This window comes from Tiliqua scincoides, chromosome 3, assembly GCF_035046505.1.
Source record: "Tiliqua scincoides isolate rTilSci1 chromosome 3, rTilSci1.hap2, whole genome shotgun sequence".
Taxonomy (NCBI): domain Eukaryota; kingdom Metazoa; phylum Chordata; class Lepidosauria; order Squamata; family Scincidae; genus Tiliqua; species Tiliqua scincoides.
In genome coordinates, this window is record NC_089823.1 from 133,287,163 (window position 1) to 133,431,341 (window position 144,179).

Below are 144,179 nucleotides of genomic sequence, written 5' to 3' on the forward strand. Positions count from 1 at the left end.
TACTCTATTGTCTCTTACTCAAACCTGAGCCCTCGAGGGAGATGCTCCACTTTAAAAGAAAAATTAAAACTATATGGCTTGACACTGATATTATAGGTGGACTCCAACTGGAGCAAGCATTTCATCTGATTAAAGCCAGGGGTGCCCAAACAGCAGCCCTGGGGCCACTTGTGGCCCTCGAGGACTCCCAATCTGGCCTGCTGGGAGCCCCCAGTCTCCAATGAGCTCTGGCCCTCTGGAGACTTGCAGGAGCTTGCGCTGGCCCAATGCAACTGCTCTCAGCGTGATGGCCAACTGGTCAGCCTCTCCTGTGAGCTGTGGGACAAGGGCTCCTTCCACTGCTTGTTTCACATCTGTGATGCGGCAGTGGCAGCAAAGGAAAGGTCGGCCTTGCTTTGTGCAAGGCCTTTTATCGGCCATGAGCTAATGCAAGACCTTTATTCATTAATATATATTCAATTATGTAAATTTATTCAAATTTGAAATGGAAATTAACTCTTGTTTCCTGGCCCCTGACACAGTCTCAGAGAGATGATGTGACCCTCCTGTCAAAAAGTTTGGACACCCCTGGATTAAACAAAGACTCCAAGATATTGAGCAGTAGAACCTAAGCTATCTGACCAATAAGATCTGCTCGCCCCTACATTATCAGCTTTCTATTAGATACGGGCATTTGGTTGATTATATTTTTTTTAATGCCCTAATGAGCACAGAGCCTTTGCTCTTGTGAAAAGTAACATTTTACCTTCCAAACTACTTTATGGCAGGTTTAAAAGAACTCCACTGCAGGCAAGAACATGTGGCTGTTCAATGAGTGCAGTTGAATCGTTACACCGTATGATCCTGCATTGCCCCCTCTATAAAGATCTTCACCAAATATATTTAAAAGAACTCCTCAAAAAGAAAGAGGGCTGGGCTGATCAAGAAAAAACTCGGTTTCTCCTTGCAGGTGTAAATATTGAAATTACTGAGAAAGTGGCTATACTTCTGAAATCAGTCATTAAGAGAAGGACACTATGTTCTATGGTAACTGTTATCCAAGGTAGCTGAGGATTTTTAAACTGTTTTTTTTATGTCATATTACTGTATCTTTATCCAAATAAAGGTATTCTGAATGGATGAATGATAGGGATGTCAAGGGAAAACAAGTGGCTTTTTAAAGCTTTCTTGAACCCCAAGAAACTTGCAACTAGTGCAGTTTAACAGCATGAAGGTAGGAAATGTGATTTTGGTGACTTTTCTCCTTGTTACAAAGCATTTAAAGATGGACCCGGTATTAGTGGTAAGTCAAATCAGTGGATACCAAGGTCTCACTTGTATTTGAAAATGCAGACAAATACAAAATGAAGACACTTTCCCGTCCCAAGCAGTCCAGATAAGGGACACTCAACCTGTAATACACTTTATTTATATATCTAAGATTCTACAGACCTTGGCTGCGAATATGGGGCCCTGCAAAAAATGTTTCCAATGGGCCCTGCAGAGCTTAAGGCTGGTCCTTTTGGAATGGTTTTTATTTTGAGGAAAATATAGGGCAAGAAATTCTGAAGTTTGCAGTAGTGGCGCTGCAGGAAATATATGTTCCCTGTGGATGGAGGAAAGCAGCTTGGTTTGCAATTTTGATCACAGAATTGACAGGCAGTGTTTAATCACTCCTTAAGCACCACTATGGCCACTGGATTGCAATTCTCATAAAAATAATTTGAATTTGACCCCCAGTGCTGGTTAAACAAGGCTGTTATTAATTTTACCATCTCTTCTGGTTATTTTCAGGCTGTGAATGCTCAGTAGGGTTACTCCCACTAAAGTGTGCATAGGATCAGTGGTGTCACTAGGGTTTGCATCACCCAGGGCAGGAGGCCAGCGTGTCACTCCCATGATATACCTCCTCCCATGCAGGGGCGGGGTAACAACATGGGTGGTGAGCATGGTTATGTAACATTGCCCTGCTCCCGTTGGTTTTTTGGACTTACCTTTTGATAGAATAGAGATATTTCAAAGCAATGTGTTTTCATTGCATTCTGTTGTAAATTCCGCATTGAATGGTATATAACATGATGATATTATTCCTGCAAACCTTAATTTTCCATGCTGTGACATAATAACATCTCGTTGACTCTTTGAACAATCAGTCTCATCAGTCCTTTTGAATTAAGGAAATGTACTTTTTTGTTACATAAGATACTTGCATTTTTATTTTCTGGTTTTTTGGCTATAACTTTTGATAGAGTGGAGATATTTCATTCTGGTTTTTTTATTGCATTCTGCTTTATTGCATTTTATTGCATTCTGCTGTAAATTACACATGGAATGGTAAATAGCATGATAGCATGATAGTATTATTGATTTTAGCGATTTTGGTCACTCTTGGTGTCACCCCCCCAGTGTGTGTCACCTCCCTATGTGTGTCACCTGGTGTGGGCTGCAGACCCTGCACCCCATAGTGATGCAACTGCATAGGATTTCTTAAAACTGCCCCAAAACATATTTGAGGTTCAAGGCCCAATCATATCCAACGTTCCAGCGCCGATGCAGCTGCAACACAGCCCCAAGGAAAGGTAACAATGTTTTCTTACCTTGAGAGACAACTGTGATGGCCCCCTGACTAACACACACCTCAGGATGCAGTGCATGCCCCATGCATGGCTGCATTGGTGCTAGAAAGTTGGACAGAACTGGGCCCTTAGACTAACACTGCAGTCCTATCAGAGGTTCTCTAACTTTTAGCATTGGGACCCACTTTTTAGAAAGACAATCTGTCAGGACCCACCGGAAGTGGTGTCATGACCGGAAGTGACATCATCAAGCAGGATAATTTTTCACAAACCTAGGCTGCAATTCTACTCACCCAGGAGTAAGTCCCAATTACTATCATTGTTAAAAGCATATACATAGTAGCCTGTTCAAAGTACAGATCTGTAACTTTTCTCCAAATGCAGTCATATACCATGGTATCATCAAGTCTAATATATTAAAAATAAAATATTGAAATGAAGGGGGACTCACCTGAAATTCACCTGGACTCACCTAGTGGGTCCCAACCCACTTTGAGAAACACTGTTCTAGAGACATGGCTTTAAGTAGGAAGAAAAGTCCAGTGGGTCCTGACTCACAGTTTGAGAAACACTGGTATCTACATTTTTTTGGGAGTAAGCCCCATTGAAGACAGTGAGACTTCTAAGAAGTAACAGCCCAATCCTATGCAACTTTCCAGCACTGGAGCAGCCATGCCAGTGGGGTGTGTGCTGCACCCTGAAGTATTGGGGCAGCCATGGAAGTCTCCTCAAGGAAAGGGAACATTTGTTCCCTTACTTCGGAGCTGCATTGCGGCTGCACTGGTGTTGGAAAGTTGCATAGAATTGGGCCCTATGTCTCACTGTGCTCAGTGGGACTTACTCCCATGAAAGTGTGTACTGCAGTGTTTCTCAAACAGTGGGTTTCCAGCCAATTTCAGGTGGATCCCCATTCATTTCAATTTTTTATTTTTGCTGCATTTGGGGAATGGTTACAATCTTATACTTTGAACGGGCTATCCTATATATGCTTTTAACAATGATAGTAAATGCGACTTACTCCTGGGTAAGTGTGAGTAGGATTGCAGCCTAGGATTGTTAAAAACAGATTGTTGAAAGAGCCAATGAGATGTTGTTATGTCACAGCATGGAAAATTAAGGTTTGTAGGAATAATACCATCATAATACATCACTTCCGGTGGGTCCTGACAGATTCTCATTCTAAAAAATGGGTCCCATGCTAAATGTGTGAGAACCGCTGGTGTACTGTATAGGAATGCAGAGTTAGGGCCAAATCCTATCCAATTTTCAAGTGCCAGTGCAGCTGTGCCAATGGGGTGTGCAATGCTTCCTGTGGTGGTGAGGCAGGCACAGAGGCCTCCTCAAGGTATAGGGACATTTGTTCCCTGACCTGCATTGCAGCTGCACCACTGCTGGAAAGTTGGATAGGATTGGGCCCTTAGTTAGGGCATAAGCACTTTTCTTCTCACTCAGGTAAGTATTGGCTGCAAATGACAGAAGAGAAGATACGCAAATCTTGATGTTCCAAGATATGGGAGAGCCCAATTATGATGGGAGCCACCCTTTCAGCAGTAATATCTCAGCACAGCAGATGATGCTAGGAGAGCCTGATGGCTGGATAAAGTGCTTCTGGGGGCCACATCCGGCCTGGGTCTTAGTTTGACACCCCCTGTCTATAGGTTATCTCATTAGTGGTGTAGCTGGAGGGGGGCAGAGCACTCAGCCTGGCGTGGGGGTGGGTGAGCGGTCCCTCCCTTCGGAGCCATTCCCGGCGGGGGGGGGGCAAAACGGAGCCGTATGGCTCCATTTTGCTGCCCCTGCCAGGAATGGCTCCGAAGAGAGGGGTCGCTCGCCCACCCCCATGCCAAGCTGAGTGCTCTGCCCCCCCTCCAGCTACGCCACCGCATCTCATATAGACATGCATGTTTACATCTAATGCTGCATTCCTATACATTCCTAAAAGTCCTTATTGCTGGTCATGACCTGCCTATTGACATCACTTTCTGCTCTATGGCGTCACTTCCTGCTCAATGACATCACTTCATGCTTTGTGACGTCACTCCAGGCCCTCAGGCATCCTGAATGCACCTGCTGCTCTAGACACTCCCAAAAAAGACCCGCCCTTAGAAGCAGACGCGACTCAGCCACTGCACGCGGTACAGACAGGCGCGTAGCCAATCGGGTGACGCTCAGCACGGCTCTCCAATAAGAAGCTGGGAGGAGGCGGGCGTCGCTCTTGCTCCCTCGCGCGCCCAACGCATCACTGACTGGCGTCCGGTTCATCCTATCAGCATCGAGTAGGCGCGTCCCTCCTCCTTTTGCCGGCAAGATGGCGACCACCGCGGCCAGCGCTGCTCCGGCTGCTGCGGGGACGCCTCCGCCGCCCGCGCCCGCCACTCCCCCGGCCGCGCCCGCAGCGGCGCCCGCCGCCCCCGCGCCCCCTCAGGCCGCTCCGGCGCAAGCCCCGTCCCCGCCCGCCCCACCCGCCGCGCTGGCGGCGCCCTTCCCCGGCGGCCGCGCGGTCCGCCTGCACCCGGTGGTGCTCTCCTCCATCGTGGACAGCTTCGAGCGCCGCAACGAGGGCGCGGCCCGCGTCATCGGCACCCTGCTCGGTAAGACCCCCGTGGCCGCCGCCGCTGCCGCCTCTGCGTGTTCAGGCTGTAGGCTGCCCGCGCTTTCCTGAGAGGAAGCCCCGTTGCCTTGAATGGGGCTCGCCTCTGAGCAGCCGCGCATACGAGTGGGTTGCAGTTCTTACCTGGGCGTAATCCCCATTGACTATCATGGGGCTTGCTCCTGAGTAGACTTGCATAGGCTGGGGCTGCATTCCTGTCCGCACTTTCCTGGGAGTAGCCCCATTGACTGTCATGGGACTTACTTCTGAGTAGACACGCGTAGGATTGGGCTCTTCACCCCTGCCACACTTTCCTGGGAGTAAGCCCCATTGACTAGCATGGGACTGACTTCTGATCAGACATGCATAGGGTCAGGTTCTAAGAGGGAGTGGAATAATAATAATAATAATAATAGATATTTATATACCGCCTTTCTTGGTCTTTATTCGAGACTTTATTCAAGGTGGTTTACATAGGCAGGCTTATTTAAATCCCTTATTAAATAGGGATTTTTACAATTGAAAGAAGGTTCTTTCTTTCAAGAACCACTACATTCAGGTGTTTCATTCCGATCTGGCTTCACATTCTGGCCTCCATCCTCCCACGCTCAGAGCAGATGGAATGGCTCGGCTTCAGCTTGTCAGAATGGAGAGTTGCCCAAGACTAGCTGCGGCCCTTTGTTCTGGAAAGTCATTGTCCACCTGTGGCTGGCTGGCTGGGGTTGAAGAAAGAGAGCATGTTTTGGGGCTCTCAAATGCCCTCCTTGATGTTTCAGTCTTGCTGTGAACTCTTTAAAGCAGGGGTGTCCAACTTCATATAGAGAGTCTAAGTTAGCATTCATGGTGCCTGCTGAGGACAGGAAGTGATGTCATTAAGCAGATGATGGGCAGAAATAAGCACTTTGTTTTACATAAAAACTCTTTAACTGCAAATGACAGAAGAGAAACGTGCAAATCTTGTTCATATCTTCAAGATATTAGAGAGCCCAGATGAGATGATGACTCACTCAAGGCCACCTATATAAACTCTTATGACTGAGCAGGGAATTTGAATCCATGTTTTGTGTTATGTTCTCTTCACCCTGTCTCTCAAGGCTCCTCTCACAGATGTTCTTTAGCAATCTTGTCGTGTAGTTCAATATAACTATTCATGTATTACAAGTGAGGATGTTGGGGGAGAGCCAAGAATCAAAGCTGGGACTTCCTGATCTGTAACTTGGCATTTTTCATGTTCACACGTCTTGGCCAAATGGCATCCAGGTACTGAATACCACCAAATGGTCTGATAACTTCAATTATTTAAGTAGAAAAGGAAATTTCAGCAAAGATGCATTTATTGTATGTAGGAAAAGAAAAAATGCACCTACTTTGCTATTTTTTATATTTATTGAAATAAACTGTGGGACGATGGAAGAAAAGCTCAGTTGCACATGTGCTCTTAGGACTACTTAGCAGAGTCGAATCTGTTGCCAGGAGTTTGTGCTTCCAATACATTCTTTGCTTTAAATGGACGTCCCTTCTGATATGATCCTGGAGCCTTGGTTAGAATGGTTCACTCTTGGGTGCATGGGGGCAAATAGTCATACTTATATCTTTTTAATTCATAGGCACAGTTGACAAACATTCCGTGGAAGTCACCAACTGCTTCTCTGTCCCACACAATGAATCAGAAGATGAGGTGAGTGCTAGCTTAGGCTCCAGTCCTATGAACACTTACCTGGGAGTAAGTCCCATTGGCTATAACATTACTTACTTCTGAGTAGACACACATAGGATTGGGCTGTTAGTCTCTAAGCTGTATTACATTATTTATTTTGGCCATTCAGTGGAAGAATGTGGCTGGAGCTATAGGGCTCAATTCTATTCAACTTTCCAGCACCGGTACACCTCAATGCAGCCCCAAGGTAAGGGAACAAATGTTCCCATACCTTGAGGAGGCCTCTGTGACTGCCTGTCGAACACAGGAAGCCATGCATACCCCATTGGCACAGCAGCACCAGCCCTGGAACATTGGATAGGATTAGGCCCTTAGACACTGATTCTAATCTTTTGCATGTTACAGGGCAGAGAGAAAAATTAAATGAAGGAGCTGTTCCTTGGTTCTTGTAGCAAGCAAGATGGAGTCATGGGTGATCTTAGGCAGCTTTACTGCTGGTGATTGCTTGTGATCCTGTTCTGTCACACCTATAGCTAAAGCAGGTGGCTGGTATGAAAAGCTTTGCTGTGTAGCTAGGTTTTTGCAGGATTACTACTGCAGGATTAGGGGGACAAGCAATTCTCACTGCTGCCCTTGTAAACCAATGAGACGATAATGGATTAACCAAGGTAAGCCTTCATCTAAAAAATAGTGGCGTTCATGACTTCATAGAATATTTGACTGCTGTCATACAATAGGCAGGCAGTTGACCAGTGTGTCAGTCTTGGTTGAGCTGCTACAATATCAAAATGTGTACTAAGTGACTTGGGAGACTTCACCACTGCCAGAAATCTGCTTAGTATACAGGTAAATTACCCCTTATCTGGACATCTGAAATCCGGACTGTTCCAAAATCCAGACATTTCTGTCCAAGCCCTTTTTAAAAACTTGGTGTAGTGTGAGCACTAGAAGGTCTTGTGCTCATTCCCATGTAGACTGTAAGTTCTATTGTATTTTACATTTTCCGAGGCTCGGGGAGCCCTGCGGAGGCTTCTGCAGGGCTCCCCGCACCCCTGGGAGGCTGCTGCTGGTAAGTAGCATGAAGCTCCTGTTGCCCCTGGGAGCAGCACAATCCTGGGGATTGCTTTGCTGCATTCCCCCTCCCCTACAAACACTAACTGCGGCTTCTGAACTCCTGGAGAGTTTGGAAACTGCTGCCCTAATGAGTACCACTTCTACCCAAGCTGGCAAAGTACTTCAGGAGCTGAATACTGATGTAGACCGAGTTCACAACAAGTCTTGGTGGTAAGAAGCATGCCTTTATATTCTGTTCATGGACCTAAAGACTTAAATCTTCCCTTCTGTGGTTTGTAACAAACCAGAGCTTTGAAATCCTGACCAGTTAATTGTCTCTTGAGTTTCTACTAAATGGGAAAGTATTGTTTGTGACAACCTTAACAGACAACTTTAAATCTCCTCCTTCTCATGTATGATAGGGAGGTGAAACTGTACAAGCCCAAAGCTCATGCTCATAACAGAAAACTCTGGTTTGTTCTGTTTTTATCATGCACTCTGTGCATAGAACATGTCTAGAAAGATAATATTGATTCTTCTTAGTGTGATGGAGAAGCTGTAGCTGAGTGGTAGAGCTACACAGCAAGTTCTCAAGTTCAACTCCCAGCATTTCTATTTAAAATATCTTTGATAACAGAGCTGGGAGAAATGTAGCTTGAAGTTTTGGAGAGTTGATGCAGTCAGTTGGGATAGGGCTTAGATGCTCTGAGGCAGTGGTTTCCAACCAGAAGAGGGCCATTAAAGAGGGTGTCCAAGAAATGGGTACCCCAACAATAGCACAGTGATTGTGATGCTGATGGGAGCAAGGGGTTTTAAAACTTACGTGGGGGGGGGTCATGCTGGCCTCCAGGAGGGTCTGGGAGGCTTGCAGTCCTCTCTGCAGGCCTCCCCACTGTTCCAGATAGTTCCATTGAGCGATAAGGGCCCACTTCAAGTTTTGTGTGAAAACAAAAATCCACCCCCTCGTACCTGCCAATACTTACCATGGTCCCAATGGCCAAGTGAGATTTAGGGAACCGCTGCTCTAAGAGCTTAAGCTTAGGTGCTGCAGATTCTCATGATGTTTTGCTATTTTTTTTAGGTGGCAGTTGACATGGAATTTGCCAAGAATATGTATGAACTACACAAGAAGGTTTCCCCCAGTGAGATTATTCTGGGATGGTAAGTCCTCTCTGCTACAAGTCTCTTTTGCTGCAAAAACTAATGGTACGGCGTGGATGGATTTCTTAAACTTCTTGAAATGCTGTGCCAGTAATGCAGTTAGCTGCAGTAATAAATGGAAAAACTTCTGTGGTGGCTCAGCACAATTCCACAAATAGATCTAATTACAGAGTGAGTCATTGTGAGGTACCTAAAGTATGGTAGAGCTGCAGCAGCTTGCTTACTGACAGTGCTAGGCAAAGGTATCTGTGTTGTAGTTTTTTGAAGTGTGGGGTGGGGTAACCAGTGCTGCTGTTCTTATAGTGCTTTAAGAATGGGCTGACTGGCTTCAGTAAACCGCCTGTCTGCCTATAGCTGGATGAGTGAAACTTCTTGTTAGTACACAGTCTGATGTGCCAGCACCTATTGGAAAAACATGCAGTTGTGTTATCAGGCTATATCATTATGGATATTGGAGTTTCAGTCTATCTGATTTCATTCTATAAATGCCCATTGTACAGAAGGGAGTGGCTAAGAATATAAATCAAGGATGGCTGTGTTAACACAAAATTATTTAGTGAAGCCTACTTTTAGTTGTTGTATTGACAGTATGAAGGGAATAGCATTTGGGGGTCAGTATTGATATGGTTAGTGAGGAACAACAGGGCAGAGAACGTTGTGTACATTGGTGACCGCTTCATAGGCTTCATTTTAGGCCAAACTCCCTTCTGGCTCTTGCTTTTACTTTATGGCTTCTGGGAAACAACTAGGAAGACCACATGTCCATAATCATGGACATGGGCCTAATGAGTTGAGAGCCTGTATTCTTAAAGTCAGAAGGATACTGCTTTTCATATGATAAAAAGAAAGTCTGGCAATGTTGGGTCTAGTATTCTGTTTCTGAAGTGGTTATCAAAAGGTTGACTGTCGTTTTTGGAAACTGTTATGAATGTGTGTGAATCTTGATAAATTATCAACAAGCCTTATTTTTGAAGGTTCAAACAGATGTAACATGGCAAAGATTCTGTGGTTAATCTGTTCAGAAGAATTGAACCAAATTCAAAGAGTGTCTTTTTGTTGCTGTAATTGTGCACTCGGGCTTTTGAGTAAAAGATTCCTTTTTCACTAGACAATACTGTGTAACATGAAACCTCGACTGCTCATGTAACAGCAAGATAAAGATGCAAAAGCTCTCCTACTTGTGAATGTTTGCAGCTGATGCTTCAGAGTAGGGAGCATTTCCAGCAGCTCCAAGGTGAAATTTCATTCTGTGTGAAATGGACAACTGTACATATGAACAAAATGATTTATGAGCATGGAATCTAATGTGTTCATAAATAGAGGATCTTTTGTATTGTCATCAGATAAAGAACAAAATAAAATACTATAAGAAGCTGCCATGCATAACCCCTTCAGGTCAAAATGGTGCACTTTTACGTAGCAGGCTTCACTTGTATGGAAGTAAACAACTTCATAAGCCATCACAAAACTCCTGGAACTTATGGGCTCTTTCAGCATCAGTTTCATGCAGACTCACTTCTAATTAACTTAGGCTTATATTTCCTCAGTGAGAAAATGCTGTTGCTACTTAGCCTTTTAGTACTTTTATGAGGGGACTGGTTTGCCATCAAACAAATTAATATATGGATTTAACCACAGGACAGCACAAAAGATGCTTAGTGGATGCATCTAATCCTGAATGTGTGAGCCTTGTTGTAACATATGTCACTGGCAAAATATTCACCTGTGTTCAGAGTATAGCTGCCTTTAAAAGTTCATTGTTGAACACACTGTAGTATACAATTCTTAATTCTGTATTTGAAGGTATGCCACCGGACATGACATCACAGAACACTCTGTCCTGATCCATGAATATTACAGCCGGGAAGCACACAATCCAATTCATCTCACTGTGGACACCAGTCTGCAGAGTGGACGAATGAGCATTAAAGCTTATATCAGGTATTCACAATACAATCGTTTTTAGTCCCATAAATGAAGTTACCAGGATACCCATAGTGTGTTTTATCTGCAACTTTGTCCATATAGCTAGAAACATGAAATAAGCTTATAAGGGTTTTTCAGGGTTACAGAACAAAATGTGTGATTCAGTTGACTGTCATTTTTGTAAACATTCCAATCTTTCTATAAGGTTTACAAGAAAATTCAGGGCCAGATATTTTTCAACTTTCCAGCACTGATGTAGCCATGCCAGTGAGGTGTCCGTTGCATCCTGCAGTGGGGGGTGGGCAGTCACAGAAGCCTCCGCAAGGTAATGTTTGTGTGCTTACCTCGGGACTGCGTTGTGGCTGCATTGGCACTGGAAAGTTGGATAGGATTGGGCCCTCAGATAACTAACTTTAAAGGAAAGCATTAAAGCATTTTCTATGGAGATGCAGTACCTGCTTCCCTTCGTCTGCTGTTTATATAGAAGAGGTGGGAGTGAAAGTGGACTTCAAGACTTTTCTTGGTGCTTTCTTCTGTATTCTGCCCTGTTGTTGACTTGCTTATGCAGCAGGTATAGAAGTTGCTCTGAACTCTTGCTGTATTCTGTCTTCCTTGTAGTACTGCAATGGGGGTCCCTGGTAAGACAATGGGAGTAATGTTCACTCCTCTCACAGTGAAGTATGCCTACTATGACACAGAACGGATAGGAGGTAAGCACTGTATTTTTGTTTAATGCTTGATTTTATTGTCTTTGGGTGATGTCCGTCTTCCCAATTTCACTTGTGATGGGCTGATATTTCTGTCTGGTGTGATGAAGAAATGGAATATAGTGAAGTGCTGTGTAGGTAGGGGCTGGTTTGACCCACAATGTGCTTGGTGCTTAGTAAGTTGTAAAGTAAAAACTGTTCTGGTATCCAGTTGCGAGGGGATAAACCTTATACCAAATGTTGATGTTGCCAGAGAAAGAAAGCAGGGTGAACACTCATGCCAATGGTAACCCTGAATTCTCTTCTGTAAGTAGATTGGATCCCACTCACTCCTGGGACAGGGGAGTAAATCACTAGTGTTTATGAAATTATTGTAGTGGAAGCAAATCTTATTTCAGTTCTTGGCACTAGGTGAATGGGTCTTCACTGATGAAGATTCCATAGGGACTTGTGCAAGATTCTTGGGCTTTGGTAGCTAAGCCAAAAATTCTTGTCATTAGGACTTCGTCCCTGATATTGTACTACTCTGCTTAGAAGTGCAGTCTCCCCTCCCCACCTTTTCAGCTCTAAACTTTGACACTGGGGAGGGATCACCCTTAAAGTTTCATTGGACTTGGAGGTGAGGGGCATAGGCAGTTGTTTGGTACTGTGAAGTGCCAAGGCAACTTTTCTCTCCAGCTTGGAGCTGGACAGGGAGATGGGAATAGTCTTAGTAGTTGTGCTGCACTGTGCTTTATGAGCATATTGCAACTGCAGTAATGGTTCCTCCCACCATCCCCCACCAGTTTCCAGTATATAGGAAGGGTGGAGTTCTTCTTATTAGTTTCACCAGATGGTGATGCAACCATTGTGAATCAATGACAGAACTGGTGTGATTTGTGAAACAATTTGTATACAACTAAAAAAAGGTCAGAACAGATAGTCAATTGACCCATTTGACCTAATCTATCCAGTTGAATTATTTACTCTGTAGCCCACAATAGCCACTGATGCAACCCTGAGGTAAGGAAACATTCATTCGTTCATTCCACCTTTATTGGCATAAACAATCCATCAAGAAAACAAAATTAAAACATTCAAGGTAGCCACCAATCATTGATCAGGCAAAGCAATACAGAAGAATTTACGCCTCGACAGTGCCTTAAATAAACATTTTGCAACATTTGATGAGTGGCACTCATTTCTCCCGTCCAACAAGTACCGGACCAAGTCTGTATCTGAACCATGAAAGTTTTTCAGGAATGGATATAGAAAACGATGGCGTAAATCAATATAGTTGGTACATTACAAAAGTACATGGGTCAAGGTCTCTTTTGAGGTCAGGTCTCATGACTGGGGATTCTCCAATGGTCTATTAAATCTTGCTCTTAGTACATTTGTAGGTAAGGTATTAAACCTACCCAGCGTAAAGACTCTACGAATCTGAGGTGAACACATGAACAGTAGATAGCTTGAACCCATGAAAGACCAATATATAGACCAATATAAGGGCCATGAAAGACCAATATATAGAGGCGAACAAGACTTATGGGCTGCAGCTTGCAAATCCTGTTTCTCTATATTGAATAGTCGGGTCTGAATAAGATTGTAAGCCGCAGACATGGGTAATCCTCCTATCAGATCAGGTGATAAACCTAGGAGCTGGAGTCTTTTATGAAATAAAGTTAGACAGGGGAAAAAAAACATCAGCAAGAATATTGGAGAGCATGATGTTCTGATTTGCCTCAAAACCGACCCGTAGCCAAAATCTTAAGTATCTCAGCCAGGCCAGTGTTTCAATTTTTTGCAGACCAGCTTTGAGGCACAATGCTGTGTAAGAGACGCAGTGAGGTACTGCAAAGATCTTATAGAGGAATCTGGATAGAACACGTTCTACTAGAGTGGAAATGGCTGAAATCCAGAAAGGGGTACCAAACAGCAATCGTGCCAGAACCTTGGACTTAAAGATCTGCACCGCTGCTGGGATATAAGAATTGCCTCAGGTGTAAAAAAACTGCAAAGTAGCTTGAACTAATAAATTGCTTGAGTTAATAGCAGCCTGACGATGAGGTGACCAAGTATGCCTATGATGAAACAGAATTCCCAGGTATTTGAAAACTTTAACCTGTTCGATTACCTTCCCACCAAAGGACCAAGAGGTAGGTTTCCATTGGGAACCAAAAACCACTATTTTAGACTTCTCAAAGTTTAATTGCAATTTGTTGGAAGTGAGGTATTTAATACACGAGTTGATAAACGCTTCAAGCCAATTTTCTTATGGGACAATAGCAGCATATCGTCTGCATACAACAGAAGGGGGAACAATATGTTAAACAGCATAGGGGCTAAGACACATCCTTGTTTGACTCCTAAATTAGTAGGAATTGGGGCCGAAAGTTTAGGTAAGGGAACATTTGTACCCTTACACTCCGTTGACTTGGTTGCATAGGATTGGGCCCTCAGTTTATTTGGGACAGGTAGAGGGGTATCAGAAATATGTCCTACTTATGCCTCCTCCAACCTGTCTCGTTAGTTGGGAAACCAAAAAAAAAAAAAGCATGCCTTGAGTGCTGGTGGTGCAGTTTGGTTTAGGGTACTAAGGCAGTTATAGTGCTGTACTGCATTGCCCAGGTGACGGAAAAAGCAGTGTGTTATGACTTCTGCCTCTGTGCATAAGCTCTTTGCTTGCAAGCGGTAGAGGGATGGACGGACAATGTTTTCTCCAGTTTTTATAATACTGGACCAGGAAGAGGTAGAAAAACGATTAGGGTTATTATGCAGTTAAAGCCTTAACTGTGAAGTCTCTTTTTTATCAATTATTGGTCAGGTAATACAGAAATCTAAATTCTGTTAAATGAACACAACTTGCTCATATTTAGTATTTACGATGAAATAGATGTTTGGTGGTTGTTTCAAGTCTAGAAACCTGGATTGCTGGCTGGGGGTGAGGTGTGACTTGGAGGAATGTATGTGTGAAAGGATATCTTCCCTGTGAGATGTTTTTCACAGCAAGGCTTTTGTAGGTGTGTTTGTCTGCCACATTTTGGGAAAAGTAGTTGAGGGAAAATCTTGCAGGGGAAAGTGGCAGGTGGGGAGTTAAATACAAATGGCAATCCACCCATCCTCCATTGCCTTGTAGTTGTTTGCAGCTCTGTATCTGTTGTTGAACAACTTGTTTGACCCTTGGAAGATGCTTTCCACAAATTGGAAGACACTCGCTATTCAAGAACCCCCCTTCCGTAAAAATTTGATTTTAGAATTTCTGATGATTGAAACTTTTTGTCATTAACGCTTTCAACTCTAGAGAGAACATGTTGTACAGTATCCAGGGTGAACAGGGTAAGATACCAGTAGAAGATCAGTCAGTAATGTTAAGTACTAGTTGTTGAATTCTTGCTTCAGTGATGGTGGTAGATTGTGCCAGAAGGCTTATGATGGGCAGTGAAGCACTTCATTCTGACTCATTCTGCACTTCATTCTGGTAGAGTTTTTGTTTAATTTTCTGGTATGGTTGGTAGAAAAACTTCATTTTTATTTTAATGTGCTTTCCTCATTCATTTGTATGTTCCACTTTAATAGAAAGTGTAAATATTGCTGCAACTTTCTTCAGGAGCTCCATTGTGCGTCTGCCTCTGCTGTTTTTTACCCATGTTGCCCTGTGGAACTGCATCTGATCCATATGGATAATAAAAAATAACTGCCACTAAAAGTGTGTGTGGTGGAGTGCATTTTGGGAGCTATAGTAACAAATCAGATTTTACATGTTCTATAATTAAAACAAAAAACTGCAGCACATTTGGGATTGAATGGAACAGAATACAAATGGGCTCCATTTGTATCCAGTTCAATTTATTCCACAAATGATGTACATCACATGTCTAATGATTAGTAGCCTCAGCTGCTGTCTTAACTGTGTTTTCTCCCCCTCCCCATGCTCAGTTGATCTCATCATGAAGACTTGCTTCAGTCCAAATAGAGTGATTAGTTTATCAAGTGATCTCCAGCAAGTGGGAACAGCTTCTGCTCAGATTCAGGATACCCTGAGCACAGTACTGCAATATGCAGAAGATGTGCTGGTAAGGCTAATATTGTAGCTTGTTAAGGGAGTTTTGCTTTAAATGTTTCCTTTCTGCTTGTATGTATTAACTAAGGTCTTTGTCTTTGTGTCTAGTCTGGTAAAGTGGCTGCTGACAACAGTGTTGGTCGTTTTCTGATGGACCTCATTAACCAAGTTCCAAAGATTTCAGCAGAGGACTTTGAGACAATGCTGAACAGCAATATCAATGTAAGTCATTTGAGCAAGTAGTTCTTTGCCTCATAGCTCGCACTGAAAAAAGTATCTTCAAATAGTTTTTTAAGACATGTTACAAGCTGTGTAAACAGGGGAAAAAATTAAATAAGGTAAATGTAAAGCCTAGTCTTTTGCATGCCTATTCATTAGTAAGTCTCTCTGAATTTGGTGAGACTTTTAGATAAGTACATAGGATTGCAGTCTTTGTATGGCTTAAATGTTCAGTAAAATTCAAAACGTTGACTAGAAACTTTTCTTGGAATATTATCTTCTGAGTATTTTAAGATACAGCAACACAATGGCATATACTTCCTTACACTGTTTAAGGAAAAAAAATGAAGGTATTCAGGACTGTCAGCATACTAATTTTACCATATCAAAGTGCTGTCTGTTTGTGCCTGTTTCCTAGAGATAAGGCCTGAAAAATTTAATTACAGCATTGAAACTCCCAATTTCATTTGGATTATTTAGACTGTATCAGTTCATGTTTTATGAAAAAACGCATTTTTATAAATGGAAAACTTTTTGCAAAAAAAAAGTGGAAAACATTCTGCCCCAAATCACTGCTTGAACAGCTCTGTGATCTTGACACAAGTCAGTGAACCCAGATAGGATTTATATGTAGAATATGCTTCTTTAACAATTGTTTCTATTTTACAACTGTCTTCTTTCTAATCTTGGAATATGTCCCTTTCTTATCAGGACCTGCTGATGGTGACTTACTTGGCAAATCTCACACAGTCACAGATTGCACTCAATGAAAAAATCCTGAATCTGTAACGAACTCCTGGCCATCTTGTAATAGAAGAGCATGAAGAAAACTTCAGTTGTGCCCTTGTAATTCAAAATATTTTTAGTTGGACTCTTCTGAAATGACTGCTAATTTAACCTTTGTCTTCATCTCTCCTATTCCTTCCTTCCCTTCAAAAAATAAATTTGAAACTGAAATTGGCTTACACAGATGAGGACCATAAATTAAAAAACAAGCTGGCAACTTCTCTGCAAATCCAAAGGAGTTCAGTGTCACCCTTTTACGGCTAACACAATCCTGTTTTTCTTATATGGATGCAGATCATTGCATTTTTTGTTTCACTTAGAATCTGTGGTGTCTCAGGAGCAAGATGAATAAGCTTATGATAAAATATCTTAAATTTCAAAAAGAGATTTTCTAAAACAGACCAGTACTCTTAAATCACTATCACTCAAATTCTTGAACAGAAATCATTCAGCACTGTTAGAGTACATTTCAGCTAAGGAAGGCAACTGCATAACCAGCACTGTTGACCTGGAGGAGTATATGGTGGTGTTTGGTCTTCCTTTGGGGTAGAACCAGCTGACCCAAGCTTTCTACAGTTCAGCCTTCATGAGAACTGCTTACAGAGGCACAGCCAGCAGAGATTATGGGCTGTTAGGTGAATTGTTCAGAAGGAGTTCATTGGGAGCTGACTTGTTCAGAAGGAAGGAGTGCAAATTGCAGTTCCACATGGATGAGGTCTATACTCCTTAGCAGAAAGCCTTTGCTCTATAAAGTATGTATGTGTATCAGTAATGATAGGTGTTTCTTGCCTAAACTGATGATGTTGCCTCTTAGGAGACCAGTAATTTAGAGAACTTCCCTGTCAGGAGGTTCACATTGTATATGTATAATTCATGGCTAACCGATGTTTTGTGTGACAAAGTTTCACTGCTGAAGCCTACTCCAGCTGTTACTTTGACAGTCACTTTTGTCAAATCATGAATAGTTGAATAGTTTGACTCCTTTTTTTTATAATTGGGCTTATTCAGTTATGCAAAATAGTAATTCTGGACCACATGCTACAGAAAGCAGCCACTGAGAATCTGTACATTTAAATATTATAGTTGGTCATGGTACATGTGTTGTCAATTAATCTGACATTGTGGTGGAATGTAGACATTTGGGGTTTTGTAGGTCAAAACAGGCACCCTGAATTAAGCTTAAAACACAACAGCAGTACAGTCCTCTGCCTGCTTACTCAGGCTTTAGTCATATTCAGTGTGGCTTCTCAGGTAAGGATTGCAACCTAGGACACCAGTGCAGCTGCTGGTCCGATAAAGTCTGGTCATTGTTCCAAGTCAAAAGTGCTTTGTACTTTAGCTGAACACTCTGCAAAGCATAAGAATTGTCGTCTACCATTATCCACAGAAGTAACTTTTGATCAAAGCATTAAACTTGAAATTGTGAACTCTTGATGCAACAAAATGTTTCTACCATTACTGCAAGGGATGAAGTTGGTAAGTGAAACAAATCTAAAAATTTATCTTTATGGTTTTAAGCTTGAACACTACACCACCTCCACATTTAGGAAGAAAGGTGTTCCCACTATCTCAGTGAAGAATCACTTATGGGAGGTACTGAAGCTCTTCATGAAGTTTTCATTCCCCCTCTTGATGAAGGGCAACATCATTGCATTCAAAGACCCTGTACTACTGGTAATCAATCCTTTGCCCATTGGAGGCCTATTTAAATAGGTAGCACTCCAATACTTGAAATAAAATTATTCATATAAACAAGCCCTCAGTTGCCATTTTTACTTGTCAGTTTTGGACTTGACTGCCATTCAGTGTCTGCACCTAGAGGGAACACTGCCTCCAGGTGCTCCCAGGTAGGCTCCCAGTAGAGTTAGGTAAACTCCCAGTAGAGTTTTTGACTTAACATCTAACTCTTGTGTTGTGTATTCTGCCATTTTCTGTACTGGAGTACCTTAACCCATTTTTGCCTGGCCCACATTTGATCCCTGTTGCATATGTGCAACATCGGGCAGAAGTGGCCTGACTTTGGCTATTGAGCAGTGTAGTGGGCTGATGAGTTGTGATAACAGCAGTTATATGAAGAGCCTTGGAAGTTGAGAGTACAGCACCATCAGGCATTTTGTTTAGTGACTCTTGTTAAGGTCACATCTTTTACTAGCCTGCCTCTTCCCTTTGAGCTTATAGCACAAAGGCATATGTAAGCAGATAGGTTGCTTGTGAGATTCTGTATTGTAACAAAGCAAATAATAGCAGTTGCTGCTACTCCTTTGTTAGCCCTCCTCCCCCACCCCACCCCGTACCAATTAATATTAAAAGTTTGCCTTGGTTCAGTTATGTTTTGGCAACTAGCAGTCAATAGTTGCTGCTTAACAAGGCTTCAGAGCCTATTCCCTTTCCCAGGGCCCTGCAAGATTCCTTTTGAATATAACTTGGGGAGGGGAGGAACTAGGCCTCTGGATTTTTCCTCAATGTATCAGCTGCTTTGTCAGTATTTCAATAAAAATAAGAGTGAATTTGCATTTGGAAAGAGATCATGGTGACTGGGCAAAAGGGATTTTTCTAAAAAGCAATGACAGTTTCTTAAATCAAGAAATCTTCTATTTCAGTATCACTAGAAACACTTGTTTTTTGGGTCTTGGAGATTTTTTTTTTATACAGCACCATGGTGCTTTTTAGAGTCCTGAGCTTTGTTGAGAATGCAGTATATGCATATGCTCCAATTTATGTGTTCCCTGCTCTTTTGCACTTTGATCTGGTGACTTAATGATGAGTTGAGCAGTGAGAAATTTTGGGGCAGCACTACTTTTGAAGAAACTGCACAGGAAACATACAGCACATTTACTTTATACAGTATTTTATAAATATATAAGCAGACGTAGAAAAGAGTCGCTTCTACAGGGCAGCAGTTTTGCTACCCCACAGAGGGGCCCCATGTCTTAAGGCACTAGCTGCCTTCAGCTGACTCACAGAATACATGCTCTCTCCAATTGCAAGTAAACATGCATGTGTGCGTACAGATACCTGCACCCCCTTCTCAGTTCTATGTGAAAGATGGTAACCAACTTCTGATAGGTATGTCATTCAAACACATAGATCTCCCACCTAAACTGTCTCTTAACTCCTACTGACAAGAGACCAATTTACCATTTTGAACTATTAATAATCTGCCTAACAAAACAATGATCAGCCTGTACCTATAACTTGATCTGCAAATCTATGATAAAGCATAGGGTATAGAGGTTACAATTTGTTAAAGAACTGGCTGTTGTGTTATCAGCATATTGTATTTGGTGAGAGACAGGTTCTAGACTTTCCTATGGTGACTTACCCACCCTAACTAGCAGCAGCAGACTGTGTGTCTTGGCTGTTGATGAGACAGTCAGTATTTACTTGCTGCATTTCAAAGACTTGGAGCTAAGTTACTCTGTGTGTTTGACAATAATCACTAATAGGAAAATCAAGTAGGCTAGCTCTGAATGTGGCAGCTGAAAGTATTGGTTTGAAGATTAGATTGAGCAATCTGAAATGTCTACTATTGACAGTAGGAAGCCAAAAATGTTATGTAACTTTTATTAATTCTGACACCACTACAGGTAATTCACAAAAACAGGAAGTTAAGCACTAACTGAAATTTTTGAGATTTTTTTTAAAAGAACTAAACCTAACCTTTCTAAATTAAACTTGCTTAATCTTTAACTTGGTTGCCTTTTGACAGCACATGCCCCAATCACTGCGTGTGTCCAACAGTGCTGCCTAAACATGTCCCGGCATTAGCTCTTAAGTCACATGTCCAGACTATGAAACTATTATTGAACCTGTGTATACATATCCACTTGCAGTATATCATTTAATACAGCAGTTAAAGGGAGAGGGGCTTTAACTTTTTCTTTTCTTTTTGCCATACTGCTACTATACCTTTCATTGTGACTTCTGGTATATAGTATGTGAGTTGGATTCTTGTGATTCTGAAAAGTAGAAATGAGGTGTGGTGGTTCACTTGTCCATGTACTCAGGACAGAGTAGGAGCTCAATGATTTTTACAGTAGGAGTTGTACTATCCTACTATGCAGGAGCACTCCTGCTGTTGTTGAAACCTTATGCAAGGAACTATAGTTGGGAAGAAGCATCAGGCTCAGTGGGAGGTAAATTGAGAAATGTATCTAGGGGAATATATTAATGTCTAAGGGGCTCTTGTTTTTCTTGAGAGAGGATATGGGGCTCATGTTACATTAAGGGCACAATCCTAACCAGGTCTACTCAGAAGTAGGTCCTATTTTGTTCAATGGGGTTTACTCTCCAGAAAGTGTGGCTAGCCTAAGGCTACAATCCTATGCAAATTTACCTGGGAGTAAGTCCTACCTAATACAATGGGACTTATTTCTGAGTAAACATGCACAGCCTAGCACTCCAATAAATCTTTTATACTCCTTTGGTATCTTTTGAAATTCCATATTGCAACCTGCTCTACAAGTATGTTTCAAAGTAACAATAACTGGCAGAAGAAATAGCTAATGGGGAAATCTTGAGTTGATTTTTGTTAAGGAATTAAGGGGGCATGGCTATGGGGGGAGGGCCATGATCAGCTTTACCCAGGCCAGGGCCATCTGTGCGGCCAACTGAAGCTGTTGCCTCAGGTAGCAAACTGGCATGGGGTGTCACTACCATCCATTCCATGGTTCCTCCTCTTCCCAGTCCCTGGATTGGGAAAGGGGGGGTAAGATGAAAGTGTGGGGGAGAGGAGAATGGTAGGCTACAGTGTTAGAGGAGCGCAGGCTGGCACAGCCCCAGGCAAGGGGGGCAGCATTTGGCATGATGCCTCAGGTGCCAGGCCAGTCCTGGCTTTTCCACGACAGGTGGCTATGTGATCTGGAACAGTCTCCCCTGGCCAATTGTTGCCAGAGCTGCGAGACAGACACGTGTATGTCCCTGGTGGCGTGAGATGCTGGCCGCTGGCTCATTCAGACGTGCGTGTCGTGGCTTGCTGCAGGGCAGGCGCTCCTCGAGGGACGTGTGAACCAGAGCCCGAGTCGCAGGATGATGTAACCTCCGCGCTGCGAGGAGCAGGGAGGCGAGTTACGGGAAGCTCCGCGCTGCTCTCCCCAAGCACAGGGCGGGGGCCCAGCCCCGAAAAGGCGGAAGCATTCCCGGCCTCAGCCCCAGGGAAGGGGCGGGACGGGAGCGCTGCTGTGGTTCGCTGGCCTCGCCTTGCCCGCTCGACGTCTCCATTTTGCTGCCTGGTTGCGAGTGTGAGTTGCTGGTCTTGCAGCAGGTGAGCTGGGGGGGAAGGGGGGGCGTGGAGGGGAGGAGCAGCGACGGCCCTGGCTGCTGCCCTTGCAGGGGGCAGAGACCTGGCACTCTCCCTTTCCTTTCCACCCCCCACCTGCTTGGCAGCAAGTCCAGAGTCTGCCCCACGCACAGCGCCTCTGCAGCCCCCTTCCTTGGCTGGAGGGGCCAGCAGTTGCCCTCCCTTGCTCGGCAGGTCGCCCAGTGTCGCCTCTTTCCTCTGTGTTACTCCAGAGTAACCCAAGCGCCCTCCAGTCCCGCACCACCTACTGGCTCGCTGCAGGGCAGGCACTGACTGCAGCCCGTGATTAGTGCCTTCCAGGCCCGCCACAGGGGTTCTGGGCAGTGTGTGGGGCTGCTCCAGGTGAACTGGAATGTTCCCTCCCTCAGGGGTTTAGTTCTCTAATAAGCAGCCCTGGTAATAGCAGCACAGTCAGTTGTCAGGAGAACACACTCTCCTCTCATCTCCATGTCGAACCTTCTGCACTTGTTGACTTTCTCCCGCCTGCAACAGAGCCTACGCCCAGGGATACAGATAGAGATAAGGAGGCTCTGCAGGGTGTGTGTGTGTGTGAGTGTGAGTGAGAGAGAGAGAGAGAGAGAGAGATCACCTGCTGAACTGTCTCAGTGCACCTTGTCCAAAAGGGCAGGTGGTGGCCTGTGCTCCCCCAGTATACATTATACTTCCACATATGAGGTGGGCACCCCTTAAACTTCTGCAGGGCATGTGTGATGATCACCTGCTGAATTGCCTCAGTGCACCTTGTCCAAAAGGGCAGATGGTAGCCTGTGCTCCCCCCACCCAGACATTTCCACATGTGAGGCGGGCACCCCTTAAACTTCTGCAGGGCCTGTGTGATGATCACTGCTTCAGTGCGCCTTGTCCAATTCAGGCTGTTGCTATTCAGCCTCAATGACTAGGCCAGCGCTGTATGGGTTGGTGGTTGCACATAGGAAAATCTTCCCAGCTGAATCACTTTCTGATAATAGCACAGTAAAGAAACAGCTAAAATGTGTTATGGGACAACTAGTCTCTGAGCAGTACTGAAAAAGACGTGCTAGAGAAATTTTTGTGTGTTCATGTTTGAGCATGTTCAAGATGAATGAGGATTAGCTGCCACATTGTAAAGGTGTTTTTTTTCCCTAGCAACAAAGAAACACAATAGTTTCAATATTTAGGAAAATCCAATATCTAACTTTCCTGTACCCTCTCTCCTGAAAAATATTATCTTCAGAGCTAGTGTGGTATAGAGTAGTAACTAAGTAATGAATCTGGAAGTCCATCATTTGAATCTTGTCTCTGTTATGAACTTTCTAGATCAGGAGCATCAAACATAAGGCCTGGGAACCGGATACAGCCCACAGAAGCTTTTTATACAGCCCTTAGGTTTTCACCTGCTGAGTAGTGCTGAGGTGTTATTGCTGAAAGGGCAGCCCACATGAAAATTGGGCTCTCCCATATCTTGAAATATGATCAAGATTCATATATTTTCTCTTTTGTTATTTGCAGCTAATGAGTTCCTAAATGAGAAAAAAGTATTTATTTTTGGTTATGACCTGTTTAATGACATCATTTTTTGCCTAATGACATCACTTCCGGCCCTCAGCAGGCATCATGAATGCTATGTGGCCCTCAGTATGAAATGAGTTTGACGCCCCTGTTCTAGATGATCTAGCAAAACTCTTCTTCTTACCTGCTCCCCCCCCCCATAAAGGGTAATATAATACTACTTACTTTAAGGATTGTTATTAATATTACTACAAGATAGCGTTTGTGAAACCCTTTGAAAACTCAGGACACGATGCAGCTATTATGTATTATTGGGCCACGTAAGAAGTGTGCATTCACTGTACTAGAATATTCTTTTTCTGCAGTAATCATCACTAAATTAAACATACAGAAAGGTAAAGAAATACAGCAAGTACATTATATAGCAAAATGGAGAAATAACTATCCCTATTCACCCTAGCACAGTGTCTTTTCTAGTGGCTGTTTGCTGGAGCTCTTCTGCATCTTTTCACATTGTGAGCTCTTTTGGGACAGGGAACAATTTAGTTATAGGCATGTGCTGTTTAATAACCATTCAATTAACAACGGACCACATATATGGCAATTGCAACTCACATAGCCTGCAGAAGAGTGTCTGTTTGCAAAATAAAGAGGTTCTTAATGCAAAGAAGAGGCAATATCTCCAGTAGCCTGTGCAGGCAGCTAGTGTCTGGCAGGGAGTGTCTGTTTACATAACAAAGGCACTAGATTGGACTGAATGTTCACTTAATGACCTAATCACATAACAGTGGGGATAGGAGAGTCCCTTGGTGAAGTGGCACATGCCTGTATTTAAATTTCTCTGTAAGCTGCTTAGTGAACTATTTTTTGTTGAAAAGTGGTACATATTCATTTATAATAATATTCTTATTAATAATAATGGCAATTGGACTAAGTCATTTGTCAATGAAAATAATTTAGACAACTATTCTTGCACTGTAAATTTTGATAATTTGAAAGGGCCTATTATTCCACCATCGCTCTGTAGTGTATTGTGAAACAGATAATATCTATCTGTACTTCTCATTCTTAATTTCTGATATAGAATAGGGTAGTTATTTGATGGTTCCTTTTTTTCCACATCCTGTTTCAAGTGCAAGTTTTCCTTTGGTAAAGTGGCAAGTCACTTTTTAAAAAAATCGAGTTTGCTTGTGGTGGTTTTCTTTTAGTGCTCTACTTCAAAACCTGGTTTTCTTGTGCTATCTCTGGTGAGTTTTCTTTGCACACTAATCTTCTTTTATAGCCCCCTCCTTACTAAAAAAAGAAAAGAAAAAGATAATGCACTAAATCCACACAAACTAATATTGTGTTCAGTCAGGCTTACTTCTGAGTAAACATCATGCAGTAGTGAACTGTTCACTCTTTGATTCATAAAAGGAGTTGGAGAATATGTAAAGGTTTTGTGCTTTGTTAAAAATTATCCAGTGAGAGGCCAATGTAAAAATTTCCTCCCTTCTGAAATGTGAAGATACATGGCTTCTCTAGATAAGTTCTGATAACCAGGCGTTGGTTTGAGAATATTTTAAAAATTCAGTCACATCAGAAATCACCCACATTTGTTTTCAATCACAGTTTTCAAAATCAACTTTTATTTTATTGCTAGGGGAAGCTGAAGGCTTGGGAAGCACAGAAAGTGCTAAGAGAATCTGTTAATGAATAAACAACTAATGAATGAAACTTTGGGTTGGTGTGTGGAACCCTGCAGTGATACTTGTGGCTGAAGTAATTAGCATTCTCAATTTAAATAATAAGAGGAAATGGAGTAGGGTCACATGTGAAGCATGGGACTAGCAGCATAATTGCTAGCTGTAGTACTCCTCACTTGAAGCAGAAGCAAAATACAATGTGTTCTTGCATACTTTCTCTTGCACAAAGTTTCACAAAGTTCCTGCTTCCCAAATGTGAACTTCACAGTATCAGTGGGGGATACTTCCAGGACCAGTTTAAGGAGTAATCCAGGGTGGGGATCCGTTGTATATTGCCTACAGAGCAGCCTTTATTTGTGGTTACCTCTGACCTTTCTCTATCGGTTCTCTGTATTTGCCAGCAAACCCAGGTGTGTCTCATACTATACTGTGCTTTTGAGTAGGCTAAGTTTATTGTCACCCTGAGCCTCCTTCCAAGCTCAATTGAAAACCTTTTGCAGCAGGCTACTTACTCTCAAACTCAGTGTGATATAGGAGATGGAAGGGTTTTCTTGTGATGAGCTGGGGACCCTCTGCAGGGGGTATGGACCACTTGACCTGGGTGAATGGATTGGTGCTTATGTGATCATAGCTGCATGTCATTCATATTTCAAGATTCTGAATAAGAGAGCTTCCTTATCTAACTTTCATTTCTGTGTTCCTTGGGGCAACCTGTGGTCAGACAGGGCAAAACATCACATTGGGTAAAATTAGTACTCACTCTGTTAAAACTGTGGGACTTAGAACTTTGTGCAGTTTCAGTGTGTAATCCTATTTAGGTTTGGAAATTCCCAAGAACTTCAAGCTGGTGGGAAGCAACATCCGCTGGCCTGCAGTGTTGCAAGAAAAGTGATTCTAGTAATAGATTTCTCAGTCTTGTATTGGAAGAAGTTTTCAGAGAAACAAAATGGCAGATAGGGTATGCTTGCCTTAAGGGAATTTCTCATGAATTTAGGAAAATCTTCATGTGTACACTAAGTAGTGTTTTCAAAGTATTGTGTTGGTTCTCAGAGGAGAGTAAGTGTTTGTAAACTTATTTGCATAACTACTCATTTAACATAAATAGAGCCTTTTAAATTTTCTGGGAAGCTTTTTATCTTTATAATGTTTCTCAAAAAGCCATTTAAGCTTTCCAGTTTATGAATGGACTTAATCTGTTTTCTACTTGGTTATATAATTCAGGAAGGGTGTGGTCTTCCATTTGGTTTCAGGATACTCTGAAGCATGCAAAGGTTTGTGACTCAGTGTAATATGAAAACGCAGCTGACTAATCTGGAGTAAAGCATACTTTGCAATAAGTTCATATCTCTGGGAAAACAGAGAATATCAGGACCATAGTAGGACCTCTGGAGGCCTGACCACCTCATTGATCTTCAAGGTCCCATTTTTAAGAATGGTGTTATGGGGGGGAGTGCCTATAATATTCAGCTCAATTGCTCAGCAGGAAACTTATTCCTGCCGCCTTGTGTTTTGGCCAGTGAGTGCAAAGGAATTGGGATGATCAACACCTTTTTAAGGACTTTAATTACAATTGCCTCTTATCTTATTGTTGGTCACGTTTGATCTTGAACATGTATTTTCCACCAAGATCTCTGGTACTGTGGTTAATGTTGCAGCTGACTGACCTTTTCAGGAAGCTTTCACCCATATGCCCTTCCCTGTTGCATTGTTATGTACTTCTAGGACAGATCTCCAAACCTTGACCCCGGGGGCCAGATGTGGCCCGTGACAAACCTATATCTGGCCTGTGGCAAGCCTCTGCCCCCCTGCAAGCCTCTGGCTGCTCAACAAAATGTGATCAGAGCTGTGTTCCAGTTGCGTCCGGAGGGTGTTCTGAGGGCTGGGGAGGCCATACGCCTCCCCTCAGAATGCCTTCTAAAGGCCTAAAAAATCACGTCCTGGTTTTCCTGAAGAACCAGAAGTGCCGTTTTTGGGCTGTTTGAGGGCCTTAGGGTTTTTGAGGCTTTCTAATGTATTTATTTAAATTCTGTATTTAAAATATATTTATTTTTCTGGCCCTCAACATCATGCCAGATATTTGATGTGGCCCTATGGCCTAAAAGTTTAGAGACCCCTGTTCTAGGAAATGTAGCACCTATTTGAGAAACCTGTTTATGCTTGGCAGATATTCTGAAATTCTTTTTCTTTCTTTTTAATAGAATGTCGTACCCAGGATATCCTCCTTCAGGCTACCCAACTTTTCCTGGTTATCCTGTAAGTATTAATTGTCTTTTTTATGAAAGTCAGTTTCCAGGTCCTGTCTCTTTGTTGCACACTCGCATGACCAACAAAATGGTAGCTAAGGTGGAGCTAAGTAGCTAGAAAGGCTGTCAATGGCTCTTATTTTATTTAATTATTTGAAGAATTTCTGCCCTGCCTTTCTCCTGGTAAGCTTGCTCAGGGCAGCTTATAAGATTTAAAAACATATAACAATAATAAAACATTAAAAACAAAATACAGACAAAAATCCCAATGGATTGCATAAAATAAATTAAAAATTATATTTGAGTAAAATGTTACTCCATCATGTCAGCCATTGAAAACCATCCTGAACAAAAAGGTTTTAAGGTCCTGCTGAAAGGTGTCCAAGGAAGGAGTAGTTTTTAGTTCCAAGTGAAGGAAGTTCCTCAGTTGGTGCACCACCACTGAGAAGGCCCTATTCCTCACTGCCAATACCCTCACCTCCATCAGTGGCATGGTTCAAAGGGCTCCCTCTGATTACCTCAGAGAGCTGGATTATAAGGGCTGTCTCTCAAATGCCATGTTCCTGAGCTGTAAAGGATCTTAAAAGTCAAAACGAACACCTTGAATTGTGCCTGGAAATGAACTGGCAGCCTGTGTAGCCACCAAAACATCAGTCCAGTGGAGTTGAACATGCAACTGTGTGGGCAGCCAGATTCTGCCCATTGCATTATCCGGAGAGTTCAAAGGCAGTCTCATGTAGAGCACGTTGCCGTAACCTAATCTAGACGTCACTAAGACGTGAGTCACCATGACCGTGTCTGAGTGATTCAGGCATGGTTGCAGCTGTCAGATCAACCAAAGCTGAATGAAGACTCCCCTTGCCAGAGCCACCACTTGGATATGCAAGAGCAGCTGTGCATTCAGGAGAACTCCTGTGCTGTGGACCTGCTCTTCAGAGGAATGCAAACCCCATTCAGAAGAGGGCAATAGCCCACTCCTACTGACAGTTTAAGGTGGTTTCTGTCTAGATAGAACATGAACTATCCCATATTTCATAATGTTCCTTGATCACAGATTTCTCCCAAGGAATGTTCTGTGTAGACTTTGCAGTATTGTCCTGGTGCTTAAGCATTAGTGAATAGAACATGCAATTATGGAGAGAAATGCAACTTTTTGAATAAGGCAACACTATGACATTTTTAGATCATTGTCTAATGGAATTACTTTTTTTAATTACAGCAGCGGTTCCCAAACTTCCTCTGTTCACAGCACCTTTTGTATCAGAGTGATTCTTTCATGGCACACCTACAGTTCCATTGCTATCTTAGAAACACACAACTGGAACATATGAGAAAATACCCTGCAGTGTGTGCAGTGCACCCAGGGCACTGCAGTGCAGTTTGGGAACCCGCTGACAGCCTAAGGAGAGTGGGCTGGCATATCACCTTGTGTTTATAACTTGCTTTTGAATTTCCTCTGTATTTTCTGATAGCCCTGTACCTTTTTTCATGAGTAGATATATCTTACTGAGTTACAGAGTTTGGATTCAAAAGTGGTTTCAAATATCGGAGATGCTGGCTATGTTATGTTTGGTCTATATATAGGAAGAGAATGTGCATGTTGGTTGAAGTGCAGTGTGAATATATTGCTGCAGTCCCTTGATCTGGCAGCTGCTTAATCTGTGATAAGCTCTTTCAGATGAAGTACATTCATGCTCTTCTGCCCTCAGCTTCACGTTTATGCATCCACTCGTGGAGATTGCCTTTCCAGCTGACAAATATTTAGAACTGGTGTATATCTGTATATTTGAAAGCAAACCTATTTTGTGGAAAGATTTTCTTGGACCTTTTCTGGTGTGCAGTCTTTAGTCCACCTTGGAAATTTGATATGAAAATGTTTCCAAAGACGCAGCCCAAATTTGTCTGGTGCTGTTGATTTGTTGTCTTTCAAGAATCCTCTCTAGATACGGGGACAATTTTGTTCAAACTATTTTTAGTTGCCTGAAAGTAGCTGTGCCCCTCTCTATTTGACAGATGAAAGAAACCAAGCAGAACTAAGTGAGAGCATCATTCTAGAGGCTAAATTGCAACCAATCCATTAAAAGGAAATTAAATAAAAATAATTCAAATAGATTATGTGCATTTAAAATGCAAGATTAGTCAGAATGTGTAATAACGTACAATGTTTAAAGAAAATTGTTTAGTTTGTGCGTACTTAAATGTTAAGAATGATGGTTCATCCTTGTAGAGTTACGTTTACCCAAGGTTTATAACTTGTTAACAGTGTCATTTTAGTACCCCTTATAAGTAATTCAGTTCACTAGCTTTATATTTCATAATTTAATAAACCACTTTAATTAGAACTGTTTTGTGACTTCAGTTGCCTAGCAAGCCCTATTTTAGTTATTGTTACCTAACTTTATACTATTTGTGTGTCCCCCTTGGGGATTAACTCTTGTCCACAATTCAGGAAAAAAATCAGAAGATGGACTCTCCAATATTTTCACCTTTTATAACTGATGCCATCCTCTCCTCGGCCAGCCCAATCCTGAGCTGCCCGGAGCTGTGGGACCGGGCGGCTCCACAAAGGGCTCCCACCGGATCCCGAGCCTCTTGCACTACCGCGGGAGGCTCCTCGGGTAAGGGGACGTTTGTCCCCTTCCCCTGAGTAAGGGAAGTAGTTCCACAATGGGACTACTCACTTTAGTGGCGACGAAGTGTTTGGTCGCTCCGCGGACCCGCCTCTTCCCTGCCCCTGGGAATGCCTCCCCTCTCCCCGGAACGCTTCCCCCATGCCCCAGGGAACGCCCCCATTCTGCAGCCTGGTGGTCACGGAGCCCGGCAGTAAGCTCCGCAAACGCACCTTATGGCACGTTTGCGACTGTGGTTTGCACCGCGGAGGCGCACTGCGGACCATAGGATTGGGCTCTGAGTATGTTATCTATCCCTTTCTTATGGGCAGTGTTAAAAGCATTCTTACTCTATCAACAGTACTAGCCAAATACAATTGCCTTTTTCTTTAGAGCTTAAATACTGGTGAAGGGAACTTTCCTCTAAAAGGTGAAAGGGTTCAGTGATGCAGAGTACCCCCCCTCAAAATTATGCACATGTTGTAGTTTGTAAAAAAAAAAAAAAAATAGTAACATTTCATTGATTCTTCTTTCTCTGAAAGTGTGCACAGGATTAGTTTTTTAAATTTTTTTTAATTTTTCCAAAAACAAAAATAACAAACACACATAACACATAATACAATACATACAATATATAAACACAGTATTAGAGGGTACAAGACATCATACCTCAGTATAACTAATAAATCATTACGTATTTCCTAATCCATTTCTTCTTCTACATTAGCCTCTTAATATCATTTATCATTTATCTATCATATCATATATCATATATATAATACATTCGTCTAAATACCCTATCTTATACTTCTACAACTTTCTTTTCAACCAAGCATAAAATAATTTTCATTATTCAATCTATATCTGTTTCTCTGTTGATCCAAGCTCTCTAAAAATCTGTCCATTTCTGCCACGGTCATTATTTTCTCTATTAATTTCTTTCATTGGGATCTTCGTGTCTTTCCAGTATCTAGTATATAAAATCCTCACAACAATTAAAATCATAATCCAATATCTAACATACTAAATTCTAGCAACTTTTAATATCTATAACATCTAAAATTAATATATCCCCATGACTAAATGCATAAACATATACGTAAACATCCAAAAATTATCACCTAAAATTAATTCTAACTCATTAAAATTATCCTCTAAAATTCTAACATCTATTAATATCAAGCTAACTAAACATTTTATACATATTACATATCATCTGTAAAACTTATATAAATTCTCATTGACATCTAATAAGCTTTAATTTCTAACATACAAAATTAGTACATTACTGTCTTTCTTTTTATCTACTCACTTGTCTCCAACCTAGATATCCACAGGTCTGCCAAATCTCTTCTCTAGACTTTAACTTTCCATCTTTTTTCTAATAAATTTCAGATGAATTTCTCTTAACAGATCACGATTTAATGCACTTGCTCTTCTTGATAAATCAACATCTTGATGAATCATCTCCTTCACTTGATCATTCTAATCTATGTCTGTTGGTTGAAGTATTTCTTCTTCCTTCACTTGATCAATCCAATCTGCATCAGTCAAAGTATTTCTTCTCCTTTCTGGTCTGGTGACTTTTGAGTCTTTATCTTCCAAGCTATCTCCATTAACATTGTCTCTTCCAATTTGTTGTTTTGTCCTTTCTCCAGTGTTTTCGGTTTATCTTCCATTTCTTTGCTCTTTTGTTGATCCTCTCCTGTTTGTTGCGTATTTGACTCATTTGTCTGTTGAATTAAGGTTTCCAGGCTAATTTGGATTTGTAAATATCGATTTGCTTGTTGCTTTCCTATTTCCAGTACTTTTTCCATAATCCTTTGTTTTTTCTCATGTGATTCGGATATAACATCTTTGAGTTGCACACTAAGATCATCTAGTTGTGTAGTTAACGCATCCAAACTAGCTTGAACCCACAGATATTGATTTGTTTGTTGCTGTCCCATTGCCACTAATTTCTCTATATTGTCTTGTATTGCCTGCTTCCATTCTTTCCCTTTCGATTCCTCTTATGTTAGTTTTCCCAAGCTGGACTCCGGGACAGGAGAGCTCCTAACTTTCCCTCCTTTTCCTGTCATCCTTTTTCTTCCTTCTTATATCTTCTTTCTTCTTACTTCACTTGTCAAGTCCTGTTCTTGTCCTTGTAGTGTCCTTTTTAGTCCACTAGATGTCCATAATGTTCTTATTTCTGTTATTTATATCTGTTTCTATGTCAACCACATTCCTTTCCAGATAATCAAACGAATGTAAACAATCAACCACTTTTGCAAAACAAAAAAAATTCAGGTCTCCAGCCTGCGCTGTCCACAGGCACTCCACCAGCTCTCCACAGGAAAACGAAACTGAACACAACAATAATTGTATTCCAATGCGGTTAATTTGTAATCCAACAAGTTTTAGATTTATAGAGTTATGCACTCATATTTCCATGACAAGCAGGGCAGGTCTCCTCCAAAGCTTCTTCTCACATCAACAAACGAATAAGCAGAGAAAGCCTCTCCCTCCTTCCTCTTCTCCCAGGAGGGGGAAAGCCTGCCCCTTCTCCTTCTCTACGGCAAAAGCTTAATCAGGCAGTCAATTAGTCAATTAATGCCAGACACACACAATGGAACAACACTCGCTTGCTTCTTTCAACTCCACACACACACAACGGACACACACAACAGAACAACACTCACTTGCTTCTTTCAACTTCCTTCCCTGCTTGGAGCCTTCGGCTTAATTTCAACATTGAATCCTCACCATCACTGGCACTGATGGCTGAATTCCCTTGGAAAAAAAGCAGTCCCTGGCTGGACCCTTCTTCTCCGAAACCGTACACCATCTGTAGGATTGAGGCCTCTCCTGACCACTGATCTTCGGATCTCATCAGACCCATGATTTTGGGAAGAAATAGCATGCTTTCCAAGAGCTTTCCAGGAGCTCAGAAAAACACGACTACTCAGCCACCTCAGGCCCCTCCCCCTCCACAGAATTAGTTTTTAATCCAGAGTAGAATAATGTTTCTTAGGACAAACCAAGAGGCAACAAGATATCCAAACTTGGTCAACAGCAAATAACAGCAAACTTTTGAATTCTTTGAGATTCTTCATCAGGCTAAATGGTTTGCAAAGGAAGAAGGGAAAAGTGGGGACATGTTGTAGGTTTTTGTAGCATTTAATATGTATGCCTTTGTATATCAGGTTTTTACATCTTTCTGTTTACAGGTTGACCCTCGGTATTCATTAATTCATTAATTCATTCATTCGATTTATATTCTGCCTTTCTCCCCAAAGGGCACCCAAGGCAGCAGATCCATGTGGGATCTGTTCCTGGACCCTCACATATAACAAACCCGTGAATATTGAGATCTATAGGGGACTCTCAGAGGACCTCAGGATGTGAGCAGAAATGCTTTTCGGTTGTGCCACCTCATGGCCTCTTCGTGACTCAGAAGGCTTCTGGGAGGCTTCTGATAGGCGCTTTCAGTTTTTGTCAAACCAGAAGTGCCTATCAGAAGCCTCGGGGAGGCCGTGCATGACCTTCTTGCACCTTAGAAGGCCTCCCAGGTGTGACTGGAAGGCACTTTTGGTCGCATCCAGGAGGTCTCTTAAAGCCCTCTAGCTGTGGGATGGCACCCTTGGTGAGTCAAATCCCCAGGGCTGAACCCAAGGATAAGGAGGGCCAACCTGTATGCCTTAGATCAGAACTGTTTCCAGTAATCTACCAATTATTAAAAAAACAAATGTGTACAACCACACTCAACTTTGCTTCAGAGATGAAGTTTAAGTATTTCTTAGCTCTACAGAGGCCATTTAAAACAGGACCCATTTTCCTGATGCTGTTGTGCCTGTAGCAAAGACCTGCAAATGACTGAAGGCGGCTGTTGCTGCATTAAAAGTATTCTTTGATTGGAGGTGGTCTGTTCTGAGCCCTTTCCAGCTATTGCCTAATGTGATATGTAGGAAGGAAATCTCCAGGCACAACCCCAGGAAAGGGTGGGACCGATTGCCTTCCCCTGAAGTGAACAGTTTATGATAAGGTGGGAGGTGAGTTGTGACATCTAATTCCTCCAGTGAATTCCAGTTGGAGCTAATCTGTTGGTAGCATACCAGCAACTAAAAATTGTATTTGCCATAGTTGTTACGTGAATGTTGGCTAAATAGATTCTTCACATTTGATTAGTTGGCTGTTGCCAGAACAAATTACAAATGGAACAAAAAAAGGTGCATTTCAGTTTCAGAACTGGTGCATGACATCTACACAGTGCTTGAACCCCTCATCTTGTTAATGTATGAGAATCCTGCTAAAAAAGAGTGGCTGTCTGGGGAAAGAGGTCTTGGGATAAGTTGTTTTGGATTAATCAGGATGGTGATCTGGGAGTGGGGGATCCAATATGGTTCCTTTTTGTTATGGAAAGATCACTACCTGGTAGGTGTCCAAGTGGACAAGTAACAGCTCTGGGGAAATTTCATAGTGTGCATGTTGAAGCTTCATTCATTCTCTAAAATGGGAAATGACTTGGGATCTTGCTACTATTGCTCCTCCATGCCCTCTTCCACTTCTAAGAGCCCATTCAGCTCCCTGATTTTCTGGGGAGCTTGAAGTGATAAACTCAAAAGTGGAATGAAATAGATGCTTGGATTGAACAAGTAGTAAATTCTTTAAGGAAAGGTAAGAGTACAGGTGGAGCCTGTTTATCCACAGATTTTATATCTGTGGATGTGGCTCAATATGGGTCTCCTGGAGCCAGACATGGCCCCACCTGAACCCTCTGAAGGTGACTAGAGCTGTGCTATAGTTGTCTCTGGAGGGCTTTCTGAAGCCTGCAGAGGCCATGAGCGTTTGCCTGCAGCCTCTGCATGGCAAAAAGTGCCAGAAAAAATGCTACACCCAGTTTCCCTCCGGAAACTGGAAGTAACATTTTTTTCAGCCTTTTAGACCATTCTGAAGGCTGAAGAGGGGTGGGCAGATGCAAGCAGCCTCTTTGGGCTTCAGAAAGCCCTCTGAAACATCACTGGAGGCTTTAAAGGAGCTTTAAAGGGGCCGAAACCACAGATTTCTGTATTTGTGGGGGAGGTTTGAGAACGGTTCCCTTGCGGATACCAAGGCCCCACCTGTATTGGCTGTCCTGAAGAATGCCATGGTTATAGTGGTAGAACTTTCCAGGATTCTGCAGCTTTGAACTGTTATGTGTCTAATGTACTATTTTGGGACAAGTCTCTTGAATATGTGACAGGGACCCAACACTAGGTTTTCCTGGATAATACTGATTATGTAGCGCAGGGCTTCCCAAAGTGGCATCATGATGCATTTCCAGGGGTGTCAGGGAATGCAGGCATGCTGAACTGCTTACCAGTGTGAATCACCTCATGGAGGTCTGGAGTAGTGGGTTGGGCTCTCTGCAGAGCTACAGAAGGGCCCACGCGCCCTCTCTTCATCTTTTAATATTATTTTTCAAGGATTTTTTGGCGCAACCTGGAAGTAAGTGGTGCTGACATTAGCACAGTTATTACTGCTTATGTCTGGGTTTAGAGCTCGATGAGGGCATTGTGGACCAAGTGAGTTTGGGAAGCACTGATGTAGAGCCTTTTCATTCTGGTTTCCAACTGGGATTCAGTATGGAGGCCATCTTGATTGCCCTGGCAGTTTTCCCATACTGGGATCTGGCTAGGGGGAGTATATGCTGGACCTCTTAGCAACTTTGTTCCTCTTTGGGGCTGCCTAGCCAGAATGGGTTTGGAAGATGCAGTTTATAGTGGTTCTGGACCTTCCAGATATGACTAGATGTGGATGAACAAGCAGAGACTTAATGCGCACAAAGAAGAAATGGTGCTGATTAGTAAGAAAGCAAATGTTCATCTCCCCACATGATCCTGCTTGATCACTCAGTTAGGTGGAGGCTCTGATCTGTGTTTCACAGTTGGTAGGGGCACAGGACCAGTGACATGTAGTGAGATCCAGGCCAGGGGAGGCAACAACAATCACTTTCCCACTCCCGCCCTTAAGCTCAGTCTCTGCAACAACACTCTTCCCTCCCCCAATAATTCTTTTTTTTTTTTAACTCACCTCTTCTTCCCCCACCTGGAGCTGGGGAGAGTGCAGCACAGGCCTCCTGAAGCTACTAGAAAATGACTGTTCATGGTGGTTTACAGAACTGGTTAGACTCCTCCCCGCGAAGACTCCTCCCTGCTTTTTCATGGGGTTTTTTTTATTAAGAGAAGCAATTCTTCCAGCTGCCTCCCCAGAGCTTGCTGATTCAGGTGTTCTGCTATTTTTTGATTGGCTAGTCCTACTTTTGTTGGGTACGTAGCTATGAATATAGCCCAGTCTGCTGGAGGCAACTCTGCCTTATGCCTCCCCAGAGACTGATGACACAAGTGGTCTCCCTTCCTTCCTTTCTAATAATTGGGCAAATGGAGGTAGCTCTCCCTGGTTGCATAAGCATCCCTGTTTGTTTCCTCCCTTGCAAAGCCACCATAGCAATTGAACTGATTGGCAGCTCTCCTTGTTCCCTCTGTGTGTGTGTGTGTGTGTGTTGCTTTATGGACTGTGTGCTGCAGCAGAGAGAAGCAGCTTGGGAAAGGCAAAAGGTATTTTTTTTTCTTCTTGGGTCCTTTTATTTTTACTTGCTGGGTCGGGTGAGGCTCTGCCTACACTGTCTGCGTGTCACTGCACAGGTTTTCCTCTAGGGCTGTGTTTAGGCTTTGAAATGCCTTGGGTAACTTGGCATAATCATTGACTTTCCAGCATCTGTGTTTGAAGACTAATCTCTTCTGCTGTGCTTTTACTTTTGGGCCCTGGATCTGCCTGCTTTTTACTCCTTTGAACTGGTTTTAGGCTGCCTGTTTTTATTGCTATATGTTTTCTGTATTGCTTTTCTGTAATGATTGTGAACCATCTTGGAGATTCCATCTGTGGGATAGAAAGTATGAGAGATCAATATTTAATTGTGATCTCAACTGAGCTTTATTATCCTGAGAAATCCAAGCACTGATGAAAGAGTGACTTTTAGTACACAATGCTATGCTTGCAGGCCAGGTAAGAATGCTAGCCTGTGTATAGTGATATAGTGTACATAGCTTCCTAATGTTCTTTTTGAGTAACTATGTAGGTGCAAATCAATAAGTCTTGAAGTGTTAAATGTATAAAATTATTAAGGGTGTAAACTGCTTTTTAGTCCTTCCCTTTCATTTAAAGGGAAGCTGTTGAACATTACATAGTTGGGATTCCACTACCTTGTGGAATACAGAGGATACTGGCTTGGATCCAGAGTTTAATCTAGGATGTCTTTCTTAAATGCACTAACACTTGATTTGTTGCTTGTGTTCAGCCTACAGGACAAGAATCTGCCTATCCGCCTGCTGGTCAATATACTTATCCCGCTGTGCCTGGAGGCTTCCCTCCTATGGGAGGGGGTGCATATCCTGCTGCTCCACCAACTGGTGGATTCCCAGGGGCAGCAGGGTATCCTCCACCTGGTGGGTATCCACCTGCACCTGGTGGGTATCCTGGAGCTCCTCAACCTGGCGGGATGCCAGCTTACCCTGGAGGTAATGTTCCAATCTATTATTTATTTCTGCTGTAGTTGAGTGCCTGTGTCATGAACCATAGACAATGAAGGAAATGTGGCTTTGCTGTTGTCGTTGCCCAACTCTTTAGAAAGGTCAGAGCATCTTGGGGTGTGGCTAAAATCCAAAGCTCTTCCGCCTAAGTTTTCTTTCCCTTCAACTCTCTTTGAGTGTCTGGTCCTTTAGAGCAGTGGTTCTCAAACTTTTTAGCACTGGGATCCACTTTTTAGAATGACAATCTGTTGGGATCAACCTGGAAGTGATGACATGACTGGAAATGGCATCATCAAGCTGGAAAAATTATAATATTTTATTTAAAATAAAGAACCCACCCCTTAACCCTCCCAAGCAATTGCTGACCTGTTTAAAGAAAATTCCCTGAACTGCCCAAAGGCTGCAATCGGGGCCCTTTGCAGGGCCAGGAGAAAGCCCCATGGGTTATCACTGTTAAAAAGCATATACATTGTTAAAAGTATTGATCTGTAACATTTCCCTAAATGTAGTCACATTCCATAGTTGCGTCAAGTCTAACTAGTACAGGATATGGCATGAGCCGCTTGGGCCTTGCTGGCGCTGGTTAGTGTTGGGCTGCCCATTCTGTTTTCACAGGTGTTTGGGAGTATTCTGAATAACTCTCTTTGAGTAAAAAAATTAAATATGTAACAAATGTAAACAGTGCAACAGTGAGGAATAAAGCCTTCATTCTATTTGGATGAAGGAGTATTGAATCAATATGTTTTTATGGTTAGAGCAATCGATTAGTATAGATTTCTATTTAGGAGATATCTAAATAATAGATTTAAAGAATTAAATCATTTAAATTTAATTGTTTTCTTTATTACCAGTCAATCTACCTTGCTTGCAATTATATTATATTACATGATGTATTGTGTATTATGAAATTAGCAGAGTGTTTTTAGCTATTTAAATTGATGTATTAAGGAAAGCTTTTTGTATTTTGTGAATTAAAATATTTGGACTACTGTTGCATTAGTTTTACAAACTTTTATTTATTTCAGGTGCTGGGTTTGGGGCTCCCTCTAATGGGTCCAGCTTTGGCTATCCTCAGCCTCCATCCCAAAGTTATGGAGGACCAGTACAAATTCCAGGTATACATTCTGATTGGCTATTGTATTGTGCTAAGTCAGCGATTTCCAACCTTTTTTTTAATCTCGGGGCACACTGACAAGGCACTAAAATTGTCAAGCCACACCATCAGGTTTTTGGCAACTGACAAGGCACACCATGCTGTTGGCAGGGGGCTCACATCCCCCAGTGACCCGACTAATAAATGACCTTCCCCCCAAATTCCTGTGGGACATCTGTGGACCACTCGTGATGCACCAATGTGCCACGGCACAGTGGTTGAAAATGACTGTGCTAGATACTAATCATGACTTTGTTCCAGAGCTATATTGCAAAAGATAGGATCAGTTCAGCTGATTAGTGTTTGCTTCTATCAGCAAATCTTGCTTTCTAGAGATTAAATATTAATCAGCGTGCTGATGAAACAGGCTGATGTGCAGCTCCCATGTTAAGGCATTAGTTCAGGGAAATGGCATCTCCACATAGTCCCAATTGGGCAGCGAGTTCACTGTTGCTCCTTAATAATATCAGAAGCAATTGCACAGATGCTGCAGCTGGGTTTTATTGTTAAGCCACTTAGTACCTATGCAGATATAATGTGGAACCATAATTAACACTAACTGGGAGGAAGGAAATTGGTGTGAGGTAGAGGGAGTAGGTGAGACCCTGCCAATGCTTCTGAACACCTGGTCAAGGCTCAGAGGTCTCTAGTGCTAATTGTACACCAGGCCTTATATTGTGTAATGTATACTTTTTGGCCTGGGAGGTTTAGTAGGTTGGAGAGGTCCAGAGAATTAAAGGTTAGTGAACTGATGCTTCTGAAAGCAGGAGAGAGACAGAAAAGAAGCAGCAAGAATGCAGTGAGATAGAAGGTGGCATATTTTGGAGGGTTTTATAATACTCGGGAAATCTTCAGACCCCTTTAAGTTGAAAAGTTTTGCACATTTCACACTCAATAATACTGATTTACTTGAGAGACGTTTTAATGAAGAACAGTACTTGTATTAATGGCAGGATTTGCAGCCTACTATGGATACACAATGTGAGCTATGAAAATCTTACCACTAATTTTATTTTTCTATCTTAAGCCGGTTATCCTGGTGGACAGATTTCTACCCCTATACCACCACAGGTATGTCATGCATTTTCCTATTATAAAATGAATAATGCCATTTTTGTTTGGGTGAAAAATAGTCACATCCGGTTTCCTCTGTGAAATGCCTTTAATGCCTTTTAAGGCTCAGGGAAGCTGCTGGGCTCAGAGGACCCTATAGAGATGAGGGGAGCAGAGCTTCCCTCGTCTCCAGATGGTGTGGGGTAGGTGTTTGTCCATATCCGTGATTTCATTTAACTGTGGGGGCTTCCGGAACAGAACCCCTGTGGATATGGGGGCATGCCTGTATAAAGTACACTGCATAACTGAGGCTGATTATTGTATTCAGTACAAGCCAAACAATGACCTTCAAATCTGTTTTTAAACTCCTTCTGTTAGTCCTTGAGGAGTTAGTGGTGACCCCCCCCCCCATGTACTTGGCCATCAGAAGCTGGTTTGTGCTGACAAGGACAGAAGAGGCTTCAGCTTCATAGAATTTTAAGCTTTCCAGAGATTTCCAGCTGTTGTAGGCACCAATGCGTATAAGAGTGGCTGCATAAGAAGACATGAGGAAGAACAAAAATGTGTATGCAAGGCCAATACCAGACTGTCTTGTGCCCTAGGCAAGGCTAACTGCTTGTGCATACACCCTAATGATAGTACTGGCCCTGCCTGAATGTCACTGAGCTATTTCAGTCTTTGGTGATGAAGTGCATTCTGACTTCCTTTTGTGTTGAAATCAAGGACGATTTCATTAATTTTTTATTTATTTTATGTATTTATTAATACATTATTAATTTATTAATATATTTTCAAGATTTTGGTGTTAAGATTAAATCAAGCGCTTCATGTGAAGCAAGTTATACAGTAACTCACTGATTTGTCATTCCCAGCCTGCAGCAATGACTCAAAGTACACAAGGTACAATTAGGCCAGCTGCTAACTTTGATGCGGGGAGAGATGCAGAAATTCTTCGCAAGGCTATGAAGGGGTTTGGTAAGAGACATTGTATGTTCTGGTTTATACAGTATTCATAGCTATCCCACTTGAACTTGCCTGTCATTTTATGCTTCTTCATTCCATATATGCCTCACAGGGTATTTTTAATACTGGCAAACACACTGTAGCTTCAGCATACCTTGGGGTAAATCGATCTCTTTGCCTGTGATCTGAATTAATCATTTGAAGCATTTTTGTAATGTTAATCTATCTTTTCTGCTTCAAGTCTTCTGATGTTGCTTGCAAAATGTTGAGTGATGGAGAAGGGCAGGGAGATGGAGGGAAGTAGCTGGGCCCTTACAGGGGTAGAGAAGAGAATAATAGCATTGGCAAGGGATAGAGAACTCTAGGGCATGAAACCTACCTCAATGTGAGATTTGGCAAGAATCTCCTTGGAGATTGAATTTGTACTGTGAAGAGGTGTTATGGCAGATTCTTAGATAGGAAGCCTGATTTTATGCCCCTGATGTTTGTGGGTGTAGGATAAAGGGAGTGTTGTTAGCTTTGATATGGGAGTACACTGAAGAGGAGATCTGACCATATATCTTTTTACTTCCTAGGAACGGATGAACAGGCAATCATTGATGTTGTGGCCAACCGCTCCAGTGCTCAGAGACAACAAATTAAGACTGCTTTCAAGACTATGTATGGAAAGGTATGTTTGCTGGCATTTTTTTAACCATTGGAAAGCAGCAGCAATGTGTGCATTCGCTTGGCCAAATGGTGAGCTCTGTGGTTTAGCTTCCGTTTGGCAATTTACTTGTTTGCCAACATGTTTATAGTATGTTAGCTTTGCTTTACGTTGAGAGAGTGGAATGAAATTGGGTGTACCTGTTCAGGGCACAGTTCTGTATTTTTAGGATGATCCCCAGCTTGATTCTCTTGTGCTTGTTTATAGGGGATGGCTAATATTGTAAAAACACCACAACTGGATATTTTCCCTTGAAAGTTGAGACATCAGAATGAAAGTTGATAAATATACATGTAGGACACAATTATACGTTGCATAGTCACACTCCAGCTCCGCCATGCACCTATTTTCAAGAAGACTAGGAGTAAATGAGGCCTGTCACTGGGCTTTATTGGTATAATGTATGGTGAGGATTGTATGCTCAGGATCAGAATTCACTGAGGATGAGAGGCTTTCTTCAAGCAGAGTCTCTCCTTTCAAACAAGATACACTTTGAGCTCCTTTCTCATATGGTGAATGGTAGAGGCCAAATGAACTTTTGACTTAAAAGATCATTAGCCTGGTTAACATGAACAGGTGCTAGTATTTATTCAGTGGTATATAAGATGGAGCAAGTTTTTTTTTTTTTAGAAACCCTATTTTGGTGCTGCAAATGACTGCATTGAATTCCACAATTTAAAAATGCCCAGTCTTGGTCCTGATCTCCAAGCTTCAGAGAACAAAAGTCTTGAAATAACTGATGCATCGTGACAGCGTCCTTCATTTTCTGTTTTGGAAACATGTTTCAGAAGGTTTTAGTAAATGGAATGACTGGTTCCTAGACTCTGAGCCCTAGGTGTAGGCTAATCATGATGCACATGTGAATGTTTGTCTTGCTCATACTTCATTTGTAACTGGACAGGATTTAATTAAAGACCTGAAGTCGGAGCTAAGCGGAAATATGGAAGAGCTGATCCTAGCATTGTTCCTGCCAACTACCTATTACGATGCCTGGAGTTTACGGCATGCAATGAAGGTACATAATTTTATTTAATTGGTCAATAAATAAATATATGTGTTGTTGTTGGCATCCTTCAGTCTCGGAAGACTATGGTATCGTGCTCTGAATAGTGGTTCTGGAACAGAGTGTCCTCTCCAGTGTGCGAAGCCTGGGTAAAGTAGGTATGGAGGATAGGCTGTTACCCATGCAGCAAATCCCCCCTCTCCACGTCGCTGAAATGGTCCAATGGAAAGGCAGAGGCCAATACGGTTGGTTCCAGCGGCGTCGCAGGAGTTGCCAGAACGTGACTGTGTTCAGCCATGAACTGCGTCAGGGACTCCGGCTCCAGATTTTGCCTCGAGGTTGACTCCTGAAGCCTTTTCCATAACTGGATGTAGCCACAAGGCAGTGGAGGTTTGGGATCAGAGTTTTCCTTCTCTCAGATGAGCTGCCTTCCCAGGCTGATGAGTCCCATCTACCCGGTGGCTAGAGGCGACTAAACAAATAAATGTGTCAGTCATTCTTATCCAATGAGGGCAGCCAGGGTAGGTTAGTCCTGTGCTCTTAGTCCTGAATGCTTTCCTATCATTAAGACAGAATGACAAATCATGGCAAGTTCAGTTGTCTTTTTCTCTCCTCACATTTGCTGGGAGCCATTTTGAAAAGTGAGCCAGCCTATGTCTGCAGAGCTTCACCTCTTCATGTGCATAACTGTACCTTGAAGTCAGTACAGGAGGGAAGATACGTTTAGTGCACTGACTCTGGGGAAAGCGTGCATGACTCTATGGGATTCCTGTCAGTCAGGATCAGGCCAACCACTATGAAGGTTGATGGACTGACTTTGTCTTTGCCACAAAACTGTTTCCAGTTGCAGTTGTCTTTCCAACATAAGGGAATAGCAATTATGGACTTCTGTGGGGAAGAGTGTATCATAGGATAGATCCCTGGGTTCTAACCACGAAGAATCAAGCCACCACAAACTGTTTGCTTAGCTTTCTCCTGGTTTGTTCAGTCATTCTTGCCTATCTTAACCATGATGGAATACTTGCTTACATCTCTATCAATAGATGCAAGAGACAGAGAGAACCTGTGATCATCATCTATAACAGGGGTGTCCAAACTTTTTGGCAGGAGGGCCACATCATCTCTCTGACACTGTGTCGGGGGTCAGGGAAAAAAAGAATTAATTTACATTTAAAATTTGAATAAATTTGCATAAGTTTACATAAATGAATATATTAAAGATGAACTTATATGAACGAGTGAAGGTCTTGAAATAGCTCAAGGCCGATAAAAGACCTTGCACAAAGCAAGGCTGCCTTTCCTTTGCTGCTGCTGAAGCATCACAGATGTGAAACAGGAAGCAATGGAGGAAGGCTTCGTCCTACAGCTCATATGAGAAGTCAAACAGTCACCCTCATGCTGAGAGCAGTTGCGTTAGGCCAGTGCGGACTCCAACAAATCTCCGGAGGGCCAGAGGCTCATTAGAGACTGGGGGCTCCCTGAGGGCCACATTGAGAGGCCTCGAGGGCCACATGTGGCCCCAGGGCCGGGGTTTGGGCACCCCTGATCTATAATGTAAAGTATATGACATAGATCACAGTGTATGGTACAGTAGCATCTCTACTTTTTTATGTGCCGCTTTCTTTCCAGCCGGTTGTAGTGCATGTACTGTTTCATTCTTCCAGGGTGCAGGCACACAGGAAAGTGTGCTGATTGAGATTCTTTGCACAAGGACAAACCAGGAGATTCGAGAAATTGTCAGATGCTACAATTCTGAATTTGGAAGAGACATTGAGCATGATATTCGGGCAGATACATCCGGACATTTTGAAAGGTTACTTGTATCGATGTGTCAGGTGAGATGAATAACCACCTTTCATCATAATCTTATTTATGTTTAATAATCAAATTTTTGAATTCTGAAACGTTTGGACAATTGGCATAATTCCCTGAAATGGGTTCAGGAGCATTCAAAGCTGCCATTGGACTTGAGGCTGGACCTCTCTTACATTGATGTGTCATTGATCCATATGGCAGCTGTATGTATATGAGCAATACAATTTTTGAAATGGCAGGTTTTGTGTTTTTTTTAAATAAGTGTATGGAGGTGTGATGAACGCCCTTGCTTTTTCCCCTCCTATTGTTCCTTAAATTTTGAAAATTTGCATCTTCTCCAGAACTTCTGTGCTTATTCAGCAATTTAAAGCTCCCTGCAACTTAAAAGCTGCTGGGACATGCTCTTGCAGTAGCCTTTGTCTGTTCTCCTTTGTCGGAACTGGAGCTACACAAGAGAGGTTCTTAATTGATTTTGTCCACTGGGACAAATTGTGTATTAAATGCTTTGTTAAGATGAAGGGGGATGGATTGAGTGCCTGCCTGCATGCATGTAAACCAAGTATAAGCTTAGTGAAATACATGCATTTGTATCTAAACTACTTGCTAACTAGGAGAATTAGTAACTTCAGAGAACACTGTAGAGAGATAATTTAAGATGCTTTAGTGAATTGCTTATGTTCCCCCAAACTTCTTACTCCTACACTGTACTTAACATACAAAGTCAGAGGTGCCCCTAGATCCAAAGAGGCTGGTAAAAAAAAATCTTACCATCTTTATTATGGCAAAATTATGTTGAGCAATGAATACTTAATAAAAAAACTCATAAATAAAAATTTCAAATTTAAATAGATCAGATAATGCTCAGAACATAACTGAACATGTCTGCATTGTTGCCTCCTGTAGAGCAGTTTCATGCAGAGCTCTGTTTCCCAGAAACATAGCCACAGCATTGTAGGAGTATTCATGTATCTCCTTATTTATACTGCACTTTAAAATGACTTAAAGCAACTTGTAAGTTAGTCTAACTTTGTATTCCAAGTGCCCCTTCTATGAAAAGAAGGCATTTCCATTTGTGCAGTGGGGGATTTGCATTTTGCCAATCACCCCTTAACATCATAGCTTTCTGCATCTTCTGATTCCCCCCCCCCCCAAGAATGAATGTTGGCATGTGCAGAAGACTGTGGAACAGATGACTGCTGTGCTGAGTAGAAAGCGGGGAAGTTTGCTTTTGCGAGCTTTGTTCTGCTCAAGCTCCTTTGGATATTTATTTATACAGGTATTTATATAATGCCTTTCTTTGGTCGTCAGATTTCTCCTCAGACTTTAATCCAAGGCGGATTACAGAAGCAGGCTGTTCTAAACCCCTGTAGGGATTTTTACAATTGAATAGTTCTAGTCTTTCACAGAACTCCTCGTTCCAGCTGAATTCCTTCCCGGTCTGGCCTCTCTCTGGCCAGTATATCAGTGTGTCGTCAGTTCTCGGGTACTTCTGGTTGTTTCGAACTGGCAGCCTCAGATCTTCAGGCATACAAGGCAGCAGCTCTACCAAATGAGCCAGATCTCCTGCCTGGATATAACCCAGCAGGTGTGTGCTTACTAGAAATTTTTTTCCTTGTAGGGTAATCGGGATGAAGTTCAAACAGTGGATTACCAAAAAGCTCAAGCAGATGCTCAACGTCTTTATCAAGCTGGTGAAGGTCAACTGGGGACAGATGAGTCTTCCTTCAATATGATCCTGGCAACAAGAAGCTTTCCCCAGCTGAAAGCTACAATGGATGCCTACTCTCAGGTAAAATTAAGGACAGGAAGAGAACTGGAGGAGAGGGATATATGGTTCATTTCTTGTAAATGTTAGCTAAACTGGCTGTGTTTGACTTCAGTCAACTCTTTGATGAAAGATTTAATACTTCCCTAACATCTGTTTGCAGATTGCCAACCGTGATTTATTAAGCAGCATTGACCGGGAATTTTCAGGAAATGTTGAACGTGGGTTAAAGGCTATCTGTAAGAGACCTTTCCTTCATTTTACTATTCGTTTAATGTCTAATAATGATTATTGTCCAAGCACCTAGAGTCATTGGGTTCCAAAGCTGCTAAAGAAAATGTCCAAGTGTCAGTCCAAGTCCCAAGTATGGACTTCTTTTCCTTGCCCGATTCTGAGTATCAGAATAAATTACACAAAATAAGATGCAAATGTGCATCTTTAATTTAACTTGCAGAACAGAGGATTGGCTTGGTTATTGATATTCCTTCAACTTGTTCACCAAATAGTGACTTCAAGGCAGCTCCCACTTTCTTTCTAGAATTGGGTGCTACAGATGTAGCAATCAGTAACTGTCTAATACACTTTTTCCCAGCCTGTGGTCCATGGACTACAGGTGGTCCACAAGACTCTGAGAAAGTGGTCTGTGAGGTCTCAGGGAAAAAAACTACCTTTGATCACTTCCAGCATCTTGCTGATTAAGCGCTCCCTCACGGACCACCAGAGAGAGCAGAGAACAGACTGTCTGCAGCAGGCACAGAAGTGCCAGTTGCAGGTGGTCCATTCTCTGCCCTCGGTTGTAGTCCATGGGGGAGTGCTCACTTGGGAGATAATTCCCCACGGACTACTAGAGAGGGCAGAGAAGAGACTGCCCACAACTGATATTGCATGTGGTCCACAATGATTGCAATTTTTGCTTCAGTGGTCCAGGACCTCCTAAAGGTTGGGAAGCACTGGTCTAATGTTAAGTTCTCAATTTCAGGGGAGGGGGCACTTAAGCCTAGGATAGGAATTCTTTGGTCTCTGGAATTGAGCTGACCTACCACTAAATCTGGACTCTATGTTTTTTTGCCTTGGGAGAGATAAAATACTGCTGCTGACAAAATCATACCCTTCACTCCTACTGACCTATGCAGAAAATACTGCATATGACCTTCTACATTTGTTGAACCTACAATAGACTAAGAGAGCCACATTTTCCCTGTACAATTAGACAAAAAGCTTCTAATTGAAGAACGCTTCCAATACACAGCAAAGAAGTCTTGGGCTGTCTCTGATCCTTGGCACCAGTACCTATAATCAAAGCTGGATCCTTCCTGTTTAGGGAGATGATGCCTTGTCCCATCAAACCCTATCTGTACTGTGATGCTGGGCTATGTATTCTCCTTGCGACAGATGTGCCGTTATTGGCTTGCGCTATCGCACCCTCTTCAAATACAAAAATCAAGCATTAACTAGGTTCAGGATTTAGACAGCAGTGAAAGCAAATTATGTATCTCTGGAACTGGAAGGAGAGTGATACCTCTTCATGTCTGCACACTCTTCTCTTCATATAAATATCTTCCCTGAGCCCGATTTCCTACATGCTTTTGGTAATAAGTGTCCCAAGGCTGTTGCTTCTCTCTCCTTCATCTGGATATGTCAGGTTAAAAAAAATGAAAAACAAAGCCCCAAGCTCAAAGTCAAAATCCAAGTCCTTAAACTGGTTCAACTCAACTGCATTCCCCAAACTTTCACTGCCATACCACATCTCCTGGCTTTATAGGTGTGATGCAAAATGTGTGGTATCAGCGATGTCTCAAGTATTGTGGTGGTGGAGGAAAAGTACAGATTTAAATAAGTTTTCGGAGGTGGGGTGGGAAATGTGGAATTTGAAATTTAAGTTGCTTCTGAGTCTGGAAAGATTTTGAAATACTGATGCTAGAACCTAGTGGCTGCGAGTTGTAAATGCTGATGAAATTACCTTGGGACTACTTTCTTGCAGTGAAATGTGCTCAGAGTCGCCCAGCCTTTTTTGCAGAGAGACTTTATCATGCCATGAAAGGAGCTGGCACAGATGATTCTGCCCTTGTTCGAATTGTTGTCACTCGCAGTGAGGTAAGAACAATAAGTATGGCATGGGTCTTTTGATGCAATGTAGACGTTCAGTGTCTAATCTGCCTATATTCATTGCGTCTTTCCTGCATGGTGTCCAAATGGGAGTTCTTTAAGCAGCTAACTTTATGCATTTGCTTTTTTTTGTGTGGAGACTGCAATGTTTAATTGGGTAAACTGGACTAATTAGGCAGCAGTTCAAAAAAGAAAATTCTCCTCTCAAGGTAGGAAGGCAGCTAGTTCTGCTGAGAAGACAAAGTCTCCAGACATACATGGGAGGAGAAAGGGCTTTGCCTTTCACTCTGCAGATGACTTCCTGCTTTTGTGGCAGGGCAGTGTCAGAGACCCAATAAGAATCTTTTCCTGTCCCAGATCACTGAGATTCGGTCTCTCCTTTGCAATGGCCATTCATTGAGCTTGAAGCCCAATACTTTGCACAAAGAGATATCTGTTCCTTCTGGTTCCTTGCCCGATTTTGATTAGCAAAATAAATTGTAGAAAATAAGAGAATTCATGCAAATGTTCTGCAAATTCTCTTGCAGAACAGAGAATTGGCTTGCCTATGGATAATTCAACTTGTTCACTTTAAAGCAGCTCCTACTTCCTCTCTAGAATCGGGTGCTACAGATGTAGCAATAACTAACCTCTTTAAAAGTCATATAGCTGCTATCTACCTGGTAGTCAGTTATTCTTACCTTTGTATTCATCAAGGCAGCCTCCTCCTCTTTGCACTGGCTTTGAAGAAGCTTATAAGACACTAAGGATTTTAATTGCTGTTTATAAGATGACTCAACTTTGTTTTGTTTTGACACAGATTGACCTTGTACAAATCAAACAGATGTTCACACAGATGTACCAGAAGACTTTGGGCACGATGATATCAAGTGACACAAGCGGGGACTACAGACGTTTGCTCTTGGCCATTGTTGGGCAATAGAGAACAGTCTAAGAAAATACTTAGGAAAGAGCCAACTATTGCATATAAGAGTGTGTTACTGTAGACAATGCAAACAAATATGCTTTAACAAATTATTTGAATGGCCTTTTTGCACATAATTGCCTTAATTTAGCACATGTACTTTACAATGTCAGATACGACTTGCTGTCAGTGAGAGTTATTCTTTTTGATTATGAACTATAGACAAACAGTGTAAGCAGTATCTCTTATGTGGAAATGTTTATATATATAATCTTCTATATGGAGGGTGTTGCACATGCAAGTTAAGTCATTGTGTAGGAAACTCATCATATGTAAAATTGCACTTAGAAAATCAGATGAGTGTCAAATAAACCCTCAACACATCCACGTCTACTTTCTACATACAGAAATGTTAGGATGTCAGAAGGAAACACTAGTTTCACTAGTGCAAAAAAGCATTGCTAGATATAGGAGCCTGCTAACACAAAGCTATAGTCCTAAAAAGCAAAATATTTAGAAGAAGGATTTAGATACTTTCTAGGTACATTCATCTTCTCTTCTGCTAGAGCAGGGGTGCCCAAACCCCGGCCCTGGGGCCACATGTGGCCCTCGAGGCCTCTCAATGCGGCCCTCAAGGAGCCCCGTCTTCAATGAGCCTCTGGCCTTCCAGAGATTTGTTGTAGCCCACACTGGCCCAACACAACTGCTCTCAGCGTAAAGGCAACTGTTTGACCTCTTTGCGTGAGCTGTGGGATGAGGGTTTCCTCCACTGCTTGCTGTTTCATGTCTGTGATGCAGTAGCAGCAGCAAAGGAAAGGCCAGCCTTCCTTTGTGCAAGGCCTGTTATAGGCTTTGAGCTATTGCAAGACCATTCATTCATTCATATAAGTTCATCTTTAATATATTCATTTATGTAAACTTATGTAAATTTATTCAAATTTTAAATGTAAATTCTTTTTTTTCCCTGGCCCCCAACGCAGCATCAGAGAGATGATGTGGCCCTCCTGCCAAAAACTTTGGACACCCCTGCACTAGAGCATGCAGAGTGATAACTAAATACAAAAATCTATATAAAGAAGTTAATTGGGCAATTAGGGAAAGAAGCTGTTTTTAAAAATATAATGAATGGTGTTTGTCAGCTGTGTATGTTTTAGATCAGCAGTTCCCAAACTGTGGGTTCAGGACCCAGCAGTGGGTCATGACCCAATTTTTGTTGGCACGTGGAACTGTGACAGGGCAGATGAGGCTATATGCATCAAGGGTTAAACAAGCTGCTACTTTGGCAGGGAGGAGCACTGCTGCCAAATCACTACAGCAGCACCTTGACATTTATAAATCAGAACAGTCTCTAGGGCCTTTGGGAACCACTGCTGTAGATCAGTGGTTATCAAACTTTTCAGGAGTCTTACTCCCAAGGGAAGTGTGGGAGTGAGGACAGCAAGCAATCTCCAGGATCGTGTTGCTAACGGGGGTGAAAGTGGGGTGTGGGGAGCTCCATGCAGTCCTCCACAGGGCTCCACGAGGCTTAGAACATTGAGGAAGTTGCTGTGCAAACTCTTTTCAATGACCTAAACCTCCGGGGGGACGGGCCTGCAGAGTGCTGCATGGGGCTCCCCATACCCTGCTCATCCCATTTGCTCCTGGGGATTGCTTCACTGTCCTCATCCCCTCCCCCACCCCTAAAAGGGACTGGGGGAGCTTTACATGAGCTGGTGGGTTACAGCCCACCAGTTTGACAATAGCTGCTTTAGCTGTCCTCCCATAGTAGATCAGTAATGGTGGACAAGCTTTCCCAGAAGAGAGGAAGCTGTGTTATACTAAGGCTACAATCCTATACACACATACCTGGGACTAGGTCCCATTGAACTTAATGGGCCTTACCTCTGAGTAGATGTGCATAGGATTAGGCTAAACTACTGTTGTCAAGTTTAGGACTTTCCTCCTTCTAACGTGAGAACCTTTGCACTAAAAACAATCAGGGATTGATCCTAGGCCCTTCTCACTAAAGTATGCACTCCTTTGTTTCAGACCAGCCTGGCTGACAATGACAATGATAACAAGGTATGCTTCTCCATAAGGATTATAGCCATTTGCTTCCCTATGAGTCAGTGCAGTAGGCATATAAAAAAGAAAAACATTGGTTAGTAGAACCAAGTGTACTTGTTGGTAATCTCTTCCTCTTCTGATGGAGTTTGAAAAGAGACTGCATAACAATTGGGAAAAAAAACAGAACCTGTGGTTAAGGCATTGACTATAATACAAAACAGAAGACATGTAAAGGAAAAGCCTTTCCTAGCCTTTAGTATATGCAGACTGTTCTGCAAATTTAGCCAAAAGCTAAATGCCATGAAGATCTAATTATGAGAAATAGTTGAAGTTTAAGGCAGTTTCCTTTAGAGCCAAAATCAGTTCCTTTTCACACAGGACAATCTACTTCCTACAGCTGGATGAAACTGTTTCTGTGCTTTTTGAAAGCCAGTCAATAATGCTTCACTGTTACTATTACTAATAATCATGCTCTTTTATAACTTTGCCTGCATTCTTGAGTATGTATCCTCTTCTCTCTAGCATAATAACCCACAGTTTTTACTTCCTGATACCAACAGCGTCTTGTAGAAACATGCACAACACCAAGAACTTTAATCTGTAAGAAGAAGCAGCATCCAATGAGAACAGTAAATGGTTTTTCATATCTATTGACTACATAGGTGTTGGTTCTAAGAACTGTGATCCTCCCCCTTTTATGGAAAAGATTTTTCAAAGGAAGGGTTTCAAGGATTTCCTCTGTTTAAACTCCCATGCTGCTTCCAAGGCTGTTCCCAAGAGTTTCTTGACTCTCAGGAATAGCTTGGAGAGAAGAGGGGGGCTCACATGGCTGTATTTGACAGCACCACTTTTGAAAATCCAAAGCCCTCATTTTTAGAGTTTCTAATTTATAAAAAAAATTGTCATCTTCCTCCTCTCATATTCAGAGAGATTAGATGAGACAAATTTAAAAAGATTATGAGACTGTTGATCAGCAACCAAAAAAAAAAACTATAAATACTAAACAGGAAAACTAAAGCCACATCATGGGTAGCATTTACACCATGGCAGCAAAGGCTTGCTGAAAAAGACAAGTTTAAGTGTTTACAGTTGACTGTCCATGAGAGGGAGCCTGCCATACTAGATAGATGGCCGTCTGGCTTGTGTAATTCCAACATCTACTGTAGAGTAGCGCAATCCTAGCACATATATAAAACAGGAAGGGAATCAACTCTCATGCCATTATGGACAGCTGGTATGCATGTCTGGATCCCTGCTTTTACAATCATACTCAAGTCCCCCAAGATGTACATGCCTATGAGCATGCATCATGCAGAACAGAGTTGGTATGAGGGATAAAATATGGACTGAAGCAGTCCCACTAACAAAATCTAGTGTACTTGGAAGGCTTACTTATACAACAAAACACAATCACCATTGTGTTGTCTACAATGATAAGAATACATACCCTTTCTTGGAGTGATATCTGTCACCATAGAACAGGCTCCTCCAAACCTCAGCCCAGGAGCCTGATCCAGGGTTTGGTGAAAGCCTTCTGCACCATAAGTGAACTCCACACAGTTCTTATCCTGAATAAATACGGGCACCAAGATGCTCTGGGCAGTTGCATCTGCCCAGAGATCCCACTGCACAGCCTTGTGAGACGTCAGGCAAAAGACACGACTGCCCAGAGCACCCCAATACCAAGATCTACTCAGGATAAGAGCTGCACAGAGGCAGAACGGAAACCTCTGGTCTGGACAGGGACCAGTTTTGTCAGATAGCGGTTGCAAGTTTAGCAACCGCTGCCATATAAAATAGTGTTGACATGTGTATGAAGCCTCCCTGCTTCAGCTCAACATGTCTGTTACCAAAATGAACCTAGGAGGCTTAGCTTACCTACCATGCATTGCCAAAATAAGCCACACACTTCACACAAGTTATTTGAAAACAAACCAAAACACTACATTGTATGCAGGTTTTTCTGCCAATCCTTGCTGCCTTTCAAATGTAACTTTCTGTTGCGATTTTTGAGACTGTTCAAACTTAAAAAAATACAACTGTGTACCCCACTGAACTTCTTGTACTTGATTAACTATACACAGGTATGATTTTTAAAACTAATTCCTTTATAGTGTTGATCCAAATAAGTGCATTTTCTAATAAAGTGATTCAGTATTTAAAAAAAAAAAAGACACACCCACACACACCATTCCGAGCCATGGCCCATCATGCACAACATTTATTGTGTGCCCTTTTTATAAAATATTTGAATGGTTTAAAACATGCCTCAAATTGCCAACTTAGACAGGGATATGTACAGGCTGTGCTTTGTGCAAACAGATGTAATCCTTTGACTTGAGATTCAAATTGTTTCCATGGGATGAAAAAAGCAAGTAACAAAATGTCAAAAGAATAAAAGTGAAGCGGCATATGACTATAGTTCATTATTTGTGAAATCAGCACATGGTTTCAATTTTATTTTAACCAAGTAGTTCAATAACTATCAAAAACATATCATGCATTGATGTCATATTTCACTAACATCTTACTGCTGAACAAATTACGCATTGCATGGCCAAACACAAATTCATTATTTTACAGAACTAAGAACATATTTGCAGCCACTCAGCTCCATGATTATTAGCTATTTAAGCAACTTGGATGCAATGAACTAAATATCCATAACATCTACATAACCGATAAGATGTTTTTTCCTGTACATCATGGGTCTATATATTAAATATTTGCAAAATGAAACAATGCATATTCAAAATACAAAGCCAAGCTTTACAGATTTGATATGAATCAAATTTACTTTAAATGCAATGTACAAAGTTCAGTTAGAATTACTTTAAAATTAACTATTTTATACTGTTAGACTTTCAGTTAACATTCAAGTGTGGGGCAATCTCAAAAAATTGGGCAATTTTAATCTAAATTAAAGTATTTTTCAAAACTTATGTTCAAGTAATAAACATTTCTATATAGAAATTTTCTGATAAGTCTTAATTAAAAAATGTTGAACATTATACAGAATTAACAGGAATACACCCGAGGTTTGCATTTCACATAATTGCTAAAGATTTTTGGCATTTTTTTCTTTTATTTAAAAACAGATTTGTCTACAGCCTCAGCTTTCTACTTTAAGACCATTGTAAAACTATTGTTCAAAAACATTTCTTAAGACCATTAAATAAATAGTTCTTAGGGATGCATCAGAATGTCCGATTAGAAAACAAAACACACCGCCATCTAACTCTATTTTGAAAGGACAATCCCATTCTGTAAACATAAAAAGTGTTGACGATAAAAAAGTAACATGCTAGTCTATATGGTGCTTTAGTGAGAACAGCTGAATCTTGTCCCCAGATCTCTCCTCCAGACTTCAGGTATGACAACAGATGGCCAATATCCAAGTCATCACTTCTAAGAGAGTGGTCATCATCTCCAAAGCATCCTCACTTGTGGTTTCACTTTATGTAAAGCATGTGGCCTTGATCTCCTGGGGTGTTTTGGCTACTGTCATAATCAAGCAGCAGTCCTCTAGGAATTCTCAGGCAAGACGAAAGGTAAGTAAATAAAGCAGAAGCAGATCTGGTCGTCACTGTGCATTGTTGTTGCCAGTTCCATTGTTTCCATTGGCATTTGTTGCATTCACAGAATTTATGCCATCCTGCAGAAGAGCATCTTTTCTTGGTGGCATTCGCTCATTAATCCTATCCAGACCTTTTGCCTCTTCAAAACTGCAGATTCTATGTTGTGGAGAGAATCCTCGTATCGCTTAATAAAATGCAAATTCAACATGTCAATAATGGGAAAAAATACTTGACAATTCTAAATAATTGCAATTAAAAAATATGCAAAAGACTCCAAACAGCCAGGAAGGAAGAATAAATGTGATTTTATGTGCTTACACCTCTCATTAAAAATGGGCACAGTCCTCAGGTAAGCCTCCTTATCATGAGTGATAGTAGTACCAATGGATCATGCTCAGAACCTCTACCTTTTCTCTAGCCATATCATATCAATAGAAATTTCAGCTTGAATCCATTTGGCTGTTGCTGCGTATTCCTAACTAGTCAAAAAACAAAAATGTTAACATCTGAACCAGCAAATATGCAAATTATGGCTATGAATATCCATACTATCCAGATGACTTACTAAAAAAGCAAATAACCTCTAGAACTTAGGAAGTCACCCAGACGGTGCCACATGAAAACAAGGAGAGAAGCTAGGCCTCTATAAATAACACAGGTCTGCAAAAAAAATTTTTGGACAGCTGTTTTGGTTTTGTTGACTGATTCTTATGTTTTTTGGTGCGCTGAATCCAAAAACGATAGCAGTTTTGTCCTGGGACGTCAGGTTTTCGAACAAACAGGTGGTCATCGTTTTAAAAAATCTCTTAACGCAAATATTTAATTTCATGAAAAATATTAACTCATTTGCACAAATGTGGTGTTAACAAAATTAACACCACACGCAAGTAGATTGCTTGTGTAATCGTCTTTTTTTAAAACTCTAAACTTCTTTTTTAGCTTTTCCTCTTGTAGGTGACTTCCGGAAGATCCCTATACAACATCCAGCAGTAGTCAGCCATCATCGTTACACTCCATTTCCCTTGATACCTTCTTTCCATTTCTTTTATATCTTGATGGAAGCGTTCTCCCTGCTCTTCACTCACTGCTCCCAAATTTTCAGGAAAATAGTCAAGGTGTGAGTTGAGAAAATGGACTTTTAAGCTCATGGAGCAACCAAGCTTGTGGAACGCTTTCAACATTGTTTCCACCATTTCCTTGTAATTTGGGTCCTTTTGGTTTCCCAAAAAGTTATTTATGACCACAGTAAAGGCAACCCACGCTTCTTTTTGAGTTGGAGTCATTGAACTGATGAAGTCTTTGTCAGATATGAGTTTTCTAATATCCGGGCCAACAAAAAAACCCTCTTTCAGTTTTGCCTCCGTTAAACCTGGAAACTTGGATCCCAAGTACTTGAAGCATTCGCTATCTTTGGGAAGTGCCTTAACAAATTGCTTCATTAATCCTAATTTTATATGGAGTGGTGGTAATAAAACCTTCTCAGGGGGTACCAATGTATCTCTGAGAACATTCTTTTCACCAACAACTAGACTTCTTGGTGGCCAATTTTTTTGCTTCCAGTGATTTTGTCGGTCTCTACTGTCCCATAAACATAGAAAACAAGGGTATTTGGTGTACCCAGCTTGTTGTCCCAGCAGCATACACAATACTTTTAAATCCCCACATACCAACCAGTTTTGGTTTTGATAACCCACTTTCTTGAGTACCAACTCCACGTTCTCATAAGTCTCCTTCAAGTACACCAAATGAGCAACAGGAATGGACGCATAATGGCCACCATTGTGAAGTAAAACTGCTTTTAAGCTTCTTTTGGAAGAGTCAGTGAAAAGCCTCCATTCAGAAGAATCATACTAAATGTGGAACTGAGCCATCAACCCCTCTAAATCAGAACAAAACACCAAATTGCCCTCATGAAAAAAGTAAGACAGAAAGTCTTTTCCCGATGTCTGTACCATGCAAAAGATGTACCTTCTATCAACAAATTTTTGCTTTTACATGTATTTTCATGTTTTTGGGAGCACTGGCAGTGAAAATAAATTTGTTTTTCCATGTTCAGTTTTTTTTCCCCAAGTATGGTGAATTTGAAATTTAGCGATTTCCAGCTACCTGTTTGACCAAGGCACGTTTCGATTGTGAAAAAACCTGACGTCGCAGGAAAAAACGGTGGTCATTTTCGAATTCAGCGCACCAAAAAACATAAGAATCAGATAAAATTATGAAAACAGCTTTTTGGTTGCAGACCTGTGTAATTTAAATAGGCAACAGCCCTTTTTAGTATGAATATTGTTAAGAGAACTTATGCATGTACTGTACTCTTTATTGCAAGGACTATAGAACTGTGGAAACTGCACAATTATGCCAAATTATTTGTTTCTTTTCCCATTATATCATTGTACTGTACTTTGAAAAGACAATCCCATTCTGTGAGCCTAAAATGTGGCAGTAGTTATTTTAGAAAGCAAGATTCTGGCCTATACAGTGTTTGGAAAAGAACATGTATATACAGAAGTTTCTCTGAAGATTTTGGAGATAATCTGGACGGGGGGGGGGGTGAGCCAGTCAGATAAGATTAAAGTCTCTGGGCTATTTCACATGCTACAGAACAAAATACACAATTTAACATAGTATATACCACAACTTTGCAAATTAGTAGACAACTTTTTTTTAGTAGCTCATTTGTACATGCACACACATGCAAACTTCCATCATTTGTGGTACACCAGTGGTCCTATAAATAAACAAAAATACAAAAGCTCACAAACCACCTCCTTTCTTCCCATTTCTAGAAGTTGGTTGCCTGAAGACCACTCTCAATTGCCATAGGTGTGGTAATTGTACAAGTCTGATGTACTCACTTCTATCTGATAGTATATAAGCATTTCCTGCCCAGAAACACATTGAGTTAAGAGTCAAAATCTGAAATACTTGTTTCTGCAAAGAACATGGTTTAAATATGCATAGCAGGAACATGCTAAATTTTAAACATGGAGCTGTTTTTACTCCGTGTCTAAAATTTCAAACATTTCTAAACAATGTCTAATGTTTGAAGCTGCCGTTAGACTTAACTTGTACTCAATAGTGGCTTGTCCAAGTTCCAAAAAAAAAAAAAAATCACAGCAACTTCCCTAGATATCTTTCTTTACTGTTCTGTATTTAGAAAGTGGAACAAGTTGCCCAGGAATCAGCCCTTAAGGCAGCGGTTCTCACACGTTTAGCACTGGGACCACTTTTTAGAATGAGAATCTGTCAGGACGTACCGGAAGTGATATTATGACCAGAAGTGACATCATCAAGCAGGAAAATTTCTAACAATCCTAGGCTGCAATCCTACCCATACTTACCCAAGTGTAAGTCCCACTGACTATCATTGTTAAAAGAATATACATAGTAGCTTGTTAAAAGTTCAGGTCTGTAACATTTCCCCAAATGCAGTCACATCAAGTCTAGTATATTAAAAATAAAATATTGAAATGAATGGGGACCCACCTGAAACTGGCTCAGGACCCACCTAGTGGGTCCCAACCCACAGTTTGAGAAAAACTGCCTTAAGGTACACTACAATTGAACAGACTTTTGGAGCCCTTTTATAAATCCTATCTTTTCCACCAAGGCTGCTTCAGGCATAACAGGGTTGAAAACTCTGCACCAGACAGGCCAAATGGCAAGCTAATGGAGGCAGGGGCACCCAGTTCCTGACACCCACCTACTACCTCCTCCAACCCAATGTCTGTCTGGCAACTGGTAACATCCTCTCTTCTCATGCTGGCACACTAAGAGGATAATGGAGTGACATGGAGCTGTAAATTGTTGGAGAAGGTAAGTAGAAGATTCTATCTCTGTGCACAAGAAGAAAAAGGTTGTAGGTAGGTGACAGGCACTCACCGGTCATTGATATTGCTGGGGTTTGCATGTGTGTCTGATATGCTGCAAGTTTGGAGAGAGGTAGGGAGAGTAGCAATGGAATTTGGGGAGTAGCAGAACTGGGATGGGTTGTTTTCTGCTCTAGTTTTCTATATGGAGGGAACCCTCATACATCTCAAAGTAGAATTTGGTTTTCTTGTACTGTAAATACTTGTTTGACCAAAGCAAAACCATGTTAAGGTTCTTCTGTTCTTATTTATACTACTTAAGAGCCACTCTCTATAACATGAGTGTGATGAACCCTTCCTTTAAACTCCTTCAAATTCTACCTCCAACTTTCTTCCTTTGTATCAATCACTCCATCTGCATCAGTGGTTCTGGTCTGGCCCACATGTCCTACCCTCTCTCAGCTGCTACCTACACACAGGGTTACAAAGGGTCTTTTAATTCTTGGGCTTAACAACTTAAGCTTGTTCCTTAATGAGAAATCCTTTGCTTCTGAATGCTAAGGGTTATGCTCAGCCTATATAAAAACATAAAAGCTTTGCCAACACACTATGAATGACACGTGGGATGCAAATTGATTGCATAGATATACCCTGCTGAGTGAACCTTTCAAAAGGCAAACATTTATGAATGCAGGAGGAAATAAAAATGTATGTAGAAAGAATCTCACTAGCACTTTGCCAGTTGAGTGTTTTGCACAGTAAGGAAGAAATGGCTTTTACAGCAATGCTAAAAGGAAAAGAATATACAGTACAACTGTTAACCTGGGCAACACTGGAATACCAAAGGAAGAAAGTTGGAAGTAGAGTTTGAAGGAGTATGAGGGAAGGGTTCATCACACTCATTATATGTTACAGCCACGATCCAAAGAAGTGTTCCACATGTCCAAGGAGGCTTCAACAACCCCTATACTACAAGCCACTTTGGAAACTGAGTAGTTGCAAGAACAGTTAAGTGATGTGGCCTGGTAACCTGTTGTTCCAAAGTAAGTCTCCCTGGATCCATGGAAGCCCCCTGACATGCCTACACAGCTCTTTGAATTTTAGCCAACATATACATTTACATAATACACACCAATCAAAATCACACATAAAAAAAAGATCACATAATGAATCACAGAGAAAAAGTCTTGCACTACCATATATGTTATGGAAAGTAATGAAAAGACGCAGAGCTCGATCCAGAAAAGCACACGGCAAGATCTCTGTGTGCAGAGCAGCATATGTTATATTCTTTTCTCAACAGCAGCGGCTTCCTTGAATGGTACTGGAAGCAGCTTGCGAAACTCAAGAAGAAATTGTTCAGCAACCCCATTCAAAACATGAGGTAAAGCTACTGCCCAAAAATGTTAGAAGCAGCTAGGCTTTCAAAGTTCAAGCCCAAGCTTAAAAGAGACCTGCTGGATTGGAGGGAACATTAAAAGATGGTGTTATCAGTGGAAATGAGACAAACATACACATTCTGAAGATCAGATGCAGCACATGCATGCTGTTACACAAAAAGAAAAGGAAAAAAGAACACAGGCTTACTTCACAATAAAAAAACTCTGAAATAGTAAAGGCACTGACAAAATGAAATGTGACATATAACACGTGAATCAACATATAGATTCATCTCTGATTGCACAAACTGAACTTAATCATGCCCCACAGAGCAGACTTTTAATTTCCCTCCCAGACATCACAGATCCCTGCTGGTAGTGAAGACTCTGAGACCATACCTTTTTCAGCCTCAATTGCCTCTACTGTGGCTGTACAGAAGTTAGCAGATGCATGCAAAATGAATGAGAAAGATGAAGAGTGTAATATCACATAGCAGAAAAGGTTGCGACTAATATTATACTAGTAATTTATGTTCTTTTAAAGTCATGTTTTTTTAAAAAAAAACTTTTGGTTTTGATGGATTTTGAAATATCAAATTCAAAAAAGCTGTTAACTTGAGTTCCCAAAAACATCGACAAGGTTTAAAGGTATAATTTGTGGACTTTTTGTCTTTACTATACTCCACAGTGCTATCAAGTATTCCAATAAAGTTTTCAATGTTTTGTTACTGAGACAAAATGATAATTTAAAACGTAAGTTTCATCATGAATAGTTGCTTCTTTCATATATACATACACCAAAATGTAACCATTTCCCATGCAAGCCAGGAAGACAAACCTTTGCACTTTCATAGTTGGGCTGCAGGCAGCAATATGAAAACCTCAACCTTTCAGAATTTTTAATGGGAGGCCTCCTTCACTCAAACTTTTAAAAGTGTTTTTAAATTGAATTTTAATACATTTCATTGAAGCTGGGGGGTGTGAAGTCACTACAAATCTGGGAGAAGATTAGTATCTTCCAGATTAACAAGTACAAATCTGGGAGAAGATTCTGGATTTTCAAAGAAACTTGGGGAACCCTTTCCCCACTCAAATTTAATACATTAAAGAATTTATCTCCTAGTGGAGGAAAATATTATTAATATATGTGACAAATATAATCAACCTCTTACACTTCACTATCACTCAGGTGGTTTGCCAATTGAAATATCTGCCCTGCATTCTCAGGTAGAAAGAAACTGCAAGTTCTTCACCACATCTTTTAAGATGGTTCTTAGTAGCCGAACACTATTTCACACAGTAAGACCCATTATTAGTCCTCCTTAATATCCACAAGTGAAAAAGATGAAAATGCCATCTAACAATTCTCCTGTACAAACTTTATTTGGGGGAAATGTTACTTCGCAAGAAGGAGCACAGTTACTCTTGCTCAACTTCTCTGTCTGTCAATAAGAGCTTTCATAGGAGAGGTCCAAGATACATTGGAACAACTGACTTTTCAGGCCTCTCTATGCAGTATAGCCACTTCGATACTACAAAGACCGAGGCAGTCCTTCGCTGAAGGAAGGAATAATCATGGCCCAGCCTAGGGAACTGCAGTTTGTAAAAAATGGGTAGAATGATTGTGACATTAGCACAAACATCAGATAATATTAATTGCTTGCATGCGGATGGGGCAATACAAATCCTTTAAGATCAAGTTAACAGAGCATTTCCATACATCACCATCAGACTAAGCATTCCAAGGTTGTTGCGCAATGTATAAAAGCAAATTAAGTTTGCATACTCAGTGCAAGAGAAGAAAATTTACAGTAAACTTAATGCAGACTAAATTCGACCACATTATTATCTGGTTTTAAGTCTTCATTAAAACTGAGAATGTTTATTAACATGTTTCCTTAGCATATTTCATGTCTTAAATGGCAAACATCTGAGTGTTCCCTCTAAGACAACCAGTGTTAGATAAAGTCATTACAATCTCAGAAAGACAAACAGCCCAGTCCCTAAGTTGCCCCAGCACTCAGAGGAGGAACGATGCCAAAGGTTGCCCCTGCAACCTATGGGGCCGGGGCAGGCACTGGAGTCTCCTCAGGGTAAGGGAATGTTGTTCCCTTACCCCATGTAAAGGCTCTGTGACCCCAATTAGTTTCCTCGGAGCTGTGTCAGCTATTTTGCTGGCAGAGAACTGAGAAGGCCTGTGTTGTGCTTTCTGACCTGGGAGGGGGCACAGGATACGGCAGCAGAGTCAGTCATCACCCACACTCCCCTCCCAAACCTGATCATCCCTCCAGCCCACCTCCCCCACCCAGTTTTGCCCCCTCCTCACCTCAGCCGCCCTCCCTCTGCACCCAAAAGCCTCACCATTGGCCGGCGGGAAGACATACCACTGAAGCCTCTCCAGAGTCATTTTCTTGGTGCTGATGCCCATGCCAACTGGCATTGGCCTCAGCACCGGCCCAGCAGGCTTTCCGCCAATGCAGGAGTGCCATATGGCACTTTTGCAATGGCCGTTGCTGGGGCAGCATGGCAGCTGCTGGCATTTCCCCAGCAGAGAATCAGGTCCAAAATGCCTGTTCTATAAGGTAGTCTTCTCTTATCACCATAGTTGTTCCTCTTCTGCTGTTTACAGAACCACCTACGTGCTCATCCCCTTGAAAATGCTGTCAAAGATAACAAAGCCAACCTGCAATTCCCCAGAGTTTTAGACTTGTCAGTTTGTCATCTATGTGCAGAAGTATATTATGTGGTCCTTATACAGAGACATTTCTTTCTGCATTTTAAAAAAATAACTTACACCGATAACGATCTGCTTCAAAATGTATTTTATGTACACTTTTTTAAATTAAGAAAGTGCCTCAAAATACCTCAGGTATAGAAGCTGACTGAAATTTGAAAAACAGAGCTCAATTTTAACTTCTTTGGGCATGCCCAAACCCAAGCCCAGTAGGCTCATCTGAACCATTTTTTTCAACAGTGCTCCTCCCTCACCCTTGCCTCATGTCAACACTGCTCATAAAATTCCTTGAGTCTCCAAAGCAGCTTTTCATGCTATCTGAACTGGGTTTGGGATATGGCTATTTGAAAAGCTAAAACCCCTCCTTAACATACAGATCATGTTGCAGCATTCTCTGTGGATAAAACCTGGGTTATTCTTACTGGACACTACTAAGCTGCACACACATTTTGTTCTCACTTAAATTCCTTTGTAACACCATTGAGTCCAATGAAATAGTTACTAATGCACGTAGCTCACTTTAAGCCATCTTCCTACTATGAAGGGTGCAAGACCAATCCAGCTACAAATGCTTATGAGGGTTAAATCCCATGATTACAACAAAGCATAAAGGGAATGCTTGCACAATGCAAAAACACATATGTATATCCCAACACAAGCTGCCCTTGTGATTACCCGTATTAATCACAGATCTAATTTAAGCATGCAACGACTCCAATAAAATTACTTAGCTTCACCAGGCAAAGTAAATTACTGAGCTGAAATAGGTTATTTGTTGAAAATGCCAATCTCAATCATTGTTAGTTTGTTTGTTTGGGTACCTTTTTGATTTAAAAAAAAAACACCCTTAAAGAAATCAAACTAATATTTTGGTAATAATTCACTTGCATCTGCTTCAGAAAAGTTATCTGAATTAAAATATGACTTTGTCAGGCCTTAAGGGTTAGCAGCCCATTCCTAACAGCCTCACCCATAAGATGCAGCTGCTCTTAGCACCCCCACTCAACAGATAAAAACAATGGTGCTCAATACCATTTGAGTTATCATGATGTCACTTTTAATTATAGACAACACCATGCTGTTACTATCATTCAGGAGACATTTTGCTTTCCAGAAGAGTAAGCTAGATAACTAGCAATAACTATTAGGATATTCCTTTGTTACTAATAACAAATGTACTGTTGCTGTGCTTTTTAAATCTTCTGACACATATTAGAGAATTGCCTGATTCAACCTACTAACAATATTCATTGTGCAAACACCTTAAAACTCTATTATATTTCAGAACATATGCTAAAATTCTCATCTGAGGAATCTCCATTTCTGAAAATAAGTTTCAAAATTCTAAAGTTGCAGTCATGTTGAACATACAACATGCCTATCAACTCAGACTAGATATCCAATAAATTTTTCCCATGAGTTCTAACGACCCATAGTCATACTTAGAGAAAAACACAATATATAAGCTAGAAAATGAAAATGCAAGGCGTGTCAAAATACAAACTGAAACTAATATTTTAAATGGACCTTTGGAAAAGTGTTTTATATTACGTGAGCCCCCTTAGAGGATGAAAGGCAAGATACAAATGTCTATATAAATAAATTATAAAGAAAAAAATTGGATGATATGAAGAACATACATACCAATCGCTTTTATAGACATTCACAGATCACACACACATATAAGGACATATAAAAACTTAACTTGTAGACATGTGTCCAAAAGAAAATGCAACTTTCAAAAAACGCATTCACATAAATGCAAGGTCTTGTAAACTGAAAATTAGAAAATTTCAAATTTAAACAACTGATATTTAAGAAATAAGTGATTCTATTAAGTAGCAAAAGTAGTTATGTTTGACAGGTGATAAAATACAAAACAAAGACTATGAACTAGTAAATATCTGCTACAAAATTGCACTCAGATATTACAGTGACTGAGATAGTATAAAATATCAATACAGAAAACTAAACTGTTTTCTGGAAATTGAGGGAATGGTGTGGAAGCCCACTTTCTGTCTTGACATCTGTCACAAAAAAGTAAATGCCATACGTAGAAGGCATTTTCAAAGAGACTTGCAATATTCTTCTGGCAGCAACTTAATCAACTTTGATGAAATATTCAATGAACCAGATTACAGGTACATTTTGTGTATAGTTCTTTTTATTTTCATGCAAAAAAAGCACACTTAATAAACACCCTTTGATTTTGACTTATTTACAAGGTTTTCAATTCAGTCCCTTTATTCTCAATTGATTTTATAACAGTTACTGAATATTTTTGTTACATCAGCAATCAAAATGCATGGTGTGCAGTAGCAAATGCAGCCAACCTCAAAAATAAGGAGCTACAAAATTGCTTGTACATCAAGAGAGAGACAAGTGTCTGAGATAGTGATTAATTTTATACACACTTATACAGACATACAGCTATACCTAGAGAAAGACAGACAGATCCAAAAAGCAGCTACATCTGCAGAAGGAAACAGCAACTTACAAGGACAATTCAGGGAGTTCAGTAGTATTACATAGAACGATTGACAAACAACATGAAAAAACAAACTTTGGCATCAATCACCAGGGTACAAAACAAAGCACATTTTTCATCAATGAAATGCAAAACTGAGCTTGGATACCTGTGGCTATCAAGATAATTAATCTTGGATGATTGGTTATCAAGATTAAATGCAATAAAACAGATAATAGAAATGAAGGAAGTCATACTCTGTATTTGATGCACTAATAGTCCTCCCATTTGTCACCTATATTGTCAATCAAATCCAAGCTCAGGGACAATCATGCAGTTTCAAAAATTCTCTCTAGGAAAGCTCAAAGACTGATAAAAACCTAGCTGAGCATAATTAAAATAGTTTGCTTTTTGTTTTATACCCTGGTTAAGTACTGACTTTACATTGCCTGATTAACACATAATGTTATGCTTTATTATCAGCCGCTAAGACAGGAACTGAAAAGCATAAGAAATTCCCTGCATGCACTGTGTGTGGTGTTAGCGAAAGAGTGAGATGTGCCCCAGTCCATCTGTGGCACAGCAAGTTGCATAACATCATTACCACTTTGCAAGGTCTGACGTCCTCCAGCCAACACTCCACTAGGTAACATTCCAGTGGGAGTCAAACCCTTGAGTGTCAGTACACTTTCACTCTCCTCCCTAGAGACAAGAGAGTAAAAAGAGGGGGAAATTTGAGTTTTACTAAGGGACCTTGATATCTGTAAATTTTAGAAAACATCCACATATGAAATTCCCACATTATCAATTTGTTGTTGTAGAGTACAATGGGAATGTGCAAAGCATTCTGAGAAAAAAAAGTAACCACCTGTCCCCTCTTCAGTCTCCTATGTTTACTTAGCATGGCACAAGCTGCATCTGACTGTATTGGCCATGTGCATCCATGAGGGTTGAATCATTTTGGCTACCATCTGCTGTAGGGCTGGGTGTGCTTGGACAGCACCCAGTCAGTCAAAACAGCCTGGAGGTGCCTTTAAAGGATTAACTAAAGTATTTCCAAGCTGTAAAATGAGACTTCATGCTTAAGAATGCTGATACAATCTTTAAAAGAGTAAGTGAAAAAAGATCATTTGCCACCGTGGACCTGGCACTAATGAACCTCTCTCTGTGTCACTGTTCTGTAAAACTGGAGCTGGATGTCTTTTACCAAGTCTTTGTAAAGTTCTGATGGTCAGAGTTTTTCTGTTACAACGTTCACTTGTAAACATCCCATCTAGCAATGTAGTATCTCAGGCCTGTTCAGAAGGAACTGTGACACTTTCACACTATGTTCCTTGCCTGAAGTCGTATTTCCCTTATCTGAAAGGTTTGCTTTTTAATGCCACTGCCTATTCATTTCTGATATTATATGCACATGCTCATTTTTTGTGTCCAGGAAATGACTCTCCCAAGGACCCTGGAGACCACAAAAACTTGATTTACAATGGCCTGGTTGGGGGCAAACAGCCAGTTCACTGGCTTCCACAAAGCAACAGGGACCCTGACCCACAAACTAATGGAAAACCAGGCACTCACTGCAGCAAGCAAGCAAGCTCTGGGTGGAACCACGAAGCAGCTGTGGGTGGTACCAGGGAATGCCCTTGCAATGTTACATGGACAGAGGCTGTGAGAGGCAATTTCTATGCAGGGACATTGGAGGCTTGCAGGCCAGAACAGGAAAAGATGCAGCCAACTCATTCCACCAGGAGGGAACCAGGTCCAGAGATACGAGGAGGAGAGAAAGGAGAGGGCAAATCTGACCGCAGGGAGAGATTTATGTGGGTTTACAATCCCGGAGGGATTGGGTCTTTCCCTTTTTCCCGCCGTTACAAACTCCCTTGCAGGATCAATGAAGAAGGCTCTTAACAAAGAGTGAGAGGTGGCAGAGGCCCCAGGAGGCACCTGTGGCCAGCCTGGGAAAGAGAGGAGCAGGCATGGAGGAGGAGCTCAAATGTATGATTCTGAGGCATGGTTTGAGGAGAATGGGGAAAGAATGATTTCCAGGGCTCCCTACAGATGAAGTCAGCATGGCTTCTGTAAGGGTAAGTCTTGCCTCACAAACCTTATAGAATTCTTTGAAAAGGTCAACAGGCATGTGGATGCGGGAGAACCCGTGGACATTATATATCTGGACTTTCAGAAGGCGTTTGACACGGTCCCTCACCAAAGACTACTGAAAAAACTCCACAGTCAGGGAATTAGAGGACAGGTCCTCTCGTGGATTGAGAACTGGTTGGAGGCCAGGAAGCAGAGAGTGGGTGTCAATGGGCAATTTTCACAATGGAGAGAGGTGAAAAGCGGTGTGCCCCAAGGATCTGTCCTGGGACCGGTGCTCTTCAACCTCTTCATAAATGACCTGGAGACAGGGTTGAGCAGTGAAGTGGCTAAGTTTGCAGACGACACCAAACTTTTCCGAGTGGTGAAGACCAGAAGTGATTGTGAGGAGCTCCAGAAGGATCTCTCCAGACTGGCAGAATGGGCAGCAAAATGGCAGATGCGCTTCAATGTCAGTAAGTGTAAAGTCATGCACATTGGGGCAAAAAATCAAAACTTTAGATATAGGCTGATGGGTTCTGAGCTGTCTGTGACAGATCAGGAGAGAGATCTTGGGGTGGTGGTGGACAGGTCGATGAAAGTATCGACCCAATGTGCGGCGGCAGTGAAGAAGGCCAATTCTATGCTTGGGGTCATTAGGAAGGGTATTGAGAACAAAACGGCTAGTATTATAATGCCGTTGTACAAATCGATGGTAAGGCCACACCTGGAGTATTGTGTCCAGTTCTGGACGCCGCATCTCAAAAAAGACATAGTGGAAATGGAAAAGGTGCAAAAGAGAGCGACTAAGATGATTACGGGGCTGGGGCACCTTCCTTATGAGGAAAGGCTACGGCGTTTGGGCCTCTTCAGCCTAGAAAAGAGACGCCTGAGGGGGGACATGATTGAGACATACAAAATTATGCAGGGGATGGACAGAGTGGATAGGGAGATGCTCTTTACACTCTCACATAATACCAGAACCAGGGGACATCCACTCAAATTGAGTGTTGGGCGGGTTAGGACAGACAAAAGAAAATATTTCTTTACTCAGCATGTGGTGGGTCTGTGGAACTCCTTGCCACAGGATGTGGTGATGGCTTCTAGCCTGGACGCCTTTAAAAGGGGATTGGACAAGTTTCTGGAGGAAAAATCCATTATGGGGTACAAGCCATGATGTGTATGCGCAACCTCCTGATTTTAGAAATGGGTTATGTCAGAATGCCAGATGCAAGGGAGGGCACCAGGATGAGGTCTCTTGTTATCTGGTGTGCTCCCTGGGGCATTTGGTGGGCCGCTGTGAGATGCAGGAAGCTGGACTAGATGGGCCTATGGCCTGATCCAGTGGGGCTGTTCTTATGTTCTTATGATAGTGTGGACAAGGCCAGAAGCCCAACAATGTGGGACCAGCCATCACCCAGGGTGCCACACCCCTCTTGGCAGTGGGGCTGCCCCCACTTTTTTTTTATAAATCTGTTCCAGAAGCTACTCTGAGTGCAAAGATATGGATCAACATTTTCTTTGAACCAAATCAACTCCTTTTGTTCTCTTTTGTATACCTGATATAGTGTGTAGTAGTCAAGAGACTGAGCTGTGGATAATACTTAGCTTACAGAGCTGTTGCAAGGACACCATCAATATAATCAAGGTCAAGTGCTTTGCAAGCTTCAAAAGTGCTACAGAAATGGCCAGTATTATTCTCTTTTCCTGCTGCTGCTTTTACTTTCTGTTCCTAACAGCATGTATTATACCTGCCTTCAGAATACATGTCTTAATAGAACCTTTCCTGGTCTTGTTTCCTGCTCCCTTTGATTTGGTCATCCATCCCCATTGCTGCTTTCAGTTCATGTTGCTCAGAAGTGATATGTTCCTCTCTCACGTAATCTGCATTATCGGCTGTTGGTGCTAAATAAACTCTAGTAGTAGTACTAACAGTAAATAATATATTAAAAATGTTACAGATACACTTAACTGCAAGAGGCTTTTCTGTGAGAGTGCTGATTCATAATTCCTATGTACATGGATTAGGAAAGTTGAGATGGTCATTACCTGAGAACAGAGAAGACTCTTGCCATCTTGCCAATTGCACGGATTTTGTTTCGGATTATTTCTTTTCGAGCTGCAGCTGTACCTACTTTCAATGGAATAAGAAAGACTCAAGTTCATGAGGAAGAGCAAGGTTTGCATACAATACAACGTTCAACACAGTTCTGAAATGGAATGGTTCTCCTCCACCCTGGAACTTAAGACAATTGAGTGTTAAAGATATCTTATCACAGGCAAGTCTCTTCCAGTCACAGATTAAACACATACAAACTAAAAAGATTTGTCCAACAGTTGTAACACTAACTGACAAACATCAAAACATCTAACTGTTGCCAATTGTTTTATGACTGTTTCCAAGCTTTATTTTATTTTTACTGCTCTCTGGATCAATTAGACAAGCCAAAGAGTAAACAAGACTGGGGGACACAGATGAGAGCTAGTATTTAAGTTATTCAAACAAAGAATCTGAACGCACACCAAAAAGTGACCAGCTTCTGGAGTGCTGAGCAGCAGATTTTCCTATTCTTTTCTTATTATTTTCGTTTCAAACTGAGGGCTGCTTCACATGCAAGGATTTTCTACACAAACTTTACTTTCATGTTGAAAAAAAGTACACAGACTGCACTCACATATATGCAAATGCAGTTTGCACATGATTTTCCTTCATGAAAGCATTTTCTGTAGGTTACAGGAAATCTTTACATGCAAAATAGCCAAACTGGCAAGCCTCTTTCCTGCTCACAGTGTGCTACAGGCTCAATCACACAAGATATATAATTAGTTGAAACTATAGATGATACTTAATCGCATGATCATTCTCACCTATCTCAACAGCTTTTTAAAATGCAAAGTAGTCTTGGAATCTGCTTAATGCTTTCTGTCATTTATCCACTCAAAATCATCCTTCAGACTTTTTCCCACATGGGGGGGGGGGGAATATGAGGACCCCATCTTCTACCCATGAGTGAAAAGCAGATTGAGAGAGAGATTTTGAAAAACAGAAAGAAATAAGGTTAGAAGAGATCCCAAACTTGCTCTGCAAATTTTGTTGAAGTGTCTTAGGAGAAAGCATCATGCAACTGAGCATCACAAGTAGTTAAAAGTCACAGTTATCTGGTCATATTTTGCTTGCCTGTGTAGGGAAAAGTCCCACTAACAAAATAGGAAAGCAGAAAAGGGAAAAGACGGGAGAATATGGAAAGAATAAAAAAAAACTGTGCCAGAGACAGGAGATAGCATATTTATCTTCTCAACCAATCCAGTTCAAGACTGCAATAAGAACAGTAAATAACTGAGACCCCAATCCTGCGCTCGATGTGCCGGCTTATGCACAGCTTACGTGCCTGGGCTCACACGGACTGTGGAGCCATGGTAAGGTAAGTGGGGGTGGGGGAGAAGTGGAGAGGAGGGGTGACGGGGAGGCGGGGAGAGGGCAGGGAGAGGCGTGTTGGAGGGAGGGAGCAGGGAGGGAGGGAGGTGGGATCCTGCACATTTTTATGGGGCTCAGTGCCCAACATGAATGCTCTTTCCTCACTGCCAACCTTTTGGTCGGTGGTGAATCGAGTAGCCCCTTTATGGGGCTACTTCCCTTACCCAGGAGAAGGGGGAAAAAGTCCCCCTTGGTGGACTTTGGTGCTGCAGCAGCCATGCACCACAGGAGTTCAGGATTGGGCTGTGAGAGCCCAATTCTAACCAACTTTCCAGTGCTGATGCAGCCATGCCAATGGGTTGTGTGCTGCATCCTGCGGTTGGAGAGAACAGTCACAGAGGCCTCCTCAAGCTAAGGGAACAATTGTTCCCTTACTTCAGGACTGCATTGCAGCTACATTGGTACTGGAAAGTTGGATAGGATTGGGTCCCAAGTCATATAAGAAACAGAAAGCAGCTTTCTATACAGCATTTGGAAGCAAGAGCAGTAACACTTCTGGGATACTTCTTCTTTAGGATGTACATTTAAGGGAACGCCTATCATGCCTTAACCTGCTAATATTTTTTAAATGTAATTGCAATTAATTAGGTCTCTAGTGCCTGGTAAATAAAGACAATGGCTGGTTACTTTTGATGCAGCCAAGGGCTTGGCAAGCCCGAAAGAACTGTTGATGTTTTCCTTCTGAACAGCAGACACACCACGTCCCACCCATGCGATCACTGATTTTTTTAAAGCTCCCTTCATTTCAGCAGAGGTTTGCCATGCAGCATGGATGCAGCATGGATACAGGAGATGCTGTTCAAGAAATGTATGTCCAAAGCTCTCTTGGTGGTGTGAAATTAATCATGAAGTTCTTTGGCTCAGAGTTAATTACTCAGCAGCAACATTTAGCTACACGATCTTTCAAAACTATTACACCATATTTATGCATATTCTTCAAATTGCCATTAGAAGAAAAGCAGTAGAAAAAGTGATCATACCAACAAGAGTTATTTTTAACTGATACGCAGATACAAGTAAATACATCTAATCGAAATGGGCACAATAGAGTTGTAAGGCTCTCTCATGTAAATACCAGTTGGAAGAGAACAAAATTACTGTACACACAGTAATCAGAACATTGCATAGATCACATTTCATGCACCATTTAAAATGAAGAAAGGCTTAAAAGAAAATAAACAAGACAGACAACAGAAAGTTTCCCTACACATGCAGGATCAATAATAAATATAGAAATAGGAAAAAATATGAAATTCTACAAAAGGGGGGAATGGAAAAAGTGGAGAAAAACTCTTCATGCACAGAAAGACAGATGCTGTAAAATATGACTTCAGTTAATACCATGTGTATGTTTTTGTATTTTCTAGTCTCAAAAAGACTGGCAATAAAGTAAATACTACACATTTATATGAAGGCAATATATAAATGTGTTCTCAGCTTTGATAACTTTGACCAAGGAAGTCATATTTCAAAACAGTTTTACTCTGTCTGGTCTGTACCTTTTTTATTGCCATATATGAGTCGCTCTTCAGATGGAGAATCCAGAAAAAAGAAAGTGAACGATGGAGAAAAAGGTGAGTGAAGCAAACTAAAAGGAAGATTTTTTATACTGGAAGTGATAAGAATGAATGAATATGGAACAGAAAAGTGAGGAAAAATGCAAAACTGCTGGGGTTATAGAAGAGAATACTGATACTGTTGAGCGCATTTTTCAATGCTGATAATATCTGGAAAATCTGTTCAATATTTGGCGAGTTTATTGATGTGATGATATAAAATGTGGGCAAGACAAATTCCATTAACACAAATATACACACAAAAATTGTCGAGCGTATAGCATTAAAGGTGCCATAAAAGTAATAACAGTAATTCTACTGTTATTCAGAGCTACTGAATGACAAATCAATTACATGTCTAAAAATATCTTCACAGTTTTCCCCGAATAAGGAATAATAAATTTTATGTATAATGAAAGAGTAAAGGAAATGCACTGAGATCTAGAAACAATTTCAACACACAATACATAAACACATTAACAGCCCAATCCTGAGCTGCCCAGGGAGCCCAGCTTTGGTGGCACAGAAAATGGCTGCCGCCACATCCTGCACCCCTTAGACTGGCGCAGGCAGCGCCTTGGGAGAAGGGGACTTCTCCTGGGTAAGGAAAGCAGCCCTGCAATGGGGCTACTCATTTTACCACTGGCAGTAAGGTAAATGCATTTGTGTAGGGCGCTGAGCCCTACACGAAAGGACAGGATCTGGTGGAGTGGAGCTCCACTGGACCCGCCTCTCTGCCTCCGAGCTCCCTCCCCCTGGCACGCTTCCCACCTGTCCTGTCCCCACCTGCCCGCCTCCCCATCATGCCTCAACCTTGCCCTCCACCCCCCTCCCTGTCACATCTCCTCCTTGCCTCTTCCCCCACCCCCGCTTTCCTCTCTGTGGCTTGGCGGTCCATGAGACCGCTGAGCAGCAGAGGATGGGTGCCTGGCCGGCACTAGTCCAGTGCCAGCCAGTGCTGGGCTAGCACAGGCGGTAGCCCGGCAGTAAGCCTCGCAAACGTGTCTTACGGCACGTTTGTGACAGTGCACCCTGGTGGAAAGCTGGAGTGCCGAGCTCAGGATTGGGCTCTAAGTCTTCAAGACTTAATAGACTAGAATCCTACATTTAAAAACTTCCCCATCTTAAAAATAATTCATATTAAAATATGACACCCTTATTACCCACAAATTACTTAAGAAATACTATGTGCATTGACAGTACGAAACAGCCAGAACCACCGCACGATTACTCTCTTGCAAAACCTTTCAAGAAATTACAGTATGTAATTACAAGTCACATAAATAGCCCTACCGTCAAACTGATCTTCTCCCTCTGTCATTAGTTCATCATCGGAGCAAATGCTCAGAACATTTACTAGCATTTCTGTTACTGAATAAAAAAAAAAAATACATTATTTGTTATAGGTCACAGAGTTGAATTTTTAATGCACAGTTAAGGGTTTTAATAATGAGTAAATGCAAGATATTCACTCTTTACCTTTAATAGCAGGTAAAGTTGTGTGCGCAGACCTTACAAAAAGAGAATATGTAACAAGCTAACTGGTAAACTTCTAGCCCTCTGCCATACATTGGGTCTGCAATTCTATGCACATTTTCCTGGGAGTAAACCCCACTGAACATAATAGGGTTTATTTCTGAGTGCACATGCATAGGAGTGTACTGTAAATGAAGTAAGTGCAACCTTGCTAGATCAGACCAAAAGATCCATCTGCTCCAGCACTGCCATTAAGATGTCTTTTCACTGTGGCTTATTCCCAGCACGTGAACATCAAAACCATACTGCTTCTGAAAACGGAAGTTCCATTTAACTTTCATGGCTAATAGTTGTTTAAGTTTCTCTGAATTTGCCAAAAGACTGTCTATGTGACTTTAATGATTAAACATATTTTTAAACCAAACCTTAATTATGTATTGTCACAGCCATAAGTAACTATTTGCTAAAGAATTTGGTGAAATGATGTGCATATTTACAGCAGAATACATAGATTTTAATCTATCCGTCATGGCCATCTACTGTACTACAAATGTAAGGTACACATTTTTTGAAAGCTCTCTCTGCATATGTATTCATCAATTGGCTTGCCAATTATTCAAAGCAAAGCTATAGTGCAATGAGTGATCTACCAAGTCAAATCAACCCGGCAGGTTTCATCAACCTGTTTTTGCTGCATTCCCAGAACTTCAAGAACATGGAGGTTGTCAAACACTTGGCAGGCCACAAGATATGGCTAGTGGACTGTTTGTATCTTGGTGGGGCACAAATTGCATGGGCTTGGCTATAAGCACTTGTGTCACAGACAGTATATCAACCATATCATATACAGGTATAACCTAATCATCCACAGTTTTATCTCAATGCAACGAGAAGGGACCTTTAAATTAAAGGAAAAAGTCGCTTAACAATAGCCTTGGCAGCCGGCTGACAATCCATCAATCATTCTCTCTCCAGGCACTCAGAACAGCTTCACTCCAAGGCAAGCGACCCCTCCCTTCCCCCTGAGCATGTGAAAGAAAGATAATCACTTTGCACTGGTGAAGGGAGGGGTTACTGGCTCAGAGTGAAGACTTTCTAAGCACCTAGAGAGACTGATTGATGGAATGTCTGCCTAATGATTCTGTCTTACATCACAAAGGTCAGAAAGGTTGTTTTTAAATTGCCTAGGAAAGGGACATTGCTTTTTAAAACGGATTTGCTTTAATGTGATTTTTGCCATCCATGTGAGTTCTGGGAACAGAACCCTTGCAAATAATGAGACTCAACCTATAATAAATTGGAAACTGCAATAGGAACTCTAAGGGCCCAATGCTATCCAACTTTTCAGCGCCAATGCAACTGCAATGCAGATCCGAGGTAAGGGAACAAACATTCTCTTACTTTGAGAAGGCCTCCATCACTGCCCTCCCCCCATGCAGGATGCAGAGCGCATCCAGTTGGTATCGCTGCATCAGAGCTGGAATGTTTGATAGGATTGGGCCCTAAGTGGCTTACAGCTGAGCAACCATCATAGCTTTTATTTATGAAGTTATATACCTTTTTCTCCAACAAATGGCAATGACCACGTGAAAACATCCATAAAATTTGGCAACCAATAAGGATGTGGTGAACAGTTGAACTGCCGAATATTCATAACATTGTTTTCATATTTTAATACAGCAGCTGCAAAACAATTTAGGAATTAGGTAAAATATTATCTTAATCAGTAATAAATGCAAACCACTATTGTGCTTGGGGAGAAAGGGACACAAAGATCTTCATCAGTGCACCTTTATTACAGTGAATGTACCATCTCAAGTCTGAGAAGAGATCAGGTCTCAAGACTGCAGTGGCAAAAACCAAGTTCATGCATACTGTCTTTGGAAATTCTTGCAGTGGTCAAGCTAACTTCAGTGTGATACTCTCTTGTAATGCTGGTACCCATTAGGGGCCACACAGGATTACATTCTGAGAGCTCCCTGGGTTCATATAAAACATAAGATTGATACTTATTTTTCAGTTGTAATGCTAAACTATAGTTTAGTGTTATGAGAATGAGCAGGCACAAGCCTCAGTCTTGCACTGTTCTTTACGCTTGGTAATTGGCATCTTCCAAGTTTGTTTGCCACAAACTGTCCTCACCTATAAACCAGAATCAAAACCAAGGAGCTTTCTTCCATTTGTTCTCATAACGCCAAACCATGGTTTTGCATTATGGAAGAGGGCTTGAGTAAGTGCTCTTGTGCTGATCAGTGAAAACATCCAAAAGAGACATTATGTCAGATAAATATGCTTCTGGATAATGAATACAACATCAGATTCAGCATACGTTTTGTGATTCCATAAAAACTAAAAAGCAGACAATAGATTAGGGATGTCAAACTCATGTCATAAAGAGGGCCAAAAAGCATTCATGATGCCTGCTGAGGGCTGGAGGTGATGTCATTTCACAGGAAGTGATGTTATTAAACAGGTCAAAACCAGAAATAAACACTCTGTTCTCATGTAGGAACTCATTAGCTGCTAATGACAGGATAGCAAATACACAAAGCACAATTATCACGTGGGCCACCCTTTCAGCAGTGTCACCTCAGCATTGCTCAGCTGGCAATATAAGCACCAAGGATACAGATACTTAGCAAAATTAACAATCAGCACCTGACAGAGATGTGCTATACATGGATCAGAGCAGTAAGCACAAGATACAGGACTGAACTGGGAGTGTGTTCTTATTAATCTGCTGAACTTCTTAGCAGCAGCTTGCAGTATCACCATGATATCTTTCTAGGCTGGCTGTTCTGGTTGGAACTGGGGGCAGGCAGTCTTACACAGGTTCCACTCTTATCTGGAGAATAGGTGCCATAAAAATGGGTTCGGCAGAACTCCACTCTGGCACATCCAGAGCCTCTGTTTCAAGCTGCAAGGCCTGACACAGAAGCTCTTGATTCTGTATCAGCCCAAGGGCTGCTGTAGAACTGAGCAGCCCCATTGTGGGGCTATTTCCCTTAACTGGGAGAAGGGGACAAAAGTCCCCTTCCCCATAGGAGCCGCCACGAGCTGCCCTGTTGTGCACAGGATGCCATGGTAGCCGTTTTGGCACTGTCGCAGTCCCAGCACAATGGGCAGATCAGGACTGGGTTGTATATGGTTCCCCATATAAACTGTTTTGTAAACTACTTTCTTTTGAAAAACAGTATATAAATATTCTTGACAATAGTTTGGGACAAATGCTAGAAGTTTGAGTCAGAAGGGCAGAAAGTGTCAGAGGCAGAAATCCACACAAAAGACCCAGAGAGGGATGCAGAAGGAAGACTGATGTGATGAAATATGTCCTATGTGGCCTGAAGACCTCACTTTCACATAATGGCTTGGAAGCTCTGAGGCATTAATGTAAAGGTTTGTTTAGTAAATTTCTGACCATGCTTGCAGGTTTTCATTACATAGCTCTTACCCAAATATGCGAGTCAGGAGTCATGAAAGCTGAAATTTAAGCACAGTAGTTGCAGCAGTGTTTAAATAGAACATTGTTCACCATGGAGTAAGATGGTACAAAATAAAGAGAAGGAAACCTATTGGAGACTAGAGAAATTTCTCCATTTGAATGATAAACCCTACCAGATCTTCCCAGAACATTTCCTATAAAAATGCACTGTATGCGGGACTACATAGAACCATAAAACAGAACAAACCCTTAATGTCTTAATACTGATTAGATATCTTTTATACAAGATACTGCAAGAATTCATGTTTTGAACCAAGGAATGCTTTGTAAAATTCATTCCTCCACCCCAGTGATTTGAGGGTTTTGTGAAGACACTGTCTTAAGACTGAATGAGTATTCTGCCTTTTATATTTATTTTTCGCTGAAAGAAGTTTTACTCCTTTTTTAGCAATAGTCTTACCTTTATTATTGTAGACATCCAAGTAGTTAGGTGCTGAAAAGATTGTTATTAAGGATGGGAAACCTGTTGTTTGACTTTTCCTGTACATTCTATAACTGCAAAATAAGAATAGTTGACTTTGTATCACAAGGAAACTGGAGACTCTAAATTTTGTAGTGATGAATATTTTTATCACAGGAGACAAAATACTCACCCTGCATCTTGTGCTTCATGAGCTCTGATAATAGACAACAAATTATTATTCTGCAAAAACTCACAAGCTGCAGGATAGCTGCGAAATAAAACAACGAGTTAAATTATTGTACGAAAGCAATCTGTTTGCCCATATGATCCGAAATGATTTTTTACCTATAAAAATAGGAACATCCTCTGACAGTATTGTGACTGAAATGGTCTTGTGATTTTTCGTTTCCAAAATCTTCAGAGGGATCTGACCACAATAAGTCACACATTGGTCCAAATGCAGGGGGCTCTTTGAATCTATCTAGCTGCGTAAAAGAAAAACACAAGAGTGATATTTGAGATCAGGTTTTTTAATTCTCTCTCTCACTATTACAAGTAAATTTTGGTCAAAAGCATACAGTTGGTAAGGGTGTGGGTGTACAGAGGTCAAATATCCTGCATATGTAATATTTTCAGGCAACAAATTCCAAGAATCTTTACCTAGGCATGAGCAGATGTGTAGGCAGAAAGTTAAAAGACTCTTCCTTCTCTGAAAAGGAAAAATTGTAGCCAATCACTGGGAAACTGCCTCCCATTTTTGTTAATTAATTAAGGAATTAATAAAGTAGTAAAACAACCTACAGTGGTGTAAAAGAGGGGGGACTCTTCATTGTCCACACATAAAAACTGAATAGGAAAAAGGTGATCTATGCAGATTGTATCTATGTATGACTGTATCTACAATTGTATCAATTGTATCTATGTTCTGAGACCATAAACCTGCTAAAAAGAATTCATTCAGGAAAGAATTTATAGTAAAGGAAGAATTTTTAAGCAATGAACAAAATGTAGCATTCAACCCCAAAACACTTTTTCTGATGATGCAATAAAAAACAAACACACCTGAAGGTTTGACGAGTTCCTCAAAGCAATTGCTGTTTTGCAGCTGCATTACTACGAATGTTTTTATTATTATTATTATTATTATTAACAGTAGTTATACACCGCTGTTCAACGAAAAGTTTACAAAGTGGTTTACAGCAAAAATCAAACAATTAATGGTTTCACTAAATTTAATTAAGTGGAATAAGCCCCCATGATACAAAACATGATCAAGCCAAGTTAGGCACTTCTAAGTTTCACTCATTTCATTAGAAAGTAAGAGACATTCTGCTGGATCAGGCCAAAGCCTGTCTAGCCCAGCATCCTGTTACCCAGAGTAGCCACTGTTAATTCACAATAACCCATATTTAATTCAGGGAATTATTGGAACTTCCCAATTCCATTTTAAATTTTTTCCCCCCAAAATTAACTTCTGCCAATTCATGAATTATCCCCAATAAAATATCAGAATGCTATGTTAAAAACTCGCTTCCACATAAGAAATTTGATTTCTATTTGATGTCTAACAAGAAACAGGAATCAGCCTAATATTCAAGACTGATACACCAAGGCTGTTACATAAACACTAAAACCAAGCTGTTTTTAAACACTCACCCTTCTAATATCATCTAACGTATTTATTTCTGGAGATAGACCACCATGGACACAAAGAAACTGTTGGTTTAGAAGAGCAGCAAGAGGGAGGCAATCAAAAGCTTCCATGCAAGCATCATAGACTCTCTCAGAATACTTTATTTTACCTATAGAAGGGGGGAAAAAACTAGAATTACATCACATACATTTAATAATAATAATAATAATAATAATAATAATAATAATAATAATAATAATAATAATAATAATAATAATAATAGATATTTATATACCGCCTTTCTTGGTCTTTATTCAAGACTTTATTCAAGGCGGTTTACATAGGCAGGCTTATTTAAATCCCTTATTAAATAGAGATTTTTACAATTGAAAGAAGGTTCTTTCTTTCAAGAACCACTACATTCAGGTGTTTCATTCCGATCTGGCTTCACATTCTGGCCTCCATCCTCCCACGCTCCGAGCAGATGGAATGGCTCGGATTCAGCTTGTCAGCTGCTTCAAGGTCGCACGGTGCCGGTGGCCTCGAACTGGCGACCTTGTGGATGTTATCTTCAGGCAGACGGAGGCTCTACCCTCTAGACCAGACCTCCTGCCCATTTAGAACCATTTGGTTCTAAAGGCAGGATTACATTGTAAAAGCATTTGAAGAAGGAAAAAAAAATTAGATTATTCAGCTTGCCGGTTTGAAAATTGATGAGTGCCTGTTTTTTAACACAAAATTATCTGTCAAAATACATTTTGCTTGATGAACTGTAGCAGGTTGAGCTACCAACTTTCTACACGAGAGCACAAAAGGAACAGTTTACTATTCAAAAGTGTTTAAGGCAGAACTCTGCTCAAGTATGGTATAGGTCAGGAGTGTCAGTCGTTTCGTACAGCGGTCTATATAGCATTCATGGTACCTACTGAGGGCCAGAACTGAGGTAGGTAAGCAGGAAGTGATGCTAAACAGATAATGTCCAGAAATAAGCATTTTGTTCTCACTAAGTAACACACTGACCGCAAATAACAGAGGAGAAAATATACAAATCTTGACCATATTTCAAGAGATGAGAGAGTCCAATTACCATGTGAATTGCCCTTTCAGCAGCACCACTTCTGACAAGGCATCACTAAGCAGCTCAGCAGCTGATGGTGGTACAGGGAGAGCTCAATTATTACACAGGCCAGATAAAGAGCTTCCATAGGCCACATGCACCTCATGGGCCTTATTGTTTGACACCCCTGGTATAGATAGACTAACTTTATAAGTAAGTTCACAAAAGTTCCCATCCCTCAACTTTTTTAACTAGACCAGTACCCAAACAAAATCTCTACCACAACCAAAACAAAAGCAATTAAGGCTGAAATCCTATGTGTACAGGTTGAGCCTTTGTGTTTGAAGTTCTTGAGAGATGCATTTGACCATGATCACAGTATATATTTAAGTTTCAAAAGTGTATTGTGGTCTGGTTTTTCTACAGCTCTTGCCATTGCGCCAGCAATTTAAGATGGACTAAATCACTAAATCAGATCCTGGTGAGTCTAATGATAAGATGGGTTGCCATCCTTATAGCCAGTTGAAAAGACTAGGACAAGATTTATCAGAAAAAGCAAATGCTGCCCACCACATTGCCAATAACACTACATAATTGCACTGGGCTCTGGGTAACACTCAAACATGCCTGGAGCAATGCAAACACATGCAAAACAGAAAAAGCAAATAAGTAATGATTGGGGAAACAAGCAAATGCTTCTGTAATACTTACATTCCTGCTTAAAAGTAAAATATTCTGTGAGATGCCTGCATTCATGGTTGCCTCTCAAAAGAAATAAGGTGTTTGGGTACAGAATCTTCAGGACCCACAAATATAGAACACACTGTTGAAAAACAAAGACACCTAGTCATATGTGAATAAATAGATAAACATTTAATCAGTTAACAGAGAAGACACCAAGCTAATACAGAAAAGGAAAAGTTAACAGGAATTTCATATGATGTCAGAGAACTCAATTTTAAACAAGTACAGAATACTGTCCATTTACTTCCTTTAATCCAAAATACATCCCACCCTTCCTTCAAAGAACTCAGGGGAGCACACATATGAAATTACCCCATGACTATTTAGAAAAGAACTACATGTTTTAAGACAAGACAGTGTTCCCATACCTATGTGTCAAAACACTAGTATGTGGGGGTGGCCATCTGTAGGGGAGAATTGACAGGTAGGGCAAAGTGCTTAAATCTTCTTCTATTCGTTTTTTTTCTCTCCCTTGTAACCCCTGCCCCCAAGCAATTTTTCACCAATTTTTCTTCATCCAGAAATAAATTAGGTGGGCAGTGGAAGAAGAATTGGAAGTGAGGCAAGGATTAAACATACTGCCCATTTAATGTACTGCCATGCCCCTTTTTTCAAGTGTAGTTTTACCCTGTAGCTGAAGCAGAGCAGATCTGTGATGGCAAGCCTGCAGTCAACATCATGTGAAGGCTGTGCCTATATGGCAAGCCATTCACCTTTTAACACCTCAGAGATAACCCAAATGAGTCTCTCCCTGTTGGAACAGGAACTTAATGTGAAATTATGTACAAGACTCCTTATGAACCCAGGCAAAGAAAATTACCAGCTTTTGGTTGGACTCTCTTTGCACTGGTATTATGGAGCCACACACATCAATTCTGAAAACAATTCACAGGCCACTCTCTTCCTTTAAAAAGTGGTCCAGACTTAAGGTGTCTCTGCAACCACAGTTATATAGAAGAGCAGTCAGCCTGTTCGTGTAACATTTCTACCACAGGAAGCTAGGCACCAGGCACTGGGACGCAGGTTTGTGTCTGTTGTCTTGTGTGCTCCCTTGGGTATTTGGTGGGCCCCTGTGAGATACAGGAAGCTGGACTAGATGGGCTTTGGCCTGATCCGGGGGGCTCTTCTTATGTTCTTATGACATAATTCTGCCTGGGATGGCTTTTTATATACAGTAGACACCTCCAGAAAGGACAACAGTTTTCCTTATTCTATCTGAGGGAAACAACTGGTCATGATGGAAGGAGCATGTCATGAAAGTACATGTTAGGCCTAGGTTGGCATGTGAAGCCTGAACCAAACTAAGACAGTGTAACTGAAAAGTTGCTAGCAGTTCCCAGCTGCAGAAATGTGAGTAAATAAACAAAAGGATTTGTTGTCTCTCTTTTGCTGGCCAGAAAGGACAGATTACAAGAAATACAGCCAATTGGAATGTTTAGCACCTTAGAAGACAGAGAGGTGCCTTATCAAGGGTGATTGAGTGCAGCTGTGGATCTCCAGTTGGGAGGGGTAAACTATGAGGGCTTAGCAACCAGGCCAACTTCGAGAAGGTTCTGTTCCTCAAGGGTTCTGATTGGACAGTCTAATAAGTATGAAGTCACCTCAGTACTATTAGCATAAGAAGTATAATAATGAGTGCCCAGGGGATGTGAGCATTCCTTCTTGAACAGAGCTTTAGGTGCAACATCCTGCAAGCATGTGTGCTCCATTGTCCATCATGGGCACCTGGCCTCATAGGTAGCCCTGGAGCTAAGAGATCTACAAGAGTAACTGACCCAGGTGAGAGATAGGTATTAATAGAGATAGCCAGCTAGCTTTATTATTTTACTGCTGATATGTTTCCTAGATGTTTATGCCTCTAGCATTTGCTGCCTTATTGTAGAATGTGTAACCTTATGTACTTCATAAACTAAAATATCTTTTACTAAGTTGCTTCATTGTCTGTTGGAGACAAAGGTTCAGAATCCTGCCTAGCTGTTCAGCAAGCTACCAAGTGCTCATTGAGGTCTAGTAACTTGAGGACTGAGGCTTTAATTGGAGAAAGAGCTCAGTGCCTGCAAGGGATAGAATTAAGCCTAGAGGGTCTCAGTGTCCCTGGACTGAGGCACTGGCATGTACAGGGTGGTGGCAGTACTACTGGGCAAGGGGCCTTGAGGGCTTTAGGGTTCGAAAACCAAGAACCCTAAGCACCAAACCTCCCCCCCTTTGTTTACGACAGGGCATCACCTCACAGAACTCTGGAATCAGTTTGTCTGTAAGTTAGAGCTTCCCATTCAGACTGATGTTCCTCTTGCAGCAATGCAGAAGCAAGGACATATGGCTAAGAGGGTACCAACCTATGTACCAGGCCCATACAGCTGTTATATGACAACTAGCTTGCAGTCTAGTCATTCTGAAGGAAAACTGCAGAGGGACAGGAAGATAAATCCTTCCAAGGAGAGGCCTTGGCAAGTTGAATGCCTTGATGCCTACTCTTGCACTGAGAACCGTACATACAAACATAGTAAAACAGTGTTGAGAGTCACTAAAACAAGTAAATGGTAAAAAGTTAACATATATAAAAATGAATTAACATTATTGAGCTTAACATGAGAACAGACACATTCAATTACCTCTATGCTAAAATATCCTCTGTCTACATAGTCACCAAGGAACAGGTATCTTGTGTTAGCAGGGGATCCTCCCACTTCAAATAGCTTCATTAGGTCAAAGAATTGGCCATGAATGTCACCACACACTGCAACAAAAATGCTGCTGATTAGAGAACACAGGTGATTTTTACTGGTGGGAAAAACAGCCAAATTCAAAACTCGACTGTCAATCAGAATGGCACATGAAGAGTCTAACTGCTGCATTTTAGCTATGACTGCTCTTTGCAGCTTATCCAGACAAGCATGCAACTCTCTTGATACACCTATTTTTTCAACTACTCACCACACTAAATGAACAGGACTGGAAAAATATTTAAGGTGCCAATAAAAATGCTTAGGTGTTAACAGAGGCACAAATTGTTCAGGGCTGTTCCTTAGGTTGCCTATATAGTCTAAGGCAGGGGTGTCAAACTTGTTTTGTACAGTGAGCTGAATAGCATTCATGGCACCTTCTTAGGGATGGAAGTGTCATCATTAAGCAGGAAGTGATAACATTATGCAGAAGATGGCCAGAAATAAGTACTTTGTTCTCATGTAGGAATTCATTAGCTGCAAAAGATAGAAGAGAAAATATGCAAATCTGGATCATAATTTCAATAAATGGAAGAGCCCGATTATCATGCTGGCCACTTACGCTGATGTGCACTTAGCAAGTCAGCAGCTGAGATGTGGTCTGTGAAATACCACCTTGGCAGAAGTAGTGCTGCTGAAAGGTCCATGTGACAATTGGGCTCTCCCAGCATCTTGGTAGCATCTCCCTCTCTCACCTCTCCTGGTCTGCCCCTTCTCCTGTAGCGCTCCTTGCCTTCTGACGCCTCATTCTGTCTCTCCCTCCCAGAGCCTCAGCAGAAGGGTTACTGCTGAAAATGTGGCACTGAGAGAGCCTAATGATCACATGAATTGGATAAATAACTTCCATGGGTAAAATAAGGCCCAGGGGCCTTATGTTTGACACCCCTGGACTAAGTAAGGGCTTTCAAACTTATAGCATAAGCATGCTTTCTTTTCCCTACAGAAAAACCAAAGTGAATGAAACTTTCCCAAGAGTACATGATATAAATAAGAAGGTTATAATTGTATTAAAGCAAACTTTTCCTCTTTCACCCATGACATTTTTCTCCCTTTCATTCTGTTAGTTTATTGTGGATTTTTTTTTTAAGGGAATTTTCTATATCTTTTGTTTTAGTCTCTTCTTTATTTTGACCATTATCACCCTTCCTCTCTCTACTCTTCCTGTAATTGCTACTCCAAGTTTTCCTTCTACCTCTTCCTATGCTACATGCATGGAGTATTCGTATACCAAATGCACCTAACTCTTGCACATGTGGTAGTCTGGAAGAAACTACCAGAATTCCCTGGAGAAGTTAGTTTCCCACATAGCATCTGACCCTGCAATTTCTCAGACTCTGCAACAAATGCAAGCCCAGATCCTTCCTGTAGGGACCATCCTGCATCCCTACAACGGAAGGAGGTGAAAAAAAATCAGATTCCATCCATCCAGTGGGAAGCTGTGTGTATGTGTAGCTAAACTACTTCTAAGACATGTAGAGTAGTTCTAATTCATCAAGTTCTTTGGGTTGATATCTTGAACACAGTCTCAGCTAGGAGAAAAAAGGACACCCTCAACAAGAAAATAGGCTCTCTGTATATGGCATCCAGGCATAGCAGGGTTGCAATGCAACTAGAACCGTTTCCCACGGTTTGTTCCCTATTGTACTTTGTATGGTCTACCTATTGGATGATTCACCAGAAGTAACTGGTGATGATGTCCTCACCAGTTACATTTGGCTTGAGAGGCCAAACACAACACAACAAACACTAGTAAGAGGCTCAGGGCAGCTGGGAGGGTTTTTTTGATTGTGCAAAAAGCATATGCAGGAGCGCTGCCCGCTGAGCCTCCTGCTGCTGCTTGCCACACTGAGTTGCTGCAGTGGCAGACCTGGCACTTTTCCCAACAGGGCCCCCGCATCTGCCATGCCCCCGATCTGGAAGTATGTGCAATAATGTCATCGCATCACTGCAATTACTTCTGCACCACCTCCTCCTTCCCCCTTTTAAAAAAAAGGGGGGGGAGGAAGGAGCTGGCCCAAGTTCCAATGGAGTCTTTTGTGCCACTCAGTGGAACAAAAAGCTCCATCAGAGTTAGAAGCGTGTGCACACCTCCTCCAAAGGAGGTGAGCACTGCTTCTGGCCAGCTATCTGGCTATTCTGAGGACAGCCCTCTTCTCCTCCTCTTTAAAGAGGAGCACTCCTGCAGCCACTGTCAGCGCAGTTCCCAACTGCACCAAAAATCCAGTGGCAGGGGGGAGCGGGTTGTGGCGCTGTCTCCAAAAGCCTGGTGCCTGCGGCATTTGTCCCCAGTGCCCCCTGGGTATGCCACTGAATTGCTGGTCTTGCTGCCAGGCAGTGGGAGACTGGAGATTTGGTATGTACCAGACACCGCCTCAAGTACCACTGGTGGTATGAGAAACACTTATCTACAACACAGAAGATACTATTGTATCTCTGGAAAGGTGAGAGCAGCGGAGGTCCTGGCCACCAAAAAACCAAACAGGTCCTGGCCACCTGAAAACCAAACAGCTGCCAACCAACGATGATGACCATAATGTGAATCTTGAGGGTGATAACACAACAATTTTTGTGTGTATACATTTTCAGTAGCACTAAAACAAATAACATGCCAGAAGAAAGGATACTTTTTAAAAAACAAAATCATAGTTTGAAATGCAATTGAAAAAGTGGGGGTTTATCAGCTTTAAGGTGATTTCTATACTAAGAGATGCAAACAGAATTAAACAAAGTATTAGGGATAAGCAAACCAAGTTGTGTATATTTTACAAGTAACACAAGGACCTTTGGACATCAAAGTGCACCTCAGCAGACAAAGCCAATTTCAACATCTCCAAATCCTTTGGAAAAAGTGACTAGCCCACAATAGTCACTTTTTCTAGACTAATCGAACCCCCCCACACACAGCACAAAACTTAAAGTTAACTGCTAAACAGCCCAATCCTATGCATGTCTACTCAGAAGTAAGTCCCATTCGAGTCAATGGGGCTTACTTCCAGAAAGTGTGGATAGGATTGGGCTGGTAATCACGGATCTTTGCATGGACATATTAGTTTGAATTCCCCAACGAAGTAGACAAGTTAACTAATTGCATCAAGGCCAACAAGGACACCTATGGTACCGTAAAGCAGGGTTTCTCAAACCCTCAAATGCACTCTGATGTCCTGGAATGTCGTGAGGCACTTCCAAGTAAGCTGCAGGCCAGCCAGACAGCATGGGACATTGGAAATGGCTGGTAATTGGCTCTGCTCTGTGAGCAGAGCTCCTGCATGCAGTTATAAGAACATAAGAACAGCCCCACTGGATCAGGCCATAGGCCCATCTAGTCCAGCTTCCTGTATCTCACAGCAGCCCACCAAATGCCCCAGGGAACACACCAAATAACAAGAGACCTGCATCCTGGTGCCCTCCCTTGCATTGGCATTCTGACATAGCGCATTTCTAAAATCAGGAGGTTGCACATACACATCATGGCTTGTGACCTGTAATGGATTTTTCCTCCAGAAACTTGTCCAATTCCCTTTTAAAGGCATCCAGGCCAGATGCTGTCACATCATGCGGCAAGGAGTTCCACAGACTAACCACACGCTGAGTAAAGAAATAATTTGTTTTGTCTGTCCTAACCCTCCCAACACTCAATTTTAGTGGATGTCCCCTGGTTCTGGTGTTATGTGAGAGTGTAAAGAGCATCTCTCTATCCACTTTATCCTTCCCATGCATAATTTTGTATGTCTCAATCATGTCCCCCCTCAGGCGCCTCATTTCTAGGCTGAAGAGGCCCAAACGCCGTAGCCTTTCCTCATAAAGAAGTTGCCCCAGCCCAGTAATCATCTTAGTTGCCCTCTTTTGCACCTTTTCCATTTCCACTATGTCCTTTTTGAGATGTGGCGACCAGAACTGGACACAATACTCCAGGTGTGACCTTACCATCGATTTGTACAATGGCATTATAATATTAGCCGTTTTGTTCTCAATACCTTTTCTAATGATCCCAAGCAGAGAATTGGCCTTCTTTACTGCCATCGCACATTGGGCTGACACTTTCATTGACCTGTCCACCACCACCCCAAGATCTCTCTCCTGATCTGTCACAGACAGCTCAGAACCCATTAGCCTATATGTGAAGTTTTGATTTTTTGCCCCAATGTGCATGACTTTACACTTACTTACACTGAAACGCATCTGCCATTTTGTTGCCAATTCTGCCAGTTTGGAGAGATCCTTCTGGAGCTCCTCACAATCACATCTGGTCTTCACCACTCGGAAAAGTTTGGTGTCGTCTGCAACAAGTTTTCATTCACTTGGAAAGGTCCTCCCTCCCTGAGCCTCTTACCAGCCATTTCCAGTGTGGTCTCTGAAACTGGAAGTGTCTAGTGATGACAACATTGCCAGTCACATCCGGGAGCAGCACACTGTGTTCGCAGTGCACGAGGGTGTCGTGGGATGCTGAAAATTGGAAAGTGCTACCTTAAAGTAACAACTTTCGAGTGTTGTAGGCTAGTCTCTAAATGGGTTGCTAAGTGTGGTCCAGAAAGTCTTGCTCTCTATATATACAAAAGCTAAAAGGTAAAACTGTGTTCTCACTATGAGAAAGCAGAATATAGTATTATATGCAGAATCCAGTTTCCTGAAATTTGCAGAGTCTTTTTCCCCCTAAACTTTATGACTGCACATACCTGTCTGCCCTTCTCATCTGCAGATTTGACTCAACATGGATGGCCACTACGGATGAGAAGGAGCCTGCCAATCTCCAGGAAAAAAGCATCCTTGTAAAACAGTGATTTAAAAACAGCAAACTTTTGGGCAGGCAGTCTTCAGTGATTAGAATGGCCTGCAACTATCTGTAGTTGGATTCTGTTCCAAAAATCAGATATTGCAATTCTCCCTGAGAAATACAGGCAGTCCCCTGTATCCTTAGAGGTTCCATTCCGCCCCTCCCTGACGAATAAGAAAACCATGGATACAGGGGTCTGTCTGTAGTTGCATACTATCTACCTCCCCAAAATAATTTAAAATTAGTTACTTTAATCATCAGTTATACTTTCAAGACTGCCTTCTCCATTCTTCAACCGTTGAAGCAATGTTGTTCTAATTTTTGTCACTGTCATCCTTCCAGAAATCAGGAGATTACCTGCCAATTCTCAACGTTCAAATTTAACACTATACAGTCGCCCCTCATCTTCGGCATAGTTGACTTGATGAATTCAACTTCACACTGTCAGCAAACCATAAAAACTTCAAACAGCAGCAATTTAAATAATGCAGGCGATTCTGCCTGCCAATCCACTTACTAAATACAGGCCTGAGAGTGAGCATGATATAGGAGAATGAAGCAACTATTACTTCAGTTGGTATCAGTTCCTGCCTAGTTCCAGTTCTCTTGTAATGTTTAAGACAGTATTTTCTGAATGTAAGGAATTTTCAAGGAAATTTTGAGTATGTATGATTAGGCTTTTCACATGGACTCTGGGACATAACCCTTGAGTAAGACAATTGTACTTTGCAGAATCTTTACTCAAACCCCAAAACTGTGTCAAAGATGCCAATGAGCTCATTTTCTTTATCTCTTAGCCTTCACTGCCTTTCCAAGTCACTCTGCTATCTAACAAAGCAAGTTATAGTCCAAAACAGATCAAGCCATGTTGAATGTGTTAATTTTCAAAGCATTACAGGGCACTACAGGTGGGGCCTCAATACCCGCAGATCTGGCTCAATGCGAATCCCCCAGACCTGTGTTGAGCCAAACTTGGCTCCACCTGAGCCCTCTGGAGGCAACCAGAACACTGCTTTCTGAAGTTTGCAGAGGCCACGTGAATCTGCGCACGGCCTCTGCAGGTTTCAGAATGGCCTTTCTGGCTGACAAAAGCTACTTCTGGATTCCTGAGGGAATCCAGAAGTGAAGTTTTTATGCCATAGAATACATTCTGAGGCACAGAGAAGTCCTCCATGGGCTTTCCCATACCTCAGAATGCCTTATATGGCATAAAAATGTCACTTCCAGTTCCCCTTGGGAAACTGGAAATAGTGATTTTTCAGTCAAAAAGGCCATTCTGAAATTCGCAGAGGCCGCAGGCAGACCTGTGCTGTCTCTGGGGGCTTCAGAAAGCCCTCCAGTCCCCTTCAGAGGGCTAAAGGGGCCAAAGATCGCATATTTGATTATCTGCGATTTTCTGTATCCGCAGGGTGTCCAAGAATGGATCCCCTGCAGATTCTAGGCCCCACCAGTATTTTCCTTTAAATGAAAGTGACAGGCATTAATGCATAACAAAAGAGGGAGCACCACACAACAACAGTCCTATCATGATGGCTGAAAAACTAAGGACAAAATAAAATTTTAAAATGTTCATTCATTTGCTACATTAGGAAAATTCTAAATACTGAGGAATGCAATCTCTGAACATCACAATCTAAAGTCCTCCAATCCTTGCATATCGCCAAACTTACAGTGTACAACCAAGTCTCAGAGAAAATATCAGTGTGTTTAAGGTTCAAAAATGTGAACAAAATCAGAAATAAATGTTACTAAGGAAAATAAAATGATACTCATTCTGACACAGAAAATGCTAACTTCTGTCCTACTCACTTATTTTGCTACATTTATCATTTTGTGACTTTTTTGAAAAGCAAAATATAAATATTTAATAATAATAATACTCAATTAAAGCAAAAACACCAAGTCCTCAACCTTTCAGTATTAGTTATCTGAATTCCAAAGAGCAGTTTCTGAACTATTCCTTGAATGCATTTTTGACCTTCAGCATGGCAGAACTCAGTCAGAGCTTGTACCTGTAATTGGAGCTTCGACTTCTATCATTGTTTTTTCTCTCCTTAAAATTGCAGCACCCTCATTGATGATTCTAAGTGCAATTTCTTCATCTACCCGGCCTTCTTTTATTAAGTGGTTTTTCAAAATATCAACCCGAGGTTTTCCCTCTGTATCAAACACTTCTTCAGAAGTTAGCCGATGCGTTGGTGGAAAAGGAACAGCTGAAAATTAAAGAGTACCACCATTACTACTTAAAACATATTACTAGTCAAATGTTCTATGTATGAGCACAACCTGATCCACAAAAGGCAAAAAAAAGTTGATTTTGTTTGTGAAAGACAATACTGGACAACTCAATGAATTCAAATTTACAGAAGATATAGGAATCATCCAGATTCCTTTCTGCAGACCGACATATTACTTGATAAGTGTAGCTGAAACATGCAATTTGGTTGTGCGTGTATGTACCTACAATCTATGGATACTGCATTCCCTAGAACAGGGGTGTCCAAAGTTTTTGGCAGGAGGGCCACATCATCCCTCTGACACTGTGTCGGGGGCCAGGGAAAAAAAGAATTAATTTACATTCAAAATTTGAATAAATTTACATAAGTTTACATAAATGAATATATTAAAGATGAACTTATATGAATGAATGAAGGTCTTCCAGTAGCTCAAGTCCTATAAAAGTTCATGAACAAACAAAGGCTGGCCTTTCCTTTGCTGCCACAACTGCATCACAGACATGAAACAGCAAGCAGAGGAGGGAGCCCTCATCCCACAGTTCACAGGAGAGATCAAACAGTCGCCCTCATGCTGAGAGCAATTGCATCGGGCCAGTGTGGGCTCCAACAAATTTCTGGAGGGCCAGAGGCCCATTGGAGACTGGGGGCTCTCTGAGGGCTGCATTGGGAGTCCTCGAGGGCTGCAAGTGGCCCCAGGCCCAGGGTTTGGGCACCCCTGCCCTAGAATGTACTAAAGAAAGTAAATCCTGACTAAGCGTTCTGAAATCATTTGGGACAAGTTAATGATGTCCATTAATTTCAATGAGATTTTGTCAGGATTCACTTATTTTGAATACAATCCCCTGTATCCTTCAAGTGAATGGTCCTACATAATGAGAATTAGGTTGACAAATCAACCAGCAATTTAACTGACCACAGACCATCCAAGTTTCTTTCTGTGTTGCATCTCAACAATTCTCATCTTTAATCTACATGAAAATATACCAAAAAAAATCCATGGGAAGGTGCTGTAGCCCAGTGACAGAGCACATACTCCGTATACAAGAGGTCTAGGTTCAACCCGGCAATCTCCTGATTAGGTTGGGAAAGACTCTGAGGAGCTGCTGCCCACGAGTATAGACAATACTGAGATTGAATGACCTCAGTATAAGGCAGCTTCATATGTTCACATTGGTGTTTCTACAAAGCACACTCGCTTACATGTAATAATGAACGGTAAAGAGATTTAAATGATCAAACCAAATAAATATATGGTTGCCAATAGGATGAATTAATATGTGAACTACATGTTAACTAGCTTTCAGATTAACATGCAAAGCCTAGTTTTCTTAAATTTTTGTATGTATTTACTGTAGATCAAAGTAACATTTTTGCAAGAATGGCTTAATGTTGTTTTTAAACAGTTGTATAAAGCATAGACAAAATGCTGGACTATTCGCTTGAAAAACAAAGAAGTCTATTTTCAAACACACTGCTAAAAACTACTATACTTTGTCATGTAGGTTGCACCTTTGTACCGTTGGAAACTTTCAGGGTATTGGTCAACAAAGATTTCAAAAAGGCAGTGCAATATTTAAAGCTCAAATATCACACATCACAGCATTGCAGTGGTAAAATAACTAATTTGTAAGGCTTTTCTAAGGTAGGAAATAGGTAAAGAGCCAAACCTAATGAAAAATAAAATGCATTATTAGCTTGTTTAATTATTACTTTAAAAGTAAAACACCAGTGCATGGGTCAGAACCAGAACTGCAGTGTGAAGACAGAGGCTATTCAACTCTTTACTTCTACCAATTTTCTCACCAAAAGTCCCACCTGAAGTTGCTATGGGCATTCAGAGATGTCCAATGAAAACAAATGGCTAATATTATTATTATTATTATTATTATTATTATTATTATTATTATTTATATACCGCTTTTCAACTAAAAGTTCACAAAGTGGTTTACAGAGAAAAATCAAATAACTAAATGGCTCCCTGACCCAAAAGGGCTCACAATCTAAAAAGATGCAAATGAATACCAGGAGACAGCCACTATATAATGAAACTCCTTGTGAACTACAGACAATGACAAAAGACCCTCTCCTAATGGGAAGAACAGATGACAAATGAGGTTCCATCTAAGTAAGTGCAAACTGATGCACACTGGGGCATAATATTCTAACTTCATTTACATACTGATAGGGTCTAAACTGAAAGCTTCATGAAAACAGCAACTCAGTGTGCAGCAGCCATGAAAAAAGACAAATTCCATACCAGGAATTAGTAGAAAAAGGACTGAAAATAAAACTACCAGTACTATAATACCCTTATACAGCTCTATTGTGATGTCACAAGAGGAATACTGAATCTGAAAAATCTCAGCATCTGGAAAAAAAAGATATCAGGGTGCTGGAAAAGGTGTCAAAATGGGTAACGAAAGCAAATAGGTGGTTGGAGCACATTCCCTATGAGGAAAAGTTATAGTGTTTGGAGTTTTTCACACACACACACACACACACACACACCCCATATACAGAGCTGTTTGTACCATATAGTTTGGCTCTTCAATGAAAAGAAAAGAGGAAAGGGGGGAACCCCAAAGTGCTAAAAGAAGATGCAAGATGATCCAATAAATTCAAACTAACCTGATGTGTTTTGAGTCAATACCTGCGTCCCCAAGGAAGAGCCCAAGTAGTTTCAAAGTGGTATTTCCCAAATGACTAATAAAATATTTGGCTGAGGATGAGTATCCACAGAATAGATAGCAGGGGTATAACTGATCCTAACATTAAAAGAAATTTTTGATTCCAATAGTTTTGGAGTATATTACTGTACTTTGAAACTATTTACAACTTTGAAACTTTGACTCTGAGGAAGAGCCTATAAATTCAAAACACATCAGGAGATCTATGAGGAGGGCATATTTGGAAATGTCCACAATCAGTACTTCATAAATCTGGGAAAGCCTAGGGGAAAGAATCTTTCATTTACACAGAGGCCCAGTTCTTGTTCACTTAACAATAAATCAGACAAGTCTGAAGACTCCTCGAGTCCATGCATTCCTTCTGTCTTTGACTCCGCTAACTATAGTTTGAACAATTCTGAGTTCTCCAAGTTTGGATACAACAGGGCAACAGGTACATCAGTAACAGGAAGTTAGTTCAAAAGTGAAAGCAAAACTTCGTTTCCATCAGTGTCTTGGGGAGGGAAGAAGAAGCCTGAGGATCATCAAAATGATTTAGAATGATCACCATGCCCAGTTGCCAAAGTCTCATACATTATTTGATTTTGAAGAACCCTAGCTGGTGAGAAAAGAAAGTCTTCTCACTGGTGACTTAATAAGATAAGAACAAATAGGACCCTGATATCAAAAGATAAATGAAAAGGATGTATATTTGTCAATATTCTTTCAAATCGTTCTGATGTATGCAGAATAATTAATAGCAAAGACTGGAGCAGAGCAACACCTGATAGCTGCACACCTCCTGCTGGCTCATACAGGGCACAATCCTAACCCCTTATGTTAGTGCTTTCCAGCACTGACATAAGGGCAATGAAACTCCGAGGTAAGGGAACAAACATTCCCTTATTTGAGGAGGCCTCTGTGAGTGACACCCAACTGCAGGATGCAGCACATGTCCCATTGGTACCACTATGCCAGTGCTGGAAAGCATTGACATAAGGGGTTAGGATTGTGCCCGCAGTCTAACACAGCTATTTTCAACCACTGTGCCTTGGCACACGGGTGTGCCGCGAGCAGTCCTCAGGTGTGCCACAGGAATTTGGGGGAAAGTCATTTATTAATAGGGCCAATGGGAGATGTGAGCCCCCACTGGCAGCATGGTGTGTCTTGTCAATTGTCAAAAACCTGGTGGTGCGCCTTGACCATTTTAGTGCCTTGTCAGTGTGCCGTGAGATGGAAAAGGTTGACAACCACTGGTCTAACAGTTCACCAAGCCAATATCCTCTGTAGTATCCAAACCCTGTCAACCCCAACTGGCAGCAGATCTCAAACCAACATAAACATCCATCAGATAGTTCTTTTCTGAGACATAGAAGAGAGTCATGGTAAGACCCTACACCATCAATTCTAAACCACTGTGCCCCAGCACACGGGCGTTCTGTGGGAGTTTGGGGGAGGGTCATTTATTAGTGGGTAGGATTACCAGATACAAAGTGGGACAGAACGCCTATACCTTAGTTTAAGGCAATGATTTTCGACCTTTTTTTGCTTCATGACACACTGACAAAGTACTAAAATTATCAAGGCTCACCATCTGTTTTTTGACAATTGACAAGGCACACCATGCTGTTGGTGGGGGGCTCACATTTCCCAATGGCACTACTAATAAATGACCCTCCCCCAACTCCCGCAGGACACCTACAGACCATTTGTGGTACAACAGTGTGCCACGGGACAGTAGCTGAAAATAGCAGCTTTAAGGTACAGTTGTGCGCCAGTTAACGACGGGGATCGGGACTGCGATCTGCGTCATCAGGCAGTGCTTGACACAATCTGAACCCTCTGCAGGGAAGGAGATGCTCCACTACCCTCCCCTCTGGAGGGTTGTCTGAGCCTCCCAGAGGCAGTGCACGTTGGAGCGCTGCCTCTGTGAGGCACAGACTGAGGGAAATTGCACCTCTCGCATGACTTCTGGTTTCATGGAGAAAGCTGGAAATCACACAAGAGGCACGATTTGCCTCAGTCTGAGCCTGGCAGAGGCAGCACTTGAACATGTGCTGCTTCTGGGAGGCTCAGACAATCCTCCGGAGGCTATGGAAGCCGAGCTCCCCTTGCATTCGGAGGGCAGATGTGTGTGCCCTGATGACCACACATGGTCGTCGCATATGCGAACCCGGTATGTTGCTAAGGGGTGCACACCAGTATACCTTTAAGGAAGTAGTTCTCAAACTTTTAGCACTTTTTAGAATGACAGGACCCACCGGAAATGATGTCATGACTGGAAGTGACATCATCAGGCAGGAAATTATTATTTTTTTAGCAATCCTAAACTGTAATCCTACCCACACTTACCCAGGAATAAGTCTCATTTACTATCATTGTTTAAAGCATATATATAGTAGCCTGTTCAAAGTAAAAATCTGTAACATTTCCCCAAATGCAGTCACACACCATGGGAGCATCAGGTCTAATATATTAAAAATAAAATATTGAAATGAATGGGGGCCCAAATGAAATGGGCTCATGACCCACCTAATGGGTCCCGACCCACAGTTTGAGAAACACTGCTTGAAAGTATAGAAAAGGAAATTTTGACAGGTGTAGCTTTTTAAACCCATCCATGCTGAGCTGCATGTTACAAAATTCCCTCTTTTATACAATGGTTAAAAGTATAGGCTCTCTGTCCCACTTTGTCCCTATTAGTAGGGCTCTTGGGGGATGAGAGCCCCAGCAGACAGTGTGCAATGTGCTGTGTCAACTGCCAGAAAACGGGTGGTGTGCCTTGACAACATCAGTGCCTCGTCCATGTGTCGTGAAACGAACACAGTTGAAAAACTGCTGCCTTAGGCACACAAGGTGACCAGAAGCACAATCCTAACCCCTTTCCAGCACTGGCGTAGCGGTGCCAACGGGACGTGTGTGGCATCCTGCAGTTGGGGGGCACTCAGGAGGCCTCCTGAAAGTAGGGAATGTTTGTTCTCTGACCTCAGAGCTGCATCGCCCTTAAGTCAGTGCTGGAAAGGGGTCAGGACTGCGCCCCAGGGGTCCTCTTTTTAGCCTGGGAGAAAGCTGAGAAGCGCTGCTTTTCCCTGAGCGGAGCCTGCAGGCGGCCACAGCCTTCTTGCAGGTAATCAATTCGATGCACTCAGTTCCATGCACTGTAGTACTAAGCCAAGCGGCGTTCAAAGCAGGCCCCTGAGACGAGCCACTGAGGCTGCCCCGTCCCGCGCTTTGCTTGGCTGCCGTCCATTTTGGGGTGCCTGCCGCTCTCTCGCGGGGAAGGCACCTCAGCGCCCCACAAGGCCGCAGCGAGAGGGGAGAAGAGCCTCCGGAAGGGGCGAGGACTGGACCCGGGAGAGGCCCGCAGCAGCCACTCGGGCTGCAGCCCAGAGGACGAGCGCGCCGCTGCCCCGCGCGCAGGGCGGGAGCGGGCACTGCCCCCCCGCCCCGGCGAGCGCCGCGCCTCGCCTCGCCTGGCCCCGCCCGCCCCACTCACTCACCCTTGACGGCCCGCTCGCAGGTGCCCAGCGGCGTCCCCGGCAGCACCCGCGCCCCCTCCTTCGCGGACATGGCGGCCCCGCGAGCGCGGCGGGAGGCGCCCGACCGGACTAGGGGCGGCTGCCGGGAGCCGGGGCCCGCAGCAACATGGCGACGGGCGCGGGGGACCAGCCAGCCAGCCAGACGGCGAGGGGGACAGTCCGCCGCGGGACCGGCATGCACTGCGCTCGCACCCCCGCCGCCCGCAGGCTCCAGGGACCGCCTCGAAGTCGCGCCTCTCCGCGCTCGCCGCGGGTCTCCGCCCGCCTCGCCCCGCGGCAGGCACGCTCAGGCGCGCGTGTGCACGCGTGTACTCATGTGTATAGTTAGTGTGTGTACATATAGTGTGTATGCATGTGTACGTAGTGTGCGTTATGTATACATGTGTGTATACACACACACACACACATATATATAGTGTGGGTATGTATATGTATTTGTGTGTGTTGTGTGTGTGTGTATATATATATATACGTACGTGTGTGTATATATACACGTGTGTGTATGTATATATGTGTGTATATATAGTGTGTGTATTCTGCGTGTGTGTGTATATATATACGTATGTGTGTGTGTATGTATATATGTGTGTACATATAATGTGTGTGTATGTGTACACACTATATATATAGTGTGTATGTGTGTATATATATACACAAACACTATATAGCTTTTTTGTGTGTATAAAATCCCCTTAACCCCTTGTGACCCCTGCAAAAATATGTCATTAGTCTGTAGAACTTGCCACAGGATGTGATGGCATCTGGCCTGGATGCCTTTTAAAAGGGGATTGGACAGATTTCTGTCCACCACAGGTTACAGGTTAGGATAGGAACATGCAACCTCCTGATTTCAGAAGTAAGCTACCCCAGAATGCCAGGTCCAAGGGAGTGGCAACAGGATGCAGGTCTCTTGTGGCCTTATGTGCTCCCTGACACACAGAGGCAGATCCAAGGGGTTGACCTTGGGTGCATGGCCCCCCGCCCCCAACAAAACTGTTGTGCCAGCAGGAAAGGGTGCCTGCCAGGATGAGGAACAAAATTGGGCACCAGGGGAATGCCCGCTGGGCAGAGAGCCAGCGAGATTGGCTGGAATGGGAGCCCAGGTCTACCTGCCCAGCAAACCTCGGCCATGATGGCCATTAAGTTCAACCTGGAGCCCACGTCTACCCACCTGGTTGACCTGGGCTCTGGAGTTAGTAGTGCTCATGGTCCTCCCCCCAATCTCACTGTATCCACCCCTGCCGATGCATCTGGTGGGCCACTGTGAGATATAGAAAGCTGATGGGCCTTTGGCCTGATCCAGCAGGGCTCTTCTTATTAAGCTCTTACAAGAGCTCAGCAGATCAGGTGCCCAGGGGAGCATCACTGCAGAAAGCACTGCAAAGTCAGGGTCCCTCAGCTACAACAGTCTCCCTTTCTTTAGTGAATACCTGCTTGCCTTTGACAGGCAAGACGTCTAAACACCCCTTCCTACCAACAAGTAAGTTGTATGGTGGAGTAAGTTGCCCTTTCAGTGTCCAGAACTGAAGCTGTGGAGTGCTTCAAAAATTAAAAACAGCTTTTTGTCCTCTGTTGCTTCTTCAACACTACCACCACACACCCAGCACCTCTATCAAACCAGTCAACCTCAGAGGTGGAAGCAAGTTTTCTCTTTAGTGGTTCCCAAACCAGGGTTCATGCCTCAAATGTGGGTTGCATGGTTGTTCCTGAGCATCACAGGAAGACAACATGTTAACACATACCAACTCCATGCACTGCAGGACTGAGAGAAAAATTGTATTTAGGATTATGCTCAAGGAAGTTTGAGAAACAGCTTTGGCTGCAGTTCTAAAGCTTACTAAATCACATTGAACACACTGACTTCTGGGTAAACATGTTTAGGATTGCACAGCTTGTTCTTGCTTCTGATGTTTGCTGTTCTATAACTTAGGAACCTCTAAACCAGGGATGTCCAACTTGTTTCCTGTAGTGGGCCAAAGAGTGTTCATGGTGCCTGCTGAGGGCCAGAAGTGACATTAAGCAGATGATGGTCAAAAGTAAGTCAAGTAGGGACTCATCAGCTGCAACTGACAAGAGAGAAAGGATGCAAATCTTGATCATATTTTCAAGATACAGGAGAGTGCAGCACCTTTTCAACAGTGCTGCTTCTGCTGAGGTGTCACTTTGCAGCTTAGCAGCTGAGAGGTGCCCTGTGAAGTGGCGCTGCTGAAAGCGTGCCTCAGGGAGAGCCCAATTATAATGGGGGCCATCTTCCAGGGGCCACATCCAGCCTGCAGTCCTTATGTTTGACATGTTGTGTTACTGCCATAAACCAAGCTCTATATATGAATGGACTGAGATTGTGTACAGCGCCCAGTTTGACTTAGACACTTCAAGTGCCCCACTCATTCTACAACACTGCTGCATGATGTTTAGAACTGATGACCAGTCTATCATACTGTAGATGCTTCAGTTCATTGGCATATTGATTGCATGTAATTCACATATGTTTCATGAGCATTAACAAATACTGAAAGATGGATTTAGAAATTGTTAATTTACCAGTGATAACTGTGGTTTCCACCCTTTTCACTTTTTGTATAGTTGGAATACTGTAGAAGTATCTTCAGAGTTATCTGTAGAAGGGTGAAAGATAGGTAATTACTAATGCTTTGTCTTTTTTGAATTCTGGAGTTTTTAGGAGTATATCTGAAGTACTACTGAGAATTACACAACATGTTATGTTGAATGTGTAGTTTGGCTATCTGCTTGTTATCCTATGGTAAATAGCAGTTGTGGATAGGAATGCAGTGTAGTAGTAGGAGCTTAACTCATTGCCTCTTTCATGGTCCCAACCAAATTTCCCTCCCCCCACCATTAGTGGGGACAGTTTCAGTTCTGGAGGGCAACAAACCACATTGAACGGAGGGAGGCAAAGACATTGAATGTTGTGGGGAAGAGTCCGTCCCCGTCCCCCACGACATGGTCCAAATCTGGGTCTGGCTCTCCAACAACTATTTACATTAGAAAAAACAAACACATGACCAAACTACATATTTAACGTTATGTGTAGCAAAGAAATTCAACAGAACATCATGCAGAGAAAACATATAAACTTGAAAACCTCATAATATCTTTTAGACTAGTTGGTATACACATAAGCATATCGATATGCTATAAATCCAATTGGCACAAAAACAAACTTTTTTTGTTGTCAGTTAAAATTCCCATTCCAGGCAGATGCTGATTCAAGTATGAAAAGGGAACAAAACTCCTACAGCTGTGCATTGTATCCCATCTATATCCCCAACTACTCTGCGTTAAAATACTATCCTATATTTTTATAGTCAATTTCTTGTCACACACTTTGACCACTACATATAAAAGCAGTTCTGTTTTCAGATTTGTTGTCATCCTTGTGCACTATGTATGAGCCAAAATTTCAGCATTCCAGCTACTGTAGAACTACCATAATTTTGGGCACCACAACACCCCATTTCAAAGAAGAAACATAAAAATATCTTACTTTCATACTTTTCTAGTGATGTATGTGCCCATACACATCAAATTTCAGATTGTAAGCTGGTGGAAAATTAACATTAACCTAACAATTTTGATACATCTGTATATACAGTATTAGGAAACAAATCACATTTTGCAAGTATTGATGAACATATATGGTTGCTGCCTCTCCCTTTGCACCTCAAATGGGACTCCCTTTGCACAGACTTCCAGTTTGACTCTTGCCTTGGCCTTATTAGGCAAGCCACTCCCACTCAGCTTCTGCTCCACAGCTGTAATATAGGGATACTACTTGCTTTATAGGATTGCTGTACAGATTGCATCAATAAAACACATGAAGGGTTCTGTGCATATAGAAAATGTTATACAAATGTTATGTTTAGCCTGACTTGGTCTGAGTTGCAGTTTTGACCTTTATAGATAAACTTCACAGCTCAGGCTTTGACTGTTAATATGTCAAAATGTCCCATTTGCAGACCTTTCTAGTAAGTAAAAATTTAACAGCACAATCCTATCTGTGCGTATCCAGAAGTTCCACTGGTTTCCGTGGGACTTACTCGCAGGTGTGTATAAGACTATAGTCTATGTGAACAGCATGTTTCAGTGCTGTGGTGATGTGGCTACACCTTTTCATACCCCATGAATCAGAGACCCCCCGGGATCTGTAAATATTGATGCTGCTCCCTGCTGCCTATGAAAATCCCCCTTCTCTAATCTGAGAATTGTTAAAAGTGTATGAATTGGGAACTTCTGTTGCATGAGATATTGATCCTATTTTCAGAATTATGTTCATAGGTCCCAAGCACAGGTTGATCATGAATGAAGGCACCACAGAACTCTGATTGGCTCATGTTGCATTATACAGGTGGTTTGCTAGAGCAGGGGTGCCCAAACCCCGGCCCGGGGGCCACTTGCGGCCCTTGAGACCTCTCAATGCGGCCCTCAGGGAGCCCCCAGTCTCCAATGAGCCTCTGGCCCTCTGGAGATTTGTTGAAGTCCGCACTGGCCCGACGCAACTTCTCTCAGCGTGAGGGCGACTGTTTGACCTCTCCCATGAGCTGTGGGATGAGAGCTCCCTCCACTGCTTGCTCTTTCACATCTGTGATGCAGCAGAGGCAGCAAAGGAAAGGCCAGCCTTGATTTGTGCAAGGCCTTTTATAGGCCTTGAGCTATTGCAAGACCTTCATTCATTCATATAAGTTCATCTTTAATATATTCATTTATGTAAACTCATGTAAATTTATTCAAATTATAAATGTAAATTAATTCTTCCCCCCCCCCCGGCCCCCGACACAGTGTCAGAGAGCTGATGTGGCCCTCCTGCCAAAAACTTTGGACACCCCTGTGCTAGAGCATCAACCTTCGTTTAAATCTCATACCCCAAGTCCTGATTATTAGAAATGTTGCATATTCTGGGTTGTTGTTTTTTTTTTTTAGTAATTGGAACATCTTGGACTACACAACTGCTCCTTTTCAGCTTTCCCGTTAGTAAGTAAGGAAGCAACTTAATACATTTAGATTACAGTTCATGGCACCTGCATTAAAGGACAGCAATGGAGAAATGTTCGAATTTTCAACCTTCTCTAGGTATAATGCTAGTTCTAGATTGTGGATGTCTCTTAACCATTTTAAGACACACCATGCGCACCCTGTTTAGTTACTTTGCATTCTAGTAATCTGAATGTTATAAACATGTCAATTCCCTAGGCAGTAGAAGAACTCATCTATTTTGCTACTCCAAGGAATCAGACAGGCCTCTTAGAATGTGTGTGAAAAAAATCTGTTCAACTAAAACAGGGGTGTCCAAAGTTTTTGGCAGGAGGGCCACATCATCTCTCTGACACTGTGTCAGGGGCCGGGAAAAAAAGAATTAATTTACATTTAAAATTTGAATAAGTTTACATAAGTTTACATAAATGAATATATTAAAGATGAACTTATATGAATGAATGAAGGTCTTGCAGTAGTTCAAGGCCTATAAAAGGCCTTGCACAAAGCAAGACTGGCCTTTCCTTTGCTGCTGCTACTGCATCACAGACGTGAAACAGCAATCAGTGGCGGGAGCCCTCATCCCACAGCTCACATGAGAGGTCAAACAGTTGCCTTTACGCTGAGAGCAGTTGCGACGGGCCAGTGTGGGCTCCAACAAATCTCCGGAGGGCCAGAGGCTCATTAGAGAGTGGGGGCTCCCTGAGGGCTGCATTGAGAGGCCTCGAGGGCTGCAAGTGGCCCCAGGGCGGGGGTTTGGGCACCCCTGAACTAAAAGAAAAAGGTGCATCTAGCAAATATGTTCAATAGCTCCAAAAGCAACCCCTTTTTGACAATTTACAGAAGATACAGCAAAAGAGAAACACCATGTAGCTACTTTAGAGTAAGGGCAATCTCATTATCTTGGATCACCCATGGATCCAGTGGAAGCAGTAAAATGGCACAGAGCAAGAGAGGCTCTGTGGCGCTTTGTGAGAAGCACACAGGTGAGAAAGATGGGGGGGAATGGCAGTGAAGTTGAAGCTGATTGCATATTTCTTATTTTGTCCTATATGCAAAGTCAATCTTGAGAAATATTCTTCCCCACCCCCCAGATAGAGCAAGCTTCTAAAATGTTTGCAGGCATACCTTTACCGTATATATAACATTCATAGTTATTCAAATTGGGGACTAGACTGAGTTAAACATCAGTTGCTTAATCTAGAACATAAAATGGCTTTTTGATTCATGTATGAAAGGGAGAATAAAACTTGGCAGCGTGCATACTTTCACATGAACATTGGTCATTTTAAAGGAACATAAGTTACATGTCTCTTCATGAATGGGAAACACGTGTCTATTTTTTGTAGTAATCATTGTCATAAGAGTACTTGTATAGTATTCCCTCCCCAAGTACTCCTCAACAGTGCTTCATATAAGTCTTCTAAGTAAGTCTCACAATATTCCATAAGGTGAGCCAGTATTATTACCCCTGTGTTACAGGTGAACGCCAAAACTTACCTTAAGATGATCAGGGAATTCATAGCTGAGTTTGGAAAAAAATGTTTGGTTTTACTAGCCCAGCGTTTCTCAAACTGGGTTGGGAACTACTAGATGGGTCATGAACCAATTTCAGGTGGGTTGCCAGGTGGGAGGAATTTTATCAGGGGGTACAGGTTCTTAAGGACCAAAAGCTGCCAAATACAGAGCTGAAACTACAGGATTCAGAGCTGCTGGGCAGGGTGGGCTCCTGACGGGAGAGAGACATGGTGCTTTACCCTGAATAGGTTGGGAAGCTGGGGTGCTGAAAAGGGGAGAGGGCTGTGTGGTCGGAGGAGGATCCAAATCTGCATTTTGCTTTGACTTCTGAGCTGGAATGTTTGAATTCCAAGCTATGCAAAATAACATGAGTGCTGTTTTGGGCTGATCATGTCACTTCCAGTCATGATATCACTTCCAGGATAATGGCATCACTTCCAGTGAGTCCTGACAGATTGTCATTCTAAAAAGTGGGTACTGGTGCTAAAAATTGTTTTGAGAACCACTGTTCCAGCCCCATTATACCACACCAGCTTTCCCCATTATACCACACGAGCTCTAACTCAACCCATTCAACCACTGCCATTCTGTGGTTATTTTGTTTTCTTCATTTCAGTTTGTAATATATGAATGTATTTGTTTTTAAGCATTACCTACATACATGCTTATTGCTACTAAGCAGGTAATGTCAACCAGAGCTGAAAGGAACAGAAGTTATAGGGATGAATAGTTTCTCTGTTTCTGTTTTATCAGTAAAAATAGATTGCAATTGGCTAAGGTACTTGAAGCATTTGTCAACTATAAATGTCCTAAGCAGCTAATATTTATGACAGGTCAAATTATTCAACTGTTGAAGTTCTGTGTTGCCAACGGGGCTCAAAGTCTCCTAGCACATGCTATTCTAAATTGTAAAGAGAGTAAAACTCCATTTTTGTTTTTGCTCCTGTGTTCTTGCTAACTCACTTGTGTTCCAACAACATCTTTTGGTGGGATTGTTTTGGATGTGGCTAACCTGATGGTGCTGGTGTAGGAAAAACTTTATTAGCAAAGCTATCTTTGCTACAAGAACAGTATATGATGAACAGGATTATATTTATTAATCTAATAATACAAATATATTACAGCATTATAGGTTATTACAGTATTTATTTATGTAGTGCCATCCATGAACATGGCATTGTAAAAAACTGCCAATAGCTTTAATTGTATTCTGGCATTGGACAGTATGGTACAATTCTTGCCATAGAAAAAAAATACCTAACCATGGCAAACCACACACAGTGGCATGACAAAACTGCTAAGGACAAGCCAACTGAAAGGATTTTGTCCAATTTAATGTTTGCTGCCTTTTCTAGGCATTATGTTTTGTATTTACAATTTTACATTGTTGCAAGCTACCTTTTATTGTAAAAGGTAGGATAAAGTGTGTTTGAATAAATAAAATTTCTCTTCCCATTGCATTGTGGTAATGAAGTGTTTTGATCATTTAACACAATGGCATGAGCCTGCACAACAGCTGCTTTCTTAAAGCAGCTGCACATGGAATAACGTCCTACATAGACATTCCAGCGGCAGTGTTGGAAACTGTGGTGCTATCCAGTGTGGAATGGAAGTAATTGTCAGTGGCCTGATGCCATCACGTCACCACCAATTACTTCCGGCTTCCCCGAGACACCAAGCAGCTGAAAAAAGATGAGCCAAGGAGATACCAACGCCCTTGCTTGGCTGTCTTCAGCAATTCTGCCTCCAAGACAAAGGCAAATCACTTCTTTGGAATAAAGTGACTTGCCTTTGGCTCAGAGGCAGAGAGGGTGCCAAACATGCTGCGAAGGAGTGACTGAGCGACTTTTGGCCTTGCTGAGAGGATTTTGGCTGCTCCAAGTTGCTTCTTCATGTTCTTGTGAGCTTTGCTCACATGCATCAGTTTAGTACGTATGCTCATGAAAAGAAGCCATGATTGGCTGTTTCCCAGCACATGTACAAGCAGTGTGGACAACACATGTTTTTATCATAGGCAATGATGCACACATCCTGTTTGTATATCATATTACTGCCCCTGGCCAAGTCAGAATCTGAACCTGGGTCACCTTGGTCTGGCTAACTGCTACATCATACTGGTGAGCTTCTGCAGGAATTACCGTGGAACCTCGATATATGCACTGATTCGGCATCCACTGATTTGACTCACCACTGATACTAAGGTCCACCTTTAAATGCCTTCTAATAAGGAAAAAAAAATGCCAAAATCCAATTTGCTACCTTTGCACTGTTAAACTGCACCAGTTGCAGGCTTCTTGGGGTTAAAGACAGGGCTGGGAACTCGAGTCAGTCTCAAAAACACATGTTTTTCGCTGACTTGTGCAGACTCAAGTCGCACGTGTCAAAGACTCGGGCAAACACTCAAGTCTGGGGCTACTGACTTGGAAAGCGACATGGATTTGGGCGACTTGAGTCACCCAGACAAGTCTTAGGGGTGCCGCTTGCGTACTCTGATGTTGAGCCTCTTCCATGTCACCTGAAAGACATTGTGTGAATCCAGAAGCCAGGCATTCAAATATGCACAAGCAGCAGCAACCAGTAGCAGGGTACGTTATGTTCAGTCAGGAGGCAGAGACAGGGCTGGGGCTGGAGGGAAATGGTTAATCTTTTTTTTTTTTTGTTTGGGTATCAGGTTGCAGAAGTAAATAGTTGCAGAAGGTGCTGCACATGTTCAGAACATAAGAACAGCCCCACTGGATCAGGCCATAGGCCCATCTAGTCCAGCTTCCTGTATCTCACAGCGGCCCACCAAATGCCCCAGGGAGCACACCAGATAACAAGAGACCTCATCCTGGTGCCCTCCCTTGCATCTGGCATTCTGACATAACCCATTGCTAAAATCAGGAGGTTGCGCATACACACCATGGCTTGTACCTCGTAATGGATTTTTCCTCCAGAAACTTGTCCAATCCCCTTTTAAAGGTGCCAAGGCTAGATGCCATCACCACATCCTGTGGCAAGGAGTTCCACAGACCAACCACACGCTGAGTAAAGAAATATTTTCTTTTGTCTGTCCTAACTCTCCCAACACTCAATTTGAGTGGATGTCCCCTGGTTCTGGTGTTATGTGAAAGTGTAAAGAGCATCTCCTTATCCACTCTGTCCATCCCCTGCATAATTTTGTATGTCTCAATCAAGACGCCCCCCTCAGGCGTCTCTTTTCTAGGCTGAAGAGGCCCAAACGCTGTAGCCTTTCCTCATAAGGAAAGTGCCCCAGCCCCGTAATCATCTTAGTCGCTCTCTTTTGCACCTTTTCCATTTCCACTATGTCTTTTTTGAGATGCGGCGACCAGAACTGGACACAATACTCCAGGTGTGGCCTTACCATAGATTTGTACAACGGCATTATAATATTATCCATTTTGTTCTTAATACCCTTCCTAATGATCCCAAACATAGAATTGGCCTTCTTCACTGCCTCCACACATTGGGTCGACACTTTCATCGACCTGTCCACCACCACCCCAAGATGTCTCTCCTGATCTGTCACAGACAGCTCAGAACCCATCAGCCTATATCTAAAGTTTTGATTTTTTGCCTCAATGTGCATGACTTTACACTTACTGACAATGAAGCACACCTGCCATTATACTGCCCATTCTGCCAGGATTGTGAGGAGATCCTTCTGGAGCTCCTCACAATCACTTCTGGTCTTCACCACTCGGAAAAGTTTGGTGTCGTCCGCAAACTTTGCAACCTCATTGCTCACCCCTGTCTCCAGGTCATTTATGAAGAGGTTGAAAAGCACAGATCCCAGGACAGATCCTTGGGGCACACCGCTTTTCATTTCTTTCCACTGTGAAAATTGCCCATTGATACCCACTCTCTGCTTCCTGGCCTCCAACCAGTTCTCAATCCAGGAGAGGACCTGTCCTCTTAATTCCCTGACTGTGGAGTTTTTTCAGTAGCCTTTGGTGAGGGACCGTGTCAAACGCCTTCTGAAAGTCCAGCTATATAATGTCCACGGGTTTTCCCACATCCACATGCCTGTTGACCTTTTCAAAGAATTCTGTAATGTTCATAAGGCAAGACTTACCCTTACAGAAGCCATGCTGATTCTCCCTCAGCAAGGCCTGTTCATCTATGTGTTTTGAGATCCTATCTTTGATGAGGCATTCCACCATCTTACCCGGTATAGATGTTAGGCTGACTGGCCTATAGTTTCCTGGGTCCCCCCTCTCCCAAACTATCAATTGGAAGGAGGATATGTCCTGATCTTTTTTTGTCCTGGCTGTGTCCTGGCTTTACTGATGGGATGGGTGGGGAGTTTCCCAGTTTGAAGAGACACTTGGCCAACAGTCTGAGGCAAAGAGGCAAAGAAGGAAGGCCCACAGCCAGAGAGACAGACCAGGGACACAGTACACTTGCTCCCAGTGTGGAAGGGATTGTCACTTCCAAATCGGCCTTTTCAGCCACACTAGAAGCTGTGCCAGAGCCACCATCCAGAGCGCGATACCATAGTCTTTCGAGACTGAAGGTTGCCAACAACAAGGGCGGGGACATCAGGGGAGTGTTTAAAAAGAACTCTCCCCCCCCACACACACACCCCCCAGCAGCAGCTACATTTTTTTCTATGGAGCTACAGCTGACTTTAAACAGAAAAGACTCGTGACTCAAGTCTTTGAGTCCCCACAATGCTCTGGGCAACTCTGAAAGTCCACCCGTTAGGACTTGTTTTCAAGTTCAGTTAAAGGGGGCAGAAACTCGTGACTTGAGTCAAGCCACCCTGGATTTACCCACCTCTGGTTAAAGATAGCTTTAAAGACCCACTTCCGGGTTTATTGCACCTCCATTGTCACCCCAGAATGCATTCGTATAGATACTATACCACATTAAGCCACTAGATGAGGTGAATGGAATCTAATGGAATTATTCACCCCACCTAGTGACTGAAGGTGGTATAGTGTCTTGTTACAAGCAATTTAAAGGTGGGCACCTGTACCCACTGATGGTTCTGTAACGGAACCCCAATGGAAACAGAGGTCCCACCTGTACTTTGTAACTAGGCCTGACCAATTAGGACTATGGGAAATGAGCAAGAAAGGTCGTAGCAGAGCAGCATCTTCTTGTACCTGTACATATAAAATACAAAGTCTACACAGGAGGAGGAAATGAAGACATGGAAATCCAGCAAAGACCTTGTAGGTGATCAGTTATATCACATGAAATTCACACAAGCACTTACTGTGTAAGCCATGCATAATCATGAAGTTACATCTCACAGGGTGAGGTCCTAGAACTGATTTTGCAGCAGGTTTAGCAATCACTGGCATACATATTGATCTGGCAGTCAGATTTTTCCTGAGTACCCTTTAAGTCAAATGTCATCTTGTCCCCGTGTTTATTAATCTAAAAATGTTACAAGTCAGCTCTGACAGCCCTTGCTTCATACTGGTCATGCTATGTTATGTTCAGCATATTGCATATTGGTATGCTAAGTTCCTTTTACATTACTTCTTTAATTACAAAGTTTTGTTGTAGATATGTTTTGTCAAAGAACACACAGGTCAGATTATTTTTGGCAGATCCAGACAAGGAGGGATTGTAGAAGCCAGATGATAATATTTAATACCACAAGGAGAGAAAAATGATGTGTACAGAAGAGTCCATGAGGTGCATGAACTATAAACCGTATGTCAGTTTCTGAATCTCCTGTTTGAAAAACATAAAAGCAATTCATACACTACTCAATATAACTATTTCATAGATTTATTTGAAAAATACTTACAAAGGCAAGTATGTTTGACCCTAAAATAGTTAAAGTGATTCTGTGTTTACAATGTTATAATTAAGTGTGCAGCATTAACAGTCTTTGCTATTTGAAGCACTGTTAAATCTGCCATGAGAAAGTGGGAGAAGGCCTAATTTTCACTTGAGCTATGCTTTCATTCCACTTCCTCACTAGCACCTACAGCAGTTGCTTGTGCCTAACATTTCAGCACAAAAAAATGATACATTAGCCTCATTAACCCATTAAAATGCCAACATTTTAACTTAAGGGAGTCCAGAAACTTCGCAGTGTCCGTTCCCCACACTATCTAACAGACGAACAACTCAAAACCAAGTAACAGAATTGGCCTAGGGGTTACTAGTGCCATTTTACAAGAGTTGATCCTTTAAAATAGAGCTTGCTGTCAAAATCGATGATTCCGTTTTCAGTTCATATGCAAATCTTGCTCTCCTTCCATTGCTCCCAAGTCTTAAACCATTTCCTGTGGTGAGAGGCTGGGAACAGCGTTACTGTAATGTTTCTCACAGACAGTGATTCAGCAGTACAGAAACAAAAATGCAGTGCAATTAGCTTCCACTTATTGTATAGTCACTTTTAAAGACGAGACTGGAATGGACACTGACTGAAAAAAGCTTTCTGTCTTTGTATCAACTGCATTTCAGTAACTACAGTTCAGACAACCCGTTTCATAAGGGAACAATCATGTCTCAAGGCTCAGATCTCACCAGCCACTATTGTGCATGGAAGCAGCAGCAGCACGGACCAACATCTTACGGTGTGCCTCAGAAGCAGATGAGTAATTTCCATCCATCATGCGCCCTGGAAACATTCTCCTTACTCCAAGTTGAGTGATATAGCTATTCTGCCGCCAGTCTTCATCTGGTGGCATATCTACCCTCCTTGGGCCTGGAGGCTTAGCATGAGGGGGAGGCACAGGACAACCCTGAAAGCCACCTGTGTGTCTTGAAGGCCCTTGTGGTACATGTAAGGTATTATAACCCATGCCAAGTGATGGACTATAGTCAACAGCATAAGCCTCATGCTTTCCTTGCTGTAATGACTGCTGGAGTAAATGTTCTTGTGATCCCTTGCTTGATTGGGCAGCATGTCCCCAATGTACTGTTCGTTTATCTGGCAGTGTTGCGGTTTGTCTGGCAGTGTGACTCATCTGTAGCCAGTGTCCAGGGGTGCTCGATGTTTTTTCACTTTCTAAGCCCTTATTAAGAAATGGTCTTTGCTGTTTATAAATAAGGCTCCCATAGCTCAATGCCACACCTGGGTTGTCTTCACTTTGGAAAGTTTCACTCCAGTCAGGCACAGCCAGAATTTTCTGGATGTTCTTCTGATTTCCTGAGAAAAGAAAAAAATTTTAAAATATAAATGCTGTTTTCTTTTCCGCACGCTGTATGATGAAAGTAATATTTACCAATGGCATGTCTAGGAAATTACACACAATGGAGTTGGAGTTCCTGAGCATTAAGCACCAATATCACCATTCATGTTTAAGCCATTTTTGCCCAATGTTGCATGTACACAATAGGAACCAAATGTGTACACCTGTGGGCCGGACAAAAATGGGTTAATCCCATTCTATGCATCTAGCTCTGCAGCTAGGAGTTCCAAACTATTTCTGCAGGAACCATGAATACAGAAATTGTGGCTGATTAGAACCCTGGTCCGTCTATTTATGCATTTCTCCATGTAAGCACATACCTGAGGAAAGCCAGGAACTCCTCAAGTGCAGAAAAAAAGGGTTTTCTGTGAACCAACATTACGTCAATCATATAAATGGCATCATCATTAATCTCACATACCTGAGATTAATTTGCAGCTTGGACATTACATGCCAACAGAAGTACTCAACTATATTCTCAGTAATGATTTAGGTTGCTTGTTCCTGTTTAGAAAGGCAAAATCCCTCAAATTTCCCTTTGTCACAAAAGGGTTCTCTTTCCACATTTCTTTCACTGAACAGCTAGTTTCTTTTAAATCCTAACAGTGCCATTTGCCAGAACTCAATCAAGTGCCTGATTTCTGAATATTTGATCCATGCTGAATTTTGCTTTTGCTGGGTCTTATGTCTTTCTCTACCAGACAGTACATTTATCCGACAAACTGTAAGAGAAAACTCTTCACTGACACTTGGGAGAACTACGAATTCTGAATCCCCAAAGATCTCACCAATCTCCACCAGGTCCTTGAGTTAGCTGGCATGGTAAAAATCTAGACACAAGTTTCAAACTACAGTAGTCTTCAAATTGTGGCTCTGCATGGATTTTCCACTCTGCATTGGATTCTCCTCTTAACTAATCTTGCACTGTCACCATTTCACTTTTCCAGGGTCTAAAGCCAAAAGGTGTGCCCTGGCAGGTGCGTGTGCGCACTCACCAGTTGCCCAGGGTGATATACCTCTGCCCTTTCCCCACTGAAAGTGTAGGAGGAGAGAGAGAGAGAGAAAGAAAGAGTTTTCAAAACAAGAGCTAGCAATGCTATCTACTGTTATCAAAGCTACAAGGGCACACAAGGTCACATTTACTACTGAACTCAGTTGGACTTCCGAGTGCACATTCACAGAATCAGGACTAGATTCAAAGTTAAAGAATAGGAAAACAGAAGGTTCAGGGCTGGTTGATAAACCCCAAGAATCTCAAAAATACATGTTTGGCAAACTATGTGCCATCCTTTTTTGCAGTTATGTTGGTAATTTATGCTATGCCAGTGTAATAAATGGCACCAAAGGGACGGAAAGATTTCACATGTAGTCAGCAAATTAAAGAAGGGATATGCAAAGAAAGGTCAGGCATACAACGACCTATTTAGTTCCAAATTATTCCCACTGAGTTTTATATGATAAACAGGTTGTAATCTGGAATAGTGCGTACACATCCTGCTTTTCACCTACAACATTGAGATGATCAAGGTCAGACTTAGGCTCACTCCAAAAGAATGCCATAACTTTTAGTTAACTACTAAACTACTGTAATTCAATCCTACAGAAAGAAATAGGTGAGGTGCTTAGGAAACCCACTGAGTTGTACCTCTCATACTAGGTAGCCCTGAAATTGTCTGGGGGGGGGGGGAACCACTGTCCTCCCCAGTCCTGAAAGAAGCTCCAGGATTCTGGGAAAGAGGAAATATATTTCCAGTGCCTCCCTTTCAAAAGTAGAGGTAAGTGTAGGGAGCAAAGGAAACAGGCCAGATCTGGAAACATCTGAGTAGCACTGTCCCTTGCTGTACTGCACTATGGCCTCAATGGTGAATTGGGAGTGTAGGGTATGAGGGTGGTAAGGATTAGGAATGGAACTCTATCCCTTCCCTCACCAACAAAACTGACAGATCTTTAACAAGTATGTGAAATGAAACAAAACACAGTGCCACTTTTTCCTTAAAGAGTAAACAGAAAAAAATTGATCATCATAGCTATCATCATATATAGTGTTCAGTTTATGACAGGACTAATACGTGACCCACAGTTTGAGAACCACTGAGCTAAGACAATGCATGGAAGATGGGGCATGTATCATTCCAGGCAGCTAAAAGAATCCAAATATTACTGTGAGAGGTAAGCACAGCCCAGAAGCCTGTGCTATAGCAGGAGGAAGAACCATATATTTAATCTTCCATCACACAGGAGGACGAAAAGCCCAGTGATTACCTGATTGTCTATGTGTCTTGCCCACCATGCTAGGCACTGGTGCATCATGGGAGAGGTGCTGCAGTTGGGTTGAATAGTGCTGGGGATCAAAGGGTAACACAGGAGGAGAATCGTGAGGGAAAGTGAGGGAAGTGGTGCTGGAAGAACGGTGCCTGGCTTCCATTGGCATTTTCCTCTTATTGGACACTTCCTTTTGACAAAAGGAAAACAGAAAATGATGATTAAACACAGAACTGGGACCAATTTGGTAAACAGGTAGGGAAGTGCAGGAAAGAAACAAGGTCACTAGGGTAAAATCTGTTGATGGAAGAGCAGCATACATGTGGCCATAACTTTCCAGAAAGTTTAGTTTATTTGCAAAGAGTTTTCAAAAGAGCTTGTTTTAAGTACAGAGATGTGCCAAAAATTAATTATAATCTGCATATTGAAATAGATGGTAATAATTAAAACAACCTTAAAATAAGATACACTAAAATCTACATCAGTAACTATAAAATTAGTATCATAGCTATAAATAAAGCAGAATGAACAAGGGAACTAGTGTCACATGTACATGGAGAGCACAAATGAACAGCAACATTTGATGGGAGATGGATCTCATGATGCTTTAGATTTTCAGGTTATGATGATGTGATCCACCAAAGACTCTGGCATGGGCAACAAATGGACTCCAGCTAAGTAAAATGGATTATCTCTGGATTATCTCTACTCATTGTAATCTCAAACTTTGCCAAACCACTGAAAAATTAAAAGGAAGATAAGAAGAATTTCACTTCTTTGTCAACTGTAATTGAAACAAACAGTAAATAAAATAAGGGTAGACCTTATCTTCAATATCAACCATTTGATATTCAGAAATGATTCAAAGGAACAGTAGTAACCTTAATACTGATCAATACTTGTACAGTGTTATCCTCAAGAGTAATAGTCACAAGATTATACACAAACGTTAGTTCTCTGTTTGCCAATTACTTTGTACACAGTAATAGTACCATAAACCTCTACAGTTTCTTTTCTTGATCTTGCAAACTTGGGAAGCGATCAAATAAAAGAACAGCCAAAATGCAAGTGAGACATACCAGTATACACAAATCTAAACAGACCAACTAAAAGAAGAGTAAATATTATGGAGGAGGTATGGTCAATACAGCAACAAGTCTCACAAGAGAAGCATGCTACTTCTTGTCACATAGGCTACAAATGTGGCCCTGTATACCTTATATCAGCAAAAGCTAATAAACTGTCTCATCTCTGATACCTGGTCAAAACCATCCATATACTGATTACTTTTTAAAAAATATAATGTAAAAGCACTTTACAACAGAGTCCCCTTAAAGAAGGTCTGGAAGCTTCTACTCTTGCAGAATTCTGTTTCTTGATTCTTAATGAAAGGTTGTACTGTTGGTTGGTCAGAAAAATATGGCCTTGTTAATTTAGTGGCAGCTTTAAAATAAATGAATAAATCACAAATAAGATGCAGGTCACAGAGAAGATATTAAACCCATTCTTGCTCAATAGCACTGACTTTCTGTGTGCTTTAAATTCAAAGATGCTGATTACCACTGAATAAAACTCTAAATATTCTAGGCTGCATGTAACTGCAAGAAGAGATGAGCTTCCTTGCACTCTGAAGTCTTTGAGAGGAAGCTCTGTTCCAAGTCCCACCAGTTTAATAAGTGAGATCTGAGTGGTACTGCAATTATGAAGTAACCTTCCCCAAAAGCCCTAACATGCCTCAAACCACTTTGATCTGGCGCAAATCTGATGCTTAACCATGGTTTGATGTTGTGTCCAAAAAGCCAGGTCATGGTTTGTGATTGGCAGCAGATCAGAATTGGAATCACAATTAGAAGCAGTTGTAAACTATGGCTTGTGCAAAGTAGGGGTTTGCAACTGAAGATAAAAACTTGGAGTCTGCAAATCTGTTTGCCATCCTACCATATTCCAAGTAAGAGCCTATTGATTCTCAGTTCACCTACTGCCAGCTAATCACTGAGATAAAATTTATATCAGTTATAGTTCTCTTCAGATGCTGGTAAAGGTGGACACCACCCACAATTAGAGTACATCTGGGAGTGCACCAGGAAACTCCCCACCCAACACACTCCTTAGCCCCATCACCTGGGGATGGCATTTGCCTCTTCAGACAAATGCTGTCCATGGAGCAAGTGGGGTAAGTCTTGACAGTACAATCCCAGGTGTTTTGTAATCATGCAGTGTTTACAGATAGGGATAATCTATCCTAGCATTCTAATGCAGGTTTTGGAAAGTCTATCTAACCCTTTGATCTATTTCCTCCCTTCTGTATATTGCTCACCTGGCCAATTATCCATGATGGCATACCGCTCTGCTTCTTGTTTGTGGGCAATCCAAGGACAAGGAAGTCAAAGCATGGACAGAGAAAGCAATTAGAGACCTCATTATCCTGTGGATGAGCAACTATGACAAGGAAGGCTCAAATCAGTTCTGAAATTAAGAGGAGCTGTAACTGAATTGTCATCCAGTGTAACAGGAAAACCAGTCTTCTCAACAAAAGTTTCAAGGCAGTGGCCACTCATGATCGATCAATGAAGCCATGTTGAAAGGAAAATAAAGGCAGGGTCAAGGAACAGTTCCGAACTGTGAATGTGATTTTTCAAGAGTGGTACCCTACCCAAAACAGGTTGAAACCCTCTGAGTCAAAGTTCTTCTTTGTCAAAAGCACTTGACTAGATTAAATATCCATTTGTTAGCCCATGTCTAGTCCATCATTAGCCTCAAATTCAGAACCCCCAGTGTGTTGCTTGATAACTTTTTTATTTCTCCTATTTTAACACATGACATGCAACATGCTTATATACCTGTGCAGATGGCACTGGGTGTCTGCCAGGAAAGCATGACCCAGGCCAATACTGTATTTCAGAATTTCACTAATGACAAGAGACCTTGGATCCCACAGGCCGCAAGGAAGGAAAGCCACACTTCACTGTGAGAACAATCAACACCACCCTCACACCAACAAGCTGCCTTGGATGAAATTCTGCCTGCCTTTCATTTCTGAAAAAATTCCATGAGCTCGCTTGCCATAGCACATTTGAATCTAAGAACAAAAGCCACATCCTGGGAGCTTCCCAACTTGTAGTTTAAAAAGCTGTTAGTGACACAGAACTGTCCTCACCAACCACATCACTAAATTGAATCAAGCAGGAGTCCATGCTACCGAAAAGTGAGTTGCTTTTTTATTCCTCTTGCCCATAATTGTAGCATAATCCCCACAATAAAGTTCTGCTAATATACCTTCCCCGCCTCTTCTTTTCCCACTAAACCAGGGATCTCCAAACTTTTTGGCTAGAGGGCTGCATTAAATATCTGGTGTGGTGTTGAGGGCCAGAAAAAAATTTAAATATAAAACTTAGACAAATAAATTAGAGATGGAACTTAGATGAGTGAATAAAGGAATGAATGGGCTCATTCATTCAACCTCTCTGGCCCTCAGAACACCCTCCAGATGCAACCAGAGCATAGCGCTGGTCATGTTCAGTTGAGTGGGTCAGAGGCTTTCAGGGGACAAGAGGCTGGCCACGGGCCGCATAGAGGCTTGCTGCGGGCCGCATCTGGCCCCTGGACCAGGGTTTGGATACCCCTGCACTAAACCATTGAGCTGTACCATTTTGACCGCTGTATCTCAGCATGCACAATAACACAGGTCTGCAACCAAAAAGCTGTTTTCATAATTTTATCTGATTCTTATGTTTTTTGGTGCGCTGAATTCGAAAATGACCACCGTTTTTTCCTGGGACGTCAGGTTTTTTCACAATCGAAATGTGCCTTGGTCAAACAGGTAGCTGGAAATCGCTAAATTTCAAATTCAAACATGGAAAAACAAATTTATTTTCACTGCCAGTGCTCCCAAAAACATGAAAATACATGTTTATTGGTCCTGATGGTGATCACTGCATTGTTGAGTGTGCTTTGCTAGGGCACTTTGTCTTACTTTTTTCATGAGGGCAATTTGGTGTTTTGCTCTGATTTAGAGGGGTTGATGGCTCAGTTCCACATTCAGTATGATTCTTCTGAATGGAGGCTTTTCATTGACTCTTCCAAAAGAAGCTTAAAAGCAGTTTTACTTCACAATGGTGGCCATTATGCGTCCATTCCTGTTGCTCATTTGGTGTACTTGAAGGAGACTTATGAGAACTTGGAGTTGGTACTCAAGAAAGTGGGTTATCAAAACCAAAACTGGTTGGTACGTAGGGATTTAAAAGTATTGTGTATGCTGCTGGGACAACAGGCTGGGTACACCAAATACCCTTGTTTTCTATGTTTATGGGACAGTAGAGACTGACAAAATCACTGGAAGCAAAAAAATTGGCCACCAAGAAGTCTAGTTGTTGGTGAAAAGAATGTTCTCAGAGATACATTGGTACCCCCTGAGAAGGTTTTATTACCACCACTCCGTATAAAATTAGGATTAATGAAGCAATTTGTTAAGGCACTTCCCAAAGATAGCGAATGCTTCAAGTACTTGGGATCCAAGTTTCCAGGTTTAACGGAGGCAAAACTGAAAGAGGGGTTTTTTTGTTGGCCCGGATATTAGAAAACCCATATCCGACAAAGACTTCATCAGTTCAATGACTCCAACTCAAAAAGAAGTGTGGGTTGCCTTTACTGTGGTCATAAATAACTTTTTGGGAAACCAAAAGGACCCAAATTACAAGGAAATGGTGGAAACAATGTTGAAAGTGTTCCATAAGCTTGGTTGCTCCATGAGCTTAAAAGTCCATTTTCTCAACTCACACCTTGACTATTTTCCTGAAAATTTGGGAGCAGTGAGTGAAGAGCAGGGAGAACGCTTCCATCAAGATATAAAAGAAATGGAAAGAAGGTATCAAGGGAAATGGAGTGTAACGATGATGGCTGACTACTGCTGGATGTTGTATAGGGATCTTCCGGAAGCCACCTACAAGAGGAAAAGCTCAAAAAGAAGTTTAGAGTTTTAAAAAAGACGATTTCACAAGCAATCTACTTGAGTGTGGTGTTAATTTTGTTGTCACCTGTGCAAATGAGTTAATATTTTTCATGTAAATAAAATATTAAATATTTGTGTTAAGAGATTTTTTAAAACGATGACCACCCGTTTGTTCGAAAACCTGACGTCCCAGGACAAAACTGCTATCGTTTTTGGATTCAGCGCACCAAAAAACGTAAGAATCAGTCAACAAAACCAGAACAGCTGTCCAAAAATTTTTTTTTTGCAGACCTGTGTAATTTCTCCTCTTGTGTGTTTTTCACAACACCCATCCTGTGCACACCTGGTAACAACTGCCTCCCCCAAGAAAGACAGAAAAGAGAGAAGTAGCTGTGTGTCATCAGTGTACCAATGGTACAGAAAACCAAGTCCCAAAATTATCTTCCCCAGGGGTTTTACATGGAAGTTAAACACCATAAGACATGAGAGGGAACACCACAAACATAAGCCAGAAGGTCAAGGAATCAAGCAATAATTCTCCAATATTGTTTTCTGAATTCTACACTCCAGAAAGGACTGGAACACTGTAAAATGATGCTCCCAGACCTTATCTGGGTCACACAAACCAGAAAGAAACCACTGCATTCTTGGATAGCTCATGTCCGCTTTGTAAGCTTGTGCAGTTTTAAGCAGTTTCTAAGAACATGGATGAATTTTGCAATAGGAGTGTGGGGGAAGGTGGTTGCAGATGAGGGTGAAGCCGGGGACAGACTTCAAGAGAGGGGGATGTTTTAAGGGTTGTTCTTAGCGTAACATCACATATCCACATTTGTGCGCACATATGTACATCCATGTACTGTACAGCTGTTAATATATTCACTCTTCTAGTCATGAATAGGTAGATATGTGACATAAAGACTAGAAAGAGAGGTGACAACTAGTCTACTTCCTGAACAAAAGGAGATAACTATGGATCTGGAGGGGAAGGGGTTAAGAGTTCGCACTATCATCATCTACTATTTGCTATAAAGCATGGCCTTTTCAGGCAAATGCTGAGAAGGACTCCCAGAAACAAAAAGGGAGACAAATATTCCTCTGGCAAGTCACTATCAGAATAGTTTGCACCTTAGGGAAAATTTCTGTCAACTTTCAGATGTCAGTAGGCTCTTCAACTTTAATAGGAGCAGAAACTGTTAAAATGAGCAAAGATAAAACTACGCTCATTTCAGAGTATCCGTGAAGGAGACCCACTATGCTCAGGACAGGAGTTTGGCCAGAAAGAACAAATGACACAGGTGTAAAAAAAAAACAACCAACTTTTGATCCTGGCAGTAGCGCGATTGGGTGATTGCGTCGCTGCCTCCACCATCATCACACCCCTTAAGGGGGCAGACAGGGCTTCCCTGGCTGGAGCATCACAACACCCCAGTTTGGGAACCTCTGATCTATTGGATGGGGGAAGAAAACCTGATCAGTAATGGTACTGATTATCAAACAGTTTGAAAGATTCCTAGATTAGTAGGGTGATTGTTTTAGGATTAATTGGAAAAACAGTCAAGATGAATCATCAGTTGAGTGCCAATCATAAGCAAGATACACAACAATATGACGAGCAGGCTTTGAACTCTGTTGCTGAGGGATGACTAGGCCGATAGCCAAGCAGGCAGTCTAAGTAAGCAAATTTGGAGTGCATATCTTAATGAAAGCATGTTGCACCAAATATTAGAGTAATCAATGCCACAATATTGCACTTTACAGATTTCATGACGATTTACAGTCTTTATAATTATAGCTTTTGACCTGAGGAGAGGTGGAAGGAGGGACCTGAGGATAGGTGGAAGGAGGGAGGGAAAATTGTGAAACAGCAATTAACAGTTTCGATCATACGGGTGTCACTTGAGAAAATACTATAAATAGTAAAAGAATGTAAATGAGAGGTGAAATTCAGTTGCCCTGTGCACCAATGTTATAAACAAGATGTTCCATTAAATGGAGAGAAGATTAAAAGTTGTTCAAACATACATCCTTTGCGTTTAAGCCTGAATAGCAGCACAGCAACACAGAAGGTAGAAACAGGAAAAAGACAACCCAAGCACACTATTCTTTGACTCCTGTACTTACAAAACTGTGGGAAGAGACAAGTGTCTCTTCCCTGTTTGTGATGACTGTCCCACTGAGACTACGTGCAATGCGACGGAAGTTCTCTGCACTGTACATCTCCTCTTCTTCTGACTCCTTGCCATGGTTTCTAATGTATGGCACCTGTAGAGATGTTGTCATGTTCAGAAAGATCGACATACAGCACCATCAGCCAAGGCAGTCACAGCAAACCAATATATAATTTGAATAGTAAATACCAGGACATCCTTAAAATCCCTTCATGTTTGTTCATCATTGATTTTAATTAGGAAAAATGACATGCGGGGGATGGGAAGAGTTAACCCCATGCCAGTGCTATAGTTCTGATCTAATTCCATCCTTTTGCCCACAGCTGTTATTAACTTAAAAAACAACCATGCAAGATTCTGAATTTCCCATGCTGCACACAGTTTAGCCCTAATGAAAGGACTTTGAGGCAAGGGAGTAAATGCAAGCACTGCCTTTACTGATGCTTCAATTGAAAAAGTACTTCAACAAGAGCATAATAATTGAGGGTCAAACTAAGCAAGGTTGCTTCACTTAAGGGTGAGTTCCATTAGGGGATGCCTGCTAGGTGCTTCACTTCAGCCCTGGCTGGCTTACTTCTGGGTAGAGAACCTGCTCCCCCAGCTGATGGGTCTGTGCTGACCAGATCAACCACCCCTTTCCTCTTTCCTTTGCTCTCTTCAGGACTCATTTTCTTCCTTTCAAGACTTCCTTTCTTTGTTTCCCCTCCTTTACTCTCTTCCTCTGTCTTTTGCCCAGTCTCTGAGTTAGCAGCCCTTTAAAAGGATTGATACCAGCCCCTCATAACAGAGATTCCTATCAGCATCTCTCTCTATGCCTGGCAATGATGTGTATACCAGACATGGCAGGACTTAACTTTCAAGCTCAACACCTTTGAGCAGCCCTCACAGAGCTGCAATGGACTGCTGGAGCTCACCCCTAGCAAGCATGTACTAGTTATGTATTTTACATCATATACAGGCTGTGTTCAATGCCACATTACACCAGGCCTAGCATCATTATAGTAGAGAATTAAACTGAACATTATTAGTAGAGTTGCATACTGCCAAAAGCCTACTGGGCAGGGATTGTGACATGTGTTCAGCTGCAGTACTTCCAGACGTACTAGTAAAATAGTTTCTTGCACGCTGCTCAAATTAAGATATCTACTATGTAAGCATTTCTAGTTGCTTCCATTCTCAAAAGAGAGATCTGAAGTTTTTTAAAAGTATTTATAACTGTTCCACATTCAATACTTTATTTCTCTCATCTTCTATTTGTGCAGGATCTAACATTCTTCTAACACAATCTTCTTCCCTGCATGTCCTTTTAACACATTAATACCTTGGAGACTGGAGATACTGTTCCATAAATGTTGCGTTCGATCTCTGCAGTGGGTGTTTTTGAAAGACCCGTGCGACCTACATTGCATAACTTCCTCGTAGTTAAGTTTGCAGATGCTGTTGGAAAATAAAAAAAACTTGTGGGGTTAAACTAAATTTATATCTGTGAAATATTTTTCAGCCCTCAATAATTGGCACAGTAACCTAAACTCAAGGAGACAATGAAATGAACAAAGGTCTCTGTAACAAATCTTAAACCACATTTATGGTTCAGAAACAATTATCATAACTGAAAAAGCAGACAATGTTTGTCATACACATTAGCAGCTGAGTGAGTTCAAGCTAAATTACTTATATCTTAGTTTTGTATTCCTACACTTTCCATTTGATCAAGTTTTTGCTTCTTTTCCTACATCAAAACCCAACAGGGAGTCAGTTTTGTAAGCTGGCAAAAGAGCATTTCACTGCTTATTTTTAATTATTTATATCCTGTTCTTCCTTGTTAAAAATGGAAACAAGACCACTATAGAGCACAACACGAAATGCATAATACAAATATTCCACAGTTCAGTACTGAACTGTTTGCCCATGTTAAATAGGCACAGTTGTTTTTTTTACCAACAGCAATTCAAGATTCTCAGATTAGATGGTGGCAAAGCCTAATAATGAAATTTACGTGGGCAGATAACAAAAATACATCAAGATTGAAGTAGCTAATATGTGATGAGAGGAAAAGTGGTGACTTAAGGCTGCGGTTTTCAAACTCTCAGGGAGAGTGCTTGCAGGGAGGGGAGCGACGCGATCCCTGAGGGGGGCTGCAGGGACTAGGATGCACTCACCAGTCCCTGCAGCAGCCATCTTGGGGTGTGGGGAGCCCTGTGCAAGCGACTGCAGGGCTCCCCAGCCTGCAGAAAGTGAAATTGGAGCAATCACACTCCACTTCCGGTTTTGCGGAAGTGGAGCGCAAACGCTCCACTTTCACATTCTGCAGGCTGGGGAGCACTGCAGAAGCTCGCACAAGCCTCCCCGCACCCCAGGACGACAGCTGCAGGGACTGGTGAGTGCATCCCAGTCCCTGCAGCCCCATTAGCGACACGATCCTGCGGATCGCACTGCTGCCTCCTCGCTGCCCCCGCCCCTTAAGGGGACAGAGGCCAGGGCCTTCAGGCTGGGTGTCGCAACGCCCCAGTTTGAATACCACTGACTTAAGGTGTCTAAGTTTGTATTATAAAGTCAGTTGTACTAACAGGGTATAGGCACACTATAATCATACTATTATATTGACTGGACATAGACACTATAATCAACCTCAATATTTAAGAAAACAATAGTTGGACTACCTATGCAAAATCTTTTATGGGATAACTTACTACAAATGACAAAAAATAGATTTTTATAGCGAAAAACTTGCTGAAGATATGGGATATGTATACAATGTGACTAATGCCCCAGTCCTATTGTAGCAATTTAAAACACCTGAAGTAGGAAACACTGCTATCTCAGAAAACTATTTCTCAGGGCTGATGCACTATTCCACAAATCCTGCAGCCTTCAAAGATAGTAACAGTCTAAAATCAGTCCCGTTCCTCCCCAATACAGATATCAAATAAAAGATAATGTTACACCACAGAGCTCTAGGGTTATCAGAAATTTTGAGCCATGAGAAACACACAGGTTGTTTCCCAAGGGAAAAATTGAAATATGTGCAACGTTTATGTTCATAATTGATCAAAACGTTTTGGGCCCAATTTTATCCAACTTTCCGGCACTGATGCAGCTCCAAGGTAAGAACAAACATTCCCTTACCTTGAGGAGGCCTCACACCGCAGGATGCAGTGCATGTTTTGCTGGCATGGCTGCATCAGCACTGGAAAGTTGGACAGGGCTGGGCCTTCAGTTTAATTCCAACAGTCATTACATATATAATGAAGTGTTAGAAATAGAGCAGCAATATGCTGTAACTGAAGGTTTGTAAGCATTTCTTAGTTTCTACCAGATGGGAAAACAGGAGAAAAATATTAATACTACTGGAATCATCACTACTGAAATAAGCAAAAATGTTTATTATCTTAGAAATCCATTCCTTCTCCTTAGCATTACCCAGAAAGAGAAGGACTACAAAAACCTGCAGCAATTGTTTATTAATGGCAACAATGGAATGAATTCACATGCCATAAGCAACAATCCTTCAAATTGTAGTGCTTCCAGCTCTCTGGAGGAAAAAATTTTTTTTTAAAAACCCTAGCTAACAAATCCCAGTATTAAGGACTACTAGTACATTTGGAAAGTAAACAACACTGGTGTCTTTGGTACTGCATCATTACCACCAAGAAAAGGACATAGTAAGTGCGAATAAAACTAGCCACATTGAATTCATATCATGCGATTTCAACATAGGCTTGTATTGTGATTTCATGACCCTGTAGATTGTCTAACATTGAGTGAGTAAAGGAGCAATTAACACAATACAGGTTGAGCCTATTTATTCGCAGATTTTCCATCTGTGGATCTGGCTCAACACGGGTGCCTTGGACCCATGTTGAGCCAGACCTGGCTCAACCCGAACCCTCCGAAGGTGACCAGAGGGTTTTCTGAAGCCTGCAGAGGTTGTGCATGTCCGCCTGCGGCCTCTGTGGGCTTCAGAATGGCCAAAAGTGTAAAAAAAACTGCAACTTCTGGTCTTCTTTAGAAGAATTAAAGGTGCCAATACCACAAATTTCAATACCCACTGTTTTTGGTATCTGTGGAAGGTTCAAGAATGGATCCCTTGCGGATATCAAAGCACCACCTGTATTTTAAAACACTGCCTTAAAAAGCATTTCCATTTCAAAATGAAATATTATAATACTGCTACCAATTTTAAAAATGCTTTATTTTATATTTTCACTTTTTTGTAATGTTTAAATATTAATAAAATGTATAATATTTTTGTTAAGGATTTCATCTAGTTTTCTAAGAGAGAAAATAGTTCATAACAATACTTTTTCAATTTTCCCTCAATCTCTCTCTCTTTTTTAGTGTAATAACTCTGAACTTAGAGGGGAAAAAACCCAGCCTGTTCTTTCTACCCCCCTGCCCCATTCTGGGGGAGCGGGGAGCTTCACATTCCTATTCCAAGACATACCCAACTTAAATGGGAACACTCCAAGGTCATGGCTGCTCTAAGATGCAAATTTTAATCATGAGAATTATACTGCTCTTCTGTCATTCCACAATCCCACTTTTACAGGAAAATAACACAGAAGCAATATTGTGCTCACAAACATCAAATTCTTCTGGGACACCAGGTGTGAAATTTGACAGAAAAGAAAAATGAACATTTTGGGCAGAAGAGTACTCTGTTCTTCTTGTCGCACTCAACACAAGAGGTACCTTAGTACCTTCTCATTTTCTTCTCTGGACAGGAGTTCAAGGGGCTTGTTCAACAAGAGAAACTTTATTCTCTACAAGGTATATGCACAAATCACTTGAAGAATAAAGCAGCAGAACAACAAGGAATTTTGGCTTAGAGGAAAAAGTTGGGAGTGTTTTCCTAGTGATGTTCAATTCTATATTCAACCTATGTGTCATATCCTCAGCTTCATGAATGTGTTTCAAAAACAAAAAACTGTCTATTTTTAGGGAACAGAAAACTACAAATTGCATTTTTCTCCTAATTTAATGACCAGTGATTTTCCTGATGCAAGCACAGAACATGCAAGGCCAACACTGGCCTTTAGTCTACATCAGGATGCCTTCTATACTTTTCAAAACACTGAGTAACTGTAATTTTTTTAAATTTATTTTATATACACAAAGCTCATGTTTTGCTCAAGTATACAGTTGCACTTAGCATTTGCAGTAAGCTTACCCATCTTGTCCAATGGATGTCGGGAAACATCCAACCTTCCCGATAAAGATTGGCTTGTCTGAGGTGCCAGCAAGCTAGCCTGATACAGAGGCTCCAGCTCAGAAAGTTCCTGCTCTGTGTCCTGATTCCACTGTGGGTGATTCTGAATGGGATCCTCCTCAAAGGCTCTTTGATTGGACAAAGGTGGCTCATTCCCAGGCATGAGAACCCAATTGGTATTCTTGCAGTCTAATTGAGAACTATAATACCTTTTAACATTGTCCACCCAATGGTCCACAGGCACAGATGCAACCAAACCAGCAGGATTTCTAACATTCTCCTGTCTAACTTCTCCCTCTTTGTTGAGCATTTCAGGGTGGAAATCAGGATCTACAAAATGTTGTTTCCCTCTGTTGCACAACTCTTCATTGTGTGATCCAGTTTTAGAAATTATATTGTGAGCACTAAAACAATCCACAGAACTCAGTTCATCTCCCAAACCCAGATATAAGTTAAACTGTTCAGCAGGCCACATTCCATTCTTCTGGTTTTCAGTGACTGGCTGCCTATAACCAAGGGATGGAGGATTGCTGAAGAATTCCTGTGGTAGTTTTGACTTTGGAGCACTCTGATCATGACAGACAGTCACTGTCCTTTCATTCTCACGAGTGCTTTCCCTTTGAGAGACCCCCTGCAACTGCTGAAACTGTTCTGCAAGAGACCAAACAAGCCCCTTGGTAATGATTGTCTCAGGGTTCAGAGCGTTCCCACTGACAAATTCTTCCTGTGAGTGAGGTAAACTCTCATGGCTGTTTGCTCTGAGGTACCTTTTTTCAGTCTGCGATGGATTCGGAGGACAATGAGGCAAAGGGGAGGGAGAAGCTGGAGTTATGACACAATAAGCCCCTTGCTGAGCAGCAGAGGGCCACTCTGAAAAGGTTGATGGTTTGAAGCAAGGGCTACGTAGGTCTTTTTTATCTGATGGTATTTGCACTGGATGTGAAGAAGGGAAGAGTGTAGGCAACGATCCAGAATTTATCATATTAAATTTGCAATGCGGTGTCAGAGAAGCTGTTATGTCGTGTACTTCTTCAAACTTACTGCTACCGTTGCAATCCTTATCTTTTACACTCATGGAGGAGTCTTCCTCAAGCTCCACATCACAGTGAACTTTATTTTCACTTTGAATAAATCTGTCACCTACACCATGTCTACAGGGAAAAGGAGGGGCTTGATCACTGAAACCAGCAGAAGATTGGAAGTTCAAAGAAGCCTTGTTAGAGGGGCTGCTTTCAGGAGGATGCAGGGGGAAAGACTCTGGATAAGATGACTGCAGTTCATGATGGGAGGCAGATGTATGGAAATAAGAGCTGGACCCATGTTCTCCTTCTCTGCTGGGTTCCAGTATTGTTTTCTGCCTTAGCAATATTTGGAGCGAGCCAGTCTGTTCACTGAAACACACATAAAATCACAGTCAATGACAGGCAATTCTTAATGGGAAAAAAATCTTATATTCATAATTTAAAACTCCACTCCAACATCTGTCTGATTCACCTTTATATAAGGCAAATGATCAATTCAACCTCTGCCAGCAATTTTCTGGATAAACAAAAGTAAAAAAAAAAAAGTTGCCCATTCAGAATAACGTTCAGTCTTTCAGACATGAATTGCAATGGTAATTAGAATCACTAGCCACATATAGAATCCACAGCAAGAAGCTGGGCAGGTGTGTGTTAGTATACTATCTTAAAATGAAAACAAAGAGCAGTGGCAGAACTGAAGGAATGGACGGATTAACACCATACACACAGCTTGCCATTAGAATCTAGGGCTCTCAGAGACTGAATTTTGGAATGGAACAGGATAAACCTCACTGAAGATTAGTATAATGCAATTAGTGACCTATGGGTGTCAGATAATTACTACATTATGATGGAGCACTTCTTCGCTCCACTGGCCAAAAAAGGTTGACCTCAGTCACCCATACACAAATCTACAAGCAATTATGCAGAAATTTCAACCAATAAACGCTACATGATAAAATTCATTTTTACTCTCAAGAAACAGTAATCATTGTAATGTTTACTGGTTTAGTTTGTCAGGCTACAATCCTATACATAATTTCCTAGGAGTCAGCCCAATTGAACACAATGGGACTTACTTCTGAGCAGACACGCATAGGATTGTGCTATAAATTAGAATTTTTCCTCTGACAAAACCTATTAAATTCTATTTTAATAGGAGCATTTGTTTAGCAGAGGTAAAGATCTATGAAATATAATAGATAAAATATTTTAAGTGTGTCAGAATTTTCCGTTTGGATCTGACAACTCTTTAACGCACATTGGAGGCTTCCAAGAACCATAATGTGATGTATTGGAAAATAAATCAGAACTTTCAAGTATAACCATGGCAAAGATTGATCAGTATTTGTCTTCTCAGCTTTTTTTCATACGTGTCTACTTGTTCAGATATTCACAACTTCAATGGGCTGAGGGACAGGAGAGGGAAGAGGACAAATTGGGAGATTTCAATTTAATGTTTTTCCTCCAAACAAACCATTACATTAGAAGCAAAACTGATACAAATTTTGCAGAAGATATTCAAGTCTCTTTCTTCCAGTCTTTCTCCCTTTCCTTATTAAAAAAAAAAATCAAACAAGGAAACTCCTTTCATGACTTTCAAGCCATTTTCCACCTAAATTTCAAATGGGTTAAGAGAAACCTGGAATAAGCAAGCCAGAAGATCAAACCAGATCCATGATTGGAACTCCAAGTCTTTCTCTTTTGCAAAAAAAAATGTAGGGCCCCCAATTTAGATTGGTCATGTAAAACAAGGACAGAATGACAGGGTTAGGGCTGGTTGCTGGGCTCCAAGCATCCCATGTGTAACAACTGCAGGGAGCTCATTATGATTTCTTAAGATTTGTCAAGATTGTATCAACAAGAATTTTTTTCCACTGTATGGATCCAATTTTGGGAGAATAAAGTCATTCCAACCCACAACTTCCTCTTCCTAGTCTTCAAGCATCTCTCCTTTTTTAAAACATTACTATCATCTATTTTCTATTTTCTCTTCTTATAAAGAAAACCTCCTTTGATAAACAAGCAGAAATGAGTCACTATCAAGACTTTTTCAAACATTTATGTATTTCACACTCAATGTATACCTGTTGCTGTCTTTATCCCAAATAGTGGTTCTATTAAAGAGTAATAACATTTTTCAGCACTTGTGCTATAGTTTCATGGTTGGGAAAAAGGAATTTTTTTTCACTTCTAGAGCATCCATTGAAATTGGGTGCTGCAACTTTTTAAATGCCATATTTACTAGCTAACACCCATGATATCACTAACAATAAATGATAATCTATCCCCCATACCATTTAGCATCTTATTTAAAAGAGAGAAAGTGCTCCTTACTGGACCAATGCAAGAGCGCTCACATAGACTATAAACATTTGCATAGAAAAGGCTAGCAAATGCTCCAGTGATCTGGCAAAAGCTTTGCAATAAGGCTACCTGCCTCACACCAATCACATGAAGACAGTGCTGGATTGGAGCTAGCACTATTACACAACTGAAAACAAAATCCTATTGTTTTGTGAGATCCTATTGTGAGAATCCCCCTATTCTCACTTTTTGGAGAGGCCCACAATACCCAAAAATTACTCAGGCAAAGAATTAAATCAGTTGCTTGAAACAAACAGGGGAACATATAGCTCACTGCTTCTTTCCAGATCAGGCCCAATTCAGATCTGGAGGACTGCAATATTTTTAAGTCTACCTTGTAGATTGGGTCATGTTGCCCCCCTGTGGAGGGTGGCGGGTGGGCGGCGGCTGTGCTGGCTGCTGTTGCTGCATGCGATCCTGAAGGCTCCGTGCTTTTCGGATACAGATTTGCAGCTTCTTATCGACTAGGGCTCTGCTGTGAGTGCTAGAGCTGGCATCATGCATGGCAAGTCTTAGTTTAGCTAAAAAGCAAAAGAAAACATAGCAGAAACAAAAACAAAACTGGGGAAGGGGAGAGAAAAACAAAAGATGCGGCAAGAACATAAAAAAGGGACATGCAAATACTGCCACAGAAGAGTTCACAAGGATGCATCCGTTCCCACTAATGCACATTCAGGTTAGCTGTGTGTCCAAACAGGTTAATCAGGACTGAAGGAAAATAAAGTTGAACAATTTTTGTATTTTTTTAAGCAATCCCTTCTTCTCTGTGGCATGGGTCACTCTAACCCTCATGCAAATATCCATTTCATTCCTTTTTATATTCTCTTCTTCAACTCCAAATATAGTTATATTCTAAATGCTAAGAAATCCTGTCAGGAAATGAAATGCGAAACATAGCCAGTTGGGACACTTGCGAGCAGAGCCTTTTGTGAAGTCTGTATGTCACCTTCTGGTTTTCTTTAATCCATAATAGCAGACTTCCACAAATATTTTCAACCTTCCAAAGCCATGACATTATAAACCCAGTTTGTTTGCAACCTTGCTAACCAGCAAGAAGGGAATGGAGGCCAGGGGAAGGAGAATCAGCCAATCAAAAATATAACATATCAAAATAAAGAAATGCAGCAGCACATATTCCCAAAAGTCACAGCACACATTTTAAACTTCTCAGAACGCTGATGCTTCCCTCTTCCTTCTCCTCCTGAAATTTCAACAGGTAGAATACATAGACCCTTTTTTCCTAGGTGACTATGCAGCTTCTCTTTCCCTTTCAAATACATGCTGTAGTTTGGGAAATTCAACCCTTTCCCAAACCAATCATTTGCAGAGGGCTGAAAGGCAAAAGGGAGCGCAAACTAACAGACAAAACAATTTGCTGCAAGGGGAACAGAGCCATCCCTCACTCACAACTGCCTTATTGCAGAAGGAGCCCCTGGAGAAATCCAGGAAACTCGTACCAGGAACTGGAGAAATCCTGAAACTCATTTCCAAGAATTGCGGTAACCAGAAAGATGTGTCCCACTTTCAAGACCAGAACACACACTTTCTTCCAACTGTGAATGCGCATTGACCAGTCAACCTAAGCAATCAGATTAGATATTAGTAAACTGTAAAAAGCGCAGTAAGCTGAAGCAATTTAGAGTTACTTACATATAGCTTCGTTACAGAGAGCCAAAGCTGCAACACAGTCTCCCTTCTGCTCTTGATGCAGTGACTCTTCAAAGATTGAATCTGCCTCTTGCACGGACTTCTCAAAGCCATCAGTCCTCCCTGCAAGGGGCAGTACTCTTCACTTTCATTGACATTCTTTTTTGTTTCCTCCCCCCCCCCTTCAGCTAAGCAGAACTCCTACCTAAAGCAGAGAAGCTGTAGCCCTGTAACTTTACAAACTGCAGACACCAAATTTTGAAGTGTGTTTCCCTGGATCAGACATAAGGCAAATTCAGAAGTGTAACAATTCTGCAAAGAATGACATACAATTGTATATCTCCTTTGCATCTAAAGTAAGTGAGCCAGCAGATGTGCTAAACGGGTGTCTGGGGTAAATAATGGACTGAATGAGGACTAATAAATGGAAATTCAAATCAGACAAAATGGAAATTGTATTGGTGGGTGATTCATCAGACCAGGGAGGTGATGTTCAACCTGCTCTGGGTGAGTTGCACACTCTCTAAATCAGCCATTTTCAACCACTGTGCCGTGGCACACTGGTGTGCTGTGAATGGTTCCCAGGTGTGCCGCAGGTGTGTCAGAAGGAAGCTGCTTGAATCAGTATATAAGGTGGCTATACTGCACCCCCAAAACTAGAGCAAATCAGGCAAAACTGGTATCATTTGTTGATTGAGCACCCCAATATATACCTAAGAACAGTCTAACTTTTATGACAACAAAATGTGTGTAGGTCTGCATAATCTAAGTCTGCAATTCTATACATACTTACTAGAGAGAAAGCTCCTCTGAACTCAGTGGGACTTACATCTGAGTAGATATATATAAGCTTAAGCTGTAAATCAATAAAAGCTGATCTCACAGTTTCTCATTTACACCAATAGAAACAGCAAAACATGGCACTGTGTTCAACATTTGAGCATTTGACTAGCAATTACCTGGGCTAAAGTAACATTTCTTTCCGTGAATGACCTTCCTCATTTATAAAATATTGCTCAATCGTGTTAGGATTCTGGAAAAAACTATCCTTCTGAAAATAGTTCCCCCCTTCTTAAATGGGAAATTCTCAAAGTCTATGGCAAGGAGGCTCGCAGACATTGAAGGTCATCTCTGGGGGCCATTCATGCTTTGGCCCCTTATGTGAATTAGTTTGCCAAAAGCTTTCTAGGACATCTTAAAGATGAACAAATTTATTGTAGCATAAATTTTTAAGGATTATAGTCCATCAGATGCTTGAAATGTGACCCTCAGTAGGCAGGTATGTACATGCATAAAAAGGAAAAAAAAAACCCTGAAAAGAGGGGCATCAAATAGCAAGTTATTCAAAAAGTCAAGTTTTGTGATAAGCTTAAAAATATTAAATGTGTATCTTGTTCCCCAACAGATTCCTGAGCATTACAAGTTAAGGACTTCCTTTCTGTACCCAGTTTCTAAGTACACCTAATAAGCTATGGAGGAATGTGTGTCACTGCAACAGAAGGTATTATTGTAACTGCAAAACTAACAAAGAACCAAATGCTCTTAGTGGAAAACCAGTAAAACTTCAAAGATCACATCGCCTTTATCCTCCCAAGCACATAAGACAAATTCCACAAGATAGTTTTCCTGCCCAGATGTGTTACCCTGGTTTTGTAGCTCATCCAGATCCATAAACCTGCTGGGATGGGGATTAAAGCCCATTGCTGCCTCCAGTTCCTTTTCCCGCTTCCTTCGGAGTTCTTGCTCCTGAGCCCGTCTTGTCACTTCCTCTTGTAACTCATCTAGTTCACTCTTGGAAGAGACAAGAATCTCTCCACCTTTGGAAAAAACAACCACACATACACAAAACTTTTTTTTTTTTTTAAGACCACTGCATTTCATTTAGTTGTCACACCACTTACTAGGACTTTTTTCTGCCTCACGTCAGCTTTCTTAAACCTAATATATTTAACAGAAAGCGTAGGTTAAGCAAATATTACAATGAAAAGGCATATCAAAGAGGCGACCTATTACTACTGGCCATACTGCTGCTTCTCCATCTGTTGGCCATGCATCTCTATCATCTTTGGTTTATCCTCTTTCTCCATTTAACCTGCCACTGTCAAGTCCAACTTCTCAGCGAGTTTCTGAAGACTATACAAATTGGCCATTCCTGATTTTGATAATTACCATTAACCTATGTAGCCTTTTTATCTGCATTCTGTCATGGACTCTATATAGGCTTCAACACCCGTCTGCCTGAACTTCCAGTCAGCTATCCCCAAGGACCAGTCCCAATACACCAGATTCTAATAAATTCCAAACCTTAGAATTAGCTCTGCAATGTGATTAAACTTCCACTAGAGGCCTCTGCCTACACACTCGTTCTCTTTCCTAAGTGCTGTCTCTGATCTCGGTTACCCTACTCTGAAACTTAACTTTCAGTCTGGTTATGACTATGCACCTTCCTCTGGACCTTAGATCTTGTTCTGCTGGATCATACCCTTGCCTCCCAGCCCCTGTACTGATAACACAGACCAACACACATTTTGCTTCCTTAAATGTTACACCAATTCCTGGATATATTTGGGGTGCCAATTCAAAAAACAGCATCCGTTTTGCCCTATCATGTCTAGATTTGGAGACATAGTATGGCCTCATTAATGAACGGTTCAAGCAGCTTCCTCATGAGGAAGCCTACACCATGGCTTCCTCATGAGGAAGCTGCTTAAACCATTCACTAAAGAGGCTACACTATATCTCCAAAACTAGACGCGATAGGGTAAAATGGATGCCATTTTTTGAATCGGCACCCCAAATTCATATCAAATCACCATAAAATTTGGGAAAAACTTTTCTGACCCTCAATTTTGTAGACCTGTGTAACCAGCTTCCTGAGTCCCAGAACTTGATAATCTGGTGCTGATCCCTGCTGAGGTTTTACACCTGGATACACCAACTCTGTTACTTTACTGCTAGGACTGTCTCCAGACCTCTATAGTTTGTTTTTTTTAAACCTACTTTTAACATTTCCTTCAACAGTACACAGAGATCACGTTTCTTTCTCTTTAATCCTCTGCACATGGTTTCTCTGTTACACTTCACATTTAAATTCCTGGGTCTTATGCTGACTTTTTAGTATATTTTCTGGCTGCATTTCCATTCACACTCCCTCTGCTTTACCCAAGATTAGTTGTCTATTGGCCCTGTTTGTGTTCATTCCAGTTCATTTCTTCTTTCACTTTCAACCCTTCTCAGTTCACTTCTTCTTTCTTGGCTTTTTCCATTTCTACTCTAACACTGCAGTCCTATGCATACTTACACTGAACTAAGTCGCACTATGTTCAATAGGGTTTACTTCCAGGTGAGTGTGCATAGTTTTGCAGACTTAGAACGCAAACCAAAGTGCTTGCTCGATCTGCACAAGTCCCGTGCGCTGGCCCAGGAAAGACTCTAACATGTCGTAAAGCATGTTTGCACCTCCTTGTGAGTCTGGCAGGCTGGCACGAGGACACGTGCCAGCCTGCACATGCCGGACCCTGGCCTGCAAAGGGTGAGTTGATGCCGGTCATGGCAGGCCAATGCATGGGAGGGTAGCAGGAGAGTGGAATGGGAGCGTATCTGGGCAGGGAGGGCAGACCGGGACCCAGAGGGGATGACCCATCCTGGGCAACCTTGGTTATATCCTAATCCCCCTCCCAAGCAGCCTGGTGTTACACAGGGTTGCTCAGATTTATGCCAGCAAGATGACGCAGATCTGAGTATTCCTATTGAGGCCACTGCCTTACTACAAAAGGGGAAATAAATCCCCTTACTCCAAGTTGCGCGACAGCCACATCCTACCCTGTTCTGGGTACAGCACAGGTCAGTCAGCCTGCCTGTTCTAGCGTAGGATAGAGTTGGGTTGCCCATAAATTCCAAAACAAAAAATCAAACTATTAAAAAATATATAAACCAGAAATGGTTATAAATTTACAAAAGTTAACCAAACAAGTGTCAAATCCTCCTGTATGTGTCTCCACAAACCTAAGAAAAACTCTGCTGGATTAAGGCCATGGGCCCACCTAGTCCAGTTTCCTGTTTTGTACCAGATGTCTTTGGAAGCACAAAAGACAACAAGATACCTGCATCTTGTTGCCACTCCCTTGCACCTGGTATTCACAGAGATAAACTACCTCTAAAACTCATAGGTAGTACACAGTCATCGTGCCTTATAGTCTGTTATGTACTTTATCTCCACAAATCTGTTCAATCCCCTTTTAAAGTCACGTAGGTCAAGAGTGACACAACATGCTTTCTCTGAGTCATCACAGCCTTAGTTCTTTTGAGCTGTTTACTACCAATTAATTCTAATCTTTATATGCCTATTGTTACTAAGCCCTGCTTCCTCCTCAATTGTCCTGCCCATGTTTAATCTGTGATCCTCACATGTTCTATACATATGCTTTCAATAAATGCTCAAACACAACTGTTTCATTGCAATAACCATGCAATCTGTTAAGCAGTGCATAACCAGAACTGTCAACACCTGCTATTAAAGGAAAAAGAACAAGCCTTTGCTCTAAGGCAAACCTGTACAACTTATGATGCGCCGAGCCAAGGCACTATTCAGGTAATAAACATCTTTTTTCTTTTCTTTCTGTGTGTCTGAGTGCACGTGCCTGCCTTGCAAGCAGTTGCAAGCGCAGGAGGTATCAAGCACCTGGCAGGTCACAATGCAGGTTGGTGGGCTGAATGCAGTTGGTGAATCCAACTGAGTTGGGTAAGTTTAGCAGACCTACTCCAAAGTAAGCCAAATAAGATGACTGACAGTAATCAGATTCTTTTGTTTTGCATAATTTAAACTGCATCTCCTAGTCATAGGAAAAGGGTCTGCAAGGAAATGAAGCGTCACCAATATGCTGGATCCTATGTATTTCTTTCACTCACTTGCACATATGCACATTCTCAGATGTTATCAGCTATTGCCTACACACTTGCAAGCACGTTCATAGCAATACAGGCTTGAAATCTTGGCTCATTCATAAACTTTGCTTAGAATAAGGTGGGATTTGCTAAGTTTGGATCCCATTAAACCAGAACTAGAAATATAAATGTGCACTACTTGTCTCCTCTGCAGACAATACACCACTTACACTCAGGTTCAATGCTCATGAACAATGCACAAAGTTCATTACTGATTCTGTTGATTCTCATGATTGTTTGATACCTAAAACAGATCAATGAGGAGTACATGTAGCTCTACTTACAAGTTTAGCAGTGTCAAAAGTTTGATTACCTTCCTCTTCTTGCAACTGTGGAATAGCCAACAGCTAGAGGAGACCACAAATCTAATTTATGCTCCAGGGCTTCAGATGTTTTGCAGTTAAAAAAAAAATAGGCATCTTACCATTACTAACGAGGTGCTTGTTTTTTGCCCAGCAAGTGTTAGATGAAGCAGATTCGACTTCCAAGATGCTGCTACTATGTGATTTGGGAATATTACGCCAAGCAGGAACAGGTCGCTTCATATGAGAATCCCTTTGAAAGGAAAAACAAGATTATTATAATATGGAACACCTGACCATCTTTGATTCTACGGTCTCTTCCAGAATCAAAGTCTCTATAGTCTTTTCTGTATTATTGACACAGAAAATATATATTTGGGGTTGGTGTTTCTTAACTCTCTTAAAGAGTTTGGTAGTGAAAACAGTGTAGTGTGTGCTCCCTCTCCTTGTGAGTGCTCCTCCTTGGTTTTAATAACAGTTACAAGCCTATAATAGCATCATTTTTAGCCATGGTTAATGTGAATTAGGGTTTCCGTTCACTACAGTTTTGAAACAAGATGGTGCCCACATAAGCTTTTACCATAGTTAAGTGTAGTAGAAAGAATCTGTGCCAGAGAAGGGAGTGATGGGGAAGAGAGTACATGATCCCACATCCTGCTCACAATCTCTTAATTAAGGAATAAAGAGCAATATGTTTGAACAGGCTCTTCGTTCATATCACAATGCTCAGAAATAATCTATGGTTTTAAGATGAACTGCATCTTAACATGCAGCCAGCCTACAGTTTGTGAAATAGCTACCTCATGTATATATAATGGCTAAGGCTTGTAATATAAACAGCCAAGTACCTCACAGGTACAATTAAAATTTAACAATAAAAAGGTGGTTTGTTTACTTTTACAGGTGAACTGTGGTGACCCACAGCTATAGTGGGAGAATACCTGAGCACCAGACACCATCTACTTGTGTGTAGTTCAAGGACTAGAGATTTACTCGTGACAGAAAAAAGAGCCTTGAACCACACCTATGCATCTAAGAATTACCTTCTCTTAACACCATCACATGTACAAAAGACTACCATGCTCTAGGCAAGGAAAGGACCACTTTTCACAACTTTGTTCCCTTACCTCTCCCTTGGGCAGCTTCCATACATTATGTATTACTCAAAATTTATAGATGGCTTTTCAGTGTAAATGCCCAAAGTTGTTAACTGTCAAACCACATGGTGTTTCATGAATAGTATCTGAACTGAGCTTTAGATTGTTGCAAACAGAGGCTTAAAATGCATTTTTACAAAACTTGCCTGGAGGTTCCTGAACTCTCAGACAGAGGTATGTCCAGACTAACTGGGCTGCTGCTGTTGCGTTCACTACTTTCATAACCAGACTCCATCCTTTGGATCAGACGAGGATGTTGATCTGTCATACAGTGAGAGCCCCGACCTAAAGCCCAGTGCTTATACCTGTTTGATTGGTTTGGTCTTATTTGAGAGACTGGCTCCTTTTGCAGTTCTTCTGTAAATTCTTTATCTGATAAAATAAAATGAAAATGTCAAAAGACTCAACTTTCATTCCCTCACTCCCTATATACATATTATTTCAGCTTCCTAAGTGTTCCTTAATAGGCAATATTACATGCATGTTCAGAAACAAATACATTAAAGCAATTGAGGTAAAATATTTGCAGGTGTGCTAGTAATTGGTCAAGATTTCACCTCCCTTTTCTTCTAGACATTCAGCTGTCAAGATGGACTAAAAATTATTTTAAAAGAAGATTTAAAACATCAGATTTCAAAAAAATTAAATTTGATGTTTTACTTTTAAAATTGAAGTTATATTAAGTTTCTTTTTAAAAACTGATTTTAAAAAAACCTGACTTCAGAATAACACTACGTGTTAAAGCAGGTTGATCATTAATGGGTTGCCCTGCCACTTTTAGAAACTAGAAGTTGCCCCCAGAAAACTAAGCGGTGACTCAAAAGTTCCTGGTTTGCAACATATTCCTCAGCATGGAAATAGCCTTTAAAAAAGGAAAAAATTCAGAAGTGCACAGTTCATCCACCAACCCAGGTCTCTCCTCGTCTCTTCCTATTGTAATCCAGAGGTGCAATTGACCAGGTATTGCCTCCTGGTGGGGGAGGAAAATGGATCGCAGATGTCTGATATGCAACTGAGCTCAGATCAAAACACCCTTACAGGATATCATCATTCCCATATGTTTTGCCAGTTCTATCAGGTCTGCCTGATGAGCTGCGTGCACATTGCTGACCAAGGCTTGAATTTTCTGCTATCCCTTCTTTGACAGCGTCATATGGAATGCAACTGTGTCCAGGAACATCCCCAGATATCCCAACCTCTGCACTGGTTTGAGAGAGCTCTTCTTCTAGTTTATTACAAACCTGTGCTGTTGCAGGCAACACACTGTCATTTGGAACTTATCAGAACATTGTACAGATAAAGGCATACAAAGACCCCCTGGAGCCTTAGGTGGGCCACCAATGTCACCAGGACCCTTATGGAGATGGGGGGGGGGGAAACGGGACACAGGTCAGTCTGATTAGCAGAACCAGATACTGATAATGGCTAGATCCATAGGCAAATTGCAGGAATCTCCAATGTCTTGAGAGAACACAGAAACGAAGACATGCCTCAGACAGATTGATCAATGTAAAGGAATTTACTTGCTGTAGGGCCACCATAGTAGAATGCAGTGTCTCCATCATCTTGCGTAGAAATGTATTCAGCCACTTGAAGTCCAAGATGGCTCAAATACTGCCATTCTATTTTGGAATTAAGAAAAGAATGGGAAAGAGCCTGGAACACCTCTGGGACCATGGAAGAGGTTTGACTGCTTTGATCACCAACAAATGTTGGATGGCTTGCAGCATCAAGGATGACTTCTCTTTGATCTTTTGCTCAAGTGAGCTCCTGAACCTGTTCCTAGGCCTCCTGGCAAACTGCAGAGAACATCTGGACATCACTCTTTTTAAAATCCAAGAGTCTGTTTGGAGGAGCATCACTGGCATACAAACAGAAGGAGCTGTCTGCCATTCTGGCTTTGAACCTGGAACTCCTGATGCCAAGTTGAATGTAGCTAGATTTCTATTCTTTGGCAACCTTGGAGGAGGAAACAGAGAGTCCCTTTGCTGAACTATTATCCAGATAACTTGAATCTAGCCCATCTGCTTCAAAGTCAGGAGTGATCTCTAGCCTTGAATTACTGGCAAAATGACTGCTGAGCCATGGGCTTGCATTTCTCCTTATGGGCTGCAGAGGCAGCCTTCTGTTTGGCTTTAGTATTGGTCAGGACAAAATCTAATGCCTCACCAAACAACTTAGAACTTGCCCAACTTAAAACAGAATGTCTGGAATCCCAGACCACTGGTATAACACATATGGTTGTGCAGTGGCCCTAGAAGAGACCTAAATAGCGTCCAAAGAGGAATCCAATAAGGACAGCTTCTTGAGGACATCCTGCCAATTCCTCAGCCCAGAGAGAAGTTGCCTAATACCCAATGGTGGCAAAAGACCTTATGGCAGCAGTTGATGAAGCTGTGAAGTTGATGAAGCCGTTATTAAGCTGCGCTTAATAACATGTTTTAGGCACTTGTCACAGGCATCCCTGGGTTTACCTTCACCTTCCTCCATGTTGATTTCTATTTCTGGGGATAGTGTTGAATAGAAATGGCCTTGAACAGAAGCAAAGAAAAAGCTTGTCAGGCAAATCCTGATCTGCCACTGCTTCCTCAGTCAGCTTACCCTCCACTAAAGGAGCTGATCCTGCACCTGATCCTCCAACAAATCAGAAGAGAGGAGTGGGAACTAATGGCAGAGCCTACCTCCCTACGTCCAGCTGAGAGGCATCCTATGCATGGTCCAGAGTAGCACTGCCCACCCTCTTTGGAGATCCATGCTCGCCAGACATATCTGGCTAGACAGAAATTGTATCTCTGTAGCCTGGTATAAAGATCCAAAAGCAGTACACTAATGACTTTGATCTCCTAGCATGCTATGTGCACTCAACTCAACCTACCCTATCTGAAGAAAAAGACATGAAGGGGAGACCATCACGTGTGAGCAGTGGACGAAGCCACTGCAGCATTTGCTTTGCAAAAATTTTCCAAAAGCCATTAGGAAAAGCAGGGGAATTTTTTAAAAAAGGCACTCTTTAAAGTTCCTGAAAATCACTGCAGTTGCGCTGCAAACCGCAGCGAAAAGAGCCCCCTGACAGCAGAGCCCTGCAGTAGCAACTTGCTCCTGCCACTGTCCAGGCCTGCATCCTGCTGGGAAAATGGAGGGAACGAGAGCCCATGAGGCCCACCATGCTCTAGTACAGCTTACTTTAATTGATCCAGAACAAAAAGAGCACTGCCAATTCTGCCCTCCCCAGTGAAGGACCCTGGCCCTATCTAGCTAACAGGAAGGGACAGGAAGAATTCTGGTCTGTGCTAGGCTGCAAAAAACCATGGAGTTGGAGCTCTGCGGAGACTGTGTCAGTCCTAGTTGAGGCAGGGCCGAACTGGGGACTGGATGCCCTCCAAGCAGGAAGAGTAAATAGTTTGCTGGCCCTGCCTCTGATGATGTGGGAGGGGCAGATGCAAGGAATAAAGAATGCCCCCCTTCCTCTGACTGAGGTTTCAGAAGTCAGCTCAAGGTCCCTTAACTTGGAGCTTTTGATTAAGGTAACAGAGCCAGAGAAATATTACAGCCCTGATACTTCCATCAAGGCTGTCCACCTCTCTTTCCCCAGTCACTCCACCTCTTTCAAGAGGCAACACTTTCAAGAACACTGTTCAAGAAAGAGGTGCCTCAGTGAAATATGAGTGATAATCAGGTTGCTCCAGACAATCCTGGAACTTTAGGGCTTTGTCTCCCCAACGTACAGCAACCTGACTTGGAGGACCTCCTTTGAATCCTCCCAACTACAGTATAGGGTATTTTTTTCTCTTTTACCAGGTTTTCCTTCTTCTCTTTGAACCACCACCAGGAGGCTCTGCTTCTTTCTAGGTGGTAATTTTCCTTCTGGGACAAAGTCATATTAGCATATGGAAAGCATTTTTGTACTTTCCCTCCTTCCCCCCCTTTCCCTCTATCTGCCACCCATCTGTAGGTTGCCAATGCTCACTCTCATCTCCCCATTCCAGTTCTCCTAATTCTCTTTCATTCAAGCACATAATAACTTGCTTAGCATTGTATAAGCATACGTTATTTTAAGTCCTCATGTTATTTCTCTTTTGTATTAAGTCAGTAATACTTTTCCTTTAGAAGTATTTTGGGCATGGAGTCATTTGTTATTCCCATCTCCCAGTCCAGAAAAATGTGCTCTGTGGCCAAAGTATTTCAGATGAATGTCTTCAGAACACCCATGGTACCAACAGCGAGTACAAATTTATACTTCACCAATTCTTAGAGACTATTTATTACTTTACATATTATTGAGCTGAGTCCTGGCAATGGAACACATTCCAGTTTAGTAACTCTGACTCAGATTACAGGGTATAGGTATATAGGTGAGTGGAGGAGGGAGGAAAAAAGATATGGATGCCCACTTTCAAAGCTCTGCACAGCCTTGTTGTAAGTGCTTGTTTGAGCAATCATATGTTATGTTTGGTCTTTGATTAGTCAGAATTTGTAAGGAGAAACATTAATGAAAGACTCCTACACAAGGGAAGCTGTTTGTTGTTTTGTTCTCCTCTTAAGTCATATAAAACTTTTTAAAAAAATCTCCTGTTCGTTAGTTTTGGATTCTGTCCTCTTCTTTTTCCAAATTTTGTGATCCCAGAGCAGCTGCGACTGTGTTATCAGAGATTTTATTCCCTCCAAAAAGTAGACATTAAAATTAATGTATATGTTGGTAGACAGACTACTAAAGTATTTCACGTAGAATGTATCTGCAGGTCTTTAAGTACATGAAAAATCTTGAGGTTAAGCCATGACCTTCCATCAAATGCATGAAGATAAAAGCCTGCCTTTCAGTACCTAAAAATGAGCCAGAGAAAAATATCCCAGTTTTGCTGTCAATCATTGTAAATGTAACATCTTGGGTAATATATTATGATAATTTATGTATATGTACATTTGTCTACTATACAGCATTTACATTTAAGGTACAAATTAAACAACTTTAAATCCAATTGACTTCAAAGGGAGAGAAAGCCTGTGCTTTATTCTCTCACAGTACAAGTTAAGGATGAAGATTTTTGGCTGTACTATTCCAATATCTATCTCATGAAGAAACACTGATCTATCCAGTTAATGATGAGAATTCTCCAGATGCAAATAGTTAAGTGATCTGGTTTAGAGATTTTTTTGTATATACAGAGAAATAAATGAAAATCTATTAGTTTCACAATAGTCCATCTTAATGCAAAGGCTATGTAGCCAAAGGCTTTGCATTGTGCTCTTAGGTTTTATAAAGGTTTCATTTAGGTGCAAAACACTGTTTTAATTGTTAGTATGCATGCTTGTTCAGGAAATATATGAATTACAGAATGGAAAAACCTTTAAATCACTAATTTAAAATTGTCTTATTAGCATCAGTCACCTAGTTACTTATGATATTAAAGAACACTATCCAGATTAGATGCATCTTCCATTCCTGATAGTATTGATGTAGGCGTGGCCACAAAATGCACACACTTTATTACATCATATAACAGGAAACCTCTTTTCATATTCCTTTGCTTTCAAGCATCAAAATATTGTTCACTCAAAAATACCACTATGTTTCTGTAATTTAAAGTGGTACATAGACTGTGTGGTATGTTGGCATTCCATTTTCTAATATTTATCACAAATCAACTTACCTTTTTTTTGCCTTGACTTTCCCATGTCTTTCTTCGGCCTATTTACCTCTATTTACCCATTCATCTTAAATGACTAGTACTTTCCTCTCTATTCCTTTCATATATCTGATGCCCATTTTTCTATCTCAATTTACTTTTTAGTGATTTCCATTGCTCTTTATTTTTAGATCCTTCCAAAGGTCCTCACTTCCTCATCCTCATCAGAAGACTACATCAGCTTCATTTATCCATCTGAAATCCAGACAAACTCTTTCACTCACATATGGGGAAGCTCTGGAACTTTTGGACAAGGAAGGTTTAAACAGTTTCACCATTCCCTTGCACAGCTTTCTGGTTTAAAACAGTACAAAGGAAAATAGAGGCTTCCCTCAAATGCTGAGCTGACAAAGGATGAGTAAATAGCCCATAAGTCAACAACATAACTTAACACCACTGCAGATGTTTCTACATAGTAGCTATAAAAAATGAAAGCATTTCCCATTCCATTCCAACTTGCATCTCTCCCACATTCTTACCTGCATCTTCAGAGAAGGGGCTGAGCTGTGTGTAGCCACATTGTTTCCTCTTCTCTTTACTGAAGATGCTGTCTATGTTCAGTGATTCCCTTTTGGGTCTCCAAGTTGGACGGTATTTGCTAGATGAACTTGATTTAGATTCACTACTAGTACTCTCCATTTCCCAGTCTCGAGACTGAGCAGGCAGAGCTCGGGGAAGGGACTGTATCTCAGCCTGATCCTTCCCTCCACATGGAGAACTCTGGCTTGTCTGTGATGGTCTGTTGTGGATCATGTTGCTGACTGTCTCTTTAAATTCCCTCAGCCTGCTGGTGCTGCTGGATGTCTTAGGGGCAGTTCTGGGGGCCTGTTTCTCCTTCAATGTTTCCCCTACAGTTTAAGAAGAGAATAAGAAGGCAGAATGAGCTACATAAATAGCTTTTCAAATTAACAGCACTATTCAGATCATCTTGCTGAAGTGAAAGAGTCAGAAAAGAAAGCCTAAACCATACCTCAAACTAGTCAACTATGCAAATGAATTAAATCGTTCCTCTACCTTCACTGTGATATCCTGATGGCTGTGACTCATCTCCCTTTTTCCGAGACTTGCTGGAACTCCTCTTACGCTCTGTCAGTGACCCCTTTTTGGAAATATGCCTCTGATTACATTCACTGTCTGTCAGGTGCCCTGAAGGAACAAATGGAATGTATTTCAGAGGAAAGGTGCATTTCAAATTTTCTGTTCAGTATTTTAAGAATAGTATTCCCTGCTCATTTCCCACAACCCACAGATATAAGCAGTGGTTCCCAAACTGTGTGTCACAGCACCCAAAGGCAATGTGGTAAACTCATAGGGATGCCATGGGCTGTCACCAGCAGCTCCTTACTGGCTCTCCCTGGCAGAGCCATCTTGAATGGCACCAGATCTCACACAATTCAAGATGGCGGTGCCTGGGAGAGCTGGGTGATTGTGGCGCCACAACAGAGCAAGCGCTGTGACCATGGTAAGTTTGAGAACCATCATGTTAAGGTATCATCTCAATAGCATCTTGTTTCCACATAGTGTTAGCTACAGCATGTAAGAACTTTACGCTAAGCAGCTAGGGCACTTCTCTTCTCACACAGATACAAGAGTGTCCTCAGTATCTGCGGGGGTTCCATTCTGGAACCCTCTATGGATAGCGGAAACACCAGATACTGGGGATGCCCCCACCCTCTGAAGGAAAGGAGAAAACAGCTCCCCACACCACCAGAAGGTGAGCGGAGGGGGGCCCCGCATCTGCAGATAAGCAAAACCATGGATACGGGATCTGAGGATAGGGGGCACCCTGTATACAAAGGCAGTCATATGGATAGGCAAATTATCCATCCCTGAAATCTTCTGTGACACTCTGCTTCTTATGTGGCAACCTATCATTTGTATTTTCTTTCACTTTAG

General features: G+C 41.7%; 4 protein-coding genes across 8 annotated transcripts in view; 2 read left to right on the forward strand and 2 right to left on the reverse strand.

The window, feature by feature from the left end:
- The first annotated feature begins 4,863 nt into the window (after positions 1-4,863).
- On the forward strand, positions 4,864-16,931 carry EIF3F (eukaryotic translation initiation factor 3 subunit F). Its single transcript, XM_066621637.1, has 8 exons — positions 4,864-5,146; positions 6,753-6,823; positions 8,937-9,016; positions 10,820-10,957; positions 11,561-11,652; positions 15,568-15,704; positions 15,800-15,913; positions 16,622-16,931. Exons 1-8 carry the CDS (start codon positions 4,864-4,866, stop codon positions 16,697-16,699), a joined length of 993 nt encoding a protein of 330 aa, XP_066477734.1. The 3' UTR covers positions 16,700-16,931.
- Positions 16,932-21,774: 4,843 nt separating this feature from the next.
- ANXA7 (annexin A7) lies at positions 21,775-53,497 on the forward strand. The gene is made up of 13 exons (XM_066620409.1): positions 21,775-21,959; positions 27,367-27,421; positions 37,336-37,555; positions 38,593-38,682; positions 39,748-39,791; positions 40,646-40,748; positions 41,312-41,406; positions 42,344-42,457; positions 44,110-44,280; positions 45,879-46,049; positions 46,189-46,264; positions 48,007-48,119; positions 48,931-53,497. The coding sequence occupies exons 2-13, from the start codon at positions 27,368-27,370 to the stop codon at positions 49,051-49,053; spliced, it is 1,374 nt and encodes a 457-aa protein (XP_066476506.1). The 5' UTR covers positions 21,775-21,959; position 27,367; the 3' UTR covers positions 49,054-53,497.
- PPP3CB (protein phosphatase 3 catalytic subunit beta) lies at positions 53,275-97,036 on the reverse strand. Of its 3 annotated transcripts, XM_066620408.1 has the most exons (14): positions 96,865-97,036; positions 90,474-90,674; positions 83,580-83,704; positions 80,935-81,046; positions 79,190-79,335; positions 77,879-78,018; positions 77,724-77,801; positions 77,531-77,625; positions 75,186-75,311; positions 73,446-73,523; positions 69,171-69,255; positions 65,653-65,750; positions 60,247-60,276; positions 53,275-54,843 (listed from the first exon to the last, which is right to left on the reverse strand). In XM_066620408.1, exons 1-14 carry the CDS (start codon positions 96,932-96,934, stop codon positions 54,665-54,667), a joined length of 1,563 nt encoding a protein of 520 aa, XP_066476505.1. In that variant the 5' UTR covers positions 96,935-97,036; the 3' UTR covers positions 53,275-54,664. The 3 variants fall into 3 exon arrangements, with proteins under 3 accessions (XP_066476505.1, XP_066476504.1, XP_066476503.1); XM_066620407.1 differs by lacking the exon at positions 60,247-60,276 and having other exon boundaries at positions 69,171-69,252; XM_066620406.1 differs by lacking the exon at positions 60,247-60,276.
- A 12,161-nt stretch (positions 97,037-109,197) lies between these two features.
- The window catches only part of USP54 (ubiquitin specific peptidase 54), a 77,427-nt gene continuing 42,445 nt past the window's right edge, over positions 109,198-144,179 (reverse strand). The window contains exons 11-22 of one of the 3 annotated variants that reach the window (XM_066621152.1): positions 143,298-143,429; positions 142,763-143,131; positions 136,746-136,971; positions 135,565-135,695; positions 131,840-132,013; positions 130,200-130,319; positions 128,884-129,070; positions 125,122-126,551; positions 121,273-121,388; positions 119,905-120,045; positions 112,836-113,025; positions 109,198-110,530 (exon numbers count right to left, since the gene is read on the reverse strand). In XM_066621152.1, coding sequence (XP_066477249.1) covers positions 109,902-110,530; positions 112,836-113,025; positions 119,905-120,045; positions 121,273-121,388; positions 125,122-126,551; positions 128,884-129,070; positions 130,200-130,319; positions 131,840-132,013; positions 135,565-135,695; positions 136,746-136,971; positions 142,763-143,131; positions 143,298-143,429 — 3,845 coding nt within the window. In that variant the 3' untranslated portion in view covers positions 109,198-109,901. Of the gene's footprint in view, positions 110,531-112,835; positions 113,026-119,904; positions 120,046-121,272; positions 121,389-125,121; positions 126,552-128,883; positions 129,071-130,199; positions 130,320-131,839; positions 132,014-135,564; positions 135,696-136,745; positions 136,972-142,762; positions 143,132-143,297; positions 143,430-144,179 lie in introns of those variants that run through there. The other 2 variants (XM_066621153.1, XM_066621154.1) reach the window with 2 other exon arrangements.

Excerpts from the sequence above, each read along its gene's own strand:
- ANXA7 (XM_066620409.1), top strand. The coding sequence starts at position 27,368 with ATGTCGTACCCAGGATATCCTCCTTCAGGCTACCCAACTTTTCCTGGT. Across the intron at positions 27,422-37,335 it reads CAACTTTTCCTGGTTATCCT|CCTACAGGACAAGAATCTGC; the intron begins GTAAGTATTAAT and ends GCTTGTGTTCAG. Across the intron at positions 46,265-48,006 it reads ACGTGGGTTAAAGGCTATCT|TGAAATGTGCTCAGAGTCGC; the intron begins GTAAGAGACCTT and ends ACTTTCTTGCAG.
- EIF3F (XM_066621637.1), top strand. The coding sequence starts at position 4,864 with ATGGCGACCACCGCGGCCAGCGCTGCTCCGGCTGCTGCGGGGACGCCT. Across the intron at positions 11,653-15,567 it reads TGACACAGAACGGATAGGAG|TTGATCTCATCATGAAGACT; the intron begins GTAAGCACTGTA and ends CCCCATGCTCAG. Across the intron at positions 15,705-15,799 it reads AATATGCAGAAGATGTGCTG|TCTGGTAAAGTGGCTGCTGA; the intron begins GTAAGGCTAATA and ends CTTTGTGTCTAG.
- PPP3CB (XM_066620408.1), bottom strand. The coding sequence starts at position 96,934 with ATGTCCGCGAAGGAGGGGGCGCGGGTGCTGCCGGGGACGCCGCTGGGC. Across the intron at positions 75,312-77,530 it reads GGATGTCTACAATAATAAAG|CTGCTGTATTAAAATATGAA; the intron begins GTAAGACTATTG and ends ATTGTTTTGCAG. Across the intron at positions 54,844-60,246 it reads GGCAATTGAGGCTGAAAAAG|CGATACGAGGATTCTCTCCA; the intron begins GTATGGTCTCAG and ends CATTTTATTAAG.